Raw genomic sequence first — 144,179 nt, 5'->3', positions numbered from 1 at the left:
AGGATGGAACTCATCAACCTGGAAAATTCATCCTCAGCATGTGCAGAATTTCATTTTTGGCTCCTGGCCGTCCACATGTCAACATTAGTATTTTTTTTTTTTTTAATTAAGATTGTTCAGATCACAGTCAGATGTGCTGTGGCTACAGCTTAACTTGATTAAGAGGTCACTGTCCTCATCTGCTTACCTCTTCCTCTGTTTCATTCCTGTTCCCCAAGAGATGCTAGCACAACTCTATGAGAAGTGACACCTTCACTAGTTTCTGTAAAATAAAGTGTCACAATAAAATAGAAAACATAAAATGTATGCAAGTAAGCATAGGTTATTCTGAGCAGTTACAAATGTAGCTAAGCCAGAAAATTTGAACCAGCTGAGAACGCGTAAATGAAGTCACTCATCTCCTATCCCAGCCAGCTGCAGCAGAAACAGCATGTCTGGCTATGCCCTTTCACCAAGGGTTTAACTTGATTTAACTAGGGGTATTGTTTTCAAGTGATACAGCGAATTTAGGGATAGTGTGGTGGTTCTGATTTTGGTTTACTTAAAGTCATTTGAGAACAGAGATTTAAAGTGGACTCAAATAAATCTGAGCAACAGTGTGGTTTTGAGCAGTGAAATAGAAACTTTAGTGTATGCTGCTCTTCCTCTCCTCTGCTAATGCCTTGATGTATCAATGTGTAACTCATGCAGCGGAGTAATAGGCACCCCATAGATAATATGAACATGAGAGAACACAGTGTGATTCAGGTATTTATTTTTATTTCAGTTACCCACTACTTTAATATGTGAAACATGGTCTCATTCAACAAGATCCAATTCTGAAATATGATCCAGACCTGATGAGAGAAGACAACATAACAGAATATTAGCAGAGCCCTGAAATCTATCTTTTGTGGCATGAATAACAAGCCCTGAATAAAGACTGAGTTAGTTTCTTTCTTTCTTTCTTTTTTTTTTTTTTCTCCCTTATTTATCTATCTATCTATTTATTTATTTATTTTTCACTCTGACAGCAGAATTTCACACAGAGCTTGAAGTGTAGTTAAACATTTTGCTAGGTTAATCAACTAGAAGAGCCATTAGTCTAAGCTGGAGGAAATGTAAGCAGACAAGATTTTTTTGTGTCAAATAAGGAAAGGTGTAATAAGGAAATATTTTTTTTCTTTTCAAATAATAACATCTGAAGTGCTTTAATGAATATTTTTGGGACATTGAAGTTGTCTGACACCCAAATGGAAAAATGGAAATGGAAAGAATGAAAAACATTATGCAGTCTAAAAAATATACAAGTCATTTCATATTAGGATAGCCTGTAGCTGCTTGAAAAATTTTTGAAGACGGCAATTATCAGGAAATCATTAGTACCCGGAGAACAAATACTGTCACGGTTTGCAAAGTCTAAGGAGCTATTTATTATTTAAAAAATGGCTGTGCCAATACTCTGCTGTAAAATCCAGTACAACTGCTTTGGCTTTAGTCAGAGTGTATGAGTACCTCTTGCTAAGCTGTTGAAAGGATCTCATGGTCTTGCATGAAGTTATAGTAGCTGCCAAAAACTGCTGGAATAGAAGGGATCATTGTAAAATCCTTAACAGCATAGTTTAAAAATTAATTCAGTAGTTGGGAAAAAATGCTTGGCTGACAGAGCTGAAAATCAAACCCTCTGTTTAGCCACACAGCAGATAAAACATTACCAGCCATCATGCAAGATCCACATTGCCAGTTCAGCATCACTCTGACCTAATGACCTAAATGAAATGACCGAAAATCCTAGAACCTGCTGCTGGAAAGGCCCAAGCTCCCAGAATAACAGTAAGCCTTGATTCAGCTCGGGTCTGGGGCATTTTACAAGAAGAGTGCCAAATGGCTGTGGGTTTTGGTTTTGGAAGGGGACTGACAACCAAGTAATTACACAAAAGCTACAGAGGGACAGCTGTTATATGAAAATGACTTCTAGTTAGCAGGCATAGCTGACAGACTGCAACAACTGGCAAATTATTTCATAGGTTTGACTGAGAAGAGAGTCTGAGGACAGTTGACTAATGACAAAAGGGAAGAACAGGTGGGTTTTCATTCAGATTAATCCTTTTATGAAGCAGATCCTCATCTGCACCTCAGTACCTCATTAAGGCGTAAACCACAGCTGATCCTATTTGACTTCAATGCTAATTTTCAAAAATAATGAAAATAATAATACTGTAAGATAACATTAGTAAAGACCTTCACTGAATGCTGTGCACAAGAGGGATGGTATCTCTGACTTTGAAAGAATGGCGTTTTTATCTCTAAATGTCTACATGCACTGGTGTCTAGGATAGCAGTACAGCACATTCAAAATTGAAAACAACTTTTCAAAATTGATTTTCTTGATATGGAAAATAAATACAAGGGAAAACAAAAAAACAACAAACAAACTAGCAAACAAAACAACAACAACAAACTTTATTCTTTTCCCATTCCATGTTTAACTGTTCTCTTTCACTTCAGCCATATACAGAACGTGTAACAGATCACTGTTTGAGTCACACTGAGACTCACTTGAGATTTTGCTCTCCAGAAGCTAAATATAGTGAAACATTCCAGTCAATCAGAAACTGAATACAGAGCAGAAAATTTTTTTGGGAAAAAAAAAAAAAAAAAAAGTACAAAATAATACCATCTTCAAAGTTTAAAACTACATTGCATGACCATTGTCTTAAGTGAATGGTTGTCTCTGGTAACTGTAGCTATCTTGGGACTGGGCTACACTGAGACTGAACTCTCACAGAACAAAGCCTGCATTCTAAAAAATGGTTATTTGATTTGCTGATGAGCTCAAAGATACGGCATTGAGAAATAAAGGTAAAAATAATACGTTAGGTAGAATACACTTGAATGAAAGGTACAAACAAACAACTACAAAAGACCAACATAAAAAATAATCTTAACATTCTGGATTTCATTTCACTATGCTCCATGAACATGTGTCAACAGGCATAAACCTGACAAAAGGAAAAAAAAACAACTCAAGCAACCTCAAGCAACCCCCACAACACAGAAACCACCATAGAAATTTCAGTCATATTCATCTGATATTGTTCAGTAACTGCCACCAATTCCTCCTTAATGATTTGTGGAGAGAAAAAGAGGAAACAGATAAGCTAAATATCTGCAGGAAACAGGGTAAATGAGAGGAAGTTGAAAAAAAAAATAAATATATCATTTACCTGCACTGCCAAATAGGAGCAGATGGTGAGATCCAAGGGGGATAAACGTTAAAGACTGGAAATGTAGCGATTCATCCTGCCAGCTTTCAAAGATCCAGTACAGCTGAAAAATCTAAGAACTGTATAACAGCAATGTTAAACAACAATAATACAAGACTATAGGACAGGTAAAATGGAATGAACATGCTGAGCAGAGGGAGTTGAACACTTTCAACAACAACCCCATGAAGGGTTCCTGAAGTCAGATTGCAAGGAGTTGTCAAGCAGAAAATATTTAAGGGAAAAGATAAAGTGAAAAGGCAAATTATGTGGTAAAGCATATGAAGTAAAAGAGTTGAGATTCTGACCAATCTCAACAAGCATTTCAAAAAGATGGAAAAAAATAGCGTCATTTTGAATTTCAAAGCAGTGAATAACTTAGTTTCTGGAACTGTAGATTTTTTAAATGAGCTGTCTAATATAGATCTAAAGACAATAAAACAAAGAAAAGCTGTTTGACGTTGTAATACTTGGCTTCACATAACATTTTTTCAGGCCCCCTAGGCATAAACATTGGCTTTCTGCTATTAAATTCTTCAGGCCATGGAGTACAGATGCCATAAAAGAAAGATCCAAATTTTTCAAGGTCCTCATGCAGCTGCCATATTGCTCAAAGACCAGGATTTTTGTATCAGAGCTGTTCTTTTAAAAGCTCATCAGATAACGTGAAAGGCTGCCCTGGAAAGCTCCAAGGGTATTAAGAAGAGATTGTACATATGGTTGGAAACTTGGCTTGGCACTGAACAGCTGTAGCTACTGCTTTTTTTTCTCCTTTTTCAATTGCATTGCAATCCAAAGCAGTTTAGATTCCAGCCCTGGGGCAGAGTCCAAGTGTTCAAAACTGGGAAGGACACAGATCTAACCTGAAAGGCCTAGGTCAGTTGCACCAGTCAGTAGTGACACTCAAGCCAGGAGAGCATACCTCTGCGAAGGACAGTTCTAGAGCATAATCTGCACGCATGCCATGCACAGTACAAACAATACAAGAGTAAAAGAGGAATGTTTTCACAAGGTTGCAATATTAGGCTTAACCTCAACACATAAATCTCATGCTTGAACTATACCTGCTTTGATTTTGTTAGATTACTAGCATGTTTTAGCCAACACATGGACAACATATACATTTTACCTGAGCATAAAAGAGCCTTTTAACTCATTAAATTGAACCGGAATAGTTGAGGAATTCAAAAGTTAAGAGAACAATGAGGAGGGAAACATAAATATCCTATTGTTCCACAAGTCCCAACTGGTCCCAACTGATCCTAAAACACATATACAATTAAAAACAAAGGGATTCTAGTCTAGCTGCTAGAGTGAATATCAGCCATATCTTGGAAGTATTTCTAACTGGAAAAAAGATATATGATAAGTGATAAAAAATAAAATAGAATCATTCCAGATTCTTTCATTCCTAAATGAGATTTCTTCATCTGCTTCAATTAAGTAATTGGCTAAATTTCATCCAAATTGTTTCCCCTGATTCTTGCATTTATCTAATTTTCCAGGTTCCTGACCCACCTTTTCAAATACGTAGCTGTGCTCAGGCATCAAGAGGTGGTCATGGGTAATCTCAGTGTCCTCTTGGCATAGATGAATTTTCTTTATGACCAGTGAGATCTCAGTTGTAGATGACAAAGACAGGATTTCAGATGCTTTCTGTACGTTTGTGATACCATGGCAAATCCATCAAGAGAAGCACAAGATAATTCTTGGTTGCTGTACCCAGAAAGACTTTCCTCTTTGCTCTATGGCACCTGGAACCCCCTCCTATTTAGATGTCCATTTGTTTCGTGCTGTCCTGCCTTGCCATAGGAATAGTTATAGAGTCAGTTTTGACACTGCTGTCTGAGAAAAGAGATTTTGTCTGTGACTATGTCTTCGGCAGAGAGTAGATAAGCTAGTCCACCCTCCACACATTGCCGTACATGGGCTGGGAATTTAACACCTCTGTGAAGGAAGCACACTCCAGAGTCCACAGAAATATTAAACATTTATTTAAAAATACTCCCTTAAGTTTCTAATGAAAATAAATTTGCTAAACAATCTGAGATCAACACCATTTTTTTTCCCAAAGAATAAGGAAAGAAAAATTTGGCTGGAGTTTCTGGGGTAATATTACAGACATTCCCTTGGTAATCATCCCTTTTCACTGAGTTATGGAGGCTCTAAGAACCCTAAGAAGCCTAAGAACTCATGGGTGAAATGATGGAGTATAGCTTACTTTCCTGCCCTTCACTTTCTCCCAAGGCATGATTTTTCCAGAGTGCTGAGGGTCTTCTTCACTAAGAGTCTGTTTTTTGTCAGGATCGAAGGGGCAAATCAGCAGCAGTAGAACTTGCAGTCAGGGCCTGTAACTTCCCATATGTAAGCAAAGACTGAAAGACCTGTAACGTAAAAGCCCATGGAATATTCTGGTAATAGGTGGCTGAGAAAATTCGTAAAGACAGAAAGTCTTCTCTTCTCTTACTGTAACATTTACTCTTACTGTAGCTGTTACTGTTCTTACTGTAACGTTTATTTCTTGCTTGCTATTTTAAATACTTATTATAATCACATGCCTCCAGCTCAGACTACCCTTTCGTCATCACTGGAGATTTCTCTCCCTTCACTCTGTGATGTGGAGAACATTGATGCCTTTTGGAAATCCTCCCTGGAAAGTCTTCAGGGAAGCTTGCAAAAAGCTAGGCCAGAAACATTTTTGTACCACTTTTTTTTTCTTTTTTTTCTATGTCTCTTTAGTTTCTTTTTCTCCATTTTTCTCCTTTTATTTTGGTCCATCCAGCATAAGGTAAGCAGAAGACTTCATTATTGAGGAATAATGAAAGAAAACTATGCAGAATTCAGTAGATGTGATTTACTTCTGAAAAGCCCCAAAAGAAAATGAAGAAGATGTGGAGTTGTGTACTTGTATCATGCTAGATTTGAAAAGGTATTTAGGCAACAGAGCTATAAATAAGGTACTTTTAATAGCATCAAGCCATCTAGGTTCAGATAACTAGGTATTTTCCAACACTTTCTGAAGTCTGCCTATCTGCAGCTTTTCATGCCTAAATAATCTTAAAAGCACCACTCCAACTGCCCTGTGAAGACAAGAGGAGGAACAGCATCAGTGCTGATGGGCGAGGTTTGTTTGTTTTAATTTATCCATGTAAGGAAACTATATATCATCACCAGAGCAACCATGCACAAAGAGGCAGTCATATGTAAGCTGCTTTGAAATACAGCTCTGTGTGCATATGTACGTGGTGTACACACTTCTCCCCCTTGGTGTTTTTATATAGGTCTGTTTGCAAGAGAAAACAACATAGAAGCTGCAAGTGTTGGGTAAAGCAAGTTTTCTAGCACACAAAGAGAAATCTTTGCTGAAGAAACTCTCCAATTTCACCTTTATTACTTTGTCCTTCCCTTTTGTTTTGTCAGTTCCTTAACCTCTGCTTTAGATTACATTAAAACTCCATATCTGTAAATGGCCTGGGGGAGGAACATGCTCACATTTCCTTCTCCTCAAGATTTAGTATTACAAATTAATCTACAGGAAACAATTGCTTGGCAATTTAGAAATGGTGTGGGCAAGAGTCCACACATTTCCTTTACTAGAGAAAGTAGGAAAAAAAGCGGAGAGAAAGAGAGGGACTAGCAGGCTGTTATTGTATTATTTCATGCCTCACTGTATTGATAGTGTTCATTTTAGCTTCTTAGCAAGGTTAAGCTTGATAACTGAAAGTGTTCATAGCATCACAGTACTAATGAAACTGAATTGTACTTCTACACTTGATTCTAACATACAATGAAATTATCAGCTATTTAACAGCCTTTTAATAGCATTCTGACCACAGTACTTTAATCCATACCATAATGTAAATGAAATGACTATCACACTTTTTCTTTGTTGAACAATGACTAAAATTTTGTACAGACATCTGTAAGACAGTTTCTCATGGGGCAAATATTTTGTTCCATTATAAAATTATGAAGGCAACATTTTTTTTTTCCTAATAGATCTGGCACCTGTTGAAAATATTTTTCTCATAAGCTTGTAAGAAAAGATATGTCAAATGAAAGATAGAGTTACACTGGAAAGAAAACATTTTCTGTCAGCACAACCTAAGCAAAAATACTCTTGATATCTCACACACCACAGCTTTGTGCAGGTCTATTTATTTAGTGTTTTGTGTTGTGTGGGCAGCATAATTTGAGACAGTGAGAAAACTAACAATTTTATGTTAAAGCAGATTTATCAGAAAACTCCAGACAATTTAGAAAACTAATCCATTGCAACAGAAACCTCCAAAAGGAAATGTAATAGCAGACAGTATGCATAACAATTGCCACTTCACCTAATCCAAAATAAAACAGAAAACAACAAAGATATTTTAAAAAATAAGTATTTAACACCCCCTCTTTTTAGCAGCTTGGTCAGCTATTCAAAGAGAATTCAAGGGCTATTAGGTGCCTATTTTCCACAGTGCTTTTGAGATCCCTCTTTTGAGGGATCTCAAAAGTAACTGAGCTTTCACAACTCTGTTAACTAGAAAATCATGTTGAAATTTCATGGGACTTAGTTTCAGCACTTTCTAAAGTTCATATTCAACTTCTGAAATATAGAGGAAGATTTTAAAACAGATCGAACAAGAAAACAAATATCACAAACTAACCCATTTTCTCTAAGTCTCTAACAGAACAATAAGTAAAGTTAAGGGTGTATTCTTCAAAATCATTTAATATTTTTATGTGCAATGTTCACAGGAAATACTCAAGTGGTAAGAATTGCATGGCATGACAGCCAACATGTTTATTCAGGGTTTTATGTATAAGCAAAAATACTAAGGAAGGAAAAAGCAGAAAGCCAAGGCCCTAAGCACCTAGGGAAAAACAAATAAATAAATGAATAAATAAGTAAATAATTTTTTAAAAGCAAATTTTTGGCTGAATCTGCAATACCATTTTTGTTCAAGCAACAGTGAGGTTTTGAAATTAATCCCTTGAGCATCCCCATTTTTTGCTTTGATACTAACAGTGGTTTTGGTGTATATGAACTACATTCCTCACAGAAGAAATTGAGACAGAAGTTTCCACTCCAGGTGCAAGCCTAATGATGTCCAGCCCATAATCGTGACATAGACATCTGAGTTAAGGGTTGGCATTTCAACAGCTTTGAACCACATGTGATGAGAATATTTGGTGTGATGAAACCAACTAAATTTAGCCTGTGTGAAAGCCACAAACCACATAGAGAACAAATATTAGGAACTCATCATCATCTACATGAACTCCACTTCAGTTGCATCAAATCACTGCTCACGTAAGCATAGCCTCTGTCTTTCAAAATATACATGTTCCCATTCAGACCTGTCACCTCTAGCCAGAGTTAACCACAAGGCTTCTGCGTGAACATATTTCTTCCTAGCCTTATACTGCAGTTTTCATTTGTAAAGTTGATCTTTTGCTTGGATGGACAGTTTTCCTTTTTACATCTGATGTGTACACCAGAGAATGCAATCAGGAGATTTCTATTGATTGCTCTCAAGCAATTTAGTTCTGGTCATGGCTGTACTGGATTTGCAATTATACTGAGGAGAGGTATTATTGACTCTGCCTAGTAATTACCAGTCTGACATCAGATTCTGCTATAGCTGAAACTAACTTACATCTCTCTGACCAAGTTACCATAATGAGATGCTATTACCTTTTTTTTTTTTTTTTTTTCCTAAGCGAAAGCAAGTTTATAATTTTTTCTTCTAAACAACATACAGAAGGAAATATAATACCTGCTCCTTTAAAGGGAATTATGTGTACTTACAGCAGAAAATATATTTAACCTTAATTAGAAAAGAGTTGGGGATCTGTGATATCCTCTAACTGCTACTTTATTTGTAGAAAAGCAATACCAAAATATATGCAGGGTAAAGGAAGTTAGATCAGCTGTTATTTGAAGATGTTATAAGAAGACCTGCAATAGCGTTAGCTGGACTTCTCTGGAGGTTCGTCCTATGGGCCTGGAGCCACTGTTATCAGTTTAAATGCTTTACAAATCATACTGGCATCTTTTTTATCCTGAGCCCGGTAATAAAAATGAGAAAGAATGTTAGTAATGGATCTTCAGGCACTTACACAGATGTCTTTCTATTGCGAAGTGGAGGAAAAACACACTGTTGCCTGAAACAAGTCTTTTGTAGTCATGACAGGACTTTAAGTTCACACTGGCATGCATAATGCACATACACAGTTTATGAAAAGTAAACCATACCAAATTAATGCTTCAGTTACAGTTTCAGACTTGGGTCATTCACCATGCTGCTGCACAAAAACTGCAAAAAAAAACAGAAGCTGACAATGTGTGCAGCATTTCCTGCTTGCTTGTTATTGTTTTCTTTGCAATTACTGACACTGTTCTTCTGAAGAACAATAGCTGGGATATTGAGAAGTAATCTTTGTTTCTAAGTCACTACCTTGTTTGCACCTAGTCATATAAAACATTTGAGTGACCTACCTACTGTCTTAAATGACTGGCTTCCACCTAGGCTTGGGCGCAAACAGATAGGGGAGGAGGGTTTGGAAGTAGGCAGGGACTTAGTTTGAAAGCTTCCCCACATACATCCCAGCCAACAAACACCACCAGAGATGAAAAGGTCTGGAAACTACAAGGACACAAATGCACTCAGCAACTACACAAGAAAACACTCTCCCCACCTCTTTGTGTCATTAGTGCAAAAACACCTACTAGCACCTCATAAACAAATCAGCAGAACCTATACCTTGCAGGCAAGTGCCAAGCTGTTTTATTTCCTCTCTCTGTGGTCAAGCATTACAGACTCCTCAAAAGATGCAGGGATGCTGGTTCTGCCAACAAACAGAGCAGGTGGATCTTTCCTGGCACCAGTCCAGGATGTAGAAAGGGCTGTGAATGCCTCACTGGAGCACAGGAAACAAGTGACAGGGACAAAGGAGGTCCTGCAGTGAGCAGCCCAAGAAGCAGCCAAGCTCAGAAGCAAGATTTGGCAGGCATGTTTGTTGTTGTTTAAGTTAACTACAAAGGAAACCCCAGGGAGGGAGAAAATCTGGACCAGATCCAGCATGCACATGTGTTGTGTTCAGAGCAGGGTAAGAATGTCATTTTCCAAATGTGTAACGTATAGGTATGCATACACGAGTGTATACTCATACGTAACTACTCACTGCCATTTCCTGGAGCCAGAAAACAGCATTTGTCTTGGCCCCAATATTAGGGGCTTCTTGTGGTATAGGAATTGTTGAGGAGTCCACCAGTGTCATTGATTGCACTTTGCAGAGAACACTCTGATCTTGGTGCTGATTTGACTTAACAGCACTTAACATGTCTTGCAGTGATGAGGTTTGTATATTTTTCCTTGTGCTTCTGAACTGCAATAGGAACGACCAGACTCAGAGCTCCTCAGGTTGCCCTGTTTTGAGCATATCCTCCCATGGAGACCTGTCATCTTTACAGAAAGCCTGCTGATGTATTGCAGCTATTCCCTAGAAATGCCAAAAAGTTAAGGCTGCATGCATAATCCTCAAACCATGCTTTTTCTTTCTTCCTCTATGGTCATCTTTCTTTGTGAGTATGCATAGAAAAGCTGATAAGTCTGTCATCTCCTTGGGGTAACATTTTCCAAAGCCTTTAAATTAGCTTTTAGAAATAGCTTGAACATGAAGGAATCTAGCTCTCATCACAAGTCAATGGCTATGTTCATACCAGCAATTTTATTGCAACAGCTGAACCGAAACAGTGAGTCAAAGCAATTGTCACTGAGTTCCTTGTATGTCCTTTATGATAGGGTGCAGAAGGAGAAGGGGAGATAATTCAGAATTATATATTTGTGTGAAAATTCAAGCAATTCTGCTTAAAGCTGTTAATGTACACACACATTTCAGTATCTTTATAATCTACACACTCCAGTTGTATCTGAAAATAGAGTTTAGAATCCAATGTTAATTTATAAGACTGTATTTGTACTGTGGCAAAATAGATGAAGATGGCTGCTTCCTGTCATACACAACTGGTTGCTCCAGTAATCCTGGCAGGTATTAAGTAGAATAGGGTGTAAAAATTCTCAATATTTTCAGTGAGCAGCAGCAGGATGTTTACACCTACTGTTCCAGGAAAGCAGTAAAGCAGTAAAAGGTTACACTATTTACACTTGGGGGACAAAAGCTGATCACTAAGCCTAGTTTTACTTGTAATTACTATGTAATGAATAAAATTAGCAGTTTAAAATCTGTCTACACTATTATTTCTCAAGCACAACAACATTTTTTTTTTTTTTTAAACTCTAAGTGTCTAGGCATCACACTTTGTAACGCTATGTTTTTTCCATGCTATGCCTGAACAGAGTCCTTGGAATTCATTTATGTTACTCATAGATCTTAACATGATTGAAACTAATTTTACTATCATTGTTAAATGTACTGAGCTCACATGAGGAACAATTTTCCAAGGCTCATAACGTAGCCAAATGAATCCTTTTTTTTTTTTTTTTCCCCCCTCTGGAATGCACAAAGCGCATGTCTGCCCATTATAATCTCTCTCACTGCCAGGTTTTAACTTTCAGCCTCCAGCTGTTTTGGCTGGGGAGCTGCTTGACATAAAAAAAAATAAACGAATAAATATAAGATAAAGATAATGAATACTCTCTGTGTTTTCCCCTGATTTCTAAACAGCTTTTCCACAGACTTGTTCCTCAGGAAACGCCTCTTTTCATGCAGAGTGACCCTCTGAACCACACAGGATTCATTGTCATACTCAGGCAATTAAGTGTTTTGGCTAGTTGTATTGTAGTCTACACCAACAAGACAAGGTCTTTATGTACTTATATGAAGTACGGCAGAGATGCAGTTGGCCTGAGTTCACTCACGGTTGGGCAAAAGTGTAAATAAAACACTCCTGTCCTCTTTTGCTCTAGCATCACCAGAAATCAGCTATGGAACAGTTTAGCTGATGATTTCACAAAGACAACTCAGAGCTGTACAGAGAGTTGAATTCCTGACAAACTCTTTGTCTTTCTTCACAAGGTAACGACAAAGTATGAGCAGTGAACAGAAGTGGACCTAACTGGGAGATCTTAAAACTGGAACAGTGTAGTCTACCAGCACTGTCCAGGTTCACAGAAGGGACAAACCCACCACTGCAAAGGAGATCGGTTAAATCAAGTAAATCACGTTCTATGCCAAGCTACACCAGCTTGCTTTTCTGTGTGCCTGTCATGCTACACAGATTCATATAAAATTCAGATCAGAATTTGGATTCAATTATTTGGACACACATAAGAAAAAAAAAAAAAAAGTTCTCTGAAGTAATTTAACTTAATTATGCAGATGGTATACTTAAACCTCTCCACAAAATTGTTACATGTAACCGTTTAATTGGCTGTCTGGTAGTCAGTCACCTGTCAGTCACATTAATCCATTTTTCCAGCTTATCAAATGGTTAACCCTTTGAAAGAGTTTCTTATTTTATGACCTAAATACAACTATATCATTGAGACAAAGTACTTAAAATAGCTCAACAAGAGTCTGAACAAGAGGTTTTCCATCCTCTTAAATTAGGATCCTTGTAGATTGGTAGATTTTTAGATACAGTACTTGCAAAAGAAAAGTGCAGTCCTAACCACTCTGATTATCTCCTAGGAAACAGTCATGGGGGTTGGGGGTGGGATGGAACAGAGGCAGAAGGTAATCTGAAAAATTACCAGTTTGTATTCAGATGGACATGTGCATCCCATATCTAGTTATATCAATACGAACAGACAGATCTATGCACATGAGCATTTGTTTCAGAAAGAGACAGAAGAGATTTCTGGACTGTGTTACCATAAATGTTTCTAAAATCATCCCCTGCCTTAAGATGCATTTAGATCTTGTGCTGGGAACAGGGAGGCCAGGAGTAGGCTGAATCCAAAATGCTACTCGTGTCATAAAAGCTCAGCTAGGCAGAATGCTGGGAACATAGCAGTTGACAAAGATAGAGCAGAGAGCTCCATGGCTTATCCTTAATTAGGTGTTGGCACTGGTTCTTGTCAAACAAGGGGAAAGAGTGTATGCTGAAGCACACAGACACACACAGACAGCACCAGTCACAGTTGGAGAGAATACAAAGTGCATTCAAGCTGGCATTGAAAGGGATTTAGATAAGTACTTGAGGTAACAAAAATCGAAAAAAGAGGATGATAGCAATGGAAGCTTTGGATGAATTGCAATGGAGTGCACCTTTATAACAGCTTATCAGTCTCCAGACAGCAACAAACCAGCCTTCCTAGTGCATTTCTCTTCTTGGTCTCTTGGATTAAAGGTCAAAGTAACTCAAATTTATATGTTCTGTCTCTCTTGCTGCTCGCACACATTCACCACGTATCTTTGTGAATTCATATACTATGGATGAAAGCTTCAGCTCCTTGAATATAACAAAAGCCTTTTCCGTGTCAAAGAGGCTCCATTTCCCCCCTCAAACAATTATTGGCTGGAAGAGGTTGCAAACAATGTGATATTAAAATGTCACAATGGTACTGCTGGAATAAATAGAAATCTGGCAATGCACCAGTCTCAATCCTTCTTCTCTAGAACCACTGTTCTATTTTACAATTGTTTGACATATTCAAATAGCTAATATGTGGGTTTATTAATAACACATATAGGCAGTATCCTAACATACACAAAAGCTGTGTGTTTTCACAATGTGTATAAGCACTTCAAGCAATAAGCTGTGCACATTTAGCTACCAGATGGTAGTTCTTATCACAGATAAAAGCACATATATGTTACTGTAACTACACTCTCAAAAAGAAAATTGTAAGAAAAAATGCTCTCCACATCACAGCTTACATTATCCATTTACTTAGGCAGAAACAGCATATGTTTTACTGCTAGGGAAATGCAGTACTTGAGAGAAAAAAAAAAAGATTGGAGAGGGAGGAAAAAGGAAGAAAGCTGAAGTAACAGATTTAATATGGATGTTTCACAAAAGGTTTGTTTGGTGTAAGACCTTAGAGTGCATATGTTGCAATTAATGCATTTAAACTCTGGACATCATGTAATAGAAGGTGTTTCCATCCTAATTCTTCATTTATTTCTGCTTTTGGCACCACATGATCTTCACAGGAGGTCTAAAAATGTTTTAGGGAAGTACTGTTCATTGGGATATCTTAACATTTTGGTAAAAATAATAATAATAGAAAAAAGGACACAAAGGACAGAGCAAAAGAAGAATATCTGATTCACTAAGAGCAACAGGAACATTATACTAAATTGGCCTTACGAACCAATGTACATCTGTTCAGAAGGTTAGTAGGAGTTCACAACTCTGTTTTCTTTGTTTGTACTTCTTTTGTCTCAGATTTTCCATTAAACACACACACAAAGAGAAACCCTAAAAACCTAGTGTAAAGAGGCTTCCACTTTCACAGGCAGATTCAGTTCCTTTTAGGATGCTGCACAAACATCTGCAGATGAGCAGCCTTGAACGCGTTTTGATTCAAAGCAAACTCACACGATACCCCCCGCTTTGCAAGGGCGGGGAGCCGTTTCACGGCTGCTCTCCTTGGTGGGGGCTCGGGCAGCCGCCAGCACTGTGTTCCTGGCTGACAGCCAAGCAATCTCCGCTTCCCGATGAAACCCCGATCCCATCTGCTCCAGCAGTGCAATATATTCCACTTCAGGTCAAAAGCAGGGAGCCAGTGGTATTAACATTACACTAATCTGTAAAGACATTTTCACTAGGCTAGATAGGCTAATGTTACACAGAGCTTTTAAAGGCTGCAAGGATAAGGAATAGAAGTAATTGTCAGGGGAAGATACAGCATTCAGAATACAGTCCAAGGTGACAATAGATAGAGCAATGACAAAGATAAATAAAACAATTACTTGTTAGGAACATCAGAATTTGAATAGGGATACAATTTCACCATCAATTTCATCTTTCATTTAAAAATCATTACAAAAATATTTTCCCTTAATTGGAAAGAGAATATTTCAAAGTCGCATTGAGAAAAAAATGGAATATAGAAATAGGTCAGTCTCAGCGTTACCTCCTCTAAGAGATAAACCTTGAGCATTTCAGAGACTAAGGATGTTCTTTGAAAACAAAGCTTTTGTTTCTGGAAATAAATATACACTACACATTTTGCATATACAATGCAATTGTGATCAAGTACTTCAGAAATATATATTGTTACATTTTGATTATTACAAGTGCTCAAGAAAACTGTACTGCAAGGCAATAAAAGCAAGTTGACACACAGAATTGAAATTCACTATTTGCAACCAGGAAATAAACAAAACCAAAAGAAAACAACAACAACAACAAAAAACACACATAGAAAACCCAAAACACATTTTTCAGCTTCTTTCCAACACTTTTCAGAGCAAGTAGTTCAAGATTCATGCCTTTAGGCACATCAGAAACCATTAAGAAGTACATTTCTGGAAATCGTCATGTATAAAAATTCAATTTAGGCTGCTAGAGATTTTCTTTCGAGCTCTAGGGAAAAAATATTTGGCTGGAAATGAACCATCTGCAAATCCACACAATTAAGTATACGACTATGTTTTAATATACTTCAAACCATGTGGCACTGACATGAAAGATAACTTAAATAATAGAACAATAGAGATTCAGAAGATGGAAATACATTGTTCTTTAATTAAAAAAAAAAAAAAATAAAGTGCTAAAGATCCATCACAGTAACATATCATTTCTCATATGAAAGTACAGGCTTCATTTATATTTCGCTAGTTATTAATTTCCACCCATCTCACTCCTTCATCTGCATCTTAATGAGCAGATGTTAAATGGTTACTTCTTTAGCAGACGTGATTATCATCTCTGCAGTTCACCGTTTGTTACCATTTTGCAAACACAATTTTGTCCTCATTTGTGAAACAGCACTGTGTGCTCCCTGTATTTCATTTTAGTAGCGTATGCACACATGTACATGTGATGCCCAGGCACATGTGTGCATCCTCACACAGATTTCCAGTCCAACCAGAGAAGTGGTGGTTTGAAAGGTTTTTATCTGGTGGGAGAGTTTTGCAGCAAATTCAGATAGCAGCAAGTTCACGCTGACTTCCACCTCCTCACCTCAGCCTCTCCAAGCCCTTTGCATGCTAATCAGCCTGCTCAGACCAGCAGAAAACAAACACGATCTGATGGTGGCCCGGCTGGCCATGCCACATACTCCAGCAGTTCCCGAACCCCATTCCCCCATTACACAGGCAGCAGAAAAAGCTTACAGAGCTGTAATTGCCTCTGTTATGAAACATCTTCACCTGTTATCTAAAGCTAAGCTGAATCACAGCAGAAATTATTAACAGTGGCTGTTTTCATGCCAGCTTAATTTGAGCTGATGCTGCTGTTCACTTAACACAGATGAATAGGTGTGTAGGACGAGACTTTAAACAGAGATGACACCCCAATGAATATTCGCTAGCAAGTGTGCTGCAGGGAGCCGGGTTGAGGAACAACAGACGATTGTTAAAAGCAAACGGGTGGGGGTGAAAGGAGGAGAAAGGAGACACTGCCATCAGTGCCTGTGCTGACAATAATTTTCCAGCCTGGTGTCAGCTTTTAACAGCTAAATCATTTTTTCAATTAGTTTCCACAAACGTTGGCAAACACAGGCTGATTTTTTGTGCATACACAATGGTGTGAGAAAACGATGCTGCATCAAACGTGGCCAGAAATGCTCTACTCAGCTGAACAGGCATTAAATTTTAATAGTCTGCTTTCATTTTCACTGCAGTGTGCTTCAAGACGATTATAAATTACAGCATTCTGCTTACTTTTGACTAAATAAGGCATGTTTTAGCATTTGATTTAAAAGTAATGTGTGCTTGACATATGAAACAAATCTTGCAGATGTAATTTATCACATGGTGCTCTATGTTTCGATAGAAATAGCTGCGCTACCGAGTCACTGCTTTGATGAGTGGTTATGACTTAGATGTGGCATTTAGATAAATGCATTATTGGAGTCAGAATAAGGCTAGGATTTACCTGCGACCTTCAAAGCTGAGGGGGCACTCCTTGTGTTTGACTTCTAGAGTCATTAATCAAATACTTCATCAAGGCTTAGAAGAAGAGGGGGATGGGGGTGTTCAGAGGGTGGGGGACTGAGTGCAGCGCCTTTGTAAATTAACTTTACTGAGGAATCCCTGCAGGTTGCAGGTTAACAGTCCTTGACCTTCCTGCTCTCCACTCCCACCTCTGCACATGTGCTTCACATACCCACAATTAGCCCAAGTGCAGTGGAAAGGAGCTGTGGAGGCTGCACACCCTCAACCAGGTCCAGACACAGCACAATTACTGATTTGGGCACTGGAAATGCATTTGTTTCTCTGTGAGGTACAACTGTTGCACACATTATTTACACATAAATGTGTCATTTTGACTGTTAACCATTACTGGCGAACCATTGTCTCCTTCCTGCAGGAAGAGAAAATTACAGTATAATAGCAGAAGCATTACTGAATCTTTTAGATTTGTCTCTGTTATCTGTGAGATATTACAGATAGTAAGCCCAGGCTAGGTAGCCAGTGACAGAGCATCTGTGTGACTTCTTAAAGGTCTGCCTATCTAATGAAATAGGTCAAGATGCCTCTTATGGCCAGCCAGTTATGCAAACAGGCACAGGAGGAAAGAAACAACCTATCTGTTAGTATGGGGATGAACAGCAAATCCAGGAAGCTTCAAAGTCCACCAAGTGGCTGAAATTTTGTTAGACATAGCGTTAGTATTCTTGTGAGAAATCATCCCTCATTCTGACCACTTTCCCCCTTGAACACATATCTTTTTAGAGCAGTTAATTATACTCCTGTTGTTGTTTTAAAGGAATACAGTCTTATTCACTATCCTAAAACATGATGCTGTATTTATAGTTAGACTGCTAAATGGTTGCATTGACCATTGTTTAAATGTTGTAAATTATTTAATTAAACCATGGTTTAATTAGTTTGTAATGCATTTGAAACCTTTGGAGGACAAATACTTTGGAAATGTTAAGTGAGTAATGTTCATATTTTACCAGCCAAGAAAGCAGACTTAGAGGCTCCTACTGTATATTCTGTCAACCAACACCAGCTTCAAACAGGTTTCATTTCTAACAGTCTTAATAAAAGGAATATGATGTTTTAGAAGATTGGGTACATCCATCTGTTGCACACAAATGAAATCTGAGCTAAATTGTGAGACCTCCTTTTTCAAATTTTTTGGGGAAAGAAAGGAAGAAAGGGATCAGTTCTTCATCTTGGATCATAAGGTACTGACTAGGGGAAATGGACAAGAAAAAAAAATCAGCATAACTTTTATGAAATGGAGAATACAGTGTTTCAGGTCAAAAGCTGCCCCTCTGATGTAAAGGCAAATGGAGCAGCTTTGGTAGGAAAGAGGCAAGGCTCAGATGGAACCACAGGAACATGTTTCTTTCTTTCTTTCTTTCTTTCTTTCTTTCTTTCTTTCTTTCTTTCTTTCTTTCTTTCTTTCTTTCTTTCTTTCTTTCTTTCTTTCTTTCTTTCTTTCTTTCTTTCTTTCTTTCTTTCTTTCTTTCTTTCTTTTTTCTTCCTTCAAATTCTCCATCTTTTAGGAAAAGTGCAGTGCAATGCATTGTCTCCTTTGTAGTTTAACAACTGAGAGCAGGAGCAGTAGGGAAGAAGGATTAAAAAGAGAAGCTACAAATGTTTCATGTTCTGCCCTTTCTGAGTTTATATAGGTCCCCCTTATTATCGACTATTCAAGGCCTTATGTTTGGGCACTAGAGTGGCAGAGAGAAGTGGACAGGTAGAATTCACTTCTCTTTCAGGCTACAGAAAAATAGTATCTGTACATTGCCTCCCTTCTATCTCCATCCTAGTAGTTTTCGCCATTTGTACTGCTCTCCCAGTAGTCCTGCCCATCAAGAAATTCTCACCCAGGAAGCTTTGTACTTTTCAGTGTACAAGTGGGTCCAAAGTGGGCCAAAAGCCACAAAATAAAGAAAGGCAACCTTGAAAGTAGCCAGTAGCACAGAAGAGATAACAAAGTCCTTCTCTGTTTGGTACCTTTGCAATACAGAAAGACAAAGCCAATGCTAGAATGTCATATATAAGAAAAAAATAAATCCTGGAAGAGTGAAATTGTTTTGGATCTGATGAAGATTGTCAGTCTTAAATTGCCATTTCTTCAAACTAGCAGAATATTTTTCCTCTAGCAGATAGATGTAAGTAGTTAATATTATAAGTGTTCAGATTTCTCTTAAGCTTTCTACATTCCTCTGGAGAGAAAAACAATCAGAAAAAACTGGAACAGGTATTCGAAATATAGTGTTGATGGCAGGAGAAGGCTTGAAGAAGTGGGACTGAGGATTAAGAAGTTTGTCTGAAACCGTAGATTCAAATTATAAAAGAATTCACATATAGACACTTAAAACAAAAAACAAACAAACAAACAAAGAAACAAACAAAAAAAAAAATCAAAGTGCATACTGTGTTTTAATTCAGATGAGAACTGGGAAAGGGAGAGGGATTCTTCATGTCTCTATACTGGGATAAGACTGTGTTCCCTCTATTAATGTTCTGGGAAAAAGGGTGGGAAAAAATTTGCAGACAGAACAATTATTTAGATTAGTCATCACTAGAGAAGGTTAAGAAAGTCCAAAGGGACCTTACAAAACTAAATGAATAGGCAGCAGGGCTACTTATATATGAAGTTGACAAATGCAAGATAATACAGATAGGAAGGAGTAATTAGAAGTAATCAGACTAAATTAATTATAAACATCTGGGCATGTGAGCAAACGCCACAATGTGAAGCTTCACACAATAGATCTGTTGAGGAAGCCAACAACATTTTAATGTATTTATGAGCTTTTCCTTGAAGGCATGGATGGACTGAGGCAAATTAAAGAACCACCATCTTATACCTTCACACAAAGTCAGATCACTAGCGAGTTTCACAGCTTAAGGATGGGAGAAAGCCATCTTTCTTCCCACTTCTTGCCAAACACCTCCAAGATCTTCTCTCATTAGGGGAAGCTATTTCCAGAATCTAAACAAATATTTGTAACTTAACACTTTAAAGAAATGGTAGGAGGCAGGTAGGGTTCCAACAAGTGTAATTAATGTTGAGTACAAAGTGGTGTTGCCCTTCTGTTGCCCTCTCCACCTGCTGACTGTCTGGTGTTGCCCCCCTGCTGCTCCATCCACCTGCTGGCTGTCTGGGACAGCTCTCCAGCTGCTGCTCCACCTGCTCACCCACATCCTCAGAGGCACCCCAGGCCTGACATGCTCCCCTTGCACCCAAAACAGTCTGGGATGGAGCTGGCAGTGCAGCATGACTGCTTGGAGGTGCATGGGAGAGCTGCCAGGAACTGAAAGGAGACAGAGGAGTTGTAGGTGGTGGAAAGAGGCTACATCCTCCTGATAGCACCAGGAGCTCACACCATGAGGTGCAGATCAGCTACCTTTTGGGAGCTGCAGATCAGTTCTCAGTCCTAAAGGCTGGTTCAGCCTTACGGTTCAATCTATATTGAAATTTCTTGTTTCCAACCTTTGCAACTCACTGGAAAGCAAGAGAATGACCTCAGTCAAAGACAGAAGTGGTCAGGATGATTTCAGATATCCAGGACTTGACACTAAGTTTGGTTTCAGACCAAGAAGTCACAAAACCCAAAGTACATTTAAAAACAATGTTAGGACCTAGGTAGCTTAGCTTATAAAGGTCACCTTCTGCTATGGATCTAAAAGACATTCTACATGATGCAGTTCATTTCTCTGCTGGCATGAAAGGAAAGCATGATTTCTCTTTTCCTTTCATATTTCACATTTTGTGTTTTATCAGTAAAGAAAAGCACAGTATACAGTATCCAGAATGATGTGGCCGCACACAAACAAATCACATAGATGTAGGTAAGGGATTTCTACCAGGCTGTTTATTTATATACATACACTTATATGCTGTATTTTACAATAACGACATTAATTATTTTTAATTGAGAAGAGATTATCTTCCAAATTTACAATGAAATGTTGGTTTGAACATATGATTTGACTTCCTTAATCAAACCATCAAATCACTGGCGTCCCTTGAAATAACCATGAATAAATATGATTCATAACATAAATGAAAATACAGCATCAAAGAAAGTTAGTATGCATAAGAGTAAAATATAAATCTTTTGCTTTCAAAGAACACCTGTTTGTGGGGTGGCAAAGCCTTCTGATTGCAGTCATTCTTACTAGAAATAAATACAACCACACCGTCCCTTTGTACATGACATATGCATTCACATGTTCTTTGTCACCCCATAACATGAATATAAACTATTTGAATCAAGTCAGTAAAACTCCTGTTCAACACACCTGAAGCTAAGCCAGGAATAAACTCCTCAGTTAAAATAACTACAGGACGGAAATGAAGTGTGTTTTCTTGATGGAGGTCTTTCTATTAGTCAGTATGAATATCAGGATTTAGAAGAGTGTTTTGCTATATCTCTAGTTATTTTAGATCATCAGAATCACAGAATCTAAGAGTAATCAATAAAAAATTATCACATGATGATCTTCAGCATATACAGACCATTATAGTCTCCAGTATACCCTGTCTGTCCTACACCTATAGCTTTCTAAAGACCTGGAATACACCCTGTAAATTAATCTGTACTAATCTGTGCTAATTCCTGGTTTGCTTCCAGATGATAACAACAAGAAACTGACTGATTATGGCAGATTTAGATGCAGAAAACAAGGAAAAAATGAATTATTATTGTGTCCAAGGAATCTTCTTAAAAATGGTCCAGATGATATTTCCAAAAAGATAATCAGTATATATTTATTTGTCTATTTACGTTTTTCAATGATAGACAGATACTCAAAATCTTTCTCAATCTTGTTCTGTCCCAGAATTTAGCTTTAGTCAAACTAGTAGCCTTCAACTTTGCTTATAGAAGGGTTAGAGGTGCTCATTTTCCACTATGAAGAAAGCCCAAAAAATTCATCCTGAACACACGCTACAAAATTTAAAGGTGTTTTGTGAAACATTTGCAATTGGAAGAGACAAATTCAGTTATGTTTTCGGGGGAGGTCCCAGTTGACTGGCGGCTAGCAAATGTGATGCCTATCTACAAGAAGGGCCAGAGGGCAGACCTGGGGAACTATAGGCCTGTCAGTTTGACCTCAGTGCCAGGGAAGCTCATGGAGCAGATTATCTTGAGAGTCATCACGCGGCACTTGCAGGGCAAGCAGGCGATCAGGCCCCGTCAGCATGGGTTTATGAAAGGCAGGTCTTGCTTGACAAACCTGATCTCTTTCTATGACAAAGTGACGTGCTGGGTGGATGAGGGAAAGGCTGTGGGTATGGTCTACCTTGACTTCAGTAAGGCTTTTGACACCGTTTCCCACAGCATCCTCCTCAAGAAACTGGCTGCTCTTGGCTTGGACTGGCATACGCTTCGTTGGGTTAGAAACTGGCTGGATAGGCAGGCCCAAAGAGTCGTGGTGAATGGAGCCAAATCCAGTTGGAGGCCGGTCACTAGTGGCATCCCCCAGGGCTCGGTGCTGGGGCCGGTCCTCTTTAATATCTTCATCGATGATCTGGACGAGGGCATCGAGTGCACCCTCAGTAAGTTCACAGATGACACCAAGTTAGGTGCGTGTGTCAATCTGCTCGAGGGTAGGAAGGCTCTTCAGGAGGATCTGGATAGGCTGCACCGATGGGCTGAGGTCAACTGCATGAAGTTCAACAAGCCCAAGTGCTGGGTCCTCCACCTGGGGTGCAATAACCCCAAGCAGAGCTACAGGCTGGGAGATGAGTGGTTGGAAAGCTGCTTGGCGGAGAAGGAAAGGACCTGGGAGTATTGGTTGATAGTCGGCTGAATATGAGCCAGCAGTGTGCTCAGGTGGCCAAGAAGGCTAACGGCATCCTGGCTTGTATAAGAAGCAGTGTGACCAGCAGGTCTAGGGAAGTGATCATCCCCCTGTACTCAGCTCTGGTGAGGCCGCACCTCGAGTACTGTGTTCAGTTTTGGGCCCCTCGCTACAAGAAGGACATCGAGATGCTTGAGCGAGTCCAGAGAAGGGCGATGAAGCTGGTGAGGGGTCTGGAGAACAAGTCCTACAAGGAGCGGCTGAGGGAGCTGGGCTTGTTCAGCCTGGAGAAGAGGAGGCTCAGGGGCGACCTTATCGCTCTCTACAGGTACCTTAAAGGAGGCTGTAGTGAGGAGGGGGTTGGTCTGTTCTCCCACGTGCCTGTTGACAGGACGAGGGGGAATGGGCTAAAGTTGCGCCAGGGGAGTTTTAGGTTGGATGTTAGGAAGAACTTCTTTACTGAAAGGGTTGTTAGACATTGGAACAGGCTGGCCAGGGAAGTGGTGGAGTCACCATCCCTGAAGGTCTTTAAAAGACATTTAGATGTAGAGCTTAGTGATATGGTTTAGTGGGGACTGTTAGTGTTAGGTCAGAGGTTGGACTCGATGATCTTGAGGTCTCTTCCAACCTAGATATTCTGTGATTAACTTTCCTCTGTACACGAAGAGCAGGAAAACATTTAATTTACTTGGCTCTGTGAACTTTCATCACTTTTTTTTTTTTTTTAATGTTTTGATGTCAGAGAGTATAAGTATTTATAAATAAAATATAGATTCCTTTTTTAAACATGTTTTTACACTGCTGGAGAGAACCTTTGCCTAAAGTGCTCTGAATTGTTTTGTTCCCAGATGCCAGTATTAAACATGTCTACAATGTTAATAAGGAGGAAATGTGTTGGGATTTTTTTCCTATTTTTTAATTATCATTTTTTTTTTTTTTCCTGACTACATGATACAGCAGGAAACATTTCCACCACTGAACACTTTTTTTTTTTTTTTAATGAATTTTAATGGAAAACAAGAGCAGTTGATGTTTACAGAAAAGTACTGCAGCCGTGGGTTTTGAGAAGCTTTCTATACTGCTGAAAGGATGAACTAAGCCTTCTACTACATAACCAACTTTTAAACAGAGCCTTCTTCTATTATGAAAAACAGGTTTCTTGTTAATAATTCTTTTCCTTTTTTTAGTTCTTATGAAGAAGGAACCCCCTTCTGATACTGAAAACTAAGGAACCCTCTTTTGCTGGAGTCTGCTTTTAACATTTCCCCTAGTACCCAGCATCTGTGGGAGAAAGACAAAGTCCCTGTGCAGGAAATAGCTTTTCTATCATTCCTTGTTCTCCCTGTCTGCCGCAGCTTGTTGCTTAGCTGTTGTTTTCCAAACACGATGTGTTACCACTCACAGCCAAGGGCACACAAGATACACCCAGTCACACTAGAGAATGTATTTGCCATATGTACCACACATCCCATTTCACAGCAGCTCTGTGAACCATTTTGGCACTCCTGTTCGTCTATGCACTAGATTTGCTGGTTAGTACTATGATAGGGGAAGGTTGTACATACCACTGCTTTCAGATTAGTGCCTCCAAAAAATAATAAAAAAAAGTTTTTTTTTTTTAATATTTGTCAAATGATAGTTTTTATTTATTTATTTACTTTTGTCTTCCCAAATTTGGAAGCTGCAAAATTTATGTTTTCAATGTAAAAGCTTTGGATCTAAAGTCTGTAGCAAAACACCAGAGTTTCTACAACTTTTCACTCTCCTACTTCATAAAATGACCTACTGAAGGGAGCTTCTTCCTCATCCACTGATAACAGCCAGCTCCCTTTCCTCCCTCCCTCTAACTGTTCAGTCATTTTACCTACTTGAAGTTATGGGAGGAAAATAAAATGTCAATAAACGAAGGTCTTGGCATTCATTCTGTGTGTTATTTGCTACTTGTGCTAAAAGGGGAAAAAATGGAACTAGGCTAGGTAGTCTAGAGGGATGCTGTGGAAATGACTTGTAACTAAAAGGATGTGACCCTTTGCATAATTCATAATCATTAGTCTAAGTGACACTTCTGCAGTATGTGCAGTAGTGTTCTCCAATATGACAGGTCTAAGCCCAAATGGCCCACTCAGCAGCAGTCAGTTTGTGATCAGATTTCCCTGAAAGACAACTCTCAAAGCTACATTTGCTTTGTGTATGCCTATAAGCATGCTTTTCTTTTTTTATTTTTTTTCTCCTTTTTTTTTCTTTTATTTATTTTTGAAATAAATGTATATATATAGATATTTGAGTAAAGATGCTTGCTCAGCTTCATCATCTGCAATTTAAGTGTTGCTCAAGTGATTCTTTAAAACTGCATAAAGGCAATTCTGCTGTGCCTTGGAGACATCACTGCTGTAACGTTCTCTGCATACATCTGCATGATTTCTCAAAGCTAATTCAAATTTAATGCATTGGTAATTCCTTTTCTGCAGAAGTCACCCAGCAGTAATCTGAAGGTTACAGAATGATCCTCCAGATCAAATAACACTTCTAAAATAGTATAAACCAGGAGGCAAGATTATAATGGGTAGAATTAGACTTTCAATGAGTCACTCCACTCTTTTTATAATCCTAAACATAGCAACCTGGTGTCAGAAGTATTTTTAGAAGGTGCAGCAAGAAGAAAGGTACAGTGTTTAAATCAGCTACAAGAAAGTTTACAGCACTGTGTTGTCAGAGGGACATTATAACAGAGGCTTGAATCAATGGAAAGAAGCAGGGAGATTTATGTGTATGGATGTGCATTTGTTTATTTATCTAATTTAAACAAAATACAAAGACTATCAAAACTGTTTACAGGAAATGTTAATTATTCACAGCTAAATTTTGATGTAAATTGAGCTTAACCAAATGAACAAAATAAAAATTACACCCCTCTTGGGGTTTAGATGTCACAGTGCTAATGGGCTATTAGTTTCCATTTCAACCAGGCAGACACTTATTGTAAAATGTTACCATATAGGACTGCATAAAGCAGCAAGTTAAATTGGTTTAGTTGCCAATGACCAGTTCTGAACAGAATGACTCTTGTTCAGTTTTAGAAATCCACATTAAAATTTAGTCCTACTTAGCCTCATATTTGACCATGACAACAAGCATGTATAAGGATATAATTAGATTCCCTGAACCCTATGACTTTTTCCGATGTTGTAGCTGGATTGGATACAAATATGTTGCAGCCAGCCCCTGTGGCTTGGTTATGAGATGCAGCTGGCAGGCTAGAAATAAACTGAAAACTGAGTTGTCATGAGAAACACATAATACTTGGAGACACAAAAAACTGGTTGTTTTCAGTCCAGGCTGTGTTCCTGTTTCTGATTTATTTTAAGCAATATTTATTTGCAGTTAAGTCCAAAAGATATTCCACGGTGTCATCCTCTACCATTACTATGTATCCTGAAGATCACTGGCATGGTCCTTTCTTTTTGCAGTCCTGTGTTTATTTCCACAAGATAGAAGTTGCATCTTTTTATCGCCTCTGCTGCTTGTTTATTTTCACTTGCACAGGACACTGTGGTGTAGACAAGAGATGTTGGTCATCTTGGGTTATTGAGAAGAAAATTTAAGAGGTTCTCTCACTGAAAAAATATTCTGCAATCTACACCAAAGGGAGCTGACTTTTCAGGGGAGGCTAATTCCTCCTGGCTACTTCTGGATTAGTGGTGTTTGTGGAAAGGACTTTCTCAGCTGAATGAATTAAGGAAAATATGAGTGAAACCAAGATCTGAGACTGTCATGAGGTGTCTTGTGAATTTCTGAAAAATGTATTACATTGCAGTCCTTACATTCATACCTATACCTCAGAATAAACACACTTATAGGTGTGTTAAAATGCACTCTGATTAACTGAGAATATAACTAAAAATGGCATGTCAGAGGAAGGATTAGTGTTTCCAGGAAGCAACCCTTTTTGGCAGCACTCATAATGGTTGCCAGAAAACAATACAAAACCAACCAACCACAACAACAACAAAACAAAACAAACAAACAAAAAGAAAACACAGACATGTAGAGAAACACACACACACACACACACACACAACAACAACAAAAAAACACCACATTTATTTCCACATTAAAGTAATATTAATAAAATTATTTTTAGTAAATGATACTTAATCCTGTCTAGGAAAGCAGAAAGCTAAAGCATTATTTTATCTTAACAGTGATGTTTAGGATAAAAATTAAAGAGGAATAAAAATGAAAGAATTAACTGTCCTACCTCACTTCTGTAAATCACTTTTAAAAATGGGCATAATTTGCATGACAAACATGTGATATTAATTATTTGCCAAGTTCCATTTTTTTTTTTTTTTTAAGATATTTTATTGCATGAATTGTGAATGTCAACAATGACTTATTACCTTGAACAAGTTTAAAGGGAAGGCTAATATAATTTCTTATAGTAAAACCCCTATGACAGCTGCTCTATAGAGTCAATTACACTGCTGTGTGCTCTCAAGTAGACTTATTTTTCACAGTCAGAGTGAATGAGGAACAAGGTGAACAAACATCTCCATAGCAATTGAAGACTGACTTTCTTTAGTTTGCAGTGCTTGGAATAAAGGGAACCTGCCTAATGAACTGAAACTATCTATCACTGAGCAATACAGGGCAAGCATTATTGCCCTGTCTCCCCAGAAGAGTTAACACAGAAAACGTGACCTGCGCAGTCCACCAGTAGTTTTCAGCCTCCATCAAAAGAACAAAACAACAACAAAATTGTTCTTCATGAAAAAAATATATATAAAAAAAGAAATTTGTCTTTGAAAATATAGACAGTTCTACTTTTTGCTGGATCCTGAGCAAAATCCTGAGCTGGATCCAGTACCCTTCTGTCACACCCTTGCTTGAACTTAACTAAGTTCTTAAGTTCTTAAGTTCTAAGTTCTTAAGTTCTGAAACTTACTTAAGTTTCAGAAACTTACTTAAAGTTTCAGAACATAAAACGTCTCAACCCGCCATCCGAGACAAATGAACTCTGAGCCTAGTAAATGCAAAAACAAAAACTAGGAGGTCCCTCCTTAAAAAATGAAAGACAAGAAAAAAAATAATAATAATTTACAGGGTTTTGGAGAAGTAACCATTGATGTACTAAAAGGGTATATGCTAGTGAACAGCACTTGAAGGTTAAACACTGAAGTACATATCTGTTTGCATATTGGTGACTGTGGAACAATCATGGTGTTGTAGAACAGGTAAAAATGTTTGCAAAAATATTTTCAGATGTTCTTTGGAGGCAGCAAGACAATATAGAAAAAGGTGACAGGTATATAATAAATAGCAGTGATCTTCTTGATATTTATATTTGTTCACTGCAAATTTTTTTTTTTAGATGTGATGGTTTGTGTTAGTAATACTAACTGCTTAGGCCTACAGGATTGTCATTAGCAGGGCTTTTCAGCCTGATTCTTGGTGCACCGGTCAATATACTGTTATATGACTAGAGTCCTGGTGATTCACTTGATTTATTAAAACCATTAATATTTTTAAGATCAAGTCCATGGTAGTAAGAGTTATCAGTGCTCGTAGAATTCTGCAATACATTATTCAGGTTGTATTTTGACTTATGTATTCTATATGTGATCAATGTCTCTTTGGATCTACTCGTAAAGAACAAAATATTTCAGTCATTTCATGCAGGCAGAAGAAGAAGGAAGAAAATAAATTAAACAGATTTCCTTTTTGTGTATGTGGAAAATGATTCTAAAACGAAAATTTAGGTGCCTACAAGTTAAAATACATATTTAACTTATTCTGTTTAAAGAGGACAGTGATAATAGCATGGTGTAAAGTTTCATAGACTTGGGAGAGTTACACTGCAAGAGAAGACAGCCATATCTTGTACAAATCATTGCAAATAAAATACCTATTATATCTTCTATCATTCCATGCCATTGCACGTGCTTAATGTAATTACAGAAGCAGAGTTTGGGAAATATATCACAACATTAATAAAATTGTCTCTGGTATCATTTTTCAGTTCTCGGGTTTTGTGCTAGAACCCTGTAATCTCAGGATGTCTCCCTGTGAAATAAATACAGAATGGCAAGGACTGTAAGAAATATTTTATTTGTCTTACCAATAGTTTTGAACAGTATGTTAATAAAATTGTCCATAACTTTGCAATAACTAGAAAGACCTTAATCATTAATGGCAGAATCACTTGCTTTTATTTTTGACTGATCATGACTAATTCTTCATTGGTCCTGGAATGAATCTTATACCATCTGTGTATACCAGATACACGTAGATTCTTTGGGAAATTCTGTATTTGCATCCAGTGAAGGAGAGATGTGCTTTTCCTTGAAAGGCAGTTAATTCTCTGTGATAGACAGTGTAACCAACCAGGGCTTTGGGGCTGAGATGGAGTCCGTCTGTAAGGAAGCTCCTTCTCAGAGGACACGTAGAGAGTGTTGGTGCATCCTCCACTGCTGAGCAAAGGTAAATCTGGCTTTCTTGCCCTAGGCTGACTTAACTCAACATTTACTGGTGTTACATAGCTACAGCAGCTTGTTAACATGTATCAGCAAGGTCCTAACTCACTGTTTCCTGTACTTGGCACTACATCCACAACTTAACTCTAACTTGGGTTAAAAGTTGTTTCCTTTCAGATGGTTACCACATAAGGATTACAGCGTAAGCAGCTTGGAATTGACTTTGAGTGCATTGCTCATTTAATTGCTAATGGTTGTTATCTCAGAATGTATTTGGGAAAAACAAACAAACAAACAAACAAGCAAACAAACAGGCTGTAGGTGCATCATGCACCCTTTGCATTTTTTTTCCACATTCCATAGGCCAAGTTACTCCAAAAAGACATGATTGCTCTGTAAATTCTCACTGTTCTCCAAATGTGTCATGATCTGTTTGGAATACACGAAAATCACCTCACAAATCTGTAAAATTAATTTAGTAAAAATAACTTCTAATGTTAAATAATTGAGTGCTGAAATCTAACTGAGCTTGTCAGATGAAAGGAGCTGAATGATAGGTATTTACAAACACCTATCTCTCTGATAGAAAGAAAATATTCCTACTGTAAGAATGCTTATATACTATGCTTAAAATGTGGGTTCGGTTAACATACCTTGCAGAAATACATTTCAAGAACAAAATAATAAAAACCTTCAGTAATATTTTCTGATGTTTTTACACCACTTGGCTACAAAACATGACATTGCAGAGATCACAAACATCACTGTAAATAAATAGATCCCTTTAAGTGTCCAATCATTAAAAAACTCTACTAAAAAAATAAAAAATAAATAAATTCCTCTGATTAAACATTGAAGCAATATTTATGTGAAGCAATATTTATATCTTTGCTACCAAGAAAGAAAAGATTAATTACTCTTCACATGCCCTGGTTTACAAACAGTTTAGTGGCCTCTCCTTGATGAAACAAATTAATGACTACTCTGGATTTTGTGAACATCTAAAAGCAACTAAAAATTCAATACCAGCAGGAGTGTGTACATGTGCATATGCACACATATGTAGTTTGACAGTCTTTGCAATAGACAGAAATGGCTCAGGAACTGAATGTACTAAATGGATAATATTACTGAAAGAGTTTGGCAAGAGCAGAACTAAGGGAGAAGTAATCTGGAATACTGCATGAGAAAATTGCATTATCCAAAAGTAGATTGGTTCACTTGCCCAGTACTCACAAACCCTCTCCCTTGATAATTATCTTCACACTCAGTTGCACTTTACATAGCTTGTTTACCACGTTGCAGTGATGTTTACTCCCTAAATTTATTTGATGTTGGCCATTTGAAAACATTATCATTTAAATTAGTTCCTGTAACTAACGAGCATATGTTTCATGTGCATTCCACAGGAACATGAAGTTTAAAAAGTTTGAGGTTAACAACCTTTCATTTGATCAAGTTCAAGGTTGGAAAAATAAAGAACAGACTACAAAGATTTATTCTGACATAAGATAACACAGTGAGAAGCTAAGGGAATTAACACATTACATTATAAGTATTTTAAAGCCAATTTGGACATCATAAGCTCATGACTTTTCCAGCGGAGTTAAAGTTAGATAGTATAGCTCTAAGAAAAATCAATTGTTTAATAGGTAGTTAAGTAGAAAAAAAATCTGAATGGCAACTCACCAGCTCGTAGTCTAGAATATCATGTCTGGACTATAAATGTTGAAGCACTGAAACACCAAAGAAAAAAGCTATATAATAAAACAAGGAGGAGGGGTACAGAACATTGAATAACACTACATTTTATGGGTAGTTAGCAGTGGCTCTCCAAAATGTTACATTCTACCTCTGGAAGCCAAAGGAAGGGGTTTGGGGTTTTGCAAAGGTATTCCAGTCCAGTGTGTATTTTCAATTTTCCTGAGAAATTTGGACTATAATAGAAGGGTACAGAAGAATATTTTATATGAGAAATGCTGATTTTTTTTTTTTTTAAATAGAGCACCAAGTGATAAAAAGGGTGTCATACTGGGAAGAGAAGAACTATAAATGAGGGAGAAAATGACAGACACTTAAGTAAATTATTTCACACTCTCTAGCTTCATATCTAGTTCTGTATGTTTATAACATTGCAGTCATTTCAAAATACCGGCAGTGCCTCCAAAGTTTTGGCTTTCATACATTTGTTTATTCAAGCAGATGATGTTCAAAGAGAAATTGGCATTTGCCGAGTAGTAATGCCTTAATGATTTAAACACCAGAATTTGTCTCAAGAAATCTGTTGTTTTGGGCAGTTTGGGTATACACATAGTGGACAGGGGAAATGCTCTGTGTAGATCCTGACTGGGACAAACAGAGGGGTAGCCCTCAGGCTCCACAGCTGCTCTGTGAACTCACCTTGTCTAAAAATGAAAAGTAGCCTACAGTTTGGTGTGTACCAAACTGTAACTGTGTGTAACTAGAAATATTACAGTTTTCCAGCCTTCTAAATATTACAAAGGTTAGTGAATGCATTTTCCATTTGGAGACTCTTATCACAGTTCTATTATTACAGGTTTCCGTCCATATTCATATTGGTTTATTGAGACTTCTACAGTCAGAAGACTCATGGATGGACTATTTAGTGTCTCTAAATCCATTCATGTGGATTTAAAAGATGTCTGCCAACCCTTGATTAGTCATCATCACATGGTTTTTACCTTTTTTTGCTGATAAATCTCATGGCTATTCTCTGTAGCTTTATATATAGACAATAGCTTTAAAGCTTTGTTTTTAATCAAGCAAATACTCAAAATGTAAAATTCTCTCGATTCTTTGCTTGACTGAGAAACTTACAACAGCTCTCAGTCACATAAAAGTTCTTGATTACTATTTCAGATTTTTTTCTGTTCTTTATTTTTCCCTTTAATTTTAGTTGGATTATATTTTATCATTATTTTATTTTATTCTATTTCATGTTATTCTGTTTTATTTTATTTTATGTTAATTATATCCTAGTTATATCTTATATTATATCTTATTATATCTTTCAGTCCTGGCTTTGTGTTTCTTCATATTTTTATTTATAACACATTTATGACACATGAGCATTCCACAGTATAACAAAAAACTGTTTCTATCTGATTGGTTAAAAACTTAAAAAAAATCTTAATAAACACTTTCTGGTCAGAATTAAAACCTCAGGCATGATCAGTCAAGTGGAAAGCCGTAAATAAGATGGTAAACTTTAATTTTTGTGATTGAACCTGTGAGACCAATACTCAAGCCAGTGTGGAATAATTTTTTCTCTGGTCTGAAAATGGTTGCAGCCATTTGTCTGCAGAAAGCTAACATAGTTAGACACCCATAGTTTGGGTCCTGGGATAATAATTTTGTCTTAGGACAGAAAAATTGAATAGTACAGAACAGAAGTAAAATTATTAAAATAAACAGATTTTTTATAAAATTAATAAAATTAATAAAATAAACAGAAGTAAAATTTTCTGTGACAAAAATACTAACCTCATTGAGAGTTCCTGGTGAAAAAAAGAAAAAAAAAAAAAAAAAAAAAAAAAGCAATGTAGAACTTGACAGTTACAGTGTTAACTCTTCCTCAGATTTCTGAAAACATTCATTCTGCTTTCCTCTTTCCATGGGGTAATTTTTATAATGCCCCTAATAAATTCAGAACTGGAAGAAAAAATCCATTAAATAATTTATTTTGTGGTTTGCGTGTGTGTGTGGTGTGTGTGCATGGTGGGGGATTCAGTCAGAAATAATCTTTTGCCTCTTTGCTGAGACAGGACCTGTGGCTTCCTATAAAATTGTGAAAGCATAAAACTAGGGAAAGTCCCAGCAAAAAGAGAAGTTTACAAGGAAAATAAGAGAATCAGGAAATGAAGCAAGCAAAACTGCCTCAAATGGTCCTAAGAACTATTTGCACCTGATTGATACTCCCTTTTTTTATGAAGCATCTCAGTACCTTTTCACACTGGTTCAGCACAGGTGTACCAGCAATTGTGACTCCCCGGTCACAATAAATTCCATGCTCCACACAGCGTTAGACAACCAAAGAGAGACAGAACATTCTCATGCAGGTCTTGCCGACAGCTCCCTGTGGGCACACCAGCTGCCCACGTATGCTGGGGACAACCTCATTTCCACTGTTGATGCTCTGCCATGCTGATAGATACCAAGTGGTTGCCAGGTGGAAAGGTTAGTACAGGACAATGAATCCCAGCAAGTAAAAGGGGTTCCAGCACCTGCTGCCCTCTCACATGCACCAGCACAAGTGAAAAGTGGCAAACATAAAAAAAAAAAAAAGTCAGTACAGCTCTCCACAAACTACATGTTATACAAAACATTTAATTTGGCTGAGTGCATCTAAATCTATTTCTAATGCCACAAACAACATTCTCATAGATGATTACAGGGACAAACAGTTCTTTAATCAACTTAATAAACATAATCTTATTAAACCAATTCTTGAGTCAACCATAGTCTATGTCCTCAATTAACCTGAGTTGTAAAATACTCTTTTAAATGAACAGAAATCAAAGAGGCTCCTGAATTATAAGAAAAACTCCCATGTTCAGATGGGAATTGGAAGGAGAGAAAAAGCACATTCTGACAGATTCAATTTATCTTTTTTATCTTATTTGTTTTGAATAAGCAACAACACTAACCACAGTTACCTGCAGGAGTAAAAGGCATCCTGGAAAAACAAAAACAACAAAAACAGAACACATGAATTTGAGTTATTGTAGAGTTTAATGTGTCTCAGTATTCTCCCTCTCTCTCCACTACAGCAAGAACTTCAGTTTATTGTACTCACAGATAGGTCAAGACATAGATATTGTCCAGGACTCTGTCTGATCCTTGTGAAGGAAGCTTTAGATTTCTAAACCGTAGACCTACTGGTCTTATTTATTCGCAATTAAAGCCCTGACCGGGATGACATATTTATAGATGGAAGGAAAGAAGATAGATAAGGATGGCTTGATCTGTTAAGTAAAGCCTCTAAAGAAATAAAATTTTAATTCCATTGCTTTGCAATTTCAGAGGTTTCTGTTGGGTTGTGGACAGGAGCAGTACAAAACTTGTGCACTTCTCTCCCCTGCAGCCCACCTGGCTAACAGCAGAGTATGTGAAAACCTTCACTGGGATTCATATGGAGTTTCTCACAGCATTGCAAATCCTTCTTTTCTGCCCCAAATTGCTCAAAATTAAAGGAGATAAGCAGTTCAGTGGGAAAAAAAAATAAAAAATAAAAAAAAAGGATTGCCGTTGATTGCAGTACTAGAGCTGTGTCTAGGTATCTGAGAACAACTCCAGTGGACAGTGGCTGAGAACAGAGCTGAGGAAGCACAAATACTCAGAGAAATGATTAATGATCAAGAACTGCAAAATACTCTATCAAAAAAAGCACATAACAATATCCTCACAAACCACTTCTCACTTCTTACAAATTCTAAACTGAACTTTAAGTCTGTGTATTTTTAGAATAGCTTTTATTAGTGTTTATATACCTTTTGTATTATAAACACATTTATTTGCAATTGGAGAAAATTTCAGATCACAATCACAAAAATGTGGCTTAAAGGTCTGTTCACATACTATTCATTTGCAGTTCCTTGCCAAACCAGTGTAGGGCTGGAGTGCAGAGGGTAATGCAGACAGGCAGCATCCAGTTCAGTCCATGTCATATTAGACCCTTATAGATCCTTATACATTTTGTCACATAATAACAGCTTTCAGATAGAGCTGCTTGTTTGTACCTATCAAAAAGCAACACAAAACAAATCTTCAGCATTATATCTATTTCAATATAGAGAAAAAGATCTGAATAAGAGTTTTCTTATGGTTTTATTTTAGGCTAGTACTTAATGTTGGATGATAACCCAGATCCCTGAAATACTAGGCCATTTTCTACTAAAGAGGAAAACATTGACTTAGGAACTGAGAGGTAAACACACAGTGATTTCACAGCTGGGACATGAGCATAATTAATATCACATTAATTTCATATGATTTCTCTCTAATCATTTTTTTCTATTCCTTATTAATTTTTAATTGCATTTACCAAGAATTCAGTTCTAATTTTACCTAAACTTACTTTGAAAGAAAAAAGACTAGTTAGTTTCTATTTAAGGTGAGATGTTTGTTGTTGTTGTTGTTTTAATTAATCATGGAGAAACAGTTTACTAGATGATTTGAGAAAGAGAGACTATTGTAATTACACTGTCATGAAGGGAAACAATAAACAAATTAAACTCTGAAGGAATGATCATTATCAAGGCTTAAAGAGGAGATCAGGGTCGAAGTCACACATTTCTAACAAGAACATCAGTAAGGTTCATTAACTATCCTTACAGCTTTCTGAATATAGTAATTTACATAAAAATGGATCTAGTTGCTCATAACTGTCAGTTTGCGTTTAGGTTCATAAAATATCACTATAAATAAGTACACTCCAAATAGGCTGTCAAAGAAATGTTCAAAGGGATGAGAAGGATTAAAACTGTTGTTCAGTAGCACGTGGTTATATCTATCATATAATTCTATGCTATGATTCTATTCATACACACAAATGAAAGTGTTCTTCCTCCCTCCCTCCCTCCTTTCCTTCCTTCTTTCTGTCCTTTCCTTCTTTCTTTTTGTGCCAGAATTTTTAGTCTTTTTTTTTTTTTTTTTTTTTTTTTCTGCTTACTTATTAAATTACCTGATTTAGCTTTTGCTTATTGTTTCTTTCTAGGAATTGTGGTCTGCAGAGTGTGTATTGGTTTAACTTGAAAATATTTTAACTCAATTTAACATTTTAACTTAATACCACTTTAACTTAATAACATTAATAACATCAGCATCATGTAAATCATGAAAGCTATTCAGGCATTCTAATCCAATGTTAGAAGTAGGCATAGGCCAGTTACTCAGGTTCAAACTGCTTTAACAAGTCAATGTAATAGAAAAATAGAAATATTACCACACAATACATGGACTGGCTTAGACTGACAGAATAAGCCTATTGGTCTACATTTTTTTATTTTTATTTTTATTTTTATTTTTATTTTTATTTTTTTAATTTGGAAAATTAAAGTAGCCAAAAGGAACATTGAACTAATGGGATTCTTTGATTTTTAATCCCAAGCTAGATCAAGCAGGAAAAATGTATAGCAAACAAAATTATATTTTAATCAATTGATGATGTAGCTGAAGAGGAAAAAAAATCTGTAATGGAAACAGTCTATTCTTCAGTGTAAGAAGAGAGAGAAAACAAAGATTAATATTATTAACATAAATGCAGAAGAATTAGTATGATTGAGAAGAATTCCCAGAATGCTGAGAGGGATACCAACAATGGAAAGCTCATTACTAACAATGGAAAAAGCCTTTGGGACTAAGAGAGATACATTTTATCATTGCCTTTAGAAAGATGAAGAGTTAAACTTGCGTTGCTAGATGGCAAACCAATGTGCAATTAAAGAAATACTTCTACTGAGACCGTGATTAAATGTTTAAAATAGAACTTAGAAGTAAAATTAAACATTTTATTTGTTATTTTCAAAATTTTGTGTGAGATACTGGTCTAAACCAAAGGGAAAAAAAATTGTTTAATAAAGTAATTGCTATCTGGTTTCAATCATGCAGTTTTTCTAAGGGTATTTTGTTCTGCTGGATAAAGAACAGACACATAGTGGACATCTGTAGGAAGCATTTTTTTTTTTTTCTGATTGTTCCATAGATGTTATATGTTTGTTGTTTGATTCTGTATTTTTTATTTTATTATAATACCAACATACCTGCAACAGACATCACATTAACACAAAATATGTTCCTACTAAATACTGTTGCTCTTTTCTCCCTCTGAAGACAAAATATTTAAACAATTTAATGTTCTTATTACCTTGTTGCATTCATTGTGTTGTTTTCTTTTTGCAGATGTCTTCTCATCCTCAAATTTTATTTTTATACATAGTTTCATGAAGACTTCAGACTCAACCATCTTTAATTCAAATATTTATCTCTCTTTCCTTTCAGCTTTCAGTTTCTGACTAAGATCCTGATTCGTTAGTCCTTTAACTGTGGTCCCAAATCAAAGTTGTAAATAACAATACCAACAGGTACTTTCCTAAGAATAATTATAACACTCCAGACAAATTAAAAAAAAGTCATGTGCCCTGAATGTAAGAGAATGTTTGGATTACCAAAAGCAAACAGGTTATCTCAGACTTTTGTCACTACAGAGCATGAAGATGGACATCTCCCAGAAACAGTCATAAGCAAAATCATTCGAGAGACAAACACCTCTACTCATTGTATGTTTAGAATGCTTTACTCAGAAGGTAACACTACTATAGCCTCTAAATGAACACATAATATCCAAGAGCTTACAGAAAGGAAAGGCTCTTAGGAAAGTAAATACACTATTTTTGTTATTTATTCAAAAGCTACTTAATTTTAGCTATGCATATAGCTAAAATTGTGGTTTTCACAATTGTGGTTTCAGCCTTGTGGTAACAAGGCTGAAATACTTTGGCTTGTTTGTTTGTTATTATTGTTCTTTTTGAAAAACTCACTCTATTAACAGTACACCGTTTGCTACTCAGAAAACATCCAAACCCGGAGAAAACAGGAGATTCTGTCACTGACTGAAAGCTCTTAAAAAAGCAGAAGTAATACTAGTAGTAATAAAATTATATATTCAAATTTATGAATTGCCTGTTTACACATTCTGTTTTAACCATAGTAGTGTGATAGTCACATTTATTACAATAGGGTTGCATGTACCATCTCCAGTGACACCCAGCTGGGTTAGTGATAGGCAAACAGAAAAAACACTAGCTTTGAAGAGCTGACATTTAACCTCATTTAAACACTGCTGTAAAGGACAGACACCACATCCTTTGATCTTGAAAACATAAAGAAGCTAAAAAAGTAAAAAATTGGTAGAGACAAATGCCATTGTGATACAAAAAATGTTTCTTATCTGAGGAGTTCCATCAATTCAAGTGTTATGCCTAAATCCAGAATACAAAACCCCAAAACATCATCAACTTCAAACTCAAAACCTACCAATCAGCTAAACTAACAAGCAACCAAACAAAACCTCACCACCACCAAAAAAAAAAAAAAAAAAGTAACCACAAACTTGTTCCAAATGAGTTGTTTAAGAAGCAGTTTTGTGCTCATTATTCTAATAAATACACTTAGGGTTCAGGGGTAGGGAAGACTCTCCAAATATGAGAAAGTTAAAAATGAAAAGCTGAATAATGTATAAATTAAAGAGACTTGGGAATAAAAAGATGGCACTTTACTGCATCTTCATCCATTTGACCTTTCAAAAAATACATTGCAGATGTAGTTCCATGCAAAAAACAAAACAAAACAAAACAAAACAAAACAAAACAAAACAAAACGCCTTGCTTGTCTGTGTTTTTTTTTTTTTTTTTGCTGTTGTTGTTTTGTTTTGTTTTTTTCCACTTATATTAAAAAAAAAAAAAATCTATTATGCAAGGTCTACCACAATGTATAGTATTACCAGCTTTGTACTGAATATTATTATTATCAACTTTTTACCAAATAATAGTATTGCCAACTTTATTCCCATTTTTTTCCTATTTACTTGAGAAATTTTGAGAGACTTAACACATGACAGTATGTCATTTATCTTACACTAGACTAAGGTCAATTCTGATGACTAAGTCAAAAGGTGAGGTTAATTAATATTTTAAAGACTTGAATATTTCTAATAAAGTTGGAGTTTCCACACCCCATATTTACAGTGCTATTCTTGGTAACTGCAATGATCAGAATTTGACCAGTATTGCCAGGAAACCTGAGGTTTTTTGAATATTTCTTATATAGTTTCTTTAAAATTTATATGAGAAAAATGTATTTAATACATTTATTTATGCAAATATAATGTATCCAACACATAATTTGACACTTTGTGAAATCTATCATTCTACAGATGGTATAAAAAAAAATACATGAAGTCAACACACTTTCTGCTGGGTTATGCAAGTCTTGTTGAAATCCAGTTTTGGAAAATGTAGCTGTCAATATCTTTTCCACAATCAAGCAGAAATTTTCCAATGAGCTAGAACAAAAATATGCATTTCATATTTCAGGAAATTACCATCTTCAGAAAACTCTGACAAAGTCTAGCTACTTAAAACTTTGTATATGAAACTACACATTAGTTTAGTCATTTGTAACAAATGTGAAAATTACATTAAGATACTACTATTTTAAGTACAGACTATTGCAATAGATAGATAGATAGATAGATAGACAGATAGATAGATAGATAGATAGATACATAACACGTGCCATTTAACAGCCAGAACACAAATAACAAATAACCATGCATTACCATTTTCCCCATTCCACATGGGTAAGCAGTACTAGTATAAAGTATTTCATTTACAAATATTACTGTAAACACACATAGTCAATTTCATATTCCTTCCAAATTGTTTACTTAAATGGCAGTGCGAAACAAATTCTGTAGTAGTACTTTATGGTTATATAATGATACAGTATTTATTATATTGTTTGCTTATGAGAGCATTGCATGATTTCACGCCAAAGCTTTCAGAATCACAAGCACCTAATCCAATAGCCAGTGTTCTAAAGAGATGCTTAAATCCAGAATAAACTCTCACTATATTCAGAATTCCAATACCATAATATTTCTCCCACCCTTTTCAAGAATCTGCTGGTATATTTTTAGACAAATGTGCTGAGAAAGTAGAATTTGTAAAGGTTTTCTTTTCTCTTTGGACTTAGGCTACTGTGCTCAGCTTGCAACATCCAATAAACCCTTTGTATAGCAGCATCCCTTTGTAGATCAGAACCTAAATTTACCATAAAGATTCTCCTAACAAGAAGTCTTTTGACTATATGCCTACAATAGCATGCCAAAAATGGAGCACAAATCTACATATTCTTTTTTTTTTTTTTTTTTCCCTTTCAGTACAACTAGAATTCAGTCATTGACTTCCCCGTTTCAAACACAGGCTTACAAACATAAAAGTTACTCAGTCATGAGATGCTCTCCTTTCAAACAAGGCATAAATGGAAGTACAAGTTGAACAAACGAGGTCATGCATGAACTGGAAGAGAAAATTCAATGTTAAAAATGAGTCCCCAGATTAGGGCTCTTAATGTCTAATCTCTGAAAGGTGAATTCTTAAGAATAAGAATTTAGCAACTTATATGAAATTTTTGTGATATGTCTGACAAGTTATTGGTAGATATTTATAAAAACAACAGGTTTAATTGTTAGTACCTATTAGTGGTGCATTTGAAGTTTTATTAGAAAAAAGAATTATGTACATTCAGAGTCGCTCTCTGAATGCACAGCATAAACACATGAAAGGAACATTTTATCATTCTTTTTAGCACAATAAACTTTCAAAGTCTGCCCCAAGACACTTCTTTACACATTTGTATTTTGTTCAACTACTAAACACGGTCATTTTCAATAAACACACATATTTGTCTACTTCTATTTCCCTGGTATGAATTACCATAAGACAATAGTGGAGAGTGGGGAGAAGTCTCCACCCATTGCTCTGAGCAACTAAGAAAGAGGGGTAGAACAGCCTGCATCAATACTCTGTACGGTCAGTTTGCATTCATTGTGATAGTGGACCTAAGCACTTTCATAGCAAATATCAAACTTCTAAGACTAGTTTTGACACATGTGAACTATTGCCTAAATGCTCAGCTACTTTAAGGACAGAAAGATTTTCTTTGCTTGAAAGTACAATAAGAAACAATCTTGTTATAAATGATTGGACATAACTATATTTAGGAGCAAGACCTGTGCCTCCCACAGCTCTGTCTGAGTTCCACTTACCAGCTTATAATACTTTGTGAAAGCTCGCTGGCTTGGAAAGAATCTGTATTGTAGATTCAAAACACAGAGATCTCCTTCAATGACTGATAAGCAGTTGCAACTAAAGAGTTAATTGTGTTTGGATGTCAATCATCATCAGTCAGTCAATCAAGCAATTAATTCCTTCAGGGGTCACAGTTCCAACAAGGACAGCTGTTGACAGGAGAGATGACAGACAGAGTCCTACCACCTAGGCAACAGTTTATGCATACCAAGTCACTCCTTACACAATCATATGGATATACATATAAAATATACAAATATACATTATATATTATACATTTATTATATAAATATAATAAATAAATAAAAATATAGTAAATAAAAATATACATTATATATTATACATTTATTACATAAACGTATATAATTATATTTATTATATATTCACGTACCTGTATTAAATATAAATAAAATACATAATATAAATATTATATATTGCATATAATATTACATATAATTGCATATAGTAATATATATAATATATATATATATAAATGCATATATATGTATATACACATATTTATTTATTTATTGACATTTTAGTCAAAACAATCATTTGAAGAAGAGGAAGAAAAAAAAGTTTCTCAATTTTTGTACTGCCATTGCATACAGTTTACTACAGCAAACCAAATTTGTCTTCCTCTCTCTGTTCCCTCCCCTCATCACAAGTGTCAACATTAAAATAAAATGAGAAGAAAATGAATGTAATTAATTTGTCTGAAGTTTATTTTTTGGTAATTGATATACAACTTTATGCAGGCATATATACAAATGTCCTGCATCATTAGAAGAAATAATCATTTTTGCCCTGACATAATGCATTTGTCCTGAAGACAATTCTTACATAGACAGACTCCCACCTGCTTCAAATAAGAATGAAAATTTTTTATATAATAGTTTGTCTTAATAGAAGACAAGCCTAAAAGCTGCAAGTATGATTCTTTAATAGAACTGGAATGGTCCATCACAAGAGAAAAGGAAAAAAAAAATGAAAAGAGGGGAGGGGGAGAGGAGGGGAGGAAAGTGGAGGGTTGGGGGTATAAACATTTAGTGTATACATACTCATATTGTTTTACAATAGTTATTCTCTTCAACGGTTGGCATAATGCTCACACCCACAAACAAAAGTACTACAGTAAAGGAAAAGGAGAGCTTAAAGGGCATCAGCACTCTCCTAAGTCCCTGTAGTAGTCTGACCTCTTCTATGAATGGGAGCACACATCTCATGCAGCACTAACCAGTAAGAGTTAGTACACACATCCCCAGTACTCCCTTGGGAACATGAAAATTGTCTCCAGGTTTGTATTTAGCTTTTTTTTTTTTTCTTCTTTTTTTTCTCCAATATAAAATATATAAGATACATTTTTTTTTTTTTCAGTCAAATGGAAGTTTCTGCTCAACATTAACAGTAGTCTGTCTCAGATACTCCAGAAAAAAGTATGAAAATCTTCAGTAGTTAACTGCAGTTTTTAGGGATGGAGAAGCTCTATTCTGTCTCTGCAGCCAAACATCAGAAGCTCAAAATTAAGGGATTAACATAAAAATGGTGCCAAAAAATGCAATTACCAAGCAATGGTTAAGTTTCCTTTTTTTTTGTCTTTTAAACCATTAGCTTGATTTCAAGACTATTTCAAACAGTTTTTGTTGGCTGCAGAGACAATGATCTCAGAAATAGCTTAAATCAATCATTAGCTTCATATTGTGACACTATTGAAGAAAAATGCTTTAAATTGGCTTGGATTGCTTCTTGTATTTTCAGCACAACCATCAGATTAATTATAGCTATGATATTATTACTTTTTTTCCCTTTCTTTCATTTTTTTTCTTTTTCTTTTTTTTTTTCTTCTTTTTTTTTTTTTTTTTCCTTTTCTCTTCTAGTTGTCAGCTAGAGATAAAAGATCATATTGTATTGATGAACAATCTACTTTTAGAGAACTGCGGACAAGTTTTACACCAGTTCCAGCCAACAGTACTGCAATATAAAGTGATCTGAAATCAATACTATGATAAAGCTATTGGCTTAGTTTTCTGATATTGTAATCCTGCCACCTTAAAATACATTTTTTTTTTAAATGATCTGCAAATCAGTCTCTGACCTTCAAAATGTTACACTGTCTGTTAAGATTATGTATATGAGTCAGATAACTTAACAAATGCTGAGTGAAGTGTACAAGCAGGTAGTAGATATAAATACATGTATGAGCCAAGTATAAGATGCAGTTAAGTGTGATCTGTTGCATAAATGGGCTAACAGTCTGCATGGGATGAGCATAGGATGATGGAATGGGATTCATCATACATGAAATAACAATATTGAAGGTTAATGTTCAGAAAGATTTATGACTTTTCCTCTTATTCTTTGAACTTAAAGAAGCTAAACAGTGAAAATGAACTCTAAAGAAAACAGCAACAAAAAAACTCTCTGAAATTCTAAAGTGAAATAACTCATCACAGACTAGGTGCAAATTATAGGCCATAATGCTACATTAAGTCAAAACATTAAACTCTAATATCAATTTTCATCAGACAGCTCTTACATACAGTAAATAGTAAACAAAATGTGAATTTCCTCCTGGATTCCACTGGGGGAACAACAACAAAAATTGATTGATGTTTTTTTTTTTTTTCCATTGTATAATTCTGGTCTGATTTGGATCCAAACCAGACATTTTTAAAATTTCCCATGGACAGGAAACTCTACGAACCCTACAGCTGTTAAGTCAAATTGATGATCTCATCGTTTTCACTGCTTGTACCCACAACAAATTGACAAAAAGGTCGAATTTACAGAGCAGCTGCAAGATGTTCCCATGAACAGTTTAGCCAGCAGATTGCTTCAGACCAGGAACACAATATTTCTCAGTTTTGTTGCCACAGAGTAGACCCTCCTGGGCAGTATGAAAATTAACAGATAAATGAACAGCAGAGTCCTGTCAGACACATTAAAAATAAAACAATAATAATAAAAGAAAATATCCAAGATTTCAGCATTCAATGTAATGTAGATAAATAGAATTGATATCAACTTCAAGAGAAAGTTCAAATCTCCGGATAAAGATGTTCTTCATCGTTACTTTCAGTCTTACCTCCATGGAGGATAACTGGTCAATCTCTCATCAAAAAACAAAACAAAACAGAACAAACAAACATACAAACAAAAACAGCACAAAAGACTGCTGATAGATGTATATGAAATATTGTTCTACCTTTCCAAAAATATTTCAGGGATAATCCCCTCTCCAAAGAAATTATGTTCTGAGAAATTATTTGATCATGTCCCTAGCTTGAGCCATATCCTTAATGATTTTCCAAGAATAATCTGTTTTCCTTGTTCTGTTCACACCTTCAATAGCATTACAACCAGGTCATCCAGGTGGTGTTCACCATATTTATATCTTCCAGGAGGATATAAATATATATATTTTTTTCCCCAGAGAAACACATTCTAATGATATAGCATACTTTACACAAACTATATCTACATACATAAAGAATAAGCAAAACAAAACCAATACTCTTTTTTTTTTTTTTTTCCCTTTTATGTAACATTATTTATTTATTTATTTTTCTCCCCATCTTTTTCTATTACTTTTATTCTTTTTCATTTCTACTGCAGTTTTTTTCTGCTGGGGTACCAGGATACACCCTCCTCAGGTGTACATGCTTTGCTTACCTTTTCCAAGACATACTGTGAGGGTGCCTGTGTTTTGAGATATTCCTTGATATGCTTGTTGTATATATTGTGCCCCTCAGTACAGAATAAAAATTAGTAAAAAAATAAATAAATAAAATCTGTGTAAAGCTGTGTAATCACGGTTTTTCCTTTTGATTTGTTTCAAAATAAATAATGAACAGTGCCTCAGTCTCTAATTCAAGCTTATGGATTGAGCTTTAATGGGCCTTGGCAGAAGTCCAGTGCAGTACTCAAGAGATATACTGGTTTCCACAGAGGATGAAAACATTTCATATCCATCTGCTTGTTAGCTAGTTGTTAACCTACTGTCTATATTTCCAACTGAAAAAGAAGTCACAGTTCAAAAGGTGCAATAATTGTATCTGGCTGCATTTACCAAATACAGAATAGTCTTAAGAGTTAGAAATTTTCTGACAAAAGAATTGAGATAAGACTTTTTCCCCTACTTAGCTTACAGTCTTTGGAAGTATTCTTATTCAAAACAGCAGGCCAAATTAAAATGAATTTTAAGACGCTACCCTTGGGGGGTAGTTTTTGCTCAGAATTATATATATATATAAATTGTCAACCTTGTAAATTATCTTAAATTAATTTAAATATAAATAAAAATAAAGTTTATTTTAATCTTTCAATTTATAAACTGTATTCATGTTGAATTTTTACTAAATAACAGCTTGCTTTCAAGTCTTTGAAGTTTGAAATTGACTTCAGATTTACCAAGTTTTACATATGGGGTAAAGGAAGTAAAGAAAGAACTTGTACAGTGATATCTTTAGTATGTTCACAATATTCAAAAAACAAACAAACAAAACCAAACAAAACCAAACAAACAACCAAACAAAAAAACAACAACCAACCACCCCCAAAAAAAAATACATATATGTATATGAAACTTAAGGGAGGGAAGTTAATCTACTACAAAGGTAAGTCCAGATGAAATCTGAAAGGAGTTTTTATCACTACAAAAACTATGTTTGTTTTCCAGATTGAGATGAGAAATCAAGCAAAAAGAAGAAAAAGAAAAAAATAATGTAAGAGAAAAAAAAATATTTTGGATTTATTTTGATATACTAACCTTGCCAATAAAAATGCTTAAACCTCAGTTACAACTCCCTGGGGAATGGCAGCTATTATTCCCTATTGAGTTGGTGCTTACCATACAGAGCCTGAACAATTCATACAGAAAAATAAACCATAACATTCCTGTTTATTATTACTTTAGCTGAGAGGTGCTGACATTAAACAGTTCTGCACTGCTGCTATAAATCAGCATGCTGTGGATGTTCTCAGCATGGGACCAGGGCTCCCTGGTAACAGCTCTCATCAAGGCAACCAGCTGTCAGAATTCTTCAAATTAAACTGTTATTACTGTAGTATTCATTAGTCAGTTACTGACTATTAAGATATTTTTATATCTGAGCCGTTGACATTGGATATTGCTTTTTAATATGCAAGTTATATATAAACATGATTAAGTAGTTCATATGGGGTTGACGGCTTCTATTATAGCTTGATCTCCCCTTTGTAAAGACTACAGTGTCAGAGATAACATCCTGGTCTTTACTAAAATTAATTTTCCTTTTAAAAGTCTGGTATTTTTGTTGTGATTGATAGGCTGTTACTTTAAGCACCAGCATTCTTGTTGCAGAGATCTAACAGAGTACAGAAGGCATGTGTAATACATTGCTTTGACTGTGATATAGAGTGATAAGTGTTGACAATTTTAATTGCATTTTTGTTCATGCTAGATGTTTGGTCATTTTGTTTGGATAAGAATCATATAACTACTGCTGCAAGAAAGATGAGGTTTAGAACCTTTCAATCCATATTTTAGTACTTTAATTATCAGGTATAGCAATATAACTCATTGAAGCAGGAACATTTGTAACATTTGAAGTTTGTTTGTTTGGTTTTTTTTTTTTTTGTTTCCTAAAATACTGATTAAAAATTACAAAGTTTCTAAGCACACAAAATCTTTTTATCAAGGACTGATCCCTGGCTTCTAAATAAAGATATCCATGTTTTTTTTCTGTCTTTTTCTGCATTCAAATATTTGGTGAGTGATTTTTACAGTGATAATCCCACTTACACTTCAGATACCCATTTGTTTTCTGCTTTCATTGCTAAAATCTTGTTTTGATCCTGTTTCAAGCTGTTTTATCTAGTTCTTGCTACATGGACGTCCGTACTTTCTGAAATAGGGTTCTGTTGCTTTGATAGAATTTTATGTTCTTTAGTCAATTTTCCTAACATTATCCTGCATTTGCAAGAGTAGAAAAGCTATGTACAGGACTACTCCTAAAAGTGTATATATGTATATATATACACACACACTGTAATATATAAACAGTATATATATATATATACACACTATGTACATATATATATACTATATACATATATATATACTATATACATATATATACATATGAGTGGTTGGAGAGCTGCCAGGCAGAGAAGATGAGTGGTTGGAGAGCTGTCAGGCAGAGAAGGACCTGGGAGTGATGGTGGATAGTCAGCTGAATATGAGCCAGCAGTGTGCTCAGGTGGCCAAGAAGGCCAACGGCATCCTGGCTTGTATAAGAAGCAGTGTGACCAGCAGGGCTAGGGAAGTGATCGTCCCCCTGTACTCAGCTCTGGTGAAGCCGCACCTCGAGTACTGTGTTCAGTTTTGGGCCCCTCGCTACAAGAAGGACATCCAGGTGCTTGAGCGAGTCCGGAGAAGGGCGACGAAGCTGGTGAGGGGCCTGGAGAACAAGTCCTATGAGGAGCGGCTGAGGGAGCTGGGCTTGTTCAGCCTGGAGAAGAGGAGGCTCAGGGGCGACCTTATCGCTCTCTATGGGTACCTCAAGGGAGGCTGTAGTGAGGTGGGGGTTGGCCTGTTCTCCCACGTGTCTGTTGACAGGACGAGGGGGAATGGGCTTAAGTTGCGCCAGGGGAGTTTTAGGTTGGATCTTAGGAAGAACTTCTTTACCGAAGGGATTGTTAGACATTGGAACAGGCTGGCCAGGGAAGTGGTGGAGTCACCATCCCTGGAAGTCTTTAAAAGACGTTTAGATGTAGAGCTTAGTGATATGGTTTAGTGGGGACTGTTAGTGTTAGGTCAGAGGTTGGACTCGATGATCTTGAGGTCTCTTCCAACCTAGAAATTCTGTGATTCTGTGATTCTGTGATATACATATGTGTATACATGTATATACACATATATACATATGCATATATATAATATATACACACATATATATGTTCATATATAAATATGAACAGTAATATTTTACTAAAATTCCCATTAATTCATCTCCAGAAACAGTAGCAAAGAGGTATAGATGCTGCTTTAACCAAGGCAGCATGACATATGCATCTCCTTGTATCAAGTGGAGGAAGCCATTCTTAACTAGAAGTGTATCATAAAGTCACATATCAGCAATCTGACAAAAGCTTTTAGAATTTCCTGTTGATGCAGTTGGAGAATGTAGAAAAAGTGTCCCACTATATATTACACGATAATTAAAATAACAGCAGAATCTCAGCCAGCATCTTATCTTCTGAATGTGCATAAACCTTAGCTCCACAAAGTGTTTCATATGTTCTTGGAAATAAATACACTCGGTGATTAGTATAGGGATCCAGAAAAAGCACCTTCCCGTCTCCCTTATTAATTTCAAACATACACCAAACCTTCAGAAGAAGCAAAAACCTAGGAGATATTCTGGTAACTTTTTCTTTAGTGGAAATCTAGAGCAGTTTTATTGGAATTTGGAGAATTATTGAGATCAGAAAACAAACGCTAGTCTTTGAAACTTACTAATATCAGAGAAAATATCTTGTCAGAATGCCATAAACAGGAGGCTGTACATCATTTTGAGATTTACTTGATAAAACTCAGAATACATTTGTGTAATGAAATCCCTTCAACTCAAACCAAGACAATAAAAATTTTTGTGCATTAATCATGCTTTTATAGGAGGTCAACCATAGAACTAATACATGAATAGAATGACTTCAATTCATGAAAATAAACACCATATAGATTCTTAAAGCCACCCTCTTCCCATTTCCTACCTCCCCCTTTCAATTAAACTTTGGAAGTATAGAAAAGTGAACACTGGGAAAAGCATCACAGAGAAAGAGAAAGTCAAAATGCTCTCTATATAACAAAAACAACAACAACAACAACAAAAAAAAAACATTAAAAAAAAATCTATAAAAGAGTTTCCTGTTCCATAAGGAGTGTAGATTTTTGAACATCTCTGAAAATGGCCTAAGAGATGTGGCAATTAATCACTCTCAGGGCAAAGCAGTGAAAGTTTTCTCATGCAGCTAGGCCAGTGCCTGTCATTTTAGGTTGGTATGCTGCCATCCCTTCTTACCTCACTTAAGCATTTGCATATCCAGATACTCAGTTACACAGTTTAGACTTTCATTTCTAGCAGCTTCAATAACAGTAGGTCTACATAATTATATCCAACTCTGTTGCACAGGAGGCATTGGTAGTCTTAAAAATCTATCACTCTAGTAAATTTAATGCTGACATCAAAATTTAGCCATTTTCATTTGTTTCTAAACACTGCTAAAATGACCTTGAATTTCTTTCTAAGGCTATGGATAGTGAAAGCTTCCATTACTATACTCTTGCTTTAGCAGCACATCAAATATGTTATAAAAATGCTTTTAGATAATTTACAAGAGATGGAAATCTGAAGCCTCAGACTGGGAAATAAATAAATAAATACAAATAGACACAGCAAAAACCTAACATACAGGGTAAAAGGATGCATCAAGTTAGTTTGAACTCAGAATAGAAGTTTACCCCACTGGGACCAACAGTACTGCCAGCAAGCCACACATGCATGATGAATGACACAGTAAAAATGTGCTTATGGAAGTGTGATGACAGTTCTGTGTCCATAAGACATCCATCCCTAAGGTACACTTGTGCATCTGTTATATATTTTGGTATTGTTTCTTCTTCAACTTTAAATTATTTAAGAAGGTGAGAATCTATGCCCAAAAGGCCATAAAGAGAGAAAAGTTAGCAGAGGCCATAAGGTGACAACATGAGTGACTAGAAAGATTTATTGTCAGGAAGAGCAGAGAATATTGTAAATACTGTAGAAAACTCTGCTGCAGATGAAGGCAGTTCTGCCTTCCAGTATCCCATTATATTAAGGGTGAATTATGTTTTACTCTTTATTGTGCTCCCCCTCTAACTCAGTGCCCAGTCTGAATTTCTCACAAAATAGAGTTGTTTTTATCCCGCTGACTTTCTGAAGCATAGCAATCCCCTTTCTAACACCAAATTTTCTTTCCAACTATTTCCCAGACTGGCAAAAGTAAGCAGATAACTATTTTACAAAAACTGTGAAGTGTGTTATTTCCTTACTTAGAATGGTCAAGTGCAAAGAAGTATATAAAGAAGTAACATGAAGAAAATCAAATAAGAACAAAAACAAACAAAAAGACAAATGAAAGCGTATCAATACCCTGCACATTGCTATCCAGGATTCTGGCTATAAATTCCTAAATTTTAAGAAGGATGAGAAAATTTCTCAAGGCTGAGAAAGCTTGAGCCTTAAGAGTTACAGCATTTCAATGCTCTGCCAGTCTTAGGACAGGGCAACCTATTCCAAGCAAATGAATCTGTATCCCAGTGCCTGGGTTAGCTGTTGCCTATTTTCTGTTTTGAAGACAGTGAACACACAATGTGCAACATCCAGAACCATGCTGTAGACTTTATTGAAGCAACCGGAAAGAAACTCTAGTCTCTAGGGCTTAAACAACAAATGCTACAAGAAATGAAAATTTAGATCAAATGACATAGATGAAAGGAATTCAAAATGCCACAGCACATGACAGGACCACAAACATCTCAACAAAATGACACTCTGGATAAGTGAAATGTTTTGCAATGTTAAAAATGGGATATTCAGTATACATTGTTAACCAGAAGACATGCTTTGAAGCTATGTAATAACATATACAGTGGTTAGTAAACAATAGTAAACAATGCTAAAGAGTCATACCCTGCCATGTGAATGTAGGGCAGTCCAGGGGCACATGTTTACAGCAACTTAAAAGTCTATGTGTACCACTATCTCAAGACTGTTGTCAGTTGTAGATTAAATTGAATCTATCATTTACATGATAGGTAACTGCCCAATGACCAATTTGATTTGACCCCAAGGGAATAAATAAATAAATAAATAAATAAATAAATAAGTATACATGTATATAGCCACAGCTGACCCAGATATGACAATTTTCTTTCACATTACATTTTTTTTCCCTTGCCTCAGAAATAACGATAGCAAAATTTTTGTGGCTCCACATAATCTTGCTTATACTGAGAAAGTTACATCCGCTTGATCAGTGCTAAGCTAAATGCTATCAGTGCTATTCAAAATAATTGTGCTAAAGAGTTAAGCACATTAAGTCAGTGTATAAATGAGTCAACTGTTATTCAGAGTTCATTATTTCAAATAAATGCAGCAGCAGGAACATAACTATCCTCTATGTAGCCTGGAAGGAGAAAATATTTAGGACCAATATTTGAACATTTAATTTTATGGGAGACAAAACCAGAAAAAAAGCAGTGTATGCATTATGGCAGCTTCTGAGCTGAATATGAGCTCCATGATGTTTGCAAAAAGCTGATAATGGTTTAGGACAGCTTACATACTCTAGGTGCCAAAAGAAAACCCATAACCATTAGCAATTCAAAATTAAATATAGGTTAAAAAGATCCACCTTTCTCACCACAGCTGCTTCACTAACATAATAGATACCACATTGACAGTTAATAAGAAAAGAAATTGGCAGTTCTTTTATAAAGTATTCTTTCTCTCTTTACGTTTGGTAGGGCTTCATCTTTCCTCTAAGGCAAGCCATAATACTCAATTTTTGTGCAGAAACTGAAAATATTAACAAACAAAACAAAACAAAACACAGCTTTTTCCTTCATCAGCTCAGACAAGACAGCAGCAAACAGTATTTCTAACCAGGAGAAGTAGGGCAAATAATGACCTAACCAGCAAAATGATTGGACTGATATTTCTAGCAGCAACTAGAGGAAGAGAACAATGTTATTATTATTATTATAAGAGAACAATGTTGTTGTTGTTGTTGTTATTATTATTATTATTATCATTATCATGACCACATATTAATTAAATAATAACAATAACAATGATAAATGATAAAGGTCCTCTTAGCATGTGTTTTCTAGCAATTTTTTCACTGATCTAAAATAGTCTTGGATAAAATAGAATTGGACAGACTGTTGCCCACTGTGGAAGTCACTTATTTACAAGGAAACTATGTATTCTGTCAATGCAAGTGTGAAACTATTACACATATTTAAACAAATTACAACATTATTCATGACATAATATCTGATATTCACCACTGCAACAGGAAGACCTGGTTTTAAGGCAGATGACTTTTACAAGCAGATGTTACCTGTTTACTTCACAATAAGTAATGATAATCAGTATCAAAAATACTAGCAGAAAGTACAATGGCTGAATTCAGCACACACTTTGAAGTTAAATACAAAATGTTACAAGTCCAGATGATAATTTTGCAAAATCGTGGCCTAGCTGTGATACCAAGGTCATCAAATAAGACTGTCCTTCCATTGTTATAAACACAGGGATTGTAATAACCTTCAAAACCTAAATCATAATTTTTTGATATTAAAGTGTTAGAGTAGGTTTTCTTGAGAACAAAACATGGCTTAAATAACTCAATACCAGCTCTGATCACTGCTGGACAACCTGGCAACAGTATGTCTGAAATTACAGAACTTCAAAGGGTGCACCTGGCTTGAGAAGAGAGAATGGAATTGCAAGAGGTTGTGAGCATTCTGTCAAAACATAAACCTTTTTGTCTTTACACACAAACACACACACAATAATAATAAAAAAGTAAACAAAGCCCATCCAAACAACAAACAAAAGTCATACTACATTGAAGGCTTTGTCTGATATATAAATACAGAAGAAGTAAAATTATTGACTTTTAAACTTATAAATTGGGCATTGGAGATACAAGAACAACATAGGATGGCTCTGTGTTTCTTTGAATGGATGAAAGAGTATAGTTTGAAGTTTAGTTCATCCTTTTCTTCTAAGCAGGATCTTTTGGAGAAGGCAATCAGAATTGTAACTGCAACTGCACTGCTAAGCCAGCTATTAACATGATCTTAATGACTAGATACAGTATTCAGCATGGACTTTCCTCCATTTACCCCCCAGTATGCTCAGTAAAATGGCACAGATTTTCTTTCAGTCTTCTCTTCATGGTCAATATTCTTGGTGTATCGGATTTCTGAAGACCAGGAACATTTTTTTTTTTTTTTTGAAAAAGGTAAGGGATTTGACAAAAGCAAAGCAAAGCAAAATCAGTGTTTTGTTTTCAAGTAACTAGGTTGTTTGTTACCTTACTGATAAGATTATCTTAGTTTTATCTTCTTTATGGCACTGCTAAATAAAACACAGAAAACAAGGCTGTGACATATTTTTTAACATGAGATCATTTATTCATAAGAAAAGTCCTACTTCAAATTGAAAAGGTCACTTGGAAAGAAATTGAGGGCAATGGTTGCTTTAGATAATAACTAAAAGAAAAAAATACATATTCAAAGAGAGTTACCTTTTCAGAATTATTTAAATATCACATCATTGACAACAAACTGATCTCATAGACATCAAACCATGTTCCCTAGAGAATGTTCTGAAGTTAAGATTTCATCTAGACTTCTAATATTTTGCAAGGTTAAGGACCTGTTCTTTTAAACCTTTCTGCTGTTAGTCAATTGGGATGTGTGACTACTCATTTTCAAAGAAATAGAATTGTCTGCTTAAGGACATTTATATAAGTTTGCCATGTGTTTGCTTGTTGAAATGCGGACACTCAGATAACCATTTAAGACTATCTATTGAGCTCACAGTAAGTGAAAAGCTGTTGAAATTAAATGATTCCCAATTGAATCAGTTTAACCCAAAGCCATTTGTTCAGTCTTTCTTCCTCACGTAATGATATAACAAAGGAAATGTGGGTGAGAGGAGAAGAAGTAAGTCACAACCTTGTGAGCATTCTCAAAGTGTGAATGTACAATACTATTTTCATCAAACAGCTTATATTTAAAATATAAGGCTGTAACCACAGGGAAAGAAATGTGAGGGAAAACAAACAAATAATCATCAACAACAAAACCCTAACAAAACCAAACCCCAAAAATAAGAATAAATAAATCTATAATGTCTATGCTGTTTCTACAAAGATTGAGTATGACTTAAAATAGCTTGAGGTTATTAACACTGTAAATCTTTCTGAGAGAGATTTCAGCTGCATGCAGAAAATCAGCATATTATGGATCCAACATAAATCACACAATTTCAGGCTAGTAATTACATTGTTTATTATACCCAAAGTTAAAAAACCTTACAAGCCTTTCCCTCTATGTCCTCCACCTGAAAATCGAGTCCAGTTGATCAAGTCCATCTCTGGTCTGGCAAACTAATTTTTAGTTAGTTTGCAAGAGTGAACTATTTGTATGTGTAGCATTTTATGGATGAATCAAAATTCATCTATTCTTTGTAGAAAATGGAAAAAAAAAAAAACACATTGTGACTTCTCACTGTAAACCACTTCCAATTTTAACTAAGGCCCTTGGCATGGCAATACTTAATTATGAAATTGCTTTCACACGTGCTTTAATTGTCAACATTGTTACTCATATATGAGATATTAAGTTCAGATATAAGCTACTCAGAAGAGTCATGACTAGAAGGTTTAATTAGAACCAAGTGTATTTAATGCCACACTTTGCCATGTTAAATATATGAACAATGTATAAATAAAGGAAGATTGTAATACCTGCATATTTTTTTTCTCCATTATATCCACACTAAACACATTCACTTCATTGAAAAAAAATAGCCAGAAAGTGTGCTGGAGCCTGTGAGATCAGAAGAGCATAAATATTCCTTTGGACATGAGGTTGTAAGAATCACAGAATCATAAGTTGAATTGGAAACATTAGAGACCATCCAGTCCACCCCCCCGCCCCCATCCCCTGCCATGGGCATGGACATCTTCCAAACCAGGTTTCCCAAAGCTCCATCCAGCCTGACCTTGGACACTTCCAGGGATGGGTGCACAGGTTCTCCGGGCAACCTGTTCCAGTGCCTCACCACTTTCTGAGTTAGTAATTTCTAATTCTAATCTAATGTTTAATCTAAGTCTATGATCATTTAGCTTAAATCCATTCCTCCTTGTCTTATCACCACACTGAGGAAGGAAAAGTCCTCCCTCAGCTTTCCTGTAGCCCCCCTTAGGTACTGGAAGGCTGCTATAAGGTCTCCCTGGAGCCTTCTCTTCTCCAGGTTGAACAACCCCAACTCCCTCAGCATGTCTTCATAGTAAAGGTGCTCCAGCACTTTGATCATCCTCATGGACATCCTAATAGGGACCATGCAATCTAATAAAGCATGTCCTACTTGTGCTGGAGGCCCCAGACCTAAAAACAGTAATCCTACAATTAGATTTTATACTTCCTCTGTATAATGTTTGAGATATTCACACATGGCATTTTTGCAGTCCTGTCTTCTACCTACAGAGAAAAAAATAATTTATAACTTATTATTGGAAAAGGGAAGAAGATAATATGAGAGATGATTAGAAAAATATGGGTTTAATTCACTGTTTTATTTCTTTTTTCTCCACAATAGCTTCATAGTAAATAAAGCTAGTTCAGATATGTAGTATCTAACTGTGATTTAAGAGCCAAACCAAACCAAAACTAAACAAACTAACTTACAAACACCCTATTGTATTATAAAAGTTATGTAATACATATGAAAAATGATATGAGTTTTCTAACTCAAAATTTTACAATCATTGTAACAGTACTGAAACATCAGTTTAATAGAAACATCAGATTAATAAAATGGATATTACTACACACGTTTTATTTATTTTCAATAAGTGGAACATCTGTCTGGGGATGCCCTTATAGAATTTTCTAAAGGACAAGAAACATTCATTATAAAGCTTGGTAAAAACTTGAAACGTAGTTTAATAATTGATTGAAGTGGTAAACAGAGTATGGTACATAGACTGTCATGAGCATTTGATTTTAATGATAAGTTACAGCACACTTAAAAACTATTGATGGAAATCATGATTGAAAGGGATATTTTATTATATTGTTCAGACCTTACATGAAAAATAAACCTAATTTGCAGATAAAATAAACTCTCAGCATACCTACTTCTTATTTTAAAGTTTTCACAGAAAAGGCAAGCTTAGAATATAGTCTGTGCATGTAAGAAAAGCTTATACTGAGTGAACTTGCACACAAACACACACACTCAAAAAGCATTAACAGGAAGACACATTTGTGAAATTCAAACTAGAAAGAACAAGTATTAAATATCACTACTTAATCCTATGTAAGTCTTCCCACATCACTGGGGAAGTGAAGAGAACACAACAAAGTCACAGATAGTATACACAATTATTATTATTATGCACAATTCCACGCTTTATAATTGTGGTACTTTGAAAGGTATGACCTGACTTTACAAGCTGACTATTAGGGAATCTTCATCTGGGTAAACACTAACCTTAACCTTTTGCTTGGATCCCTACAGCTGTTGTTTCTTGTCTTTTAATTACTTGTTTAGTTCTGTTCACAGATTCTCTAAATACATTTATTTCTAAATAATTTAAATAACCTAAATTATTTATTTCTAAATAAATTTAAATAATCTAAATTATTTCTAAAAATGTAAGGTCTAAATTGCAGGTCTTGTATTATATAATTAATATTAGTATTTCCGGCCTGTGAGAAACTTCTCTGTTCTTCTAATTGCTTTTGAATTTATTTTGTTATTTTATGCCATTTTATAGTTAACTGTGAAATCTATCACATAGCAAAAGTTTGGAAAAACTAGATGAAAAACAATAAGAGACTTAAAGAAGTAATCACTGTGAATTATTGGAGTCAATAATGCTTCAAAAATCAATGAGAGAAAAATATTACTCTTTTTAAGCATCATATTACAACAACATTTTGTTGAAAACTGTTCTCTACATCCAATTTAGGAAGGCATCTGCTCATGTTTACTTAAAACAAAAGGGTGGTTGACTTAATGAATTATTTACAGATGTGCAATATGGTAACAGTATCATTATGAACTCTCTTCTAAGATCTCCTCTGGCTATTCCTGGCAGGGTGTCAATTTGCTTGTTTTTATGGTAGGTACATGAAATTATAGAGTTATTTTCTGAAATGAGATTCTGCTATTCTACTTGCAAGATGTTAATCAAGTCAATGAATAGAACTGCATCAGCATTCTGTCACTGGGAAAAGTTTTATTTCTTAATAAAAGAACACTGTTTTTTAATACAGTTTGAGCCAGAATTTTTGAAGTTGATGTGTGATGATCTAGCACAAAAAAGTAGTTTCTGAAAACTAGAAAATTTTAGTACATATTCTTAATAGTAGGAGCTTGTAGTAGCTTTTAAAATAAGTTTTAAACATTATTTTTTTGTTTGTTTATTTTGAACTTTCCTCTTTCTGTAACAGCATGCTAAGTGCCTAACTGATAATCAAACCATCACCAGTGACATTCTAAAGCCAGAGGGACAAAACCCTATGCCAGGAAGGATCCAGAAATATAAGAACTCCTTTGTAGCAGTGGATACAACTTTCAAGCCATTTGGGTTACTGAAGCATTAAGGCCTCAGGTTTGCAAAGCTTAAAGAGGATTTTTGATGGTATCCCACCAATTCATTTCAACATATAAAGTAGAAGAAAAGGACTTAATGGAAACATCTCACATTTGCATAACCCCATTGAGCTGTTATCAATACCTCATCATCAGAATAGAAAAGAAAATCAGGTGGGGATTCCCTAACGCTCTGCTCCTAATCACATACTATTTAAATCACTAATGACCTAGATAATGGACTAGGCCATAATTAGTACATTTGAAGACCACACCAGGCTAAAAGTAGTCGCATATACCAGAGGGCAACTTTAGAATATAAAATGGTCTTGACAAACTGAATAAATAACCAGACAGAGGAAAAAGAAGGAAAGAAAGAAGGAAAGAGAGAAAGAGAATGAAAAGAAGGAAAGAAGAGATGGCGTACAGAAAATTATTCTTGTAGGTAGGAATAATAATCTAGGTAGGAATAATCAGTCATTCAGATGTGGAGTGTGGAAAAACTGCTCAGTGACAGTTCTGCACAAAAGGATCTGCATGTTGTGCTTAATTGTACATAGAACATGAATCTTCAGCATTCTCTTGCTGCAAGGAAGACACTTCTGGATGCATAAATTATACATGATTATACACAAAGGAAGCAATATCTCTCAGTTCTGCTGTTGTCTTAACTCTCTTTACTCTTCTCCAGGAAAGGTGTTCTTCTCCCATTGGTCTATAAGAGAGGCCTGAAACATATGACTCATGGAGACTGTACTGACTTTACTGCTTTATCCTGAAGGAGCAAAACACAGAAGAGGGTTTTGTTTGTTTGTTTGTTAAGAATAACAGCTACGTGCCTATCCAACATCCTAATGCTATGTGTTTAACACATGTTTGCTTATGCTTATAATTATGCTTGCTTTACTTACATGTGAATTGAACAAATTGAACCCAGGAGATACTACCTTATCCTTACTTAACAGTTGCTTTGCAGCAGGACACCACACCTCACAGGGAGAGGAAAGGGGGAAAAAAAAAAAAAAAAAGAAAAAAGAAAAAAGTAAAGAAGTCTCATCTTAGAGACTCGACCCTTAAGAACCTGTAAGCCGTATTATTTTCAAATTCACCTGTTTGTAGTGGTATAATAAACAACGTGGTTTTACAAATTATTTTTGTGTATTCAGCTGGGGTGATAAATTGATGAATTGATGTTCCATCTTAACACAGATCTCATTTGTGCTGTGTCACTTTTTTTTTTTTTTTTTTTCCCTGACCTAAGCAGTACACTTATTTTCCTTTGGTTAAAATTTTCTGGCAACTATAGTATTTACAAAACAGGTCTAGACTAAAGTGGAAAAGATTAGAGGGGTGCATCAAGTCATCGTGTAATTGGTTAATATGGACAGGTTCTGGATGACATTGTGTTCTCTGTGGTGTTTTTTTCTGCAGAAAGAAAAGTACAGGAAAGCTAGTAGCTGCATGTGTCTGTCATCCAGAACAAACTACTTTCTCTGCATTTGTTACATCCAAGTTGTGTACTCTGAGAGAAATTATAACTGTGCTTTCTTTTGAGGGGATAAAAAACAGTCACTTTGACCATTTTATGGTCAGTTTGAATAACATATGAGTAAATGGGCATTTTTTTTAGAGTTGTGAGGGGGATTTAACATTTTCAAGGGAGGCAGATCTGGAAAACTTCAGTGGAATGTCCCAGCACACAGGAAGAGGCAGCTTCTTAACTCTTGTTACAGACCCCAAGGAATGGGCTTTAGTGTTTATGTGTAGAAATAATGTTAGGAAGCTCCTTACTCTGTTGTTTTGAAAAAAATAATTTCCTCAGAAATCCTCTTAGAAGAATCTTCCTTTATCTGATTCAACTGAGAGATATTCTAGCCCTATTCTTTGCAAGTTAAAAATTAACCAGGTATTGTTTTGAGCTGTGCAATATATTGTGTTGACCAGTGCAGTATTTTAATGAGTGTTCCAAGAAACTTTTCAAACATATGTGGGCCAGAGTCTTATTAGCTTCACAAAACAGATCTGTTCTTTAGTTATCTTTCAGCACAAAGGAGAAAGGAATTCAAAACTCTTAAAAACACAGTATATAATTTTAGTTAATTTCTCTGGTTCATAAAAATGCATTCCCAGTTAGTATGGCTGATGGAGCCAGTTTGTGTCAAGAGTAGGTAGAGTGTAGACTGGACTTAATTAATTAAACGAGAGTCTAGGTCATGAAGCCTTCAGCAGTTCTAGACTTTCAACGTAAAAACAGACTGTGTAATCAGTCTTTCCCTTACAAATTTGTGTTTGAAAAATACATTGTATTTATTGAAGACAGGGGAAGAAAGGATAAAGTGAACAATTTAGGAATAACAAATTCAATTATATTTATAGCTAGTGCATAATCCAACACTTCTGTGACATTCCTTGATCCATCTTCAGCAAGGAACTAGATTCTCCTAACTGTGTGCTTCCCTGTATTGCTGAGCTTCCAGGATGACCATCAAGCAGTAGCAATATGAACATCTTGATGTATCTGACAGTGGTAGAGGACGATGTATGGGACAGGACATTAACTACTTAGTACGTTGATCTCATTTTTTTTTCCTGGGTTTCAGTGAGGCTTTGCAGTCTCAGAGATGTCACTCCTATCTATAATGACAATTGTACTCAGAAAGGCTTATAACCAATACCTCTGCTCCCCATTATTCATCTGTTCACATACATGGCAGTATATCAGACGAGAAGCCTAGAACACTCTCAGGCTGTCTGGCCAAGGTTATGCTGTTTGCTACTGAATAAGTTTTTATAACTGCTTCTTCTTAAACAGACAAGGTGATATTAATATTAAACTTGTATGAAGCTGTATAAAATGTCTTGTGGCCCCAAACTATCTCCTGTGTGTTTCCACTTCACAATGCAACTGCTGTTTTAATGTTTTATTTATTTATTTATTTATTTATTTACATTTTTCCATTTCCCTTCGGGGTGAGGGGTAGGATGGAGGGTGGAGGGTGTTTGATGTTTCTATCTGGGCTAGTCCTGTGATGTACAAACTGTGGAAGCAGAGCAGTGGCTCCAGAGGATGAGAGTTTCAGGAAATGAGGTAGAGCTCTTCCTATGTCTTTGCATAAGCTCTACCCAAAAAGCATGGTTCATGCTGCTGCCTGATTGCTGCCTGAACCTTGCAGAACTGACTCTCACCACTGCCACTGAACTCAGCTTTGGGACATCTTGAGTCTGAGAATTTCACTTAATATATTGCCAGACCAACTTCTGGCTGCCAGTTCAGGTGTTGAGTTAAAAATAGGCAAGAACAGACATACAGAGGTGAATGCCTATCTTCCCCCATCCCCACTCTCAGGTCCCCTTGTTCACACATGTTACAGGGTACCCCATGACCTCAGTGTCCCCCAGGGTCACCCTTTGTCACAGAATCACAGAATCACAGAATTTTCTAGGTTGGAAGAGACCTCAAGGTCGAGTCCAACCTCCAACCTAACGCTAACAGCCCTCCACTAAACCATATCCCTAAGCTCTACATCTAAACGTCTTTTGAAGACTTCCAGGGATTTGTCTTATTGTATTTTTTCCAGAAAACATTTTCAGCCCCAACAGCTGCTGGCACATTTCTTACATGTGCTTGAGCAGGGGCCACCTGTGCCTGTCTGATATAGTTTGCTCTTGGGATGGGTTTTCTTTTCAGGGCTGTTTCTGTCACTGATGAAGAAAACATGAGGAGGGCTGTGAGGCATGACTGAGAATGAAGGACTGTAAGGGAGGAGTGGAAAAAGAAAAGGATGGTAGGAAGTAAGGAAGAATATGTATCAAAGAGAAGATTGCAAAAAGTAAGGATCACCGGTAGGAAAAGTTATAACTAGTGTGTAAGAATGTCTGTCACCACTAAGGGAAGTTCTGTGAAGTGCTACTTTCCAAATATATTGTCAGGTAAATGTCACAGAAATTTTGAATAGTCACCGGCCTCTCAAGTTAATCACAATTCACTTATTTTGAGAGTTTGATCTCAGTTTCTAAATGTGTGAGAATAATCAGAGTAAGATTTATCACAAAAATAGTATGGGATTAGTTCTACTATTTGTCTGGATACTTGTGTGAAAAATATCTTCTGAAACACAAGTACAAATTAGTCTCACAAATTTTTCCAGATTGAAATAAGTTTTCTAGAAATTCGCACTCTATTTTACCAGAAATTCCTATTAAACAAGCATGTGCATTGTGTATTTGCAAATATTTGTCCACCTTTTTGAAATGTGGATACAACAGTACAAAATTACAATTTCTTGTAATTTTGAAAGTCTGAAATAGCCACAGACATAATAAATCACTTCAGCATAAAAGACACGCAGATGTTAGCAGGATGTCTTCTCTGTCACTGTTTTAACACGAACTATTATTTCCTGCATTTTCTATGAATACAGACAATGATAAAAGCAAAAAGGAAATGAAAGATAAGGCAGATAGATGAGGCCACAGATCCACAAATTTTGCCTTTTAATGAAAAAGAAGCTCAACTTATGGACTATATTATAACCAAAATATTTTGGCTACATATTTATTTTGTAATCACTGTTGTACTTTTAAAATTTCTTGTAGTCCCTTTCGGAGACTTAGGTCATTATATGACATAACATAGAATTATGAATTAAATATGAATTTAATGCAAATTGTCATATTTTTATGTTAAAAGGGAAATGCAAGGAGAAGGAGAAAAAATTCAAGGAATGGATGTCTGGTAATGACAAATCTTCCATATTATTATTCCCAGTGATCATTAAAAATACATGTATCTGCAATCTAAAATGCAGTGCTGGGCATTTTAAATAGTAAGTGCTGCCCAAGCATCAGCATTGTCATAATATGCATTATTATGATTTTACTATTTTCCTAATTAATATTTTAGCAATAATCATATTGTCAGGTTGCAATGTACTGTTTCACATATTTAGTTTCCAAACATGCCTTTTAATGAGGTTGCTCAGAGAATCAAATAGTTTTCATATAGTATATCAGATTCAGCTTCCTGTGTTAAACTAAATATTCCACATGAATACTAATTACTTGTACAGAACAATTATAAAAGTCTAGTGAAGAACAATGCACATCATGCATTCTGCTCCTACTGTGATAAAAGCCATATCAAGAGAGAGAAATAACTGTTCAGACGTTCTCAGAAGTTGACAAATTAAAATAAAAAGTCCTCAAAATTGTTAAATTAAATATAATCTGTGACAATATTCAAAACCCAGGAGCTTTTGCACTGAGCAAATATACTGTACATACTAAATGGCTGTAAGCAACAGATCTATGCTGCTTGTAGTACTGTTAAGAGCATGTTACATTAATCAACCTCATAACCAAAATACTATACAGTGTTCTTGGATGTTAGTCTTCAGATACATAGAAATTCAGTCTGTGTAAATGACACTGCTTACATAAATGTTCTTGGCATATTGAAGACATTGCTTTTCAGGGAAATAGTGTGGTCAGATGTGACAGTGGGATTATAAGACCCTCTCAGGAAGAGCTAAGTGAGAAAATTTCTTTACAAGAATATGGTACAAACACTATTCCAAAGATTTGCTGTCAGGCTGCTCAGGTAAAATATATTTTGAATATAGAAAAACATATTAAAGCCTCTTTATAAAAATGTTTCAACACAAATAATCATGGAATGTTTCATTTAAAAGACAAAAAAAAAAAAATCACATTGAAATTGTCATTTCAACAATTGTCAATTCAGTAATTTCAAGGTAAGTTATTTTACCTATCGAGGTAAAGTAATAACAATTGACTTAGATACCCATTTTCTGTCCTGTTACCAAAAGCTGATACTCTCAAAGGAATCATTATCAAAAAAATAGTGTAAGAAAAATCAATATGTCAAAATTAGATACAAGACTGGTATTCAGAGACTGATGAAATATCTTTGTATCAATAACTTCCAACAATAGCTTCCAATAAATACAGAATTAATCAGCTGAATTCATCAGGTAGCAACTAGGTGTTATTTAGGTTTCAATGGCCAAGAACAGGATAGCCAAGAGTGTATCACCATAAGAATAATATTCTACAATGTGTTCAGCAAAGGTTTGCACCACCCCATGAGTATTAGTATAACTAAATAAAAGAACACAACCTTAAAGACAAGATATGAGGACAGGGAGAGTGATGGAAAAATTGTCTGTCTTACCAAAAAGTAAGAATAAGGTGTTGTTCTCAAGAAGTAAAGATACGAAATTTGGACATTCTGCTCCATCCTTCCTGATGATATGGAACAACAAAACATGTTTCCATTTCTTCCAGGGAGAACAGAGAGTGTTATTTCCAAATTTCAGGTCAACGGTACATAAAAATTTGCAGTGGACCAGACATCATGACACAGAACCTAGTCATGCCAGTCTTTGGTCAGGTTTCATTAGAACACATTGAATTAATTCTCTCAGTTTTGGAGGACCAAAGGGCAGGAATAGTCAGGTTTGAGGACTCTGCTCAAACTACATTCCACTACATTCTACTTCATAAGGGCCTATTCATACAACTTATGGTCATTTACAACCATTTATAACCATTTACAACCATTTACTCAGGTCATTTACATCACTGACTTTTTTTTTTTTTTTTTTTTTTTTTAATGTTTTGAAGATGAAAAAGATCAGTTAGGATAACTTGATCTGAGTCTGCCACTAAAAGCTACTAACGCTTTTTTTGATTGTTCCACAAGCTGGATTTTTATTCTGATAATATTCATTAGAGAGGCTTCTAGTTAGTACTGTCAGACAGTTTTTCCCTTTGAGATTGACAGGAAAGTTTTGCATGCATGAGATATTAAAATACTTCTAGCAAAATATAACTACATTTATTTCAATTTCAACAAACCTCACCTGCCTCCTATTTTGAAATAGTAGTTGTGCTACTATTTCAAAAGAATTAAAATGAAGGTTATCGTATTTTTGTTTCATTTGGCAATGGATCTTCCTTTTAGCAAAGCAGTTATGTTTTTGTGTTTTCTAACACCTTCACTCCCTTTCCTTGCGCCCTTCCTCCTCCTCCTCCCACCCCCAACAAAAAAGAACAAAACAAAACAAAGCACAAGCAGCAACAAACCTGCAGAAAGAAAGAGGAGCAAATCAACAGCTTGATTAGGTATTTCTCCTTCTGACAATTTCTTTGGAGATATTAAAAAGGCATCTGAACATGGTCTTGGAAAAACTGCTTTCTGCTTGAGGAAGGGGGTCGAAATTTACGACCTCAAGAAGTCCCTTCAACCTCAACTGTTTTGTGAGTCTGTATATCACTTCAGCATATGGGTCACTCAATGGCTCACCTATGTGAGAATTAAAGAAAAGGCCATGTAGCTCTAACATAGAAAAGAGCCCATCTGGAGAAAACATAAAGAGAACGTTGTCAGTTCCATCAGGACAGACAGATCAGAGTTGTGACCAGCAGAGTGATAATGCAACAAATGAAGTGTGGATGGAACAGGACTACCCTAGACAAGATGTGTAAAGTTTATCAGTCAGGATTGTTTTTAAGATGTTTCATCTATTTTCTTTCTTCTGTTCTGTGCTATAAAGTCTGCTGAATTGTAACAAAGTGAAGTTGAGGATTATAGGAGAAATACCTTGGCCATCAGAGGGGAGTGGGAGTGAGACAATTACTGATGAAGTCCACAAAGCTGCAGTTTTTATCTTCCCTATTCATGTTCATAATTTCTCCTAACAAGGTTTCATACATTAGATTTCTCTTTATGATTTTGTTTTCTCATCCATTTATGTGGAATTTGACAAAACACTGGGATGACTATTAAATAAGTCAGTGTTCAGTACAGTTTGTTAAAAAACAAACAAACAAAAAGATTAAGCCTCTTTTCAGTTCACAGTATGCATATGATACCTTTATACAGCAGTGTGTAATCACAAAGAAAAATCTTGACTTCTTTGTATTTCTTATTTTGCCGCAGTTTCTTGTGTCATTGTCATGCCCCAATTAAGACAGAAATTTGGGATTAAAGATATATGTTTTGCCCCTTTTTCTCTGGCAAGCTAAAACAAGAAATGCTATGGTATTAATACCATAATTCAAATTATTCTCTTCACAGAATTGTGAATTTTAAACATTAAAAATAAATAAATAAATAAATAAATAAATAAATAAATAAATAAATAAAAGAGTGTTTTTCGCTCAGATTAGGTCTGTGTCTTTGAAAAACACTGTGTTAGAATGTTAATTGAGTTTGACATAAGCATGGATATAAAATGCATCATGCCACTCAACTTACCAGCAGTGAAACTGATTACCAATTATAATCATTCTCTGCATGGTGACAGCATACCAAGATGGAGATGTTGAATATTTCAGTTTGCAATATTATCTGGGTTGTTTAAAGTACTGACTACGTGTCCTGAAACCAATAGAGGTAATTGGTATGCATGTAAGAGCTGGCAGTCTGAGCACATCACTTATTTATAGAGTCTTTTGATGTAACTCTGTGGAAAAAAATGTTAATAAAACATGGTTCAAAGGAAAATTTACACTCACCATTATAATATGACATAAAGTACAAATTATTGTACCTAAATAACTGTTTTCTAGTGAATAGTATTCTTTTTTCCTTTTATTGAACTAGTCCACTGAAACCTAACAGAAGGGGGGAGGGGAACACAAAGAACAAGAAGGCTATTAGCTCTTTTCATTTTCTGATCCAGCTATCTGGAAATTAAGATACATACACAAGACAGGGAGTGGAAAATCACTGGGTATGTCATTGCTTTCATAACCTTCTTATTTGCTCCACAAATTGGTTTATGGTCCTCTTAGGGCATGTTCATCAACAGACTCCATGTCAACAATTGATATGAAGCTTCAAATGGACCAGAAAACAGGATACAGGAGGAAACAAGGTGACCTTAGCTGAAAGGCAGCAAGACACTTATATTAGCCATCATGTAAGTACTTATTTGGCAAGGACACCAGTAATCTTAATTTCTCTACAAACAGGATGACAAATATAAAATTTTGGTATAATATTAATAGCCTTTTTCCTGTTTCTTTCTCTCTCTCTTTTTTTTTTTTTTTTTCCTCTGAATGGATCATAAACCTTATGCAGAATCAAAGTGTGTATCAGAGGCAAGAAAAACATAGAGCTTCTGGTTAACAAATAAGGAGGAAAGAAATACAACATTAACAGGAACTGGTAAAAAGCAACTTCATTAGTTGCAAAATACTTCGAGAGAGGGAAAACTTTAAAACTGAAGACAAATGAAAAGAACAAAGTTAGAGAGACTAGACTATTTCAAGTGAGCCAAATATTATTATACCATATGGTATTTACTAAGAAATTTCTCATTTTCACTAATAACTGAATTCCTATGTTAGTAACCCTGTGGTGGCAAATTAAAGTTGACCAAATGCTGACTATTGTAATTTCGTTGAACATTGTCATTTCTTGCTTTTAAGTGTTTCACTGTGTTACCTCAATGAGCTGGACATGGACTTTTAAAGAACTATTTGTATTTCATGTAATTTCAACAGCAAATTAATGATACCTTTTGGTCTTTAGTCCTTACCCCATGACACCTGCCCATCATGGAAATGAAAACTCCCCACAAATCCAGAGACTGTTCAATAACAACTACAAAGATCCTAGCACCTCATAGATCTTTCCTTACAGAGAGGCAGATGCCAGAAAAAAATATATATATATTAAAAAAAAAATAATAATTAAAATCCACGCAATGAGTGAGTTCATATAAGTGACTTCCACACTCATTAAAGTAATTTTAAACCTTCACTTTTGCCGTGGAAGGTTACACCTATCCATCAAATATATTTTTTGATCTTGTGACTCATCTGTGGAGCTGCAATCATACATCTTGATTCCATTTTTAGCACAATGGAATACCTGATATTACTTTTCTACTCTACTTTAATATTTAAAGAGGTTGAAATGAAATGTATATTTACAAGCACACCCTCTTGAGACCATAATTTTGCTGAAGCAATATTTAATTACTTATAGCATATTTGTATGATTACAGCATGAAGAGAAATATTGGCAGTGAAACATGGGTAAGGTCAAGTTCCCTGCAGGTTGACTGATATTGAGATTGTAAATCCAGAAGAAAATACCATTGATACAAGGTGAGTAGAATAAATAAATAAATAAATTTGCTGAATTGTATGTGTTGCTGGGCTAACCAAAATCATATTTTATTCATGAAGAACATAGTATAATGTTTGAATGTAAAGCATTTTTTCCCCGGTGTCAAAGTACTCGATGTCAAGACAGAGTAAAAAGGAAGAACATAGGAGTGCACATACACAGACACACAATAGCTTTTTGGAACTCTATTACAGGATCAAGCACACTGCTAATAAAGAAATTCACACAACATGGGGAAGTAGGGCCTGATGAACTGTGTAAGACATCCTTCAGACAAGTGAGTAAGCAGCCTGTTTGCAACCAAACTACATGTGTAGAGCCTGCCTTTGGCAAGAAAACTCCAGGCTTATACATGGAAATCATCTTTTCCAAAGACTATTTTGAACGGTTGCTCTACAGGAGGTGGGCATAGATCAGTCGATAGGACTTAGACCTGTGTAACAGCAGCTGCTGTAGGAGCTAGCTGTAGAGGGACTACTTGTTGCATTGATGGAGCACTGAAGTTAGGCCATTATCCACTTATGCATTTGTAATCAGAGTACTCAAAATTTATGAGTAATAGCATATTTTTTTTTTAACAGCTGAAGTGAAATAAAGTTTAAATTCAGTGTAAAATTCTGATTGATCTGTGCAAGAAATGACATTAGATACACTGCTAGTACCTGTAATGAAACTCAAGACATACAGTATGGTAACTCATTAATAACAGGTATTATTAACACCTGTAAACAAAACCCATGTGATACAAAAATTGCTGTTGATATTTTGGTTTCTAATCCTCTTCAATCAACATGAAGACTGCCTTTTATGGCCCATAGGGGCTGAGATCTGGCCTTACTTGCTCTCTTTAAATTCACTCCACCAACTCCTTTCTCCAGCCTGGCTGACTGTTTGTCACTGAGACTCTAACTAGAGCCCATGGCGGTGGTTTCACTGCTGCCTCCCTGAAGTATGCACATTTGCTGCAAGCCAGCTAAGGGTGGGTGCTGGGGTGTAATTACACTGATGTTACTTAGATCCAACATAGCACCTGTGGGTGAGGAAGGGCAGGCTTAGTATAACCCCCAGCTGCAGCCCAGTATGGCTAGTTTTGGGTGCAGCAGCAGAGCAGTCAATCTCTTCTAAAAACCTTGGAATCCATTGAGTCCACTGCATGGTTTTCATGGGTACCAAATTTTAAGGCTGAAACCATTCCTTGCGTATCATCAAGGATGCAGCTGTCAGGAGGGGAAAATTAGTTTGACTTATCCTCGGAGAATGTTACACTAATTCAGGAAGTGCACACAAAGGACGTAAGAAACAAACATCAATTAGCAGAAAAAACATGAAAAATATCTTTCAGCATCTGCCCTGCCCTTTATTATTATTCCAAGTACATTCATCCTCTCAGCCTGCTTCATTATTAGCAAATTGTAAAATAAAAACTAAGTATTTTTATCTTCCCATTAAAAAAACTGAATCTCATTTCCTTTGCAGGAAGATTTCCATGACTGGCACAAAGAGAAGTATCCTGCAGTAGATATTGCAGTCACCCTATTCACAAAAAAAAAAAAAAAAAAAAAAAAAAAAATGTCTTTAAAAGAACAGAAAGGACTTTTCTGATTTGTAAGAAAAAAGACATGTTAATAATGAAATGACTGTGGCGTCTTTATGAAGGCATCATGTTTTCAGTTAAATACTGAAAAAACATAAACTAGTGATTGAACTGCTATAAGAGCAAAGATCATAAGAAGAAAATACGTGTTGAAAGAGGTTCTTTTGTTTCAGATTTAAAAAGTGTGATTACTACACTTATTAGCATATTAGTGTTAATTGAACAACATTAGAGTTTCAGAGGCTGCACATTATATGAGAAAGAATAAAAGATGATATTTCTGGAAAACCTTCATCTCAGAATCTATTTCACTTTCATTGCTTCATCTACAGATACAGACACAGTATCAAGAAAGCAGAGGTCATGTCTACAATGCTCCCCAAATCAGAAGTGGTTGTGAGTACTAATTGCTTGTGGTCTTACAGATGCTTTGCAGCTTGTGTGAGGAGGTCAGCAAGCAGGGAATCACTTATAGAATCACAGAATCATGGAATAGTTTGGGTTGCAAGGGATCTTCAAGATCTTCTAGTTCAAACTCCTGTGCCTTGGGCAAGGACACATTTCACTAGACCAGGTTTCCCAAAGCCCCATCCAGCCTCGTCATGAACACTTTCAAGGATGGGGCATCCACAGCTTCTCTATGCAACCTGTTCTAATGCCTCACCTCCCTTAGAGTGAAGAATTTTTTCCATATATCTAATCTAAATCTACCTACTTTTAGTTTAAACCTTGTTCTATAACTACATTTCCTTCTCAGCTTTCCTGTAGGCCCCTTTTAGATACTGGAAGGCCACTGTAAGTTCTTCCCAGAGCCTTCTCTTTTCCAGGCTGAACAACTCCAGCTACCTCAGCCTGTCTTCATAGGAGAGGTGCTCTAGCCCTCTGATCATCTTTGTGGCCCTTCTCTGGACTTCCTCTGGACTTTTTCTAACACTTTCATGTCATTCTTCTGCTGGAGGTCCCAGAGATGAATGCAGAGGTGCAAGGCGGGTCTCACAAGAGCAAAGGGGGATCACCTCCCTTGCCCTGATGGACGTGCTTTTTTTGATGCAGCTCAGTATACAGTTGGCTTTCTGGGCTGAAAGAACATATTACACGCTTAGGTAGGTTCTCAACAACCAACATACCTAGATTATTTCCATCAGGGTTGATCTCAATCTATTCTCTGCCCAGCCTGGATTTGTGTTTAGGATTGCCTCAGTCCAGATGAAGGACCTTGAACTTGGCCTTGCTGTGCCTCATGAAGTTCACCTCTCAAGCTTGTCCAGGTCCCTCTGGATTACATCCTTTCCCTCCAGCATGCTGACCACACCACACAGCTTGTTGTCATCAGCAAACTTGCTGAGGGTGTGCTCAGTCCCACTGTCCATGTCACCTACAAAGATACTAAACAGCTCTGGTCCCAGCATTGACTCCTGAGGACCCCCATTTATTACTGATCTCTACTTGGACATTGAGCCATTGACCACAACTCTTTGAGTTCAGCCATACAACTAATTCCTTACCCATCAAGTGGTCCATCTGTCAACTCCAACTCTCCAATATGAGACAAGGAAATCATGGGGGACATTGTAAAAGTATCTGTCACTTGCAAGCTTGCTGCCTCTGTGGACAGAGAATTTATTTTTTATTTTTCCCTCCTACATGGACTTCTAATGTCCTGCAAAACATGTTGGAGACAGAGATGAAAATTTGGCCACTCTCCACACCATATCTAACTACATCCTTCATCTACTTCCAATGCCTTTTCTTTATGGGGATTGGGAAAATTTTCACATTTTAGAGAAACAGGGAAGAAAGCACAAAATGGAATTAATGTACAATTATCAGAACTTTATTAACCTTTTGAGTGACCATGTTGAGACTAGCAACTAGTCTCTTTTGGATGACAGCTCCGTGTTTGGACTCCTTACTCCTGATGTCCTAATTGACAAAAAAAAAAAAAAAAAAGTTTCAAGAAAGCTGTCTTGTAATCATTCTCTTCTGACAGATCTGGTCATTTTCTATTGTACTATGCATTGTGTTTACATTCAGAATCATTGTAGGTAATCTGGGTATAGGTTTAGGTGTACCTGTTGTGAAGTACCTCTTTTCTCTATTGGTTGTACAAATCTTTGTTTTCCTGCACAAGGATCATTTTAACACTGAGCTGTTATAGAGCAAAACATAACAGACAATATGCACCCCTGAGTAAACAATTTAACTTTAGGTAAGGAAATGAACTTTAGCCTATCTCCTTCCATAAGCTGAAAATAAAAATGATAAGGAATTGGTAAAAAAATAAATAAATAAATATATATATATATATATAACACAATATTGGTTGTAAAGGATTTTAATTTTAGAAATGAGCTTTCAATTACATCATTATAAATCGTGAAAATGAATTGAAACATTTTCAGGAGCACAGCCTTCTGAAAAATCAGCTCTCATTCTTTTAAATGTTTTGAATAAAAACTAAGGTAACACAAATGTTTAAATAGATAGCTCAGTGATATGTCTTTTTTTCTTTAATAATCACAGTTATTAAAGAAACCACTCTATTTTTTATTGTGTTTTAAATGGGCACAGAGAATTTGAGTCTGATAATGACCTTTGTACATCATGCTGCAAATTGATTTTGATGACCTTTCACTCTAAGATAATTAGGCTTCATGCACATTCATCTTACTCCCACAGCACTGAGACTGCCTACAGCACTGGGCCCTCCAAATTCCCACCTCTCATGCATTTTGCCTCTTGCTCTCTGTTGCTGATTTGTCACTGTTGGAGAACATTTTATTTATTTTCAAGAATTGCAGTTTATCTTCTGCTTAGATGTCAGTTCTTACGCAGTTCTTTATGTCAAATTTGGTGTGAAAATAACAGACTTAGCAGTAGTTTTTTCTCTTTTCATAATGGAAGGTTAAAAAGATCAAATCATAATGACAAACAGTTTCTTAGTCACTTCTGTGCCTACCTTATATTTATTTTTGCCTCTAAGATAAACCAAATGGATGGTTTGTTGACTCTCAGCCTAAATCTTTATTTACTTCTCCACAAGCTCTATGTGCTTAATACCATAATTTCTGCAAAAAAAATACCATGATATCCTAGGGAAGTTTTTTTTTTTTTTTCAGCAGGAAACAAAACAAAACAAAAAAAATACACCAAAACAAACAAACCACAAATGTAAATAAAACACTAATAAATTAAGAATCTATTTTTATTGAAATATAATGACTAAAGGACAAAAAAATAATGCAATCTACCAACAGAACATATTGAAATAGTCTAATCTATCTAATAATCTAATCTGTCTTTAATAGAACATTTTTCCTTTGGCATCAGAAGCTTTAAATATAAATATCATATAGGGAAGCATACGTTTTACTTTGTAATATATACTATATCCATACTATATCCCCAGTGTATTCTGTGAACTATCAGAAACTTTCTGAATGTGAACTGGTAAAAATCACATTTTTAAATGTAGGTATCCTAAAAAGTAAAATATATTAAGTCTTTCAGTAGAAAATGGTTTAAGTGCTCATCTGTCTGTACACAATTACTTATTCCTAAATACATTATTATAAGCAAGATTTTTTTTCCATCTTTTGAGAACAGAAATAAATCCTATGTTTCATATCTAACAAGCTAATATGTTTAACTGATGCAACAGAGTTACATCTGTTATTTCTAACAGAGTTGTTTCTAGACTAAGAAATATCAGAAAGACACATCTGCATTGGTAATTGTAATAATTGGATGGTACAGACAAATCACCCAAAGTAAATATATTTTTTCTTTGTATGCCTGTGTTATGGGCCTGAGTGGAAGATGAGGCTCTGCAGTGCCAGAGCTCTGCAACCAAAGATAAAGGCAAAGTCCTTTAATCCAGGCTGTCACAAGCAAGTTGATATGCACGTGCAAATGAAGAGAAGACACAGACAGAGACAAATAAGCAAAAAATTAAGGAATAGTACTGTTTTGCAAAAGGGTAGAAAGTTTCAGCTCCCTGTTCAAAAAAATAATTATTATTTACTTGCCCTGATGTCAACCCTGGGCAAGTCCTATTTAACTTAAATCCAACAAGAAAAAATTTGTGTATTTCTGTGTTGAAAGAGCAGGATATGAAGGTCTCAGAGAGTTACAAAAAATCTTAAAAACATACAAGCTTAATGGGACATTCATGTTGAGATTTTTTTTATTATTAACGTTATTATTGTATTTGCCAGAAAAGGGAAAGTCCAAGAGAGGTAAAAGTCTGGAACATAGCCAGAATGTGTTTACTGTCTTACAAGCAGGACGGAACTTTCTATGTTTCTTGCTGCGTAAGATTTACAAGGGCAAGGACTTTGTGTTCTCCTTTATTCTGTACATCTTTAAACACAATGTCAGTTCTTAATAAATAATAAATAAAATAATGACTTGGAGAACATATAAAAAGATGAGTAGGGAGGACATACTAAATTATTCATAAATGTTCCCAACAATGTCACTTTCCAATTAAAGTGTCATCCTATCGTCTGTGTGGGTGAGACAACAACCTTCATCTCACAGAAATGTGACAGCACTAAGAGCAAAAGAATTTTGTCATATTTTAGTACCTAGTATGTGATAAAACCTTTAGAACAAATTTTCAGTAGAGGATTTTTTTTTCTAAAATGTTTTGCCTACACCACTGAAACTCCAGTCATATATGTATTATGTATAGGCTAAAATTTGATAAAGATTTTATTTGAATTTGAGTAAAAACTCATGAACTACTTAATAGTTGTCTGTTTGAACAAGTCACTGTAATCAGAAATGATGTAATAATTCATAAAAGCTATCTGCCACCCAGTTCCCCTCTATCACAGACCTACTGACTTAGGTTAAAAGGCATTATTTTTGATCTTTCTCAGAAAACCAGGAGCAGTGTGGATCCTCATATCAAGCTGTGCAGACTTGTTTATGTCCATGTCTTTGAAGACTTACTATATTCCTGCATTCATACTCCATTACATGAAAGTAAAGCCTGAGTTATTTCACCACTCTTCATACAGATGTTGTCATGAGTCTTCTGCTTCAGACAGAGCTGTGAATACTGGCATATTCTACATAATATGGGGCTGTATTTTCCATATCTTTCCCTGCTTAGTGTTTTCGTAGGTTCCTACAAAGACGGTGAGCAATAGAGTGAGAAGGAAAGAAAAACAGGTGAAAAACGTGTCTGTTCTTCCATACCTGAGGAAATTATTCAGAGGTATAGGTTATTGCTCTTCTCCAGTGCTTCTCTTCCGAGCCTTGTAGCATTAACTATGGTTCTCAGAATTACAGCACTGGGAGCCAGGAAGCAGTATTACAATAAACAGTGAGATTCATTGCAATAAATAGTAGGTTTCTAGCTATCAGAGCCACAAAATTTGAAACACTAAACTCTGGAAGACTGAAATACAGAAAACAAAACAGAGCAGCTTGAAATGTATATTGTTAAATTTCATGATTCTTAAACACAACTCCTGACCTGCATGGAGATGACATATATTTTGTGCTGTTAAGGAAGATTTCTAAGGTTCATCAGACTTCAGGCAAAACTCCATGTGACCTAGCTTATAGGTCCTGGGGAAGCAAGAATGTACTGAGAGAAAAGCTGGTCAGTGTCTTCTACAGTGTTTTGTCTGTAATGTTCTGAGTATACTCCATAAGAAAAGTTATTGGTTCAGAAAACTTGGAAATAAACACCTGTGATTTTGTCCTGCAAAAGCTTTTTTTTTTTTTTTTTTTTTTTTTTTTGCTTTTCTTTGTTTCAGAGATCTGAACTATGGTATAAAATTTCATAGCGGTAATGCTGTGCTGATCTTAATTTCCCACACATTACAAAGATATCTCATCTTCATGTAATTGATTTGTTCATTATATAAACAAATAAATCAAGGTCTAAGTATCCAGGTGAGGAAATATCACTAATTTCAGTTTGATTTAATGGGTAATAGGCATGAAACAATCTGTTGGCAAACTTCAAGGACCTGAATTTTTATTTATTTTTACAGCTGAAGCTAATAGTGGGTTTTCAGCATATGGCAGATGAATATAATATTCTGTGAAGAACACCAATACGCAGAATATTACCTTGATCCTACTTTTTATTTACAGCTGAGCTGGTGCACAAACCTTTGAGCTGGCTTCTTAGGGCATACTGCACAATCACTTCATTCACTTTCATGTCAGCAAGCTTTGGCTTGATAAATTAAAACACAAAAATGCTGGGTAAAGCACTGCAGACCTGCACTATTCATTTTGCAGCAATTTTCACAAGGCTGCCTCAAGAATGACCTGCTATCTTCCTCTTCTCCTTATCATTTTCCCATCTGGAAAAGTCTGAGCCATGTGGTACACCGGGGAGTAAGTGGTCTGAGACTGATGCATTCAAAGACCATTAACAATCATAATTCTTAAAACCACCACCCTCCTGCAGACAAGGTTAATAGTAGTCTATAGAACAGGTAGGGAGGTCGGCTGTTAACTTTTACTAAAATAAATACCAAGTGAATTTTTTGATTTTCTTTGTTACATCAAACATAAACCATAAATAGCAGTTTTTAGAGGCTGCTACTGAAAGTTACTGTTGAAAACATGGAATTTTAAACCTTTAGGACCTTAATGGAAGGGGAAGACACCCTTTGCATACATATCTTTTGGATTAGGTAATTCATTTCTTCCTCTGAAAGACATCTGTATTTTCACAGAGGCAGGCAAGTATAGTTAATATAGCAATTATCTTGGAAGAGTAACACAAGGTGTTAAAATCCCCCCAAACTGGAAAATGTTTCATTTTCAATAGAGAGGGACAAATCTGAAATAGACACTTATTAATAACATCAACTAGCTGTCAGTCAGTTCAATGCCATAAAGAGAAAAATATCCATGCATAAATTAAAAATAATGTCAATTTTTTAAGATCAATTTTCCCAATTAGAATTTGATTCCTAAATGAAATTCAGAAAAGATCTATGACAGAAAATAAAATGTTGGGGTTACATAGTGTGGGGTAGGCAAAAAGGTGATATCACTAATGACAATTTTCTACAATGTTATATGATCTAAAAGAATAAGAAAAAAAGACTGGAACTGATGTCTGTAAAAGAGAGACATTAATTAGCATCTAAGGAACTGATAATAATTCACTAGAGTGAATCTATGAAAGCAGGAAAAAATAGTTTGTCTTAATGGCAAAAACATACACTGCCTATTACCAAGTAATTATAATTGCTATTATTTGCTAGGTTAATAAAAACACTGATGATATTTCCACTAGTGCATTAGATAGATCTATAGTTATGCTTACAGACATGCATACGCACAGAAACATACACATATTCTGCTTCAGAAGAATGGCAAATATCAGTGCTAAAACAAAATATTCCACCTGACAGGCCACACATTGTGGTGAACTGAAGATGCTGGTAAATTTGAAAAGTTTGTTCACAAGAAAGTAGTAGGATTTGAGTGTTTAAAGTATTTTAAATATGAACACTTTTTTCAAAAAAATTTTACCTTATGAAATGGAGGAAAATTAAATATATATATATATATTGCTTCATTCCATATTTATTTGTAACACTAGTATTTTTCATTGCATTCTACTCTCCTCAGTACATAGAGATCATACCACAGATTCCGGATTAGTGAACCCTGTCAATATATTCTTGGTAAATTGTTTGCAAATTTTAGGCCCTTTTTTGAAACTTCTTGCCTCCTCCTTTTTCCTGACGTCCTGAATTGTTAAGGTGTTATGGAGCTTTTCACTCTGTGTCACTAGTTTGACTCAAGTCTAAGTCAGCAGTGAACCAAGAGTCATTACCATCTGAGGATGGCTTTATGTTCTTTTGTAATTAGTTGGTGGCTTCAGACAGCTTCCTTTGAGGCACAGGTGACAAGCACCTTCACAACTGATAATTGCATGATTCAATAATAGATGAGAAAGATGAATTTCTGACCCAAAGAGCAATCTCTCCAAGTCAGAGAACAGGGATGCTCAGGCTGCATTAAAATACCTACAAACTATGGATTATTTTTTTTCTTTGTGTAGAAAGTAATTTGTTTTCCAGAGCTATTAATCTCTGTTCTATTTTAAAAGTACCAGAATGAAATAAAAGTGAAGAATTTATTGGAGTCCATAGTCAACTTGTCAGTAAGAAAACTCTTTTCATCTGATAATGAAACTCTACCCAATTATGAAAAGACACCTAATGACTGAGAGGTTTGCCTTTCTATCAGTGGTCATTCTTAAGCTAGACTTTTCTATATTTTTATATTATCCTCATATACATAGTATTAGATGTTCTGGATAATTTTCTGTCCTTATCCCATGTTTTACAATTAATACTCTTTGATCTATACTATTCATAGTAACATATAGAATCATAGAATAATAGAATCATTAAGGATGGAAAAGACATCCAAGGTCATCTGGTCAACCATCCCTCAGCCACCAATATTAACCACTAAACCACGTCCCTAATCTAAAAAAATAGCTGACTTCATCTTAATCTCATTTCATCAAGGATTATCTGTCAAAATCCTCAAATTTACTAAATAAAGAAATCACAGTTTTACCAAACAAGAAAACTGCTTTCTTATGTAGTAACACAATTCGCCTGAGCTTGGTGAAACTTACAATACTATTTCTCTAAAATAACGTAATGGATGACTTTCCTAATTGTTTGCTTCAGCTTTCCATTCTACTCCTCCCTCTTTTATATATTTATATTTTTAAAAATTCAGTATCTATTTAACATGCTCCATTGAAAACATGTAATATGTATATATTTTGCACATAAGATTCTGCATATTGCAAAATTAACTCATTGCTGATTTTGACATGAGTAGCTATAGATTCAACTGATCAACCAGTGATCCAGTGCTCTTATTGATTGAAAAACAAGACTATTAACTGAAGTAATTCAAAATAAATGTGAAGGTTCTTATTCTGCAGAACACCTATGTATATAAGTAGTTTTACACATGTGAGTTATTTCATTGCTTTTAATATATAATGCTAACATCAAACATCAAGCCTTAATTTAATGATTAAACTTTTTTTTTTTAATTATTATTATTTTTTATTTTAACTCTGAATTTGTTTGCTCTGATAGCTTAACCAAGAATTTAACTAACTCTTTGGATATGATGGGAAAAGCACACAGTCCATGACACTGTTGATATCTTTGTACAAAGTTCTGCTTATAAAACTGGAGCATATAAAACAAAGTACATTGAAAATCCTTACAGTTCATGTTAAAATTTGAGTTTACTGAAAAAATGAACTAATCTTTTTTGGTATAAGATTTATATATGGTGTGTTCTAATTGAATGACAAGAGGTGAAGCAATAATATATTTTAAAAAATAATAATATATATTTATACATATATATATATTTAAGTGATCCAGAGAATCAATTTGAAAATGTAGTTAAAAAACAGGCAATGGAAAGGAGAGGGTGTCTCATGTGCAGACTGAATTTTGCCCTCTGGAGAAATCCCAATGACCACACAGTTCAAAACCCATTAGGGTTGTTCCACAACCAAACATTTGATGCACTGATCAGTGTCAAGAGTGGAGGTAGGGAATAGACACAAAATGAGACTGAGAAGTCTTGATGGTGCCGGCTGCTCTCTAACCTTGGCTCAAAGATGTGAGTATTAAAAACAAAATAAGACAACAATAACAAACCACCAGAAAAAAAAATATGACAATAACAAAACAAACAAACAAAAAACACTAAGGAGCAAGAGAAAAACAAGTAAGAAAAAAAAAAAAGTTAGAAAATAGGACAGACGTTAAAATATTTCTCCTTCCATATAAGAGCTTTCCTCTTTCAGCTGCTCAATTCTCATTATTCTCATTTATTCCTTATTAATAAATCAAATTATCAGAGCAGTCTTGTAGACATCAGCTATGGGCTTCCCAAGGGAAAGTTAAAATCTTTTTACCTCCTTGAAGAAATAAAAAATATTGTCTTTAATTATTATTATTTCTGTGTTTCTTTTTATAAAGAAGCATTAAAAAAATAAAAATCATGGAAAAATATGTCTCCTTATTAGATTTTTGGGGTGATACTGCTGTTCATTCACAGGAGACTTGCTCAAAAGCAGAAAGAATAATAAATTGAAGGCTTTCTATAGAAGAGTAGAATGAATGTATATTGTAAATGAATCAGAGAGATTTATTGTTCTTAACATAAACATTTGGGAAGCAGGCACAGAAGCCTGGAAAATATTATGAAATGACTAATATTAACATGAAAAAGAAACTTCCCACTAAAACTTGTTGTGGCTAATGATTTAAAACACTACTTACTATTTAAGTGCTGCTGTCCCTAGAACCCATATATTTTAAAACCTAGGACATTTAGTGGAGCATAGTTCTCCTTTTGGAAGCTCTTATTAAATACTTCATGTTAAACACTGATGTCAAAGGTTAAGAAAACACCCCACAAACTGAGTAAACTATGTATTTAAGTAGTCTTCTTTAAATTATTAATTTATGTTCACACTGATAATAGATCTTTGCTTCACATTTGGTAAAACTACTCCAAACTATCAAAGTTAGGCTGCATCAAATGAGCTTTAATGGATAATTTAAAAAATTGAGCACTTGTAAAATGAGAGGAGTAAATAGTGCAAAGTGTGATTAGATTCAAGAGATAAAACAACTTCACAGCTGCATCTCACCAGTCTAAGATTTACAGTTGTGACTGCTCATTGTTTTCACTTCTTATGTAGTGTGGTGTCTATATCTAAGAAAGCTAGAGACAAGGAGTATTATACATTCACTAATATCAGGAAGAAGGTATGTTATAAAATGAAAACTAACTAAAATCTTTGTTGCAACCTATAACTGAAATAGAGTATTTCTATATGGCTTACATTACTTAAATTCACATTCTTTCTTATTTATTTATTTATTTATTTGTTTGTTTGTTTGTTTATTTATTTATTTATTTATTTATTATATGCCTGTGGTACTGTGGGATTTGGCTGGAATGTAAATACCATGCAGTTTAGCTGTTCTCACCTTCTTTTAACGTCAATTAAAATTTTATTCTGTCATTGAAATATAAGTAAGCTTTAAACTTTTTGAAAATTTGGGAATTTATTTCAAACCAAATCTCCATTCAACTTAACTGCCTCTGGTAATGATGAAAAAGTAATTTATTAGCTGATCTAATGTCTCTTAGTCGAGGTTACACAAGCCAGATGAAACTCTGAAAGAGCAAGCAATCAAATTTATAGTGAAATTTACCCTATAGGACGAGATGGACCACTGGAGCTTTCCTTTAACCACTGTCAAGCTCAACACTGACTAGAGACATTTCCAAAGCTCTATACACACTTGGAAATGTGACCTGTCCTCACCTGGCAGAGTGGCACTACCTGCACAATGGTTTTGTAGGATTCCTGATACAAGAGCTGGGAGGAGCTTAGGGGCCAGAATATAACGGTCTCCAACTACCCTGCTTGGCAAAATTTTGCTAGGCAACTGCTACAGCAGAAATTCTACATTTAAAACAGTCCTCATAATGTATGAGAGGACCTGTTCACAAATTTGTTATACAAATTTATAGGGTATTCCTAGCACTTAAGTCCATCGTTTACCAGACCAAGAGATTCAGTGCAGCTGGGTTCAATCCTGTGGTTCACGTTCAGTGGAGGTTCTTTTAACGAAGTGATAGCCTCTCATCTTGAAATGACATTACATATCACTCATCACTATCTGTCAGAAGTTATATCAGTATAAGTAACAGCTGTTGCATCTTCTGGATGAAAAGTCTCAATGTTTACCTTTAAAATGTCAACCCTTCTGCACAACCAGCATTCACAGACCTGTTTATCAGTTTGTTCCCAGCAGCCCTAGAGGTGTGTTCAGAATAAATGAGAACAGGACAATTTAAATACAAGGAAGAAGGTGTAGTCAAAATCATATGCAGGTTTTACTTCTCAGGCCAGTTCTCAAAGGGATCCTTCCTGCAACAATAACACATGACTATGATCCACCATTTACTTGGAAAGGACTGACATAATTTTGATAACAGACCTCTACTGAGATTTAAAGATGTCAGAGTTTCTTTCTTACATGACTGCAAATAAACAGGAGATCAAAAGAGTGGAATGGACATTGCAGTTGACACTCTACCCAGCATTTAATGGACTGTTATTCAAAGAGTACTATGTGCAACCCATGGTGAAAATCCAGATTCCTCAGTGACAGTCATCAAGATGTCTGACATCTCCAGATAGCAATGATGCAGGGGAGGAAAGGTATGGCTGTGGTACTCCATGGCCACCATAAAACTCAAACTCTGTATTGAAACAAGTTTTAAATAAACCAATACACATTTATATTTTTTTCTCCATGTGGAGTGTATTGCATGTTTCTGAATTTAAGACCTTAGAAATTTACTTGTGCAACTGTATAAATGATAGGTTGACTTTGCCTACTTAGGGCTATTGCAATAATGTTTGTAACTAGATCATGAAAAGATACAAAAGATAATCACCACAATCCTTAGCTGTAGTGGATTAACTACTTAAGAATCACGTGGAAGTCATCATCATTCTCTGGTACCAGTTCTTGTATCTATGTTTTTCCTAGATAAAATACTTTCTTACTTTGTTAACTTGTCTAGAATGGTAAGTATTGTAATTTATTTATTCAAAATAGCTTTCTAGGACTACATATTTGTTGAAGTAGAAAGCATGACATGAGAATACAGAAGTACCATTAACAGTGACTTTCACAGCATATCCACACCAGGATCCATTTCAACAGAGCTTTTAAAATCATAGGGGTGTTTGAAGGAACCAATGGGTGCAGAACCATCTTCCTCTGCTTCAGAGCCTCTCTACAGCAGGTTTCAAAGCTGGATTCCCAGAGGGACTGAAACATGTATGTAATGGATAAAATGAATAAAAAAAAATTAGCTACAAAACACTTCTAAGTGGTAAGTGCATGTAGTCCATGCCTGGTGTCATGGCTTTGTCTGCAGGTAGGAGAGTAATACACATCTATTTATATATTTATTACATATACAGAGGAAAGAGAAAGATCTTAGAAGGTGTAGCAATTAGTGTCTTACTTCATAGCTGGGAAAAGCAAGTAAATATTATGTGTGTCCTGGAGGTTACCTGACATGACAACTGTAAATACAGACCTTCCAATTTGGGACACAAACCTCTGGCACAGGCAGCTTCTGTTTCTACAGTGTCTCTTTTGACTCTTCTCTTGCTGAATAGGAATATAGCTTGAGACTGCCAATCCAGCACCTACTGAAAGCATAACATTCACTAAAAAAAATAAGAAAGAAAAAACATTTTTCTTTTGATTTACAGACCATGATCTGCCCCTAACTCTGCATTGTCCCTGGTAATGATCCTCTACATTAAATAAATAAATAATTAAATACACAATTAATTAATTACATTAAATAAATAAATAAATAAAGGTAAAAAAAACAAAGCACATCTAAAACAAGTTCATTTTTTTTGTTATCATATGTGTGATATGTGTGAGCACAGACTTGATCATACAAAAGAATGAGCAGGTGGGACACGGCCAGGAAAAAAACAACGTTAAATCACATTCAATCATTGAAATCACACAATTTTACTGGTTTCTTTGGCCCTTTGTTTGAAACATTTGTGGAGGCAAATATTATTTGTAATTATTTGCAGAATAATTACAAGGTAAAAGCAGACTGTTTTCTGTCTCTCTCTTTATCACAGACATCAGGAAATGGTGATGAACTTCCAGTCTTCCAGGTGTTCTTCCTAAAGATTCATTGACAAATGGACTCATTGACAAACAGTTGCACATTCCAAATGTTTTCCATCAGTAGACACCTATGATTATAATCATTCATCCTAAACTGTGGATTTATGATAAGGTATTATAATGCAAACACAACTGAAATTTGATTTTGCTGTTGCAAAAAGAGAGGGAAAAATAGATTTTCTGAGGCAGACTGATAATTAAACTCAGGAACACTGACAGAACAGCTGAATGGATAAGTAGTTGGTATCCTGCAATTATATGTTACAGTATTAGCAATCTCAGAAATCATTTGCTACTCCATCAATGAATCTATCTGGATCATTGAGTTAAAGAAAAAAATCATCTAATTTAATTATTAGTCTTGGGGGTATGATGTCTGCTTTTGTCTCTGCGTTAACAACCTACCTCATTTACCTCACTATCCATAGTGGGTTCTGGTTTCAAAGGAGCAGCTTTTCTACATTTACACGTAACGTACTTCAAAGCATATGATGTATGTTCACTCTACACAAGAGCTTGGTAGTGCCCAGTATACAACATGTCACCATGCAAGTGATTCGAGAAATAATCTACTTGAAGAAAAGAACAGTTGTGCTGCTTCAGAGACACTGTTTAAACATGCTTATGGGTGTTTCACTGACAAAAATTATTTTTGTCCCACTAGAAGAGGAAGTTTATTAACAGTGGAATCCTTCTGGGAAAGAAATTTTTGACATTTCACAGTATAAAACTTTTGTAGAGATAGGAGCTACACAAATGGTACAGGTATCTAGGTGATGAATATATAAATATGTTTGTTACCTGTTATACATAACAATGTCTTTTTGATGCACAGACCATATCTAAAACAAACAAACAAACAAACAAAAAAACAATACAAGAAACAATCGTAAGAGGTGTTTTATATTTTAAACAACGGAGAGAGTGAAGGGGGGAGAAGGACGCAGGAAGACAAACAAAAAAAAACACAAGCCTAATTTTTGTAAACCCTGACATTTTAGCAGGCTAGGACTGAGACCCTTTTGTAGTTGCTTCCTAATTTGTTCATTTTGCACTGTCTGAGTAACTAGATCAAAAAGCAGTGTCAAATGCCCAAAGCAGTGTTTGTCAGGAGTTTTTTTTTTATTTCAAAGCATCTGAATAGAGGAAGGCTAGTACTGTATTTCCAAACAGACATAGGAAGGTTCTTGTTGGCAGCCCCTTGCTGCAGAATGAATACACACCATGAGTATAGACCATTTGTCTGCTGATTACAGCAGACCCCAGGGGAGTTGATGTTAGCTCTCATTTTCGCCTCTTTCTCTCACAGTGTCTCTTTGCTCTGGCAGTCTTGCCTCCCCTCCTGCTCCTTGCCTCCATTCCTCACAGCTTTAAGTCGATCTGACTTGGCAGTGGTATATTTAAGACTGTTTTCCAAATTTAAAATCAGACTAGGATGTTTGAAATGTGTTACTTTGCCTTGAAGGTTAACACAAGAAGGGGAAAAAAAAAAAAAAAAAAAAAGCTATTCTCATTTGGAATTCAGCACTGATCGTAATGAATGTATTTGGTATTCATGTGACTCTCACATGTATTTCCATAAGAGTGCTACTGTAATTTAACACTGGTACTAAAAACACTGAGGGGAGAGGGGCACTTAAAATAAAATGTCATGGAATAAATAATAATAATAAAATATATACATTGTGTCTTTGCAGCAACTCTACAGTTGTTTTAGTACTTGATTTATAAGCTTTTTGTCCCATCCCCCTCTCATTTCCATAGAATTTTCTCAGAGAAAAGATGAGAAATATTCTTTTACTGTGCTAAATATGTGGCTTTATGATTCAGTACTCCCAGGGGCAGTGGTGATGTATGTGCTATCAAATTACATGGATTTTACACACCTATTTTCTCTGATATCCAATAAGAAATGTGTACTTACTGCAGTAACCTTGCATTACTCATGCTATAGTTCAGAGAGACAGAGCACACTGCACTAAATACATTCAGTAGTTTCCTGTCTCATTTTTTTTCCTTTCACGATATTTTAAAAGAGAAAATAAGTGTGCTGCTCTAGCAAATCATTTCCAAAGTTCCATAATTTATTTTAAAAGTAGGGTAAAAGGCCAAATTTCTGTGACAATGAACTTCAAAGCAACACTAAGCCACAGCAGTGGAAAATCAGTTCTTCTGATGTAAATTTGCCCATTCTTCCACTTTTCTTTTTCCACACCCTGACTGTACTTGGCAGTCTTCTCTTTTTTTTCATGAAATAGTTGTTGCTGGAGCAACACAATGAACAAAAGCTTGTAATATTTAACTGTGGAAAAAATCTATGCATATCCCTGTGTTGCTCCTATAAGCAGCCCTTCTAGAGTCAAAGGCTATCTCCACTCTTCAGTGATTCACAGACTTACAAGTTTTCTCCTCCAAAAAATTTGTCAGAGAACTCAGCTTGTCCACCCTAAAATTAGTGGAAAATGGGTGGTTCCTGCTTCTGAGTAGGAAAAAAAAAAAAAAAAAAAAAAAAAAAAAAGAATTATGGAGAGAGCAAAGTTGGGGTGGGAACATAGACTTGAGAAAATAAGGAGGCTGGAAAGAACAAAATTTCTCTGTTAAGGCAAATATCATCTTCCAGCATGAAGTTCTTGTTTCAAATGAAGAGTTTAGGAATGAAACACTGTCTCTTGAAATTACCCTAGAAAAACATACAGAGAGCTTGGGACATAAATTTACTTGTTCATTTAAGAATGGGACCTATTCACTTGCAAAAGGAAACAATTTCCTTAAATAAAGTCCCTAATAAATTCTCTACTCAAAGAATTTGGATATCTTGGAAAGTCCCTGATGATCTCTCTTCAAATAAGGAGATTAGGAGGAGGTCATGCTGGTTGCACCAGACCTTTTCTGGAGCCTTCCAGAAACATGACTTGCCACTGATTTACATGGAAGTGTCTTAAGGAGTCTCACTGGACACAGTACTTGAATGTATGAGAAAAGAGAACTGAATCCTACACTAGTGACCAATGTCAAATACTTTAAATTGCTGTCCATTTCATTACTCATCATTATAAGCTTGAAAGGAGATTACATCATGTTATGATATACATTCTACTCTCCATAACACAACATAGCTTGGGCCAAATAAGATGTTTACATTGCATGACGTAATATCTCAGTCTTGAGACTTTACCCTTCATTTTGTGAAGCCTCACAATCATGAGCGCTGGTCCTCATGGGGGACTTCAATTACCCAGACATCTGCTGGGTAAGCAACTCAGCCAGGCACGAGCAGTCCAAACGGTTCCTACAATGCATTGAGGACAATTTTCTGATGCAGGTGGTGGAGGAGCCGACGAGGCAGGGGTTGCTCCTGGACTTCATTCTTACCAACTGGGATGGCCTTGTTAGGGATGTGAAGGTTGGAGGCAGCTTGGGATGCATCGACCATGAAATGGTGGAGTTCAAGATGGAACTTGGTGGAAGAAGTAAGGCTAAAAGCAGGATTGCTACCCTGGACTTCCAAAGAGCCAACTTCGACCTCTTCCGGGACGTGCTTGGGGTATCTCATGGGATAGGCTGATAGAAGGCAAGGGTGGTTGTGAGAGCTGGGCTACATTTAAGCAGCACTTCTTCCATGCTCAGGATGGGTGGATCCCTAAGAGTAGGAAATCGGGGAAGGGGGGCAGGAAACCCGCATGGATGAGCAATGAGCTCATCAATAAGATCAAAAGGAAGAGGATGGTCTATGAAATGTGGAAAAAGGGCATGTCCTCTTGGGAGGAGTATAAATGTGTTGTCAGGGCCTGCAGGGATGCAACAAGGAAGGCTAAAGCCCACCTAGAGATGAGGCTTGCGAAAGAGATAAAGGATAAGAAGAAGTTTTTTTTCAAGTATGTAAACAGCAAGAGGAAGACTAGGGATAATGTGGGTCCCTTGCCGAATGAGAGGGGTGTCCTGGTCATGGGAGACGCTGAGAAGGCAGAGATACTGAATGCTTTCTTTGCTTCAGTCTTTGCTTCAAGGACACTCTCCCGGGACTCCTCACCCCTGGCAATAGGACAAAGGGTCCGGGAAATAGAGGGCTCCCCCCTGGTGGACATGGGAGTGGTTCAGGAGCATCTGAGTGGGCTCAATGCACACGAATCCATGGGTCCCGATGGGACGCATCTGCATGTGCTAAGGGAGCTGGCAGATGTGATCGCCGAACTGCTCTCGGAGTGGAGGGCAAGGTGGGTTGAGAACTGGCTGACTGGCCGAGCTCAGAGGGTGGTGATTGGAGGAGCAGAATCTGGCTGGAGGCCTGTGACTAGCAGTGTTCCCCAGGGGTTGGTGCTGGATCTGGTCTTGTTCAACATCTTCATTGATGACCTTGACGAGGGAATAGTGTCCACTCTCAGCAAGTATGCCGATGACACAAAGCTAGGAGGAGTGGCTGACATGCCAGAAGGCTGTGCTGCCATTCAGTGAGACCTGGACCAGCTGGAGAGATGGGCAGGAAGAAAACAAATGAGGTTTAATAAGAGCAAGTGTGAAGTCTTGTACCTGGGAAGGAACAACCACATGTATCAGTACAGGCTGGGGGATGACCTGCAGGAGAGAAGCTCTAAGGAGAAGCACCTGGGGGTCCTCGTGGATGACAGGTTGACCATGAGCCAGAAGTGTGCCCTCATGGCCAAGAGGGCCAATGGGATCCTGGCGTGCATTAAACGGAGCGTGGCCAGCAGGTCAAGGGAGGTGATCCTCCCCCTCTACTCTGCCCTGGTCAGGCCTCAACTGGAGTACTGTGTCCAGTTCTGGGCTCCACGGTACAAGAAAGACAGGGATCCCCTGGAAAGAGTCCAGCGGAGGGCCACAAAGATGATCTGGGTCCTGGAGCACCTTTGTTATGAGGAAAGGCTGAGAGACCTGGGTCTGTTCACTCTAGAAAAGAGAAGACTGAGAGGGGATCTCCTCAGTGTATATAAATATCTGAGGGGTGGGGGACAGAAGGCTGTAGCCAACCTCTTCTCAGTGGTTTGTGGGGATAGGACAAGGGGCAATGGCTGCAAGTCAGAGCGCAGGAAGTTCCTCACTGACATGCGAAAGGACTTCTTCATGGTGAGGGTGACAGAGAATTGGAACAGGCTGCCTAGGGAGGTTGTGGAGTATCCTTCTCTGGAGATATTCAAGGACTGTCTGGACGCCTACCTGGGCAGCCTGCTCTGAGGAACCTGCTTTGGCAGGGGGGTTGGACCTGATGATCTTTCGAGGTCCCTTCCAACCCCTTAAATTCTGTGATTCTGTGATTTACACTGTACATGCCTGCATTTTACATAAATAGAGAAATATTTTAGATATTTTTTCCCTTTTGCATTGAGATATGTTATGAAATACAACATAATTACAGCCAGGCTGTTTTTGATGACTTTATCTTGATTTAAAGCAAGTTATTTTTCAGTGTGATTTTACAAGTCCCAACTGTATTTTAGTGGCCACAAGATTTAAAGACAGAATGATTTATTTTTTCTAGTAGCTCCTTTATAAGGGTGTGGGGAAAGGTGTCATGGTTGAAAATGAAATAAATCCCCACATCATGAAAGAATGGTACAGCAATATGTTACTCTCTCACTATCTCTCTTCTTTGAGATCAAACTGAAGTGACGGGACTAAGATAGCAAAAGCGTTGCATAAAGCATGGCTTTACCTATTTCTTGATCAGACTGCAAGATTTGGTTACCCCTGTTCTTATAACACAAGAACTTTTGTGAGCAGAGATCATTATACATGACAACTACACAGCTCCTGACAAATGTCTACACTGAAGCCTTGCAAATATCTATGATCCAAATACATATTTTTGACATAGCTGCCATTATTCTCCGAAGACTTTTGAATTAAATTACTTTTCTATTTAGACTACATCATGGAATAGAATATTCCTTTGCAAACTATATTAGAAATGCTACTCTTTAACATATATTATCAGAAATTCAAAATATAAACAGAAGATTCAAAATACAATAGACATAATAAAAATTAATTGGCTGTCCTCCTACAGTTTTTTTTTTTTTTAAAGTGATTTTTATTTTTCATTTTTACCTACACTGAGGCTATAGTCTTATTTACATTTCCCCTAAACTGTTGCCACTGAAAAAAGTACTCCCCTTTTTGTCCTTTATATCTTCACTCAGTCCATTTTCAACTGAGTACTTTCTTAGTTGTTCAAATAAATGGCCTCCTAGTCCACTGAAAATACATCACATTCAAAGTGATATAAGCAAACTTTGCCTTTTTTTTTTTTTTTTTTTTTTTTCTGTGATGTGGAAAACGTACTTGTGCTTTGCTTATCTACTTACTGTATTTCATTGATAATTGCTTTCACTTGAGGACTGATAATATACTAAAATATGTTAGCTTTTTCACCTAACATATAGTCATATGATCAAAACCACCACTTCATCCCACATTACTACTGAATTGCAGTCTGAAAATGCCTTTTCAGATGCAGGAAGATATAGAAGTATCCATGAAGTTACAGAGAATTAAATAACTGCTAAAAGAAAAGATGAAAAGACTAAGCTACAGAAGAAGACACTAAAAATTGTATGCTGAGCTGGAAATTTTTTATCTTCTTAGGATAATTTTTTGATATCATAAAATTGGGTGGAGAAAATAGAAATTGTAAAAGTAAAACAATAAGAGAATCATTTTCTAATTAAAATGATTGAAGAGTGGTTACTTGATGTAACCACAATACTATAGATGTCTACTAACCACTGTGCTATAGATGTCTGTTATATTCATAGCTTTCTATTTATAATCACAGATTTGAATAGGAATAGGTTTAGATTTGGACTGAGATATGAATTATGTATAAGTGCAACAAGGTTACAGAAAAAGATATTCCTCATGGTAGTACTGAACAGACTTTTCTAAGTTCTTTTATCCTACTTCCTCTATATTTCCATAAAAATCTGTTTTTTTTTTTTTTTTTTTTGGTAATATAGCTAGACCTTGAATCTGTTAAAAAAAAAAAAAAAAAAAAAAAAAAAAGAAAAATCTAAATATTTTCTCAGCTTTAGACTTTCAAGCTGTCATTTGGAAATCATTGTATCTCTTTTCTCAAAATGTGTATGTGTTTAATGCATTGCTGTGTAAGAGGCTTAGAAGGAGCATTTTTTTTTAACTGAAATAGCTTTGTTAGATTTTAAAGATGAAATTAATAGAGGTGATGTCTCTGCTCTCCAGAATGGAGTTGATGTATTCCAACATGACTCTTTTCAGGATTTTGTCATTCAATTGTCACTTTACAAAGCAGTGGCATCACAAGGCAAGCAGCACTGTAGTAAAACATATTTTTGTAGGAGTGAACATTGCCAGGCCAGTGTCAGCATCCTTAGTTTACGAAGTTTAAAAACTTTTCACCAATATAGAAAAAATGATGTACATTGCTTTATTGGTTTATAGAGAATACATGTAATTCTAAATTTCAGCTTAGGCAACCTTTTTCTGAACTGGAAACTCCCATCATGTCTTGGTAAAGTATGTGGTATTGCTTAGGCCAAAGGAAAACTTCACCCCTGAAGAAGTTCTTTTCAATATGTATTTTAACTTCAGAGAGAAATAATTAGAAACACAGATTGCATAAATTCTGTTATTTTAACCTGACAGATACCAGAAATTTACAGAATGCTTCCCACAAACTAAATTTACATCTGTTAATTTCAGAAGTTTTTACAGCATACAACTCACGGTATAAATTGGATGAGTAACTAAGAAAAGATGGCAGATGCATTAAGAAATAAGTCATGAAACTAGATTAAATAGGGGAACTATTAGGAATGTGAACACTTTCTAGCATTTCTTCCCAGAAAATTACTAACCAGATGTATTTAATAACAAATTACAAATCCACTAGCACTCAGAAATATTAACAATTCAAGGGATCTTTGGAATTAGCTGTTTCAGTCAATGTTTTAGCTATTATCAGAATAGACACAAATGACTATAAATGTGAATGATACTTTTAGGTTAATTCATAATATTTTACTATACTATTTTAAATTATTTAAGTCTATACACAGGATTAAAGACTATTATTCTTAATGAATAAATAAACAAGTAAACAAACAGGTTTTGAGACAGAAAAATATCTCAGGTGAATTGAGTTTCTAGTTTTGAATATTTGGACCTACAGATGAGATTTAGCCTTGACATGGACCTTGAATTTCCAGGAAAGAGGTCTGCAAGAGAAAGTCCTGAAAACCCTATTTGCTGTCTATTTTAATGATCCAAAAGTCTGTGCTGAATCAGAAGTGGAAATGTTAAAGTAATTACCCTGGAAAGTCAATTTAACGAATGCCCAAGATGTGAAAGCATTATTTCTGTAATCTTTTCTATTGCTCAATTTATCATTTTTATTGTTCATTTACCTATGTTATATAGTTCTGGTATGAATTATTTTCTCTAATATTCGTTTTTCGTTAATAAGACTTGTTAGATAGCTAGTGAAAAGATCTTTAAAGAGAGACCTTCGTACTTGAGAAAACTTTGAGATATAGTCTGTCTAAACTTAAGTCAATTCCCCTTTCATGTATTTTGAATAAATAAATAAATACATGTATATCAGGAATATTTATTTGAACAAGGACTTTCATCTCAGCTGTTTCTTTTTACTTTTCATTTGGTTTGAAAACATGGCCATATGACATATGAATGTGTGGCTTTCAGCATCCAGTGTAGGGTCTTCATCATGCAAAAACTTACCTGTAATTTATTCATAACAGTGCTTTCTTAACTTCATAACTGAAGCATGAGAGACTCATCCTAATACAATGTTTGTATGATATAAATGAAAAATTCTTTCCTAAATTCAGGGGTAAGACAAATTAGCTGGTGGAGAAAATGACCTTCATTAGGAAAAAATGGACTATCAAAAGCGGCTCATCGGTCAGCATGTCATTACTCAAATGTTCTATTTTGAAGAAGTTTTCTGAACAAGCCTGCAGTAATCTTGCATGTTTGGGAGTGAGCATATAATTATTGCCTTTATATTTTTATGTGATAATGTCACTAGCATTTAAAAATAAAATAAAGTAAAATAAAATAAAGTAAAATAAAATAAAATAAAATAAAATAAAAATTAAATTAAATTAAATTAAAATAAATGCCTTAGAATCTTCGAGCTGTAATAATAAACATTGTGGTAGGCACCATAGTATAGAAGAGCATATTTTTGCACATTTGCAGTTTAAGTGTTTACCTGAAATAGACTGATGAGTAAATGACAAGTTGTAAATAGGTAAGATGCAACTATTAGGAAGATGTTATTAGAAAATAAAATTAAATAAAATGGGTTAATAATGGAACAACAACAAGAAGAAAATGGAAAGAAAAAAAATATTTTAATAAAACGTTTTGAAAGCCACAGAAGTGCTTTGCTCTCATGGAGTGCTGAAACATAGACAGATACTATAGACTTTAAAGTCCTTATGGTAACTGGCATGACATCTATGTCCCAGCAGGAAATCAGGACACACTTACAGCTATTCTGTATACCAGTGGTACAATCTTTCCCCACATCAACAAGAAAAAAAGGAAAATTAATCAGTGACCAGTGAGAGAATTAGGGACTGTCTGGCCCATTCTTAAGAGTGAGAGAGATTAGGTCGTACTCCTATAAGATAATACCAACAGTTTTAAAGGCACAGGTTAAGGATGGCAATAGTGAATGCAGAGTGTAAAGCCATGACAGGGGCAAAAATGTAATGCAATCAAAAGCATACAAAGTACTTCATGAGATTAAGACAAACAAAGTTGTATGGGCTTGTGCCAATAGCTTTCTTAGGCATTTCTTGGCAAGATGCATTTTCTTGAACCTGCACCCAAGCCCAACATTAGCAGTTACTAGTGGGCATCCTTGTGAGTGAAATATTGTTGGTGTGCAAAATCACAAAGATCAATTTCTCCCTTTTGTTTAAGCTATGGTATGCTTCAAGCCTTGAGAGACTGGTTATCTGGTTATCTGGTTATTATGGTAATCTGCATGGCACCCATAGGCAATTAATATGCAAGAGAAAGCCAAGTTAAAAATTTCAAACATGGTCTTGCCAGTAAATATTCCACAGGGGACAAAATTCACAATCCAGAAATGTGAAGAGTTCATTCACGCACATAGGACAAATCATGGCTTAGCAAGAATTGGTTTACAATCCTTGTAGACTCCTGTAGAGCTAGTAAGTCTAGAAATACCACTTGAATGGAATCATATGATAATCATATGATTATATTTTTGATGCATTGCATAGCACTTAAGTATAAAAATAAAAATGCATTTAGAGCTTATGCTGTCCTTTATTGTACCAAATTAAATCGGATTTAATGCCTAGTTGTGTGTCATGCAGATCAGATCCATTTGTACAAGACTGTACAGAGTGGAGCTGGTTCAAGTGAATGAATAGCTTTCTCATTACTTCACCCTATTCTGCTGTCTCTTTTCCTGTCCTTTGTAATGTAATGGAGGACAGCTGTGGCAGTGAAGTGAATATTAACTAACCTCAGTGCCTCAGCAGATTGTGACTTTAATCCCTGCAAATACCACTAAAATCAAAATTTAATTACACTCAGCATAGCTCTGTTAATGCCTGAAAAATATTTAACAATTAGTGGTTGGCTTAATTAAGCAAACTGTCTTTCACAAAGCAACCTGAAAAGTTTCTCCCCTTATTTTATCCCTCAAACTAATTAGTCTGATGTAAGCTTACAGCACTTCATTTAGTGTTACTGAGTTTGCTGCATTGCTGATCCACTTTCTGGGCTTTAACAGACTTTAATAGAGAAGAAAAAAAAAAAAAAAAAAGAGAGAGAGAAAGAAAGAGAGAAAAGAGCAAGGGAGAGGAAGGGAGGAAGGAAACAAGGAAGGAAGGAAGGTGGTTCACTGAGCCCTGATACACTTTAAAAATTAAAAATCCTGTCTAGTACACCAGAAAGTATGATTATCTATTGCTCATAAGTGGTTATGTACTTGAGGTTCAGTATGTGTTGAACAACATGTTAATTCGTGTATAGCCATGTCTATGAGAGCACAATGGCTTACAAACCAAGAACCTAAAAAAGATGTTTACACCTAAGTGTAGTGAAAAGAGTCAGCTTTGCGTGGCCTGATTCAGGTATTTTGTTCTGAAAATCTCTAATAAAGAGTGAGAAATACAAGGTAAAATGCAGCTCAGAGATGATTTTGACAGTTGTCTTACTATTTCAATTAACATAACATTTCTTTGATCTTGTTTGTTTGTGATGTTATGGTACAATATCAATTGCTATTGTATCTTTGGGTTTTAACAAAAGTTGCATTCCTGAATACCAACAATTGCTTTCTCTTTGCTTTCTGAAAATATAAGAATTGCAACAAACTAATGTAAACTGTGGTTTGAATTACAACGTTTCCAGACAGTATCCTAGAAAAATAGTGTTCAACAGTTTAAAGTTCAAGATACATCATTTCAGTATTTGAAACATTAATTTGATGACACATTTACCATACTGTATTGATTAGCACAGATTCATTTAATTGTGGTGGCAGGTATTTGCCTGAGGATAGTTAATTATACATATTTTCAGCTTTTGAGGATAAAGTCTTGTTGTTCTTTACTTCTACAATTGATGTGTGTAAGATTAGTTCATCCATTTCTGAAATATATAGATATATTTTGGAGGAACATGTATATCAGCATAATAAAAAATAATGAATTATCTCAATAGGGACCATTGTCTATGCAGAAAGAAATTTTAAAAATATTTTTTATCTTTAGAAGTTTACAGTTCATACCACAGCAGTCAAGGTTTGGGAATTCATAAAGTTCAGTTTGAATCTACTGGAAAGCTGCTGGAAAAATAAATAAATAAATAAATAAATACATTTTTATTTATTTATTTATTTATATTTATATTTATATTTATATTTATATTTATATTTATATTTATATTTATATTTATATTTATATTTATATCATTTATTTTTTTATATATTTTACATTTATAATTATTTTTTATATACAAAAAACATAGTCGTGTATAGAAATCTATCACACTCACATTATTTAGAAAGTTAGAGGACTCAGGTTTACTGCTGACCTAGCTACATAACAAGTAAAATGTATTTGAGAAATGAGATTGCCTTTATCTAAGTATACAAAACTGAGGTACAAAACTGAGATAATTTTTAAATCAGATTTTTTTATACTTTTCATATTTTTGACATTCACTGGGTTTTACAGGGACATGGTCTAGCTGTTTGATTTCTAAAATAATGGATATAGTTAATTTTTATTGATTTATTTCAATCTGATACCTATTTTGTTCTGTATATATAGGCTTTTCTCCGTTTTAAAACACCACTTGATTTAGTAAAAACTCTCTTTTGTGGCAAAGACAAAAGAAATTTTCTCATTCTTATAATGAGAAATGGAATGTCTGAAATAAAATTATACATAGTTTGGTACAATTCAACATAATTGGCAACCTTAGCTTCCAGGCTCATGGTTGATTGAGGATGGAGATTAAATTACCATTCATAATACTGGAGAGGTGGTCCATTCAAGTCATGGCTGAATGTTCAAATACTGAATGTTGACTGAAAAAGAAAGAGAAACACCTGGCAACTGTATAAAGCTTCTGGGAGCAATTTAATTTACTATGAAGGGGAGAAAAACAAAACAACAATAACAAAACAACTATATTCCAAAACTGAAGGAGGTGTAAAATTTATTTAAACTATCCTAAAAAAAAATACAATTTAAAATAATTTCTGTGACATTTATATCAACTTCACATGCTTTTGACTAGATCATCAAATAAAGTAACTATTTCTCTGTGAATGTACACCTGCATTACCATTAAATTAAAATTCACCATCATATTCCGTTCTTACAGTCTGTTTGCTCACTGAAAAACACATAACTATTCTCCTTAATGACATAAAAAATCCACTTATAATTGTCTATTATACATCCTTTCACTTCTCTGAAGGATTATTATTATTATTATTATTATTATTATTATTATTGTTATTATTGTTATTATTGTTATTATTGTTATTATTATTATTTTCTGTTAAATGCTGGAGTGTTTCTTATATGGTCCAAAGACCAATTAAATGGTCTTTGGATCTCACTGTATGAGAACAACATAAGAAAGAAAGAAAGAAAGAGAGAGAGAGAGAGAGAGAGAAGGGAGGAAGGACTTGATCAAATATGATTTACACAAGACCCATTCCTACATTTTTTCAAATGAGCAATTTTCCACTGTTTTCAGGAAAAGATCATGGTCCCTTTTACTAAGAATCCCACTTGCAAACTCAAGATTAGAGTTTTGAAGGAAGTTCATGAGTTTTTTATTTTTGTTTCCCCTGCTTTTCCTTCTTTTGAACTGTAACTATTATAAATCTGGAAATTTTGAAGCTGAAACAGCAAACAAATTTGTTTGCATCTCTACATAAATATATATTTATGTACAAGTACACACTTAATTGCATGTTCTTCTAAGTGCTTAAAAATGAATTTCTGTCATCTGTAACACTCAATATTCTTGCTAAATTTAAAGGGGAGAGTATGTGTATGATAGACAAAAATGGTCTCTTCCTTATGCTTACTGGTATATATATATATATAATATATATATATATATATGTTATGTCTAGAAGTACAGATTGTGTAAATTAGCATATCTCTATTAACTCATTATAAGAAAGAGTCAAGTAGGGAATCTCTGCTACATAAATGTGCTAGACTACTGTCATATAGATGACCACAAAGGGTCCTTCTTAAACTTTGTAGAAAGGGAAGCATGGACCAAAATCTGGAAAAGGGAAAGTCTTCATTGGGATTGTACAGAGATTTGTGTGCATGGACTTATTACATAGCTGTTACTATAATTTATCTTAACCCTTGACCCTGTTTGCAATGTTATTTCCTGAATGAGGAAAAGAGAGTCATATAATTTAAGATTTGAGTTAAAAATAAATAAATAAATAAATAAATAAATAGCCAACACTCTGCAACATCTCTCTTGGAATTCTTCTTAGCTGAAAGAATTTGCTAACACTGGTGAACTTGCAGGTTGGATTTTGGTAAAACTGTGCTAGAATATGACAACAGAAGTTTTACACTTTTCAGTTAATAGCTCAAAATCCTGCATTCCTTTTCTAAGGGATATGATAGTGTCCACAACCATACAGTAAAGGGAAAAAAAAAAACAAAAACAAAAACAAAAAACACACAAAAAAACTAGATCTTATAGATGTTTTATACAAGAATCCTGAGATAACTCAGTTATCTATTATTAGTATAGATAATTAGTTATTAGTATGAGTGAATTTTGTTACAGCATACACATATTTCACTTAATTTACTCATCTTTTTACATATTATTCTTATTTTTCTGGCATTTGCCAGTTGGCTGAGTCTTTGGCTCATATATACATACAATAAGTGCTTTAAAAAAATCGAGAATATTTTCAAGTTGATAAATGTACCTGAATAATACTAACAAATAATCTGAAAATTTGGTGAAAACTTCTGGAAAAATTAAGGATAGATGACGTTTTTAATGCTTGCTTAACACAGAGAAAGAGACTACAGACAGCCAAAATATGCTGCAAAACTGAAAAAAAAAAAAAAAAAAAAAAAAAAAAAAAAAAAAAGGAAACAAAGGCAGCCTTGAACTGTTGTAGAGAAAGGTAGGTTGAGATAAAAATTTATACTTTCACTTTGTATCTTAGAATTAAATCATGCAATCCACAGATATATTAGGAGGTTTTGATGAGTTTTGCAGCAAAACATTAAGTATTAATTAGGAAAGTTTCCAAACCTACTCAGCAAATTAATAGGTCTAGGAAATGTATTGAATTTGGTTTATATTTGTTTGCTTGCTGATTTTTTTTTTTCTTTTTTGGGGTTGGGGGAGAAGGAGAAGAGGGAGTGAAGGTTAGACTAGACCAAGCTCTCTCTAACAAATAAGAGTGTTACAAATCTACAAATCAGAAACGTTAGTGTGGGTCATATTGACATATTGAAAGGTGACCAGCATCTTTTATATTTGTGAGGTGAATCAAAATTGAGTTGCTTTCTGAGTCAGGCATGTTTTTAAACAAACAACAAAAATAAACTTTGTTTTTCTTGATTCCTAGTCACCATGTTGTAAGTCAAATCTAAACTATTTGTCTGGCATTGTATAGCTGAACCATTATGCATTATTTACAATTTTTTTTTCTATCATTCAGGAGAGCTGTGTATATAAACGGCTTACCAATTAAACACCTATCTAGCTGATATCATAATTCTGGTGTCTACTACAAAAATTCCATTTATCTATTATTAAGATGGTTATTAAGAAAAAATGAAGTATATTTTTTACTATACTGTGATTGTACCAACCTGTGGCATAGACTGGCCTTAAAAAATATGGACCATGTATTTAGTTATAGAGCAAATAACACTAAAATCCTTGCAGAGAAAAATAATAATAATAATAATAATAATAATAAACAAACAAACAAAAACAAACAAACAAAAAACCCTGAAGTTATTTTCCTGCTAACATATGAAAACCCAATGAATTTGGAAGGCGGAAGTTGTGTTATTACAATAGCATTCATTTTAAAAACATCAAGTAATTCACATCAATTAAAAAAAAAAAGTCATATCAAAATTTTCGTGGGTCATAATGTATTGTCTATGAGATGATTTGGGGATTAAAAAGTGAATTTCTTAAACAACACTTTTGTCTCAGCCAAAATTAACTTGAATGTGTTTAGGAGAGTTTAACCTCCTAGTAGATGTTTTTGCAAGGAAGAAGCTGAGGAAAGGAAACCAAAGAAAGGTGTAACAGAATTAAAGCTTATTGTGGCTAATTCTGGTTCACTTATTAAATCAGAAAGGGCACAGAAACATGCATCGCATAAATGATGCTATGAAAAAGGATAGAAAGAAAAGTCTTGTCTAACAAAGATTATTTGCAAGTGGTACTTGAATAAAAACTGGAAATTTATTTAAAAATGATAATTCACATTTTTTCTTTGGTTTCTGAGCCTTTTCATATTTTCTCCAAACACAAAAGTTACAGAAAGGTGAATAAGATTATTCCAGTAACATTTCTGGTACTGTGGAATACTTGGAATCTTACTAAGACTGTTTTCACAATCCAGCAAATCTCCCAATGCAATTTCCAATGTAATTTCCAGATGTTTATTGCTTAAGTAAAACTAAGTTTCTGAGCTTATAAATTTTCTGTTTTTGGTATTTTGACATTTTTGACATTATTGAAAAGCAATAATCTTAAGACTCCAAAAAATAACACCCATTATCACTATACTTTTTCTTCAAGCCAGTTGACCATATGTAAAAAACGGCTATTGCATTTGGTAAGGCTGTTTTTCACAGTTACTAATCATCCCTTGTCAGCTCGTTCAACATCAGATAGAGAGCATAAATTTTACAAGAAAAAAAAAAAAAAAAAAAAAAAAACAAACAAAACAAACAAACAACAACAACAACAAAAAAAACTCTACCAGTTTTAGACCCAACTTGGAGGCAGTCATGTTGATATATTCCAGTTTTTATGAACAAGGAAATGAATCCAAAATACAACAAAAACACAACATGCTGGAACATAAACATAGAGCTCACATAATCTCTGTGCACTCAGGATGGAATGTGTAACTACATTAAAGATGTTGTAATTTTTAGTTTTGATTCAGAAACTGCATTTGTATCACCCATATGAAGCATTATATCAATGAGACGTGTCACTGTGGTTTAGACCATTATATTTTGGACAATTTGCATTTGTGATCAATCTGTTTCCATAACTCTTACTAAATGGACTCGTGTCATGGAACAGTTATGTGGGAAATGGTTGTGTCAACTGTGGGAGACAACCCTCTTTTATTCCCCACACATAGCAATAGAGGGACTGGAGAGATTAAGAAACAAAACCACATCCTTTGCATTTGCACTTCACAAATCCTGGATCTGGAAAGCTAGGCATTAATAACGCAAAGGGGCAGAAGCCACTTTAATAAACCAAGGTCCCAGAAGTTTCAGCCTCTGGGCAGTACAAGCTGGTATCTTTTTCCCTCCACAAATTTCCCAGGTCTAAATCTTTCTGGGCTCAGACTTTGGTTACATTACAAGAATTTCATCCTTTTTCTGAATTGTTATAACATGTTGATATCAAACACGATCAACTGATATGAAACCCAGAGACTGATGTCAGGGGTTGTCACACTCTACATAACATTAATACGCAGATATTGACATCAGCGAACAAAGTAAAAGAAGAGAAATTAATGTCTTTGTGGCAATTCTGAGAGCATCATTGAGGAAAATGGACATTTGGACACTGTGAATGTCAGGTTGTACACATAATTAGGATGCATGCATGACTAGGGAGTAATTTGAATGTTAATTTTCAAAATGCTTTAGGAATACAAACAAATTCATTGATCAAGTGGAAAATAAGTGGGAAAAGTTCCCCAGAACCATTTAGCTGCCCCCCAGTACCCTGATGGTTTGTAGCCTCTACTTGGGAAGGGAGAGGTCCTCTTACGTTGTTTATGCTAGTCTTTTGCAAGGAGAATGCCTAAAATAGTATCAGGTCTTTATTTTGAATCATCTAATTTTTTCTGTGAATAACAGACCTGAATTTCTAACTCAAAATCACCATTATTGTGTCATAGGTTAATTTCCATTCAGCTTTCAAAGTCTGTCTTGAAACTACTAATGTTCCACTTTCCTGTGTGAAAATCATTCCAGGATTTTAGCAATCAGACAACTAGAAATGTTGTCATTTTTTTTTGTTTAAATAGACTTATGACAAGTGCATAACTGCCCACCTTTTACTCAAGTTTTCCTTTTGTTTAAACAGTTGGACATCCAAAAGTATATAGAACTGACAATGCCCCTCCTCAACTCCAGCCTCTTCTTTTGTAGGTTCACATGACAAGTTATTTTTAATCCCTCATCCTCAGTAGGCTCACAGTTTTCCTAGAATTTTAGGCATTTGTACTTCTGTTTTAAGTCCTTTGGAAATAAGAATTTAACTCAACAGTAAAATGAGATTTTACTTTGCAGACTGGTACTGGTGTGTTGACAAATCTGATCTCTTATTAAAAACAAAAACAAAACAAACAAACAAAAAAAAACAAAACAAAACAAAACAAAAAACAAAACACACAACCAAACAAAAAATCTTGCTTGCATACAATCTACATTTCATACAACTATGCTGTATCTTGGATTGAATTTGAAAGGTGGACCATTAAGTGGATAAGGAAATGGCTTCATGGCTACATTCTGAGGGTGTAGGTCGGGGTCAATACCACCATGTCCAGGTGGAGGCTGGTGATGAATGTTGTATCTCTGGGGTCTGTCTTGGGACTGTTTAATATCTTTATCAATGACATAGACAGAGGTATCAAGTACACCCTCAGCAAGTTTGCAGATGACACTAAGCTGAGTGGTGCAGTTGATACAACAGAAGTGTGAGGAATGTTTTAACAATTCGTGTCCATAAAGAACAATTCTGTTTGAATCCTGTCTGCCTCTGGGCCCTGCACTGGCAATTTAATTCTTGAACCACAGATGCAGTGTGTCCCAGTCTCCCCCTCATTCTAGTCAATTTATCACTTCTTAAATTTATGAACCTGTTTGCTTTTGTTATTCCGGACTTCTATTTCTAACACTGCTATAGATGTGTCTGTGAATGGCTGGGGAAGAATGTTTTAATTACTCGTGTGTCTGGGAGTTTCAGAACAACTGATAACAACTAGTGACTGTTATGGGATACTATGTGGATCTTTGGTATCTGGTTAGGGGGGGCCAAGAGATAAAGAGGAAGGAGAAAGAAGCTGAAGGGCGGCTGGGAGACAAGACTTGAAGAAGATGTTCCGTAAACTTGGTATGGTGCCCAGTAAGTACAAAGGTGGAGAGGAAGACTATGAGCCTTCAGCATGAAAGACCCCTAGAGACCCCCAGAAGAGACCCCAGAGGAGACTGCGCATGCTCCAGTAGGAGGGACTGCACCCCGGAAGCTAATTTTAATAATCTATTTTTTTTAGAAGTAGTAATGAATATGTATTAGTCTAGGAGCATAAAAATCAGCTGCTTGATGTAACTGGTGTGCGTCCTGGTGGAGCGGAGACTCCCGGTGCACCCAGCGCTGTTTGCTTACCTCTATTCCTTTATATTCTTTCAATAAATCCTATTTTTTTATTTAATCCTAATTTGAATCCTGAGCCATTTATAACAGAAGGAAGGGGTGAGGTTCAAAAAGTCCAAGTGCAAGGTATTGCATCTGTGTTGGGGCAATCCCAAACATGAACACAGACTGAGAGAAGAACTCATTGAGAGCAGCTCTGCAGAGAAGGACTTGGGGTTCTGGTGGATGAGAAGCTCAATATGAGCCAGCATTTTGTGCTTGCAATCCAGAAGGCAAACTGCATCCTGGGCTACATCAATGGAGTATTGGCCAACAGGTGGAGGGAAGGGATTGTCCCCCTCTGCTCTGCTCTTGTGAGGTTCCACCTGGAGTGCTTTGTCCAGTTTGGAGCTTCAAGCACAACATGAATGTAGATCTGTTAGAGCAGGTCTAGAGGAGGGACACAAAGTTAACCAGAGGGCTGGAGTACCTCTCCTATGAGGAAAAGCTGAGAGAACTGACGATGAAGAGAAACAAGAGAAGGCTCCAGGGAGATCCTCCATTGAGGTTTGCACACCTTGATAGAAGCTGTTAACTCTATGGCATTGATTATGCATTTATCAGATACAAAGTTTTTGTCTAGAACAACCTATTTCTGATGTCTGTAACTAGCCATGATTTTGCCTGCAACTTGCCTCAATCATAAAGTGAAACCATAGGTCAGTTTTACTAGAAGGTTTTGATACTCAGTGCCCAGTTGCAGCATAACATAGTTATTAGATGTTATGTGTGCCAGACTGATTCCCTGTGGTGAATCAGTGGAGAGTTAGTACTGGATATGGGAACATTGCTTATTTATACTCCTGGCCAGCATCTATGTGCCATATGTAATCAAGTTAAAAACTTTTTTTTAAAGTTAAAGTACTTTAAAAAAAAAAAAAAAGTACAAGTTAAATACTTTTAATCTAGTAGAGAGAAAAGAAAATACAGATAAAATATGATCCTATAGTTCTTTCAAACAAGAGGTCTTGTATCAATAAAAACGTTTTAAATGTATACTATGAGGTCTTTACTCTCTACATTATTTCTAATTTCTACCTGTAACAAGAAATTATTGCACTTGTATAATTTAAACCATAATCAGTATGTAAGATTCAGGATGTCAACAGTATATGGTCTTTCCAATCAGAGTCACAAAACACATTGTTTTATAAATTTAAATATCTGGAAATCCAAACAAAACTAACTTTTAAGTAGAAAAAAAATAAATATATATATACATACTTTCAACACATGCAGCAAACTTAGACACATACCATGAAAAAACTGTTTTATTCCATCAGTGTGAAAATGACATCATGGGAAATTAAGAGCTCTGAAAGATTCATATATATGTTGCAGGTAAATCTAAAAACCAAGAGACACATTCCCAACATTTTATTGTAACAGTGTTGTCTTTACTCACTTACAAACTACAAGAACAGAAACATTAAAGGCAAGAGTTTCTGTCTTTCTTCCTACTTTGCATTAATCATTTTTGTCTGGGTGAGGAAGACCAAGGATCATACTCTTGTTACTGAACTGTACTGATGAGAAGTTACACATGTTCACTTCCCTCACAGCTGGAGTGAGAGGGCAGATTCTTAATGTGGCAAATCTCTAACAAGTCAGAACCACTTAAATCTTGTATTTCTCAGAGTGTGCCAAAGTGAACTTGGCTGGGCTTTCTGTAGCTGTGGACCACAAATTCTTCAAAAACACCTGAAGAACTGTGCATCATATGCCCAGAACTTGCTTGCTTATGTAAGAGAGGAAAAATATTACTACTCCATGTTACTATTGAAGTCAGAATTGTTGAGGACACAGAAAGAGATGTGTTAAAAAGACCAAATATCAAAGACTATTTTTTTTTCCCCCTCCCCCCCCCCCCCCCCTTGGGAGAAACATTAGAAAATCTATAAGAGAAGAAGTAGATCACATCCAGACAGCACTTGTCTGCAATTACAGACAGGGATCAGAGAAAATAATAATAAAAAAATCATGTTGAAAGATTATGAGCAGAACGGGTTAGTCACATTAAGTATCTGTCATGTAAATTTAATCCAAATAATAATAAGAAGAAGAACAAAAAAAGATTATAGAAGTGGTATACATGTGAAAAACAAACAAACAAGCAAACAAACCAGGAGCCAGAATGATATAGTATGGGGCCATTTTTACTGAATTATCCATTTAACATGCACACATCATGACAATGACTGAGACCAGGGTAGGTGCCATGTAGAGATAAGTGGTTCCAGTCAGCCCTAGTGATACTGCCATTACCAAAGCAGGCACAAAAGCATGCTTGTCCCTGCAGTCTCATTGATACTGAGCACCTGGATGTGCACATTAAGCTGTATCCCAATAAAACAGTGGGCATTTGTTAATTACATAAACAAAAAAAAAAAAAAAAAGTTCCTGATGCCTGGAAATTGTATTTAAAGCTGTTTGGAAGTATCAGGAATCCAAAATGTTGATAGCAGTGGTCAAAGCACAGGCAGGTTTCTAATAGTTTCTTGGAACGTTGTTTGTAATACTCAGTTTCCAATATCCAATACTCTGGGGCAGGCCTATCCATGCCAGTGTAACTAACTTTTATATCTTTTGCAAAATCCTGCACTTCAGAGGAGGAACCAGCAAGTCCTGGACTTACAGGAGCTGAGATTTCAGTTACATGACTCATGTGAGCATGAAAGGCCACAAATAACAAAGCTGCAAGACTTTCTGGCACTGCATGGTCTAATCCTGGTTACACAAGGAAGTCCAACTGGGAGCTAGACAAGTTGGTCAACAGTTACTGGAGTGTCCTAGAGCTTTGGTCTTTTTGAACATTCACAATGAAGTGTTTGGGAATTCATCCTCTATGTACTCACTAGCTGTTCTTGTACTCCTGGGCAAAAGGTACATTCAGATGTGGTGTTGTGGGAGTGTTGTGGTACTACTGGAGAATTTTGTGACTCGTGATGTTGTTCAGGACTTTAAGAAAGGAGAGCCATTACTCTGATTATCCACTAACTGTTACGGGCTTGGGCTCAAGTCAATATATTGTAAGAAACATAAAACATAACTCACTATAGGACATCTGAGAGTAAGAATCATTTCCTTTAGCTCATTAAAAAAAAAAAAATTTTTTTTTTTTGATTTATTGCATATTTCTTCGTATATTTACAGAGCTGGGATATCTGTTATCATAAAGGGCTCTAATTGCAAATATACCACTTGATTATCCAAAACTATTTCAAATATCTTTCCAAGGGGATAATTATTGTATAATCTGATTAAGGTAGAATAAAAAGTCCACAAGGTCTTACTATGGAAAATCATAGTAACACCTGTAAAAAGGCTGTATCATGGCTTTCCCTTCAACATTGTCACGCTTCAGAAAATAACGAAAAAAAAAAACAAACCTTACAAGGGCTAAGAAATGTTAATCTCACAGAGCATTAAAAGTTCCACAGACAACATGAAGCAAGCAGTGTTTGCTTAGAGCAGTTAATGAACTCAAGGCTGGTGTAATTCAGATGTACATTAGCTTGTAAAGTTTAAAGGACTAGAAATATTGGCTAGAAGTGAAGTTATAGGTCTTGTTTCTGCAGAATAAGAGGAAAAAATCTGAGAAGGCTGAGTTCTCAAAAAGTGTGGACTGATTAAGTAGTTGCCAAAAGTACACAGTGCTCAGGATTCATGCTTGTTGTTTATTTAACCATCACTCCATTCATTGACTATGGAGGCTAAGGAAATACAAATGATAAATTCTCTAAATGAATCAGAAACTGTCTAATGCAGATAGTTTACCCTCTAAAGAAATACAGGATGTATGCAATATTACCCAGATGGAGAATAGAAACAATGGTTAATTATTTATTTCATCCCTTTGGTTGCTTTAATATCTTTTCCACTTTCTGTCAAACTATTTCTCTTTAACCACTCTTCCTGCATCAGTAGAGAATTTGAGCATATGCCAAGAGTTTGTTGTGGGTTTGATGATGGAAATTTTGCTCTATTCTTCAATTAAGAGCAGTCAAGCTAACATTACCTGGCAATACAACGAATTTATTTATTTAATTACTTGAGAAATGTATTCCTTGAAGAGTAGAGAGGGTTTTGCTGCTTTGGAAATTTATTTATTGAAGATTTTATGTGTAGTGGTAGTGAAAGCACCCTGAAGTTTTAAGGATGCATTGTCCATTATACAAAAATGCCATTAGAGATAGATATTTAGTCACATCTGTTAACCATTAGACTATGTAAGAGGTAAAAAAAAAAAATAAAATAAAATAAAAATTCTGATATCACCTGTCAAAATACTGCTAAAACAGAAGTTCTTTAGAAAGCTACTTTAAAGCCTAGTAACATGCAGATTATCCAGTTCTCCCAATGTGAACCCTTCTGTGATGATATTCTGAAATCAATCAATAAAGAAATAAATTTTAAAAATTATATATTTTCTCTCCAGATCAGTCCCAAAGCCCTTCACAATTATGTATCATCCACCTGCTTCTGAGGTTAGAATTTAGAGTCCTCTTTCCAAGATTTCTCAAATATATTTCCCTCAGTTTTTCATTTTTGTTTTTATATATTTCCAACCAAAACTGCTCTTAACTAAGTCAAACAAGACCCAAATATGGTATACATGTATATGTGTATGTATACTTATATGTATATATAAGGTGCTAACAGAAAATCTTACTACCCAAAAGTAGCTGAAGTGGGTGGGATGTGAACTAAACAAAATGATCCCATGCCCTCTGCAAAATGTGCTCATCAGTTTGTCACACTTTCTATTCCTGTCAGGGTGTAAAATTTATGTTTGCCAAGATAAGCTCCTTTTTTTATGTGTGTGTTTTTTGTTTGTGTGGTTGTTTGTTTGTTTGGTTGGTTGGTTGGTTGATTTGGTTTGTTTTTAACAGAAAAACTTGCTTTTTCTCAAGTTTCCTAAGGGGAAAAAAACCTGAATGTTTTATAGAAATGTGAACTACTTTGGTCTCTTAATATAGCATAATATAAAAGCGAATGTCCACAGATTGTTTGAAAAGGCCTGTCAGGACAGAAGAAAATAACAGATAAACTGGACTGTTCTAAAACTTCAGTCTTTGGACTGGTTTCCTTTAACAGTTCTGTTAATAATACTGGTACAATATTCCAAATATGTTCCAAACATGCCCTAGAGAGGATCATATTAGAAAGCATATATCATTGCACAGAAGAATCATGAACAGGCTCACCCTGAAGACTGATTATCTAAAGAACAAAGATACAAAAGTCAAGGTCACTTGGAGTGAATAACAAGATCTGCTACATGTTGTGGGCTCCTCAGTTTTGAACATTTGAAGAAAAAGAAGAGATGCACACATTTACTAAAACAAAACATCTGCAAGCTCCCAATAAGACCTATCATAAATAAATACATAAATAAAAATAAAACCTGTGGTACTTAAAAAAATATTCCTACAAAGATAACATTTATATTATTACAACAAGGCATATGTCAGAGAGCTTACCTGGAAATCAATTCGAAAACAATATTCCCAGAAGATAAATTTAAAGAGAATGAATTCAATCCTCTAGGATGGCCTTAAAAATAAAGTTTTGTGTTTTTTTATTTTATTTTTGGACAATATAAACAGAATGTCTATCTAATATGAGAATGCTACAAAGTAGTTGGCTTCTTCAGCTTAAGTAATGAGGGCTGTAATCTGTAAGGGCACTAAATTCACATCAAACAATACTGAAGGGAAAGAACAGTTTAAACTAAAACAGAAATAAAGTTGAATAGACTACTAGTTATTTAGAAAATCATACGAAAATGACCCTGAAGAACTGGGGCTCCCAAGAAGCACTCCCAAACAAGTTGTTGGGAAACAAACAAACAAAATACTGACTTACACTGTATTTATGAAAGGCATTATCCAGCATGGTTTCCAGCAATATCAGGGGACAGCAGTCAAGAACCCAGCAACTTACAGTATACTAATACAAATTCTCTAGGTTTTCTTCTTTCTTCTTTTGCTTCTTTTGCTTTAAATATAGAATATATGTTCAGGTCCACAGTTTTTGTTTGTTTGTTTGTTTGTTTGTTTGTTTGTTTTCTTTTCCCAATTCACCTTGCAAAGATATTTCTAAAGAAGATATTTGCAACAGAGAAATCTACACACATCTTCAAAAAGAGGAGGTGTGCAGGAGCGGCATAGTACTCCAAAATGTGAGTTACTTTTGCTCCATTTCATGAACTTAATGTTTCACTTTAAATTCCAGTGTTCATTTTCTATCAAAGTAAATATGGGTACCACAGCCTTTCAGGACTACAACAGTCTGGTCTTTCATTACTTCTAATCAGGGAGCTTTTTTACTTTCATGCCTGCCCATAACTTCTATTACTGTTAATAAGAATTCAGTTTGTGCATTGATCTGAGAACAGACCCCTCAGATATCGTGTAAATAGCTTTACAGTTGACTGGTCATTGCTGACCAACTGAGCAAACTGATATCCTCATGCACTACTTAGCAGAAGTTGTAGCTAGACTATAAAAAAATATTTCATGGATTCTAAGGGTTAGTGTAGGGGGAAGTAAATAGCTTAGTTAAGTATAAAAGCAGCATGAAGGCATTAGTTCATTTCATCCTAAGTTAATGTTCACATTTAGCCCTCCTAAAGCTGTCAGATTTGAGAGACATTTCACCACCTCAGAAAACACAGAAAGTAGGATTCACTCCCAAAGACAAGCTATCTGTCTTTGGTAGGTTAATTATCTCCATCCATAAATAAGAAGAGAAAACAGTGGGAATAAATCTCTGGGAAATATCTGAGTTTTTTCCCAGTACCAGTACAGAATGTCTTTCTTTTAATGACTAAAATCATGAGCTGAATCACACTCAGGCTATAAGCCACTGCAGGGGAAGCCTTGAGTTAAAAACTACAACTTTCTTTTGCATAGCATATCTAAAAATGTATCAAGAAATCTTATTATCCTTTTCTTACTTAAATTATACAAAATGAATATAAAATTGCATATCTGATTAAATAGATAATTTCTGAAACAACAAATGTTGGTTAAAAGACAGATGATTAATGGAAGAGTATAATAACTAAACTGGAAATAATAATTTTAAGAAACTGTTGCTATTTTAAAAGCAGGTGGTTTATACAATATTAGCATAATTATTTATAGCTATGGTGCCAGAAATCAGTGATTACTATGGAAAAAATCTTCATTTCCCTGCAGTAACCTTACAGGATTTCTCAATAATAAACTACTATGTTCTTTTCCAGGCAGTGTGGAGAAAGTCCCACAGCTGTAAATACTATTCTTTTTTATTAGTGCTATTATTTTGTTATTTCACAGATATGGCACAACAGAAAACTGAGAAGCAGTTGCATGAATGCAATTCAAAAGTAAAAACAAAACAAAACAGCACAAAACAAAAACTCTAAGCTTGTGATCTGACTGCTCTATAATCTTGCTCATTATCACAAGCCTGGATGAACATATAAGGCTTACAGTGAAATCTAAGCCTACAAAAAAACATGAAGAAAAACAAATTTTGCTGACCTACAATGTGGGAAATACAATCTGTTCCATGTACAGCTGTTGAGATTATAAACAAGACCAATTCTAAACCTCCACTGAGGACATGACAGCGGAGACGAAGTAGCTTTTATCTGTATTAAAAGTAATAAAGTAGCTTTTATCTGTATTAAAAGTAATAAATAAACAATTTAAAGAGGAAAAATAAATTATAAGAGAGGAAAAAGGCTGTGAATTTTTTTTGTGTAATTTGTTTTCCTTCCTGAAAAGGCTAACTACATGTGCATATGATATACAAATAAATTCCATTTTCATTCTCATGTGATAGATAGGTCCTATTGTTTTGTAATTCATTTACTTCTCACACCTTTCTTTTTTGACTCTGAGCAAACTAAAGCCAGAAAACTTCATTAAAAGAGACTGTTACAATAGAAACTCAAGCACTCTAAACCATAGTGAGAGTCTCAAAACAAACAGTGATCCCATGAAAATACCCCAGTGGGTGTTGAGCTCTAAATAAAAAGGTGATAAAAACATACCTGTGATACAAATGTTCTTGACTTAAAAACAAAAACAAACAAACAAACAAAAAGCTGTGGAAATGCATTTTTCAGCACACAGTACCTAATTTTAAGTACTTTTCTTCCTCTCCTCAAGCTTTATGTTATTATGTCCTAAAGTTCATACTAAGTGGAATCTGTAACATATGTCTACATGTATATTCATACATACATGTTATTATGATTTTATCTCCTGTGTGGGATTCAAAGGAACTTCCATATGAATGCAATCCTTTTCTCCCTGTCATTCTCTTTCATTCAGTCACACAAAGAAATGAAGACCCAGTGAACTTACTCACCAGGTGGCTTTTTTCTTTACTTAGAGCAACAGCTATAGAGCTTTATTTAGTTTGGGCTTTCTCAGATACTAAACTTGTTAACACTCATCAAACACAGGAAAAATAAAATATCACATTTAATTTCTCTATCAATATGAAAGGACTCTTCAAAGAAACAACATGTTCCTAATTAGACAGTAACAGGTACAGTGCAAAACATATTTACTAGACTTAAAATATCTGGAAAGGGCACTCAAATTGAAGTATAATCTTTTTGTTTGGTTCTTTGGCACGTAACCGTCAACATATTCACAGGAAGAATTAGTACCCTACCCACCCTTTTACAACAAGTCGATCAAATAAAGAATGTTTACAAAAGATGTAGACCTTGTTTGGGGAGAAAAGAAACCCATTTTACTCCAACCAAAGCAGAGTGGTGTGTACAGCTGATAAATCTTCATTGCAAAATCAGCATCAAATTGCTAAGGCCACAAGCTATGTTAACACAAGTCACTCGTTAATTTGATGGGTGAAGGTAAGATTTTCAAACAGCAGGCTTCTCATTCTAGTTTTTGTTTTAATCAGCTAAATAACGAGGTGGGGGTAGTATGGCTTAACCAGGCCAAGAGAAGAAGAAAGCAGAATCATCTTAAAACACCAATCCTGGATTTAATAGCCTACAACAAAACACTAAGCAGGTCAGCTTCATGGTTCAGCAATTCCTAAAAGCCCTGTCTACTTCTCAACAGCTTATCTGCAGCCAGTATGTAAGATCTCCCAATGAGATCTGATTTACAGCACTAAAGGGCTTTCTGCAAAAATGAAGGGCAGGACTGGTACACTAATTTCTGTATATTCTGTCTGTACACACACATATTAAAAAATAAAATAAATAAAAAAGTCTCAGAAACTTTTTTAGCCCTTATGATAAGGATCTCTTTCATTGACATAAGGAGGTCACAGTGCCTGGAAAAATTTACATAGAACTCTGCATCGGTCTGGTTTGTTTTTTCTGGGTCAAATTCAGAGTTTATCTTGTTAAGCTATCTAATTGAACACAGCCCATGTGATACAACAGAACTAAGTGCATTAAATGAGGAGGCAGTGGTGGTGGTGGAGTATGTTTATTCTTTTTGGTGCTGGGTGTGTGCAACTTCCTGGAAATTCCTAAATTGCCTTTGGGTGGCTATTTTCATGGCTGGAGAAAAACATAAAAAATAAAAAAATCCAATTTCTGTAATACATTTTCTGTGCAAACACACACACACACACTTCAAAGTCAGTTTAGTCTGTTGTGATGATGAGATGGTATTATACCTCGAGCACAATGAACATGTCCTGATCCCTTTTTGCCCGGGGTAAATCTGGAATAATTTTATTGTTGTCAGATGAACAATAACAGATTTACATTGAGGTAACCAAGATCAAAATCAGACCCCAAATGTCAAGCAAGGTAAAACCACAAACAACATGATTTAAACCACAGTTGCAATAACCAGGGCCCTATGCGGATCTTAGTAAAGTGAATTATATATGATAACACTTACAAGTTTCCTAGTAATATTAGATTTGCCTTTTTACATAAATGCTTAAGTTATGATAAAAAACAGAACTAAGTCAGTTCTTTTCAGTCTCAGCACATTTGCTATTAGCATAAGAAATGCTACTTATGGCAGAGGCAGCCGTGCTTGAAATTTCTGAATTAATGGATTTGATTTCCTCTTGAGACAAACCATCAGCCTTTCAGTAATGGAAATAGATATAGTTGGTAAAACAAATAAAAAGCTGGCATGCAGATAAAATGGGTTTCAGTTTAAAATAGTAATGTTGTAATTGAAGTGAACAATTACAGGGTTGCTCCTAGGCACAAAAGAAATACCATGAAAATGAAGTAATGTTTTTGTTAAGTATAGTCATTTCATGAAAATGTAGAGCTGCAGATGTCATCGTCTGGAAAAAGGAAAACTATACTTACTCTCCTTTGCTGAGATTCTTTTATAACATTTTTCTAATTTTAATAATAATTACTAATATTAAACCTGGATTTTATATGGGGAAAGGGGAAAGAGGGAGGGAAAGCAAAAGCTATTTATCTGGTGCTAAGCCAAAAGTGCTTGCTTCCTTTTCAAGGGATTTTGGTTATCAAGGGTCAGAAGCTTTTAGTAAGAATTTTAGGAGAGCAGGGGGAGGGAAACAATTTTCTGTTGGTAGAAGAAAGCCGTCTTGTTTGCATTCTTTGTCAGGGCTGTGATACTAGACAGCACGCGCAGGGAGGGAGGGATACTGGCAGTGTGGAGGTTAGCTGTGAGATGGGGGACAGGCAGGAAACAGGCTCAACTTCCAATCTCTTTACTGAAGACGTTTTCTCTAAGTGGGTTGAGCATCTGGCTGGCTTTCAGCTATGTACATTGCTGGAGAGAAGTGGATACTTTCAGTGTTTGAGAGCTTTTCATGTTAACGTGTAATGGTAAAAGTAATGAAGCACGCTGAATGCCACCAGTGTAAGTGTCACCTCAAATCTGAAAGTGCATGCATTAACGCCATGCCAACAAAATGTTCTGTCCTGTCCTGTGTTTCTTCTTGTTTCATTTTCATGACTGAGAATGTTCTCAACACAGTTCATTTTAGAGATTTATTAATTAACAGGTCATAATTAGTGACTTGACAAAGTACACACAGCATGCCCATCTCCTTGAGATGGGCAAGCCATGCCTGGTACAAACAGTGTTGTCCACTGACAGTATCTATCCATACATTTGCATTTACAACACCATGTTGCCCAACACAAGACACCACTGGTGGCTCTGGAATGAACATGTTCTATGGCTGTGCAGTTCCATTGCTCCAGGAGCAAGTTTTCTTGCATTTTTGGTCTGCTGGTGTATTGGCAGGGTTAACTGTGGTGAGGTGTAGAGCAGCCTGGAGTCCCACAGTCACCTCTGTGCAGGGCTGGGTCTCTCCTTGAAGGCTGCAGCTGCCTCTTCCCCAGGAGCCTTTCGTGAGAAGATTCTAAATGCAATGTTTTGTTATCTTTCATTATTTAATTATATCAGCCTCCAGTGGCCTGTGTGGTATTTCATGCATCTAGGCAGAGCTCTGACACATAAATGAATTTTCTACAACTACTGTGTCAGGCATGTCTGTTCTGCAAGATATAATAGCAGCCTATTTACATATGTCACTCTAAAATGCTCACGAGGAGATTTTACTGCTTTCTTCACACTCTTGCACTTATGTAAATACACCCACACAGTACAGGTGGATATCTGAATCGTCAAGTGTTTCTCTTCCATTAGGAGACAATTTTTGAAACAAATTAATATAAAGTGCATCATGGTTTAAATGTGTTTATTACTTTATTTGGTGTTTTAAAAGCTCTTCTGAAATGTTTTAAACAAGATGATGTTCATCCATAGAATTAAATACACACTTAATCTGTGGAGGAAATAAATGTCTGACATAAAGATTTAAATCTTTATTTTCCTCCCTTGACATAGTGGCTGGTGACACATAAATGTACTTTTTTTCTTTTTTTTTTTTGACAGAGTAATAAAAATCTCATTATCTCTGAATAGGCAGCAATTTCGTTATCTAATCTTTTTACCAAAAGGTTAGTTAATTAATCAGAAACAAATCCTGATTATTATTTCAATAAAATTAGAAAGACAAATCACCAGAGTACGGCTAAATAGGGCAGGCCTGTGGTTTAACCTGTCTCATTTACATCCAAGTACAATGATTGTCAGGAGCTCGCAGTGAGCAAACAGCCCCGAGAACATAAGCCAGCAGATGGTTTTCTCTCGTCGCTAGCCTTTCCTCTCCTCTAATGCCTCTGATCCCATTACCTCACTGAATCCGTTGCCAGGGTAACTGTTAAATTGCTGTGAAAGGCATGGTAATAAAGTAACCTGTCACACTGGCAATAAAAGCAGCAGAATTTTCCTGTTCACTGAACTTTTCAGCTCATCAATACTCACTTTATGGAGAAATTCAGCACTACACACAGGTCAGCTGCAGGAATTGTTCCATGAGGCTTTTGAAAAGCAAACCAAAGTTCATGTAAACATGGGAAAGGTATAATTAAAGACAGGACTTGGAGATGCACAGAGAGCTAATACTTTGCTATTTACTGTAGGTTAGGAGGAGATTAGAGATATTCAGGCTTCTCCCTTTTCTAAGCATGGTACACAAATAAACTTTACTGCAGGCACGAAAGTGATTTATCCAAAATCATTTTGATAATGTTTCAGACAATGACCTCCTTGCTTTTAGCAGCTCTATTCTGACCTATTTGCTAAAGTGGATTTTGGTATCACCATAATTTAACACCAGAAGGATTCACTTAAAAGTATTTTCCACCATTTGTCTACATTCCATTGTTTTACAGATTTTTGAAGCAAGCTTGATGTCTTTAACAGGTTTCTGCAATATGTGGCTGATTCCATTAATAAAACCTTAGTGAATGCAATCTCAGGGAGGAGGAAAAAAAAAAAAAAAAAAAAAAAAAAAAAAAAGACAGTCATAAAAGACAGTCATTTATCACATCTGAAAACACTTTTTCCAGTTTTCTAATGTAATGTATCTTGCTACATTTTAGATCCAAAAGAAGAAGAGGAGTTTCAAAAAGAAGAGGGGTTTCAGGGAGGGCTTTTGTTTTTCTGTTTTGTGTTGTTTTTCCTAGAAATACATGATTAGAGTTTTTTCCATAGGGTACAAGAACTGTTTGCCATTGATCAGAGTAGCAAAAACATGCCATGTGGAAAGATCCTTCTGACTTCAATTAGGCTCACAAGAAACTGGAAGAACATGCATGAAAAACAGAGTGCATACCTAATCCTTGTTATTAGCCATTTGCAGACTCTACACTTTCAGCCCCATTTGGTAATGCCATTAATTATACAACAGTAACCTTGGAATATATAGGAGTTTGCTTGTTGAGATAACTTCTTTCTCTCAATCTCCTTTAAAATTTGCAGACACTTACAGCTTGTTATGAAAAATTGAAAACATTTATTTGACTGACAGCAAACATGAACTACAGAGCCAATTCCAGTTACAGGCCATAAAAGAGATATGTCTTAAAATAGGAATCACAGTCTATAGTCCTGAGAGTAAGGATTTAAAGTAAGGTCAAGTAGCTGTGGTAGGGCCAGATTATATCATTTTGAATGAGGCCACATTTGCTGCATTCCTAAAACTTCTCAGAACTCCAAGAGCTGTTTGAGGCAGAAAGGACAGGAAGATAGTCTTAGATATTTTAGTGACTGTTTCTATAATGTCAGATTTCAGTTTCTTGTGTAGACCAGCCTTTCTCATAGTGCTGGAAATCTCCAGTAGAAGTTTGTATGAGGAACAAGCCAACTGCACTGTAAATTCACACCCTTTATCAGAGATATGTTTATTAAATATAATATGGTCACATAATATAATACATATGGTGACATAAGATAAAGGAATTTATGCTGATCTCTAATCTGGAATTAAGCTGGATCATTTCTGAGTTTCAGAAAACTCTACCTTTCTCTGATATCTGGCAGGTATAGCACCTCCAGTTATAGTTAAAATTGGAAATACGTCTTCATACAAGCTTGCTCTTTCAAAAATTCTTGCTCTTTCCAGGTGATTAGTAGAGTTAGCAACATTCATATGAGATTTTCAGACCATTTGGCAAGTGTAGAAAGCCCAGCTAAGATACCCTGGGCAGACTCTTTGCTTCTTAGTTTTTCATCTTTTAAACCAGCAAATGTCAGGAAAGGAGATGTGTGGATTTGTGTTTTTAATATCTGCCATTGTTCTAATTTAAAATTTACTGTAAAATGTGTGCATATGGTATTGTTTGTGATTACACTTTCACAGCATGCAGACATAAATGAGATGTTGACATAGATAAACTCCTTCCTTTTAAAAAGTGTGTGAATAATCATGAGCAACATTTGCTAGCTCATTTTCCCGGTTCTGGTCTGAATGAGCAGTGCAGGGTGTCTGTGCTTGGTGTGAGCTTGCATGGAAAAGCTGCTCTGCCACTCCGTAAAAGCTCCAGGGGGAAGCAGCACGGTCTTCCAGTGGCAGCTCCTCACTCCAGCTTGCTTCTACCATCCCCTCAGATGCAAGTACCTGTGCAAAAAGCTTTAGAGTTCATGTTGGGCTTAATAATAAATGGCTAAATTCTTGGTTGACCATAGGGATATATCGACACACTGTGGATTTCCCTAACCGAAGCATGCAAAGTTACAGTGCCAGAAAGAAAAAATGTTGTCAGAAGAACATTAGACCTGTGGTCTTTGGGAGGGAAAGAAAGAGAAGTAACTGTGTCCCTTCTTCCATCAGGTGCTGTGTCCTTGCCATTGTCCTCCACACACTCTGGCTGGGCTGGTTATACAACATGTGGTTCCTTTCTCCTCCGATTAAACTCATCACCAAGTGTTGGAGTGCCCCCAGCAACAGCAGCACTGCAACCCCCATGCAGCTCTATTTGTCACCTATTAAAGATTGCAGGGGCCTCACACAGGGTTTTTGCAGGTGTGGATCATGACCTTTCACTTTAATTAAAATGGACAAATGAAGGTGGAAATGGTACAGGCCTAGGTCCACCTGTGGATTTTCTAGCTTCACTGACCAGAGTAAGTATCTGGCTGCCCTCAGCAGCCATCATACCAAAGCAGCTTGCTTTTTAAAAATAGCTGCACGTTTAGTGATTCTGGTGAAGTCAGGACACACTTCCTTGGAAATTTTTGTCCCATCTCTAACTTGGTTGCAAATTAAAACCACAGCTCTATCAGAAGCAAAAATCCACCTTCCCACTCTCCCAGATGTAGTGTTTATTTATTTCACCTCTTTTATCAGCTTGAAATAGGATTATTCTCCTTATTCCATTTCTTTCTCTGAACATTTTTCACTGTCTGTCATAGTTGTTGGTAATAAAGTTCAAAGAAAAAAAAAAGGGGGCATAGAAACAATTTTAAAACATATTGAACTTCTCTTTCACAGCACACTTTGTAGCGGGCCAAACTCAACTGAGAACGCCAAACAGGGAGTAAAATAACACACTGCAGCAGATTTCAATGGAGTCATATTGATTTGTATCAGTCAACTAACCAAAATGCACCTATTAATCTTTGTGGAGTGAAAGAATTGGAAAGAGTGAAAGATCTGTCTCTCAGGATTACTATATGGTTTATTTGATCTTACCTATGCTCTTGATTGATCCTGCTAGCTTATATTGTATCCATATCTTATTCTAGGACAGTGGAATAATGCAAAAGTACATCTCTCTTTGTTTTCTTTTGTAATGTCTGACATCATGCTCTCTGTATTGTCCCTTTATTCATTTACAAATTAAAAATTTACAGCTCTCATATCCAGCATGGGCAATTATGTATGAACATCAATCCAATCACTTACTCTGAAATAAAGGTTTATGATGCAAAGCAGTTTTTGTAGATCTTTATATTGCTAGAGACCAGAGTAGCGATGGGAGAGGGGACATCAAAACCCTACATCAACCCTGCATTCTTGATTTTGCTGCTGTTTTGAGCTGTGACTTCCTGCTCCCTAAAGAAACAAGATGCATCAAGCAGTGCCTAAACTGTATCCTCTTCAAACACTGGGAATGACTATTTCAGCAAGTTTTAGCTTTCAGCAGCAACATATGTGGCAGCAGCTGTGCAGTAGTACTTCGAGACCATGGGTATTTTGGAATCCAGTAAGAAAACTGTGACTAGCATATAAAGAGCAGGAAGAGGGAAATTTTCTTCATTGAAAATTGTGCTGAGACTTGAGAAGCTTAAAGAACTAACAAAACAGATGGCTTGATCCACGTGCATCTGATAGTCTACTCTCCAAAATTTGAATTGATTTTTTAATATATGTGAAATAAAAAATATATATATATATTTCTATATATATATGAAAGATATTCTTATTAAAAATCATCCACAATTTTAGCTGAGTGGTGTGCATCAAAGTTTTGCACCAAAAGAACGTCTTTGATCCCTGACTAGCTTCTTTTCGTCTCCCTCTACTCAAAATATTCTGTATAATTTTGGTTTCTATATGTTATCAACAGAAAATTCATGGTCACAGATTGAAGATCAAAGATGAAATTTAATCTTCAGATTCGGCTGCTCATGCTTATAAACCACTCAAGCGCCACTCCTGCTCTCTGCAACAGCAGTAGAATCCTTGATTCAATTATAGGTTACAGTCAACAGGGATCATGCTTCAATCTGTGTACAAACAAAAGGATGAAACAGAAACATGTATCCATTCTAAGGATGATACTTTATTATAGTGCAATGTCAGGCAGCATTGCAATAATACAGTCTGGTTTCAGAAAATAGATGAGATTAAATTGTCTGCTAGGTTATGCCTGCCTGTTATGTACAGATTGGCACACATACTGCTCTGTTTCTCTGTCATTTATCTGGTTCTCACAAAGACTCTGATCCACTATATACCGTGTGATCACACAAATTGCAGTGAGTCTGAAGGATTCCCAGCATTATGCAGGATTAGACCATTATTCTAAACATGATAGGATTTTTCAAATACCATTGAGTTACTAGATGTTATTCAGGGGAGTAATTCCATTGAAATAATTGATATTTTTGCTCAAGTGTTAGCATGTTCACATATCAGGATGTCTGGAATCAGTTTCCACATTTGCCAGCATCTTTTTAACACTCAGTGTTAAATGTTTTTTCCATGGTCGATTTAAAAGGAGAAATAACTTTGAAGACAGCAGAGCAGTCCATGGTGATGACAGCCTGCCACCGTGTTGCAGTAAGACACTTTTATAAATCACACTGGCATTCCCTGAGCTTCATTATTATTATTCCAGTTTGGGAAAGACCTTAAACACAAGCTTAATTTGCAGACACGTTTCAAATAACATGAGATTTTGGCATGTGCTTAAGTGCTTCCACAAATTGATTAACTGAACAGTGATGGGAGGCAACAGCAGAGCAAAAGTCTGTTTCTGGGAGTAATGACTCTTCTCTGGGTAAATTCAGCACTTCTGGCCCTGCTGCATTGCTCCCACCTCCCTACAGATTTTCCCCCCCTTGGAGTCCAGTGGCCTGAATGCTGTGACAGGGGGCAGACAGAGCAGCCAGGGATGTCTCCCTGCATCCTTCTTCCCCATCTTGCTCTCTTTGGCCACCTTATGCACCTGCCCCTCAGTTACGGAGGGAATCCTGTCAACCTGCAACAGAGTTTTTCCTGTCAAAAGAACTAGGCTTATTTTAGTGATCCAGAGAAAAGTTGCGTTGTTGATGAATTGTTGAGAATTTTTCTCTCTCCCTCTCATATGCCGGTTCATTATGTCAAGTGAGGCAAAATGACTTGGCAGAACTGTGCAGCAAGACGAGAATTAGAGAAACATCTTTTGGGAAAGAGAGCAAATTATCTTGGCACTATGTGAGAGTACCTAACTGTTCACTAAATTCTCATACCATCTATAAACCACCAGCAACCCACTTGTCAACTACCGGAATAATTTTAACATACTTCAGTGAAAAAAAAAAAAAAAAAAAAAAAAGGAAAAGTATTACTTTTCTAAGCTTGCACTTTATGAAATCTCTGTGGTTCCTTTTTTGTCATTTCCTTTGAATAGCAATTGTTAAAAAATATAAATTTAAACAGATTAATTCAAAATATACTGGAATGAGTTATAGGAGAAAAAATAGGAAATATCCTCTGCATAATGATGTTTCACTTAGGAAAAAGAACCTTTCACAAGTTGCCCTGCAGAAGAAGCTCCTATGGGTCTCTCAAGTTACACACATCTTTCATGCCTAGAGACGACTGAATGGAAAGGTATGTGAAAAAACAAATGGCTTGCTTCCCACTGGTATGTTTAGAGCAGGTTTTCAAGTCTTGCTTACAGTGGGTGTCATTTAAAAACCAGCATTTTTCAACAGGTACCACGCAGTTACCTCAGTTGTTTCCTGCAAGGCTATGGTACTTCAGACACAGCTCAGTGACAGCACTTGGCAAACACTGGCTTTTAAGTGGCACCCAGCATAATTACAACATTCATGAAAGACAGGCGAGCAGTGCTGACTGAAAAGGACCCAGGTATCACATCTCATAGGCTGGTGCCATGCTTGCTTTCCCACACCACACTGCCAATGCCGCTTGGTCCCAAGCAGCAGGACGCCCTCTGCCCCAGCCTTGCAGCAGAAGCTGTCACAGTTCTCAAACTTTGCAGTGGGTTTTATAATGACATGGTTTTGAAAGGACAACCATGAGAGGTCAGCAAGTATGTTTTCATGCTTAACATAAAGGTGCGACTCATCTAATCTGCTCTAATTCTGTGCATGGTTTTCCCTGGTGTGATGGAGATCAAGAAATTAGTAGGTTCTCAAAGAAGGCATGAATTTGGGTGGATGTAGGTCAGGCTGTGAATGTCATAAAGCAACCAACTTTATAACAACACGCATTCATTAGATATATTCTTTCCTTAAGAGAAGGAATTAATTCACTTTAAGAGGTACAATTCACATTTGAGTTAAATTCATATATAGGAGTGATTTTGTCATAGAAGCTAAAATTTTACACTGACATTCATAAAAAATAATTGTATTGAAAATAACTTTATTCAATTTTTCAATTTGCAAAGACAAATTCTGGATGCCAGATTTATTGTTATCTGTGCATTAATGTTATCATATTTTCATCATCTGTCATGAACATTTCTATGCTCCAAGGGAGGGGGGGGGGATGACAAAACAAAACAAAACAAACAAACAAACAAACAAAAGAGATGCCAGTTCTAGTTTGTTAATGAAGAGTTTTCTTTTTGTTAAAGGTCTTAATTACAACTACATAGACCAGCTGGACCAGCTGAAATTCAGCTCTCATTCTTTGGTGATACAGCGAATATAGCAGTGTGTTGTATTAATGTTCAGTGTGTAAGTAGTGGTTCATCCGAATAGTTTGATTGAAAGCAATGTGCCTAACTTACATGAGTAAGGTCTTACTAGACTGTAACATATTTATATTCATGCTGAAACCATGACTTCTTGTTCACTGCTACTTAGTTTATCTGCTACTTATTAATCACCGGCATCATCCCTCAGTTTCACTGAGGCATATCCAAAACAGGGAAATGAAGCACTCTCTGTGATATGGAGGACTCTAAATAGTCACTTAAATGCAAATAGTGGAAGTCTACTGAACCAAAGACAATTATCTGAGAAGTAAACTCATTGTTCCATCTCTAAGTCATTATTTCTGTGGTAGTAGAGAAAATGAAAATTAAAATATTTATGTGTCCTAATACCATACACTCCAGTGTATTCCTTCTTGCTCCTCTTGACATTTAGCAAGGCAAACTGGTGTAAGAAAAGTAGTGTTTGTTCAAGATTGTTGATGTATTAGTTTATGGATAACTAGCAGAAGTTCCCTTTCTGCAAAGATTGTATTGCTCATCTACATTTGGACATGTTTGTCAGGTGTTCCTCATAAAAAAGGGGCAGGAATGTTTTTTAAATGCTTACTTTCTCCTCTGATTTACCCAAGTTGCTGCCTGAAGTAAAATTCTGCCCTGTTGATACATATTTGGTGGTCCCAAATACATGTTAACCAGTTTTGTTAGTGCCCAGTATGTCCTGACTGTGCATGAGGGCAAAAACTATCATTAAACCTGAAGTCATAGTCCTCAGATGTGTGCTGTCATCATAACCATTTGTTTACTTATATATATATATGTTTATATATATATATATATATATAAATATATGTCGAAGAACACCCACAGGGAATTCCCTTAGCATATGGCCAGCCCCTGCAATGGCAGCTAGTGTGCCACCACCTTTGACATCATTAACAGTAAAGGAAAATATGACCACCAAACAACACAATTAACCTTAACATCTTTTAAAAATATTTTGGCTGTAGTACACTTGTTTCCCTCAGAGAAAAGCAGAAAATTATCAGAATAAGCTTTTTCTCTACTATTCCAGTACAGAAGATCACTGTGAGAGTCCTGAACAGCATAACAGCAAAATGGTGGAACCTAATTTCGTCTTAGATTTTTGTGATCTACTTGTCTCCGTTAACTATATCTTTGTCTACTTCTGTTCATTAAAACAAAAAATAATAATAAAAAAAAAAAAGAGGAAAGGAGAAGAAAAAAGAGACAAGTGTACAGAAATAGTTGACAAATGCTAATTAAGACAATAGAAACATAACTACTGGTATTCAGTTTCCTTTTCAGAACAGGTCATGAAAAACTGGACTGATTGGGGAAACATACATATACAGTTACTTTGTTGTTACATTTTACTTTCTGTGTTATAATAACATTTTAACTTTACGCTTATTAGATATATCATATTTAATTACATTATTATGTCATGTTAATTAAATAAATAAATAGATCTCCCAACAGCCACCAACCAAAACCAAAGTAGCTGTTCTAGCAATACCTGCAACCAACTAATTACATCAATTTACCAGGATGCAAGACTAAAATTAGACAAAATAGGAGAATTGATTAAAAATAATCAGTATAAAATCACCAAAAACAAAAGAAAAAATAAAGTACAGACAGGCAATATATACAAATAGGAGAGGAAATTTGGGACTTAGCAGTTTAATAAATGTTTTTAAGCTTTGCTGCTAATTCCGATGGTTACACTGACAGTATATCTGAAATAATTAAATACTGTTTCTGCTGTTCTGTTGACAAAGAAATGGAAGTTATTCCTATAGTACCTGAATTTGATCACTGTAGGAAGTTCCAAAAAATAAAGCTTATTTACAGCAGGCAAACATTTCCCCCCACATTTTGCAGCCTTGAGAAAATAATAATAATAACAATAACAATAACAATAACAACAATAATAATAATAATAATAATAATAATAAAGGCTCCTTATAGGAGCAATGCTGCTATCATGCTGGGTCATGAAACTAATTATGTTTTGTGATGCTGGAAATTCTCCATTTCTGTGTGAAGAGTCACTGCTGCATGATAGATGAATGTTGGAAAGGCAGTACATTGTGCTCTTTCATCTCTGTCACTGCATATTTATTCTGACTCTGCTTCTAAATTATTCATTTTCTTTAAGCAATCAATATTAATAATCTGATTTGCTCCTTGGCATTTTTAGTCACACTTCTGTTTAACTGACTGTAAATAAAGGTCACTTGGAGGCTTCCTGCTGCTGTTCTGAAGGTCTTTGCCTAATTAATTCCCAACACTTTTTTTTTTCTGTGACTCTGATTAGCAGTTGCAATCAAGTTCAGCAATTAGCTGCCTCCTTGCACAGTGATTTGCTCGCTCCGCCTACATGTATAAAGCTACATTTAGTTGCTACTCTACAAAGGCATAAGGAGGAATTTAAATTCATTTGTTTTGTGTTCCCTGACCATGCAGAACAGATCAGATTTGTCACTGCTTGCACATAACCTTTGCTCATCTACATCATACCTACTAATCATCCCTGATCCCCCCAACAGACTTCATAAACATAATGAATGGCCTCTCCAACAACCTGCTTGTGATATGTCTAATCTCAGCCTCTTGTATATAGTGTTCAACAAGGAGCTACAGCTCATCAAATCAAATTCTTAGTTATTTAAATGTTTCTGTGGTTTAGCTCACATCAAATTACTTTTAAAAAGGAGCCTACTTCACATTTAATTGATTTATCTTTGTCTGCAAGGGGCTGAGAGACAAGTCTTGTGTGTAAACACTTCTAGAAATCTGATTTGAATTCAAAAGACTGACAACATATACATGCTAGCATTTGTATATGCATCCCTAATTAGTCTGAGAGTTCCCCATTGTTATTATTGTACACTGGGTACCAATTTCCAGGCAAAAATGTTTTATGAAATATTTCCAAAAACAAACTAACAACAACAAAATAAAACAACAACAACTCAGTAACAGGCAAATAAACAACAAACCAACAACCAAAAAAACAAACAAACAACAACAAAAAGAACAACAAAACAAAAACAAAAACATATTCCAAAACCACTACCACCACCAAAACATTTTTTTTTCAGGGTTGTTTATAAATTGATTGATTCCATTTCTTCTAATTCAAATAGAGATTCAATGTGGATAGTTCACATCAGTTCTGACAGAGCTGTTTCCATTATCTGAACAGAAAATTAACATGTGCACACAAGAGAAATTCTTCTTTAGTTAATGTCTGTCTCAATGTATTTACCATTTTTGAATGATCTACTTGCTGGTATTAAAAAAAGTTTCAGAACTGTATCTGTAAGAAAGATTACCATGATAAAACTTGCGTCCACAATATTTTTCATTTATTTATTTGTGTGTGTGTGTGTGTGTGTACTGCAGTTCTGGATAAATAAGTAAACATTAGGATTGACAAACACCATCAGAACAGAATGAATATTTCTGAATATTTCTCTTTAGGACATAGGCAGACTTCAGAAGAAGAAAACAGTAGGTCTGAATTACCACATACTTGGGATTGCGTAAGAACTATCACCTACCTTTCACAACTGACTGCAAAAACTTACATTTTTCCATTTCAATTTGACCTGAGCTTGGGTGGTTGGAATGGTGTGTCCATATGTGCATATAAGTGCCCTGAAAAAGATATCAAAATTTAACCTGGTTACACTGCAATTACAATTTGCTAAACATATAAAGACAGTTCCTTGAACCTGAACACATTTCTCCTGCTAGCACCTATAGAACCCCTCTTCTGACAGCAGCAAGCCAGAGCATGCATGCCCTGAACAAGCAAATTTTCTTTTTCCTTTCTGTTCTGGCAAGTGTGTTCATTTAATCTCACAGGGGATCTGACAGCTTTCCCTAGCTCCTAAAGCAATACTTTAGCACTCATTGAAAATTGCTGTAAGCGAAAAGCAGCAAAGCTGACTGGCGTTTGCATGCAGAGACAGGCAACCAGGACACGAAGTGCAGGCAGTCTACTTCCACAAAGTGCAGGGCACAAAATCAAGGAAGGCTAGAAGCAACTGTTCAATCTTGGACTGACTACTTAATGAACATAAGCACACAATATAGACCATTTGTTGGCTAGATGATATCATTTTGAATTAGTATATAAGACATCCAGTGCTTTGAAATGTAAGCATGTACACATATCAAAGTACTTGTAGCTGCAGTGGCTTTGGGTTGTAAAAATCACACAGTCCAAACAGATCACTCATTCCTAGCATGGCAACTTTCCAGGTTTGTTTTCATCCCAAAAGTGAGCATCTTGGAACATTACAAAAATAACAACAATAATAAGAAGAAATAAAAGAAATAAAAAATTAAATTAAAATAAAATAAAATAATATTGAGCTATTTGAGATTTGGGTCGATGAAATATATTTTTCTCACTGTAAAAATAAAATATTTTAAAAATAAGAAAAAAGAAAAAAGCTTTTCTTAGGGAGATAAATGAAGAAATCTATGAATGAAGAGTATGTGCTTAAAGAAGTACGAAAGAAATCCAAATCTATAGTTACAGAGCTACAAATGTATGAAGATCTTCTGTGGTGAATTCCTCTGTTGTCAAAAAGGTACATGCAGTACACAGCTTTTCTTTACCAGTTCTTTCCTGTAAAAATAGTGAATTAATGTGTGTAGAGACCATGGTAACAAGTTTTTTTGTTTGTTTGTTTGTTTTTTGATTGTTAACTGACTGTTGCATGAGATCACATATCACTAGTGTTTTCTCAATAGCATATAAAACATCCAGAGGTTTGGAGCAAGGCACTTATGCTAGAGAAACATGCTGTCTATGTAACCTTGGAAAAAAGATTTAGCTCCTCACGTTTGTGTAATTGCATTTATAACTACTCTTTGGGGAGGTATTATTTATAAAAGCCTTCCTGAAAGTAATGCCTTGCAAGCATGTAAAGGATTAAGTAGATATCTGTTACCTTGTGCTTGAGGGAACAAAAAAAGCTGCAAAAAGGAGAACTTTTTTTCCCTTCTGGCCTGTGTTTTGCTTCATTCCACAGAGCACAGCGTGTGCAGCAGTGGCCAAGGCTGAGGAAGCAAAAGAAAAGCAGAAGTCTTGGGTGGTCTGGAAGACACTGCCTGCAGCACACCTTCTCTTTACACATATAGCAGTTATTTAGGAGGATGGCTCAGTGGAACGACACTTTAAATCTTTATACTGGGAGCTCATATCCCATTGAGAGGTGAATCAACCCTTATATTCATTCTTCATGTGCTTTGAGGACAGTTTTACACAGTTTTATTGTGATATTTTCCACAACTTAATCCACAACAGAACCATAAACCTATCCTCTGGTAATGTATCCAAAGCTTGTAGAATAGGCAGTGCAAGAGTAGTAATTTACCTGCATTTGCTAAGCATTTGCTCTTCCTTTAGATCCTTAAGTCAATTGACTGTCCTCTACATAAGCAATGTCAGTACTGTGATACTTTGTATATTAGTCATGTTGGGAACAAAGGGCCTTAAATACTGCACTTTCAACATGGTATATGGGAGAGGCTGTCTCCTAGGATACTAATTTAGTCTAATGACATTGAATAGTAATGTCCATGACTTAACTGCCACAGCATTAGCATGAATAACAAGTAACAAGTAGATTAATGGTGATTAGGCAGAGACTTTTAATATGGACAATCTTTTAATAAGTCACAAAGTGAAGATGAAAGAGATTTTTGTTGTTGTTCAAAAGGTCCTACATTGCTTCACTCTGGCAGTGTTGGTCAAGGGCAACCGAGTTCATGGACTTCCCTGATACCTACCTTAATAATGCAATTAAGATACTGTAATTACATTATTTAATTTAATTAAGCTGTGAAGCTTTAAAGTCTGTATAACTTGTATATTGTTATGATTTTTTCCTTTCTCACACCCATATTTTTCCTGTAAAAACAAAAAAAAAAAGAAAAAAAAAAAAGAAAAAAACAACAACAGCAATAAATTAAATGCATACAGAAGCTGCATTCATGGAACATTAAGTTTACATGGTGATCTACTTAAATGTAAAAAAATGTCAAAGTTAAGGATGAATGCACAACTGTAACGATATCCTCCCGTGTGTGTGGATTATAACAGTCTTCAGTTACACAGTCACACAAAACAATGCAAGTCAAATTCCAGGCAAATAGACTATGGAAGTCATCTGAATGAGTGTTTCTCCTACCCAAGACAAAGAGACAAAAAAAAAAAAAAAAAAAAAAAAAAAAAAAAGAGAGAGAGAGAGAGAGAGAGAGAAAGCTTGACTGTTGAGAGAATTCCACTGGGAGAATGCAAATGATTGTAGCCTCATATCTTTGCTTCTATCTGTTGCTACTGATGAAGTAATGATATTTATGAGAAAAGTAGAGTTCATATTTTTTTACATCCTTATGTTTTTTATATAATGAATTACTATGGTATGTAGTTGTTTATTATCTATGGCTTCTCCTCCTTTGTTCTGTACTGGAGAAGTAGTCTGAATAGAACGAAAAATCTGATTAGTTGTCAATTTGAGGATGACAAAGAAATGTCACTTTCTAAAGGGGTCTAGCAAGTGTATCTAATAGCTTCTTTTCCCTATAACCCTGCAAGCTCTGTTATATCTTAATAAGGAACAACAGCAGATCCTTTTATTAATATTTTATTTTATTTTATTTTATTTTATTTTATTTTATTTTATTTTATTTTATTTCATTTCATTTCATTTCATTTCATTTCATTTCATTTCATTTTATTATTTATCTCATTTTATTTTACTTATTTTGTTTTATTTTGCAGATATTATTGCACTTTATAGTCACCATACAGTGTGGATGAAAAGTTCAAAGGACCCAGCTCTTAACAGTGGATAACTTGGATGACTCAGGAGATCTTTCTTTGAATCTATTAAATGTCAAGAAAAAGACATCTTAAGTCTGCACAGTATGAAATATTTGAAGGGTACCCCACATGAAATCTCACTGTTTCCCAACCCTTTTGACATTTGGATCAGGATGCAGCAATGTCATGTCTTCAGATGATACTGCATACCAACACCAACTCAAAATATTGTCAGTATGAAAATCAACACTACTCCTGTTACCTTAGAAGTCCTGTTACCTTAGAAGAAGCATAAATACATCTAACCTTGTGTTTCTACATTATTTGAAAGGAAACAAAATGAAGTGTTTGGGAATGGCAGGAATATTGGCTCTTCAGTAAAATTAACAGGGATTCAAACCTTTCACCAAAAATCAATTCCTTTATTATTCTTGTGTATACATGGATCAAGAAAACTAAATTATAATATTATTTGTGGAAGAATCTCATGGAGCTGGTGAAATCTAAGAGTGATCAAATAAGTGGTTCTGAATATAGTTAAAAGTTAAGGTGGTCTTGCAGCACCAGGCATTCTAGCAAATTGTGTGAAAGTATGCCAAAGTTACAGGAACATATTTTCTCCAGGATAGTTAATTCTGGTCATAGCAGTTTTGATGACTATAATAAGATTTTTCTGATTCACTGATTTTGGAAAAAATGCAAATCAGGAAATAAACGTGCATTTTTATTGTCCTTGAGTTGGAAAATGTTTGTCTCTCAGTCTAACTTTCAAATACAGTGTAACAGAATTTTTTTGTATCAGCTCTCCAAAGGGGGTGCAGCACTGAAGGCACAGAGGCATCTGTTGCTAGAAACCCATCATTTCCTCAGTCTCAGAGAGAATGTACATGGCCTTCTTTGAACCAAACCTTACAAAACTTCAGGTAGCATTAAGTTCTAAAGCACTTTACTGACTCAGAAGTTAAGCACAGTTCTCAGAGGAGCTAAAGTAACACTCAGATCACATCATCAGTGACACAGGGTCAGGTGTAGACTGTTGTTGGAAATCTCTGTGTCAGCAACCCCTTGCTTTAGTATTAAAGGTATAGATGGGAGAAAGGAAAGCTCAGATGAGGATCTATTTTACTTGTTAAACTCTTACATCTGTTTGGTATGTTAAGTTAGTTGGCGAGTGGGACTATCCTGAAACAGCTCTTCCTTCCTAGCATTTTCAAGAAATATATTTATCAGACCCTGGCAGGCTCCACTGCTTCACGAACTAGAGGACAAGGAATAATCTCTGAAGCCCTGTGGCAGAGCAAGGAAAATGCACTGAACAACTGGCAAAAAGGTCTCCTGACTTTCTAAACAGAATAATTAAAATGAAAAATATAGAAGTAAACCTTGAAGACACAAATATGATTCCACCTGGAAGAAAAGGTGTTTATAAAATACTGTTTTACCAAAAGGTTATTCATAAGATACTGTAAATTCTATTTACGTATAAGAAAACAGCATTGTGAAGAGCACTAGAAGGAAAGCCTAAGAAGGCTAGGAGAAAAAAATTATAGCCAGGGTGTATACTTTTATGGAAAAGTTTCCATATTTTACAATAATGTTTCAAGACTGTCATTTTTCTGAAGATAACTTCACAGCTCTGGGAAATGCATGTCACAATATGTTGCTTCTCCTGCTCAGCCTCAGTTACTTCCTTCTGTTTGTCAATACCCAAATAAATCCAGTTTCAGTGTCTGGCTTTAAGATACACATTAAGTTGAAGAATAGGAAAATAAATAAATAAATAAATAATAATTAAAAAAAGCACAGCCACACAGCCACAGAAATAGGTAATCTGTGAATGACAAATTAACCTCTAAACACTTTCCAGTTTATCCCCACTAGTGAGAACAAAAATGTTTCCTATCTGCAGTCTTTAATCTATTCACTGTATGTTAATTTTGGAAAGGATAATACAGATTATGTAGCAAAGCTCTTCATATTTCATCTTTACAACCATCTTCACACTTCATCTTTACAAACATCTTTACAACCTCATCCTATTTTATACACATATGTGGCTATCTCTGAACTTTAGATAACTCCATTTGCAAAGAGAAGTCAACATCCATTAATTTGAAAAATCCTCAAAGATCACTCCATTCATAGGTTTCTTTTAAACTTTTTTTTTTTTAACTAGTTAACAAATAATTTCCTTCTTTACTCAATACATGATATTAGCATCATCAACATGAAAACTGATCATTTTAATTCAATGATGATACCTGTTTAATTAGGAGCTATAAAGAAGTTTCCACAATACTTGTCCACAAAGACTGCTTGCAGAAAGAGAAAATACTTCAATATCAGTTCTTGCAGTGATAACATATTTTGACCTCAAAGGTCATGGCTCTTCTCATATTCTTTACCTCTTTAAACATGTTAAATAAGTATTTTCACTTAATTCTCATGCTTGATCATTGCTTCATATTTGTAAGAGAACTTTAACAAATTTATTTCTTATTTCATGAAGGCTTGGGTCAAGTTTTTGAGATCTAACATGTCTGAGGAATAAGTACATGTAACTACCAAGCATCTAGTAGACAGATTATTGATGGCCATAGAAAGTTCCTTTATAGCTAATGCACCTTATCATGAATTTAATCACTTTATCATGAAGTTTAATGAGTATTTTCTGTTGTATGATGAAGATGGTTTGGTTCTTTAGCATGTGAGATTTGGAGACATAAATGGCAAAGTGCTTTTTTTTGTTTGTTTTTGTTTTTGTTTTGTTTTGTTTTGTTGCTTTGTTTATTTGTTTGTTTAAACACTCCTGTGAGAGAAACAAAATTTTAAAAGTATATGAGGTGTGAAGTACAATTCCAGTGCTCGGTATTAATTTTTGGTTTTCATCTACATAGGCAGTTTTGATTGTGTGAAACTACATAAGGCCCTCTGTGACAAGTGATAACTACTGCAAGTGTTTTTTATTTTAAATATTTAAGCTAAAGCATTTGAAATCTGATAAAGGCAAACTTCATACAAAGGGAAACAAAAATCAAAATTAAAAAAAAAATAAAATAAAATCAGAGAATATCAAACTTTAAAGTTCAGAAAAAAAAAAAAAAAAAAAAAGTAAAATATGGAGTCAAACCCTTTTCTTTTACCAAGTACCTTTCCAACTTCAAATCTCAGAGATCTGTCTAGAAAGTAGGAAGAGATGGTCAGCATCCTACCTTCCTCTAAGTTGTTTCTTTTTCAGGATTTCAGCTGTTAGAATAGTGATCTTTATGATATGGGATGGCAAAACTTTTATATTCAGTTTTGTCTTTTTTTTAAGTATATGATGATGTTTCCTCCTTCATGTAGGCTTTGCCAAGTCTTTCAGCCCACTCACAGCTTCTAATTTTCATTTTCCTTCCATCTCATCCAAGGTAATTTTAATCTCCATGATAATAAGAAGTCAACCAATATTGCTTCCTTTATGCTTACATTTCCTCATATAAGTCAGCAGCCATTCTCCTGACTGCCCCTTGGACTCCTGTCTATTTTTTTTATCCTTTTGTCACACAAGATCAAATTCAAAGCCCAATGAAGCCCAGGGAAAATGACTTTAATAGCTATAGATTGTGTAATAGGTTATCTCTTTTGTTCCAGTGATTCACAGAACTCTGTCTTCTCTAATCCTTAATTTGGACACAGTCACTCCAACCCCAAATTACATCTTCCAAAATTATCTTCCAAAACACCTAAAACTGATCTCTGTTTCTCCTTTAGCCTTTCTTTCATTCCTGTGTTCTTGGTTCACCCTTTGGTTTTTATTTTTTTATTTTCCTATTTTATTTCATTATCAATATAAAAACTCTTAAATCTGCTTCTTGAAGTCATGCAGTTTATTCAAAAATTATACCATCCTCTCTGTATTTCTCTGTGACGTTTTTTATATTCCAAGGGTGTGTTGTGGTGTGACACTGATAGACAGCTAAGTACCACACAGCAGTTTTCTCCCCTCCTCTTCTCAGTAGGACAAAGGTTGTTGGGGACAGAAATGGGAATGGAGGGAACAAAATAAAACAACAAAAATATGCATGTTTGAGCTAAGAGAAGAAATGAGAAGAAATGAGAAGAAGTTCTTCTCTTAATGAGAAGAAAAAGAAAAAGCTAGATGAAAACAAAAGCAGAAACAAGTATTCTCTATTTCCCAACAACAAGAGATGTGCAGCCACATCTTGGGAAGCAGAGCCTCAATACACTTACTGGTTGCTCAGGAAGACAAACAACTTCAAGAAAATCTTTCCATTCTCTTTCCCATTCCTCAACTTTTATTGCTTAGCATGACATCACTTGCTATAAGATATCTCTTTGCTTGTTTTGGGTCAGCTGCCCTGGTGATGTCCCCTCCCCACCTCCTGCCGACCCCCAGGCTTGGTGTGTGTTTGGAGAGAATCTTGATATTGTGCCAGCACTGCTTAGCAAACTTGTTGCAATAGCAGTGTTGTTCTAGCTACAGGTGCAAAGCACAGAACTATATGGACTGTAGTGGGGAAAGTTAACTCCATCCTAGCCAGACCGTGTACAGGGTGGTCCTTTTGCTAAAACATGGCAATAATGGTCCCATTATCTTTCTGACCATGCCTCTCCCATCTGCAAATCTCTTTGTCACCTTCTTCACATTCCACCTTCAATTTACTTTTATTAATTTTGCCCTCAAAACAGAAGAAGGAGACAAATGGACTGAGTGGATGATTGCCTGTGAGGCTGGTGCCATGTCCAAGGTTTTGTGTTCTACAGCCTTGGATGTACTTTTGAAGGACTGGGCATATTGATGTTGGATGGGGTGCAGCCGACCAGGAGGGGCAAGAGTGTTCTGGGCATTACACTAGCTGGACTTATCAGAAGGGCTTTAAACTAGATGTGGTGGGGGAAGGGGATGTACTTGTGAGTGAAGAAAGCATACCTGAAAACACTCTAAGTAACAACAGGGAAATACGTGGTCCCAGTGCAATCAGGAAGGGTTCTAGAAATGTGATAAAACTGATTGTCTGATGGAAGTGCCCTTACAGCAATGCACACAGCATGGAAAACAAGCAAGAGGAATTGGAAACCATGGTGCAATTAGGCAAATATGTCCTGATTGCTATCATGTAAACATGGTGGGATGGATCACATAACTGAAACATTGGAACAGAGGGCAACATACTCTTCAGAAGGGATTGGCAGGGAAGAAAGTGAGGATCTATTGACCTCTACATTACGGAAGTGATTGATTGTGAAAAGTTGCCTCTGAGAAACAGCCACAGACAGGTTGAGAGCTTGTGGGTGAGAGTTAAAGACCACATCAATAAGTGTCAGCTTGTGGTTGGGGTTTACTACAGGCTTCCTGATCAAGGGGAGCCTGTGGATGAGGCCTTCTCGCTTCAACTACAAATGTTGCACTTGCACATTCTCATTCTGATGGGGAACTTCAACCAACTGGACCCTTGCTGGGAAAACCACACAGCAGGCTGTAAGCAATCCAGAAGATTCCTAGAGTGCATTGAGGATAACTACCTGGTTCAGGTATTAGACAAACCAACTGCAGGAGAAGCATTACTTGACCTGGTGCTCACTAATGCAGAAGAGCTTGTTAAAGAGGTTAAGATTGGAGGTAGTCTGGGCTGCAGTGACCATGCCCTGGTTGAGTGTGTGATGTCAAGGAATATGGACCTGACAAAGACCAAAATCAGGACCCTGTACTTCCAAAGAATGAACTTGAAGCTCTTTAAAAACCTAGTAGCTGAGATTCCCTAGAAAACCATTCTTTGGGTCTTACATTACATTACTTACATTACATTACATTAACAAGGAGCTGAACAGAGCTGGAAACTCTTTAAGGATGTTTTTCTTCTAGCACAAGAACTTTTCAAGCAGACAACTGGGATGACTGAGCAAGGACTTGCTAGTCAAACTGAGGCACAAGGAGGAAACGCACAGGCAGTGGAAGCAGGGACATGTAGCCTGGGAAGAATACAGGGGTGCAGTTCAGATATGCAGCAATGGGATAAGAAAAGACAAGGCACAGATAGAACTGAGCTTGGGGAGGGATTCAAAAAATAACAGGAAGGGATTCTCAGAAATGTTGCTCAGAAATGAAAGGCCAAGGAGAGTGTGACACCCTCAATGGACGAGAATGGTGAACTGGTAATGACAGGCATGGAGAAGGCTGAGGTACTCAACAACTTCTTTTCCACAGTCTTCACTGACATACAGGCTTCCCAAGTCTTTTGTTTCCCTGAACCTGTAGATGGAGGCTGGGGGAGCAAAGTTCCACCCTTTGTAAGTGAAGAGCATGTTCATAACCACCTGATGAAACTGAACAGGTACAAGTTGGTGGGGCCTGATGACATGCATCTGAGGGTCCTAAAGAAATGGGCTGATGGAGTTGCCACGATTCTCTCTATCATATTTGAAAAATCCTGGCAGTCAGGTGAGGTGTCTGATGACTGGAAGCAGCAATCATTCACATTTTTAAAAAGGACAGGAAGGGGGAACTGGGGAAATACAGACCTGCGAGCCTCAATTCTGTGCCTGGCAAGATCATGGAACAGATTCTCCTGGAAGCAATATCAAGGCATATGCAAGACAAAGAGGTGATCTAAGACAGGCAGCATGGCTTCACCAAGGGTAAATCATGTCAGACCAATATGGTGGCCTGTTATGATTTGGTGGTTTTACTTGAGTGGGCAGCTGAGCTCCACCAAAACCGTTCTCTAACTCCTCCCTCCTCAAAGAGGAAGGGGGAGAAAATACAATGCAGAGCTTGAGGTTTGAGATGAGAATAATTTAATTAAAGGGAAAGGGAATCGGGAAAAAATAAAAAATAAAAAATAAAAAGCCATGCAGAAGCACAGAGAGAAAGGAAAAAAAAATAAATAAAGTTATTCTCTACTTCCTATCAACGAGCGATTTTCAGCCACGTCCTAGGAAGCAGGGACTTAAAACATGTAGTGTTGTTCAGGAAGATGGCCCCCTCCCCCACGAGAGCCCCCCTTTTTATTGCTGAGTGTGACAGGTGCTATGGAATATCTCTTTGGTTGGTTTAGGTCAGCTGCTGCCCTGGCGATGTCCCCTCCCCATCACTTGTCCACCCCTAGCCTGCTGGCTCTTGGGGGCTTGGAAGGAGTCCTGATACTGTGCCAGCACTATGCAGCAATAGACACAACACTGGAGTGATATCAGTGCTGTTCCAGCTACAAATGCAGAGCACAGCACTGTGTGGGCTGCTGCAGGGAAAGGTAACTCCATCCCGGACAGATGCAACACAAAGATGGAGTGACTTCATCAGTTGACAAAGGAACACTGATTGATGTCTTCTACCTGGATTTCTGCAGGGCTTTTGACACAGTACCACATAACCTTCTGGTCTCCAAATTGGAGAGATATCAATGTGATGTGTGGACCATTCAGTGGATAAGCAATTGGCTTGAAGGTCACACTCACAGAGTGGAGGTCAATGGCTTTATGTCCAAGTGGAGGCTGGTTATGAGTGGTGTACCTCAGGGATCTGCCTTGTGACTGGTGCTGTTTAATATCTTTATTAATGACATAGACAGTGGGATTGAGTTGCACCCACAGCAAGTTTGCAGATGATTCTAAGGTGAGTGGCACAGCTGCTACAATAGAAGGAAGGGATGCCATCCAAATGGACCTGGACAAGCTGGAGAAGTGGGCCCATGTGAACCTAATAAGGTTCAACAAATCTAAATGTAGGGTGCTGCACCTAGTCCAGAGCAATCCTGGACATGTGTGCAGACTGGGAGAAGAACTCACTGACAGCAGCTCTGCAGAGAAGGACTTGGGGTGCTGTTGGATGAAAAGCTCAACATGAGCCAGCAGTAGCCCAGAAAGCCAACTGCATCCAGGGCTGAATCAACAAAGGAGTGGCCAGAAGGTGGAGGGAGATGATTGTCTCCCTCTACTCTGCCCTTGTGAGGCCCATCTTGGAGTACAGCATCCAGTCCAGGAGAATACTATGGGAGACCATGTCAAAGGCCTTGATGAAGTCTAAGCAGACTCCGTCAACAGCCTTTCCCTCATCTACCAGGCAGGTTACCCAGTCATGGAAGGAGATGGAGTTGGTCATGCAGGACTTGCCTTTCATAAACCCATGCTGACTGGGCCTGATCCCCCAATTGTCCTGCATATTCTGTGCAATAGCATTCAAGATAACCTGTTCCATCAACTTTCCTGGCACTGAGGGCAGGCTGATAGGGTTACACTTCTCCAGGTCATCCTTATGCCTGTTTTTATAGATGGATATTACATTAACAAGTCTCCAGTCATCCAGAACCTCTCTGGATGACCATGACCACTGATAGATACTGGAAAGTGGCTCAGCTATCACACCCACCAACTCCCTCAGCATCCTCGAATGGATATCCTCCGTTCCTTTTGTGTCCTTCTGCTATTCCCTTTGTACTTCATCTACTCTGTTCATGACCAAATTCCTCACTCAGGCAATTTTTATGCCCTAGCTCTCTCTTTTTCTTCAAATTATTCACAAAAATACCTTTACTTAAAAAGCTTATTCTATCTTTGGTTTCCAGTTAGGCTTCCTAATAACTTAAAACCAAATTAATTAAAAAAAAAAAAAAGTACATGCCCAAGAACAACAAACCACATGGATCACTTGGATCACTTCATCGCTTATCTGTTTTCCTTTTCCTGATTCCTTCTCATGTATTTTTACATGTCACTAGCTAACATAATACTTATTTGCTTTTCCAAATGAATGCATCTCTTTAACCTGTACATCCTCGCTCCTTTACAATCCTTCATTTTATACTTGATATATAAAACACAAATCAAGTAACTGGCATGGTTCTTCTGTCTGTAGACTATATTGATTTCCATCCATGTTGCATATTTTATGAGAAAAAAAGTGAATAATCCTTGACAGATTTTCTAGTAGGTAAATCTCATCTGCCCCACTAATTTAGACACTAATATATTCTGTAGATTTAAAACACAGTCTTCTGATAAGTTTAGCATTGACTTGGTTTTGGAGACAGTACAGCTGTGTTAATTTGTATGAGCAGGGGGCACAATTAAAGAAGAGGTCATTTGAACAGATCACCCTAGTTCTCCAGTGTTCCTTGACATCTGAAAACACCCCCTGGGGACAGGACCAAGCCTTTGGACAAGAGCAACAGACTAGTAGAGCAGACTAAGGGAGTGAGGGTAGAGTTAGTGAGAAGTCAGGAGAAGAGCAAAGATCAAAAAGTAATTTCTTCCAGCACTACTCAAAGGAAAATTTGTCTTTCCAAAGGTTCAATGTAACATAAAAAGAAAAATATTTAAACCTTATGTATATAAAAATAATTCTACAAGATTTTTTTCCAGATTTTGATGCACATTTATATTCAAAGATCTTGTATTTCTTAGAAATGTGTCATGTTTTGTAAGCTTTTTTCTGGTTTGTACAAACCTTATTGAAATTGCCCTCTCTATTTCCCTACAGAAATGGCTTTCTTTGTTTCCCAGTATTTAAAAACATCCTTCCCTCAACTTCACTACCAAAAAAAAGTAACTCCTGTCCAATTCTCATAGTTTCAAAATGCATACACCCTCTGGAATGTACTGTTGTAAGACTTCTCCACAGTTTTATTTTACTCTCATTAAATAAAGCTTAATAATATAATAAAATTACTACTTTTCAGTGATGTACTTTTTGTTATTGTTTTTCTTGTGAAATTGCAATTAACCAGTAATAGTTTGGTTTTGTTTTCTAGCTCTTAATCTAATTTTTAGTTTTATGCCCTTACAAAGGAAAGGGGATGACATAGAGGAGTGGTCTGGATGTATCATTCTGATAAAATTTATATATATATAAAAATACACTCAGAGATAAATACCTATATAACCAACTACAAACACTGTTATTTTACATGTAAAACTCTTCCTAACTGTTGAGAAATTCATAGTAATTGTCTTCACTCATGAAAATTCAGGGAGTAGTATGCATTGTTTTCAACAATAAGCCAATAAATAAACACTGATTTAATTTTGTTTCCTTAATTTATTCTCTTTTGTATCTCAGTCTAAAGCAATTCAAATGAAAAATGGACAATTAGAAAGGCTTCATTTTTTGGTTTGGAGAAATAATATCTATACAGACTTAAATTTTGTGACATCCAGACATTTTTTTAACATTCACTAAGACTAAACCCTGCCACTGGTCAAACTCCCGATTGTTCAACAAGCAGACCTTGCTTATGTTTGGAAAAAAACTACTTTCCCTGTGATCAAGTCATTAACCTAGAAAAAAAAATTCTGTCTTCAGCCTCTCTTCAAGGGATGTCATGGCAATGTCAGGCTTGTTTAAATAAATTAATAGACTACAGCAATGTTGATGTGAGAGAAATATATACTCTGTTCAAATTTACAGCCTACAAAACATAGACAAACATTACTAGAAATCCATCTCCAAATGGGGACAGAGGGAGATCAGAGGAGACCACATGTAATTAACAGAAATATGCAGGATCTCCATCAAAAGAGAACGTAGGAAAAGTAAGGAACGAGGTGACCATGAAAGCTGTAGGGAGAATTATATGTACTTGTGGGGATATGGTCATAGGCATTGTTGTGGGTTTCCTCAAAAATATTAGTTGCTTGGACAACATCTGAACCACTTGGGTAACTCCCCAAGACTTTGACTACTGCTAATTGGAACAGTGTCTGTTGTCTTGCTTGTTAGTCCACTGTCTATGTTTGCACTCGGGAGGGCAACGCTTGTGAGGAGTGAACTGACAACAGAGCAGGCAAGGTCTGCCCTTCAAATTAGCAGATCCTATGCTTTGGCATCTCACAGGATTCTTAGAGTGGGAGTTTTGGGAAGAGACCCTGTGTGATACTCAACAGATGGATTGAGAAAATTTAAAAAAAAAAAAAAGAAAAAAAAGAAAAAAGTGAAAGAAAGTGAAAATCCACACGCAAACAAACAGGATGTCAAAAAATAGTGGAATAGGGGATTTGTTTGTGTTGAAGAATCCCCTTCCTTCTCCTTCTTCATCTGAATCTGTTGTTAACAATCACAACTGTTGTGAAAAAAATGAGACAGAAATAGGTCTCTGAAAATAAATGCTTGTACAAAAAGCAAAAATTTGAGGTTGGAGGCAAAACACAGTGGACAGAAAGCATGACTGTGCCACTTTGCTAACAAAACAGAGCCTAACAATTTTACTAATGGGGATTATTTGACAAAATAGAGTGTGGAATAATATACTTTAGTTTCCTGGACTGGTAAATGGAGTTAAATGGAAACCAAGTTTGAGTGCACAGGGTCAGACTGGGATCCTTTCCATGTGTCTGTCTTAGGTGCATTACCTATTTTCTTACACTCCAGGTTCACATCATCAGAAGAAAATGAGTACCATGTGCAACTTTAATCTCTGTTGGTCTGCTGAAGCAACCTAACAATTGCATCAGGCAGCTGGTCAGGACCACCAGACATTTCTGTAGGTTTTGTAGATCTTCACACTAGATGTGGAATTAGACGTTTTATCAAAAACAAAACACACCACATCTATTCTGTTTCCTTCAACTGCATAGCCCTGCATCTGGGCCTGTCAACCTACGAGTCCCAATGGATCAACAGAAGCTATTGAGAAAGAATTTGCCTACCTCACTATAAATAGACACTGTTACCCTTACTGTCTTCCCTTTTCATGACTAAACTGACCCTTAGCCACGGATCTCTGGTATAGACATAGCTAATTTCATCAAGCAGTAATCCTACTGCTCATGTAGGGAAAAGCAATGTGAATCAGGAAAAAATGGCATAACTGTAAGAGAAAAAGTTCTCAAGCACTCATATTAACTTCCGTGACTGCCATTTTAAAGAGATGAAAACTGGGTGGGGTTTGCAACTATAACTTTATGTGTGGTAAAGCTAATTAAAAAATGACAAAAGTGCTGTGAAAGTTAGACAATTAGTTGAGGGAAGACTAGAATGGCAGCTCTGCTTTCTAGTTTGTTATGACATTGCAGGTTTTTAGAACAAAATTTTTCATACATAACAGATTTCTCATGAATAAAACCGGAGATTTCTGAGGTTTAAATGATTCCTATCAATTATTTTTATAGGGGTAACATGACAGAACTGGAATAGCTTACCTGTAAAAATGGAAGCTTCAGAGGGCAGGGTTCAGAGGCCACTGTTATATGAAGAGCACATAATAAAATCCTTCAGATGATTTTGCCTATCTGTAGGATGTTTGGCTTTCTGTTTATGCTTATTTCTGGAAGTGAAAGACTCTTTCATACATATTAAAACTAAAAAGAAAAAGAAAAAAAAAAAAAGTCTTTTTGAACTCAATGATTCCGCAACTTAGTCACAGGCAGAATATTTGAAACATTGCAAAGATATGGAAAATGCAGCATCTCTCTGCATATCAGAAATTACAGGTAAAATTCATGCCCTCATGTATAAATTAAAATCTTTTCTGAAAAAGCTTTTATTATTATTATTATTATTTTCATTTCAGAATGCAATAAGCCAAACCACTCTTGCATGCTGTGTAGCACTCAGAATAGTACTATAAAATGTGAAAGTCAATTTAAGGACCATTTAATGAATATACATATAATGAATATCTCTTCAAATAACATAAATGCAAGCACACATATTTTGATACATACTATCTTATGTATTACCTATTGTATACAAAGAGCATATACATTCTTCTTTTTTTCTTGTTTGATGACTCAGAACATGACTAGACACGATAGAAAGCCTTCCTTATCAAGCTGAGGCATTTGAGAAGACTGTCAGTGATAGCTGTGCAGAGATATAACTCCTACAAAAGCATGCAATTCTCCCAAGTTTGCTCTTGTAAAAGATTTATTTCTATCATAAACCATCACCTGTCTCTCAGTCCTCTGACATTACAGTGCTGTCACATCCAGCGTAGTGGAATGGTTTGTGTTTTTTCTTTTTTGTAAATATGAAGATTGACAGGCAGTTGACAGTGCTAAAGAACAAGATACAACCACATATATAACATTTGTACCATCTGAATGGTTACAACAAACAAAACAATAGGCTCTCTTTTACCAATGGGAAAACAAACAAACAAACAAACAACAACAACAACAACAAAACACATATAGAGAATGAATCACATGAAAGGTTTGTATATATAAAAAAAAAAAAAAAAAAGACCTGGTTGGGAACAGATGTATTATAAAATAATTTCTAATCAGAATAATTTAGTATTTTCTTCTTCAGACTGTTTGTTTTTTTTTTTTTTCTTTGTATATTTTGATGCCCATTATATGCTGTTCATGTAAATTTTGTGTCAGAATGAAGCCAATATTTGCTCTGCCTTCTCAGCATCTAACTCTAATGGTGAATCTCTGCCTTGTTGGCTCCTGTTGGTTGACTACTGAAGACATTTAAGTGCCTGATATGGCCCTCTTAATTGTACCTAAGCAAGACACCTCAAGTGGAGTAGGCATTATAAATTTCCCTCCCCCACCCCCCCCTTCCTGGCCCCATGCGTCCTCTGCTCTGAAAAGTCTCATGAGACATTGCTGATTATGTCCCTTATTTACTGATTTTTGCCAATACTCATAGTGAAAGAGAATATGAAGGATACAACATTTATACAGAAGTCTCCTTACTGTGACCTTCTATATCTTTAACAATCCTGGCAATCTATTCTCCAGGGCCTTGCATAACCTAGTAAGAACAGATGGATTTCCTTTACAACTGCAGGTCAAAGGTAAAGGAGCATGTTCTCAGATGTGTCACTACATGAATTAAAATGTACTAATGAATTTGTGGTGTACTCTGTGCCTTTATGTTAGACCTTGACCTTAATATCACATTTAACTGAGCACAATCATAGGTCACAAATTAGAAAGGTTTAAGCAATCTTCTGCTCTATCAAGGGAACCCGATTTAATCAGATCTGATTTAGTATGCTGCTCAGAGTTTAGGGAGCACTAGACTAATATTACTAAGAAAGAAACTGTCACCATAGTTTCATCTATGATGCAACAAGGCTTTGGGGTGCAATTCTAACACTTTGCATAAGCTTTCAGTGAAACATTAAGATATTTTTTCTTTTTATTTATTTTAATGAACATCTCTATGAAATTGTTCTAATATATGTTATGCCTACAGCTTACAACATAACAATTATGAAGAATTATGTCACTGAAGTTGTGTGTTTCATTGCTCACTGGGAGAATCACAGGAAGTCACAGGAAGGCAAGCCTCCAATACCAAACACACAAGGAGTTAACAAGAAGTTGACAAGGAGTTAGTAAGTCATGCATCTCAAAAACTTTGAAGGTTCACACATGGGACGGGATTTCAGGGAAGTCCTGCGTACCCAAGGGTGGAAGTAGAGAGACAGAGTGACTTATTGCCCTTGAAACAACCATCAAGGGATAAGCACTGACTTCAGTTGTGCAATCCTGATCCTGTTACTGTTTTCTTTAAAAAGAAAAGGAAGAAAGAAGAGAAGGTGTGGAGAAATGGTGCCTGCAGCTAGGACTTCATCTGAGTTCAGCATTGATTCTTTTTTGTGCGTGTTTTTGTTTGTTTATTTGTTTGTTTGTTTGTTTGTTTCAGGTACACTATGATGGCTGCAGAAGTATTTTAATACTGTTAGTATTATTATAACAGAAGTATTTTAATAACTGTCAACTAAAGGCACTGTATATGCACCATCCACACATACCATTTCTCATCTGAGGTGTACAAAGACTCTTCAAATACAAGATTACACAGAAAATATCTTAAACTTTAAGTTTACTTGCCTCCCACACAGTGATAGAGAATTTGACTTCGACGAGCTTCAGTTAGATTAACAAAAATAATTAATTTGATGACTTATCTGTTGAACATAAAGGACATACAATATAGGTACAAATATGAATACATCTGTTAAATCCAAATATTCTATGGAGTATAGTGGGGTTAAAGTTCCCTCCAAATTATGTTCCAAGTTTTTGCTGATTAAGTGTTGCTTTTTTTTTATTATTATTTTATTTTATTTAAAATTGTATCAATTTTACCATATCCAATATATATACAATTTTACCATATCAAATATATATAATACAAATATATATAGTGTCAGGTAAAAATAAACTGATTATTATCTACTATTGTGATCCCAAGTTCATTTACAGTAATTCTAATTTTAGCTTATTCCCAATAATAGGTTTGCTTAAGTAACATGATAAATGCTGAACCATCCCAGCAAGATAAAAAATAGTTTGTAGTGCTGTAACAATCCTGCTGGTTTTGGTAGTACAGTAGTGCTCTACAATAAAATAAAATAAAATAAAATAAAATAAAATAAAATAAAATAAAATAAAATAAAATAAAATAAAATAAAATAAAATAAAATAAAATAAAATAAAAATAAATTTGTC

The sequence above is a fragment of the Netta rufina genome (assembly GCF_964035555.1).
Source record: "Netta rufina genome assembly, chromosome: Z".
NCBI lineage: Eukaryota > Metazoa > Chordata > Aves > Anseriformes > Anatidae > Netta > Netta rufina.
Note: the sequence above shows the minus strand (reverse complement) of the source record.